Raw genomic sequence first — 141,852 nt, 5'->3', positions numbered from 1 at the left:
AATGCTATTAAAAGTTAAAAAAAAGAAAAGAAAATATTTCCACACCCATGTTCCCAGCACCGTTATTCACAGTAGCCAAAAGGTGGAAACGACTCCCATGTCCACCAGCAGATGAGTGAACAAGCAGAATGTGGTCTCTCCACGCAATCGATGGTATTTAGCTTCAAGAAGGAAATTCTGACACAGGCTACAACACAGATGAACCTTGAGGACGTTATGCAGAGTGAAATAAGTGAGTCAGAAAAGGAAATATCCTGTATGACTCCACTTACATGAGGTACCTCGAGTGGACAAATTCATAGAGACCAAAAGCAGAATGGCAACTGCCCAGCGGCTGGGGAAGGAAAACAAAGCTACTGCTTAGTGGGGAGTGTCAGCCGGGGAAGGTGAAAAGGCTCTAGGGATGGGTGATGGTGACTGTTGGGTCATGCAAATGTACTCAATGCTGCTGAACTATACGCTTAAAAGTGGTTAAAATGGTAAATTTTGTTATTTTCACACACACAGCGAAAACATCATAAAGCCTGACATTAACATTTGGAGAATCTGGGTGAAGGTATATGGGAGCTCTTTTTAGTTTTTATAACTTCGTTGTAAGTGTGAAATAGTTTTAAAAAATTAACCTGTTGCCCAGCCAGGCGTGGCTCAGTGGTTGAGCACTGATCTAGGATCCAGGAGATCCCAGTTCCATTCCTGATCAGGACACATGCCAGGGTTGTGAGCTCGATCCGCAGTCTGGGGCATGCAGGAGGCAGCCCATCAGACTCTCTCATCATCAATGTTCCTTTCTCTCACCCTCTCCCCTCCTCTCTCTGAAATCAATAAAGATTTCTTTTTTTAATTAATCTGTCCAAAACAGAACTCCTGCTCCTTCCATAGCAGACCCCTCTGAGAAAATGGCAGCTCTCCTCCACTTGCTCAGACCAAAGCCCTTGGAGTCATCTGTGACTCTTTCACACACGTTACAGTCCACACGCACACCCTGTTGGAGGTAACTTCAAAACACTTCTCCCCTCCTCCACTGCTCCACACCAGTCTGAACACATCTCTGGTGGAGGAGCTCCTCACTGAGTCTCCCCGCTTTGGCTCAAATGTGTGCCGGTCCAGTCCATTTTCAACACAACGCCCAGAGGGATTCAGTGGAAACATAAGCCACATCATGTCATTCTTCTGCTCAGAACTCTGATGTCTTGATGTGGCCTCTAAGAAGCCCTGGGGTAGGTCCTTGCTGCGTCTGAGCCCTCATCTCCCACCCTCTCCCCTCACTCCCTCCCCACAGTCACACTGTCCTCGTGCTGCCCCTTGGCATGAGCTGGGCAAGTTTCGAGGACAGGGCTTCTGACCCGCTCACTGCGCTGGCTTTCCTTCAGGTCCCCCAGCCCCTATTCCTCCCTCCTCACCCTGTTTTATTCCCCTCCGAGGTACTTATTTGTACCCTCCAAGCCATGTAGCTACTTGTGCGTTGTTTTTTCCCTGCACGAGAACAAACGCTTCCCGAGCCCGTGGACTTGACTCCGTCTCTCCCCAGCACCCAGCGCAGCGGGCAGGCGCGCCCGTCACTGCCTGCAGAGGAACTGGGTGTGGGAAAGCTCCCCTGGAACGTCTGTCTGCCAGAGGGGCCGGCGTCCAGACAGGGGCTAAGGGGCGAGCATGATGCACAGGCCGCGACGCCCGCCTGGGAGCGGCCCGGAGGTTGTGCCGGTGGCCCCGAGGCCCTGCCCCTCGCGCTGGCTCCGAGGCGCTACCAGGCTCTCTAGGGCCGCTCCCCCAGCCCTCCCCACCGCCCGCCCCCTTTACGGGTGCTCCGTCACCAGCGGGGGCCTGGCGCCCCGCACCCACACCCGCAGGGGCCTGGGTGGCGGCCCTTCTCAGGGGGACAGCGCCTCCTCTCCAAAGCGCCTCTTCTCTGGGATAGAAAACAGCATGCTTGGTCTGGCGGAGGGAGCCCTCCCCTCCCCTCCCCCAACCCCCTCCTTCCCCCTCCCCCTCCCCCCTCCTCCCCTCCCCCTCCTTCCCCCCCTCCCCCTCTCCCCTCCCCCTCCCCTCCCCTCCCCCTCCCCTCCCCCTCCCCTCCCCTCCCCCAACCCCCTCCCCTCCCCCTCCCCCTCCTTCCCTCTCCCCCTCCCCCTCCCCCTCCCCTCCCCCTCCCTCTCGGTCTCCCCCTCCCCCTCCCCCTCCCTCTCGCTCTCCCCCCTCCTCCCCTCCCCCTCCCTCTCGCTCTCACCCTCCTCCCCTCCCCCCTCCCCCACCCTCTCGCTCTCCCCCCTCCTCCCCTCCCCCTCCCCTCCCTCTCGCTCTCCCCCCTCCTCCCCTCCCCCCTCCCCCTCCCTCTCGCTCTCCCCCCTCCTCCCCTCCCCCTTCCCCCTCCCTCTCGCTCTCCCCCTCCCTCTCGCTCTCCCCCTCCCCTCCCTCTCGCTCTCCCCCCTCCTCCCCTCCCCCTCCCTCTCGCTCTCCCCCCTCCTCCCCTCCCCCCTCCCCCTCCCTCTCGCTCTCCCTCTCCCCTCCCCCTCCCCTCTCTCGCTCTCCCCCTCCCCTCCCCCTCCCCTCCCTCTCGCTCTCCCCCTCCCCTCCCTCTCGCTCTCCCCCTCCCCTCCCTCTCGCTCTCCCCCCTCCTCCCCTCCCCCCCCTTTCCCTGTCCCCTCCCCCTCCCTCTCGCTCTCCCCTCCCCCTCCCCTCCCTCTCGCTCTCCCCCTCCCCTCCCTCTCGCTCTCCCCCTCCTCCCCTCCCTCTCCCTCTCGCTCTCCCCCCTCCTCCCCTCCCCCCCCTTTCCCTCTCCCCTCCCCCTCCCTCTCGCTCTCCCCTCCCCCTCCCCTCCCTCTCGCTCTCCCTCTCCCCTCCCCTCCCTCTCCCTCTCCCCTCCCCCTCCCCTCCCTCTCGCTCTCCCCCCTCTCCCCTCCCCCCCCCCCAGGCACGGCGCGGGGCAGTGGGGCCTCGGGTGGGAAGCTGGCGGCTGGGGTCTTGCGAACCGGAGGCGCCGGGACAGTCTGCCTGCCTCGCTGGAAAGGAGGGGGCGGCCCAGATAAATCCCCCTCCGCAGGCCGTGGGGCGGACTCACCTCATCACCTCCCCCATCTGCCACGGAGCGGGGAGCCCCTAGTGGCAGGAAGCCCCATGGGGGAGTCAGCAGTAGCGCCCCCGCCCCCCAGCCGTGGGCAGAGGCCAAATACGGCCGGACGGGCTGGCGGCCCCGCCCCGCGGCGCGCATTCTTAGGCCTTGTAAGGCGGGGATCCGCGCCCGGCCCCAGCCCAGCCCTGCCCCTCGGCCCGGGCTGCCCTCGGCTCCGCACCAGCTCCACGCACCGACCGAAAGAGTGCCTTCCCCGCGCCAGGTGGGTGCCGCCCGGTGGTCCGGGGAGGCGGCCTGACGGCGGGGCTGGAACTTGGGGCGGCCCCTGGGCCGGAATGCCCGAGAGTCTCTGGGCGGGGACTTCGGGCCGCGAGGTGGCTCGGGTCCGACAGGGGTTCTGGCGGGGGTCGGGCAGCAGGGGACTGTTCTGGGTTCTGGGAACCAGTGGTCCTTTGGCAAAGGAAGACTGTCGGCCCGGCCCTTTGCTGTGGAGGTAGTCGCCAAGCCCAGCGCTGCGGGGTGCCCGGGAGTAGGGGAGGGAATTGTGGTCGCAGGTGTTCCCTGTCCCAGCAGACCCATGTGTGTCCCAGACGGGAAACAGCCCTGTCAGGCTCCTTGAGACCCCTCCAGAGCATCCTTGTCCTGGGGCAGGAGGGAGGGATGGATGGGGTAACCCCACCCCATAGGCACCAAAGCTGTGTGCCATGCATCTGGGCTTCTGGGCTCTGGGCCATCTGCCCATTTGTGCCTGTTGGGTGGGGAAGGCCTGCCAAGAGCCCTGTGGGCTCACCCCTAGGGGGGGAGCTCAGCCCTGGGGGCTGGACAAGAGACTTGGGTCCTGCTCTTCCCCAGCCATCCAGCTACTCTGGCTGCTCTTAGTCACATAACTCAGCCTCAGATGCGGTGAGTTGAGGAGCAAGGCATCTGGCACTGCCAGCCACAGGGACCATGAGGTAATGGGGGACACAGGCCTTATCTTTGCCGTTATGGGGAGAAGGTGGCATCTAGTTACAGCCTAGCCAAGTAATAACTACATCTGATCCCTAGTGTCCAGGATCCCCAGTCAGGGCAGGTGATGGCTCCAGGGCTAGGGGCCCAGCCTGTCTCTGACCCCAGTCCCTCAACCAAGCCTAGAAATTGTCTCTGGTCACACAGAGCCCTCAGCTGCCGCAAACCCACCATGAGCCTCTTAGGGTATATGTTTCCTTTGCGATTCAGGCCTGGAGGGCACCAAGGACCATTTGCCACCCACTGATCCAAGCCTAGTCCTGGGGTCCTGGCTTCCTATTTGACTCCACCCCTCTCATGGGCACTCCACTTCCCTTAAGTCTCAGTTCTTTTAACTGCACAGTGGGGCTCCGCACCTTCCCTACCTACCCTGCTTCCCAAGAGTTTTAGAATGGACAAACTGTAAAGTTCCATGCTCTCAGCTTTGAAAGCAGAGTGGCCCATCAGAGCAGTGGCCACTCCTTCCTCTGGCCATGGCTTTCTCCTCCTGGCCATGTCTGCTCTAGAGCTTTGCAGACACAAGTGGTGATGACCATCACAGCCTCTGTTGGGTGCAACGGACTTCTCCTTGGCTGCCTTCTGTAGGTGTCATCAGTCAAAATTCCCAGAACACTAGGCTCAGGGAAGGACTGGGCCCCTAAAAGCACTAAACCACAGGAGAGGATGGTACTCCCTGCCTCTGGCACCATGCCACTCATGGGTGTGAAGGGCTTTTGTCTACCTTCCCCCAGAGCATGTGAAGGCCAGGTGTGTTGGCCAAGTGGGACACAGCAGCCAGTGTCTCATGACTAGAGGCAGCTGTGGTCTCTGGGGAAGGACTGGGGCTGGCCAGGGTCCCAACTCAGGATGTAAGATCTCAAAGGCCAAACCCTGAGAATGACTTGAACATGATCATAGGACAGAGGTCTGGAGACAGCTTGAGGAGCACTCACAACCACATGATTTGGGATAAAAAGAAAAGCAGAGAAGGCTTTCTGGAGGCTCTGGATCAAGGGGCTCAGCACAGAGGAAAGAGGGGGCAGCAGCCTGGGCCTTGGCCAGGCCCAAAACAGCCCCAGCTGAGGGGCACACAAGCACTCTGTCTTTAGGGGCAGTCCCCATAAGCCATACAAGGGTTCAGGGAAAAAGCCCCTTGCTGGGCCTTAGTTTCCCCATCTGTACAGTGGAAGCAGTAAACCAGCCACAGTTGCCCTCATAGTCATTCAATAAACAAGCATCTGTTGGCCTCACTGTGGGCTTTGGTGTGCATCCAGATTTATGGCAGCCAGACTGACTGAGGAAGAGACCTTTATGTGCTGATTGTCAGAGCAGAGGTGGGAAATTGCTCCCCAAGGGTGTCTCAAGACCTGGGCTGGAGAAGGAAGCACATCCCAGGGGGAAGGAACAAGAAGGAAAGTCTGGGGGTATCTAGGGTACAGCTAAAGGTCTAGCTGAGCAGGATCTCAGACAGCAGGAGGGACACAGTGTGGGCTCCCGTGGTCAACCAGAGAGAAGGGCCTTAAATACCAGGCTGAGAGGCCCAGACTTGCTCTAGGTGGTGGCAGGAACCTTGGAGGGCTTCAAGGTGAAGTGACAGGTGCTGGTCTCAGTTTGTATGAATGGGAGAGACTAGCTAGAGGCTAAAAGACCAGGTCTAAACAAGGGTGACAAGAAGCTGGGGTTCTCAGCCTGGGGGAGCCTCATGCCCCTATAAGCACTGAGAAATGAGAACAAGGAGTGGGGCCCAAATCAGTCTGTCACCCACCTAGGGGCTGGTCCAGTGTGGGCAGCTGTGGGGAGGGGAACCCGCCAGAGCACTGGCCTTTCAAAACCTCCAGAGCCTGAAGCACAGAGGGATGGGGAGGAGGAGAGAGGAAGAGGAATGTCAGGAATTCAGGGCCACAGATCCAGCTCCTTCCTGCTGAGGATGGCAGGGAGCCCCACCTTGTCACTTGAGAGATGGACAGGGTGTAAATGCTATTAAGGATTAAAGGAGATAAGCACAAAAATGGTTGGCATGGAACCCAATCCTAAGCGTTTTACCCAGTCACAGTAAAAATAGCGTACTCCAGCCTGGCACCATTCCAGGCACCATTCTCGGGCACTAAACCAGTTAATTGCTCTTGCTGGGCCCTCCTCATGTCCCCAGTGCCAGATGAGGAAACTCACTCACAGGCAGAGGAGGTTGTTTAAGGGCCTTGCATGTCTGCTTTGGGATGAGCTGAGTGGCAAGAGCCCCAAGCCTGTGGGAGGCCTTGGATGCCAGGCCCCCACTGGCAGCCGGTCTGGCCCAGGGTCACAGGCTCTCCCTCCACATGCACTTCCTGCAGGGAAGCCCCACCCACCTGAAGCCAAGATGTCCAGCAAGAGGGCCAAGGCCAAGACCACCAAGAAGCGCCCACAGCGGGCCACATCCAATGTCTTTGCGATGTTTGACCAGTCCCAGATCCAGGAGTTTAAAGAGGCCTTCAACATGATCGACCAGAACCGAGATGGCTTCATTGACAAGGAGGACTTGCATGACATGCTGGCATCACTGGGTGAGCAGGGATGGGGGGGGCTGTCTAAGTGGGCCTGGGAAGGGAGTAGGCTATGGGTCTGCTCATCACTATGGAGCATTTCCTGTGTAGTCACATGTGGTACCCACCCTGGAGAGTAGATGCCATTACTTTCTCCACTTAACAGATAGGGAAACTGAGGCACAGCAGTTTGGCGCTGGATATGAACCCAGACAGGCTCACTCCAGGGCAGAACTGCCTCAGGGAGATGTGTGGATTGGGCTGCCTTGTGCCATTTCATTTAAAGAAAGGGGTCAGCGACTAGAAGAAAATCTCAACTGCACAGACATTCTATTGTATGGATAGGGAAACTGAGGCCTAGAGGGGAGACCAGAGCACCTCTCTGCTCCTTCAGAGGTCACCCGTGCCAGGCTCTCAGAGCCTCTCTGACTCCAGTGACTTCCCCAGAATCAGAATCTTAGAGCTGAAAGGGCTCAGAAATCTAATACAATTCCCACTGCTCAGATAGGGAAACTGAGGTCCAGGGGCCAGGCCTCCAGACACCACCACCCTAGCCTGTGGCCCTGCCCCACAGCCCTCCTCACGTGCAGTCCAGTTCCTGGTGCCCCCTTTATCCAAGTGGGAACATCTCCCAAAGCTCTAGGGCCACATAGGCCTGTGTCATTCCCTGGCACTGCCCCTCACAGCTGGGTAGCCCCACTTGGTGCCTGGGGCCCTCATGCACTCCCAAGGGGTCTGATGGGAAGACTGGGCAACCCTGAGTAGGAGGGCTGACATCAGACACATCCCACCCTGGGTGCCAAACCTCTCCCAGCTTCCAGCCAGACTCACTTGAAGGTTTCCCCCCCAAGGAAGTCACGAGGGCAGAGAGGAGGACTGAGGCCTGATGAGGGGAGGGGCTTGTGGGTCCTGATGTCACAGCTCCTTCCAGGCCTCAGCCATCTGTGGGGACATAGCAGGGTGAGTGAGGCTCAGATGAGGCAGGGACACAAAGATTCCTTCCCATTTATGCAGCAGCACCCCACACCCAGGGCCCTAAACCCCAGAGACTTGATGACAGCCCCGGGTGTCTACACAGAAAAACCCCACTCCTGTTTGTAGCTCAGGTCAGTGAATCCACTGATCAGTCATGACTTCTGGTTAAGAACATCACCCTCAGGTTAAAAAACAAGAGCAGCAAATAAAATAACAAGAAGCTCTGCAGGCATTAAATCTTAAATCTTTGCAATCTTAAATCTCATGGCAATTCTATTGGGTGGATGTGACTATCATTCCCACTTTACAAATGAGGAAACAGAAACCCAGAGAGGTTAAGTAATTTGCCCAAGGTCACACAGCTCCTAAGTGGTAGAGCTAGGATTTGAACTCAGCAGTTGATATGAGTCCATAGGGCTGTGCTAATCATTATGTGCATTTTACAACCATTGCCTTCATCATCTTCATAACTCTCCTAAGAGACAGGGGAAACTGAGGCATAGAGCCTATGTGAAACCAAACCTCACTGTTTTAACCACTTTTGAAACTACGTGGAATCCAGGGTCTAGCTGCCTAGGTTTGAATAACGGTTTCACTCTTTACTTGCATGTGACCAAAGTCACCTCACCTTTGTGCCTCAGTCCACACCTGTGAAGTGGGTACAAGAATACCGACCTCGCAGGGTGATGCCAAGTTAAATGCAATAAGGCAGGTGAAGCATTAGACACAGTGAGCAGTCAGCAAACAGTGGCTCTTCCATGTTCAAGAGCACTTCCCATCTCTGATATCCAGCCCAGTGGAGGAGACTCATCAAGGCCCCCAGGAGAACCCCAGGGAGGGAGCAGCCAGCCAGCTGGCTGCCCAGCAAGATGCTTGACAGTTTATAAAACTTCCTACCACCTGTCTGTAGGACCTTCACACTGGGCCATGGAGGGAGGGTCAGGGAGGCGGACAGGGGAGGACAGAAACAGGCACGAATGCCCCACTCGTACAGGGAAGAACCCCACGGACGAGTACCTGGAGGGCATGATGAGCGAGGCCCCTGGGCCCATCAACTTCACCATGTTCCTGACCATGTTTGGGGAGAAGCTGAATGGCACGGACCCCGAGGACGTGATCCGCAACGCCTTTGCCTGCTTCGATGAGGAGGCCTCAGGTGGGCAATCTCCTGGAGGCCTGGACAGGGCAGGGCTGAGCACCTCACCTAGGGTACCCCCATGTATGCCAGTGGAGCCGGGTCATGCTAGGCTTCAGGGCCCCTGTCCCCACAGGCCAGAACAGAAACCACCCCCTGTTGGTTTTGGCACCAGAACTGTAAGAGACACACTGCTCTCTCCCCAAATGCTAAACCCAAACATCCACATTCCCCAAGGCTTCCCACTTAGTTCACCGCTAGCCCAACACTCTGTCTCTGCTTTTAGATCTCTCCAGAAACCAAACCATTCCAGGCCCTTTTGGCCAACAAGGTACAGAAACCAGCCCACATCTTCAAATCCTCAGAAGGACTTCCTGTCCCACAGCTAGTTTTTCCCAGGGACAGGCCAGAGGGAGGCTGGCAGTAGTAGTTTCAATAGTTTCTTGGGGACCACAGGCCTAAGTGTGCTCAGAACATTTTCCACTACCTTCACAGCACTGTTTTCATCCTCATTTTCCAGTTCAAGCAGGTACAGAGAGGGTAAGTAACTTACCCAAAGTCACACAGCTAGGAAGAAGGGGGATCAGCATTCAAATTCAGGCAGTAGAACTCTGGGGCTCATGCTCTTAAAGCAGGACATACCAAGCCCCCCTACACTCAGCCCCAAGTTCCCCACAGAAATACCTCGCAGACCTACTGCAGAACTCTTCCTTCTGGGGCCCTGACAAGCTCAAACTGAGCAGAGTCCAGGGCTAGGTCATTTCCTGTCCCCTCCCCCACACACACACCCTGCTGCAAGGTCTACAAGGACAGGTTGGGGGCTGAGGGGGTAGGGGATGTTGGCTGTGTCCCAGCTTGAGTCCCTGTGTCTCATGGACCTTGGTCCGCCCCCAGGTTTTATCCACGAGGATCACCTTCGGGAGCTGCTCACCACCATGGGCGACCGCTTCACAGATGAGGAGGTGGACGAGATGTACCGCGAGACACCCATTGACAAGAAAGGCAACTTCAACTATGTGGAGTTCACCCGCATTCTCAAACATGGTGCCAAGGACAAAGATGACTAGGTCCCCAGGACCCCATGTCCAGGCCCCGTCCCAGCCACCTGCTACCCACACACACAGCCTGCACCTGCTCCATGCCCACAGGACCCTCTCAGGGGAGTCTCCCTCTGAGGGGTTAGGGGCCCAGCTCCCAGTGGAGGAAACAGGCCAAGAGAGAGCAGTGCCAGGCAAGGGTCACACAGCCACTGTGAGGCAGGTGTGCCCACTGTGACCCTCCAAGAAAGTATCATCTAGATCTAGGGAGCTGGGCCAGAGGGCTGGGTCTGGGGGTACCCAGGGAAGGTCTGGAAGGAGAGCCCAGGCTCAGTTGTTGCCTGCCCATTCCCTGGCTGTCCCCACAGGAAGGGCCCTGGTGTCCGGCTCTGGGACACCACTTCACATGCACCCCATGCAGGGCATGAAAGCTCTTTCCCAGACACTGCCACAAACTCACAAACCTCACCACAGTCCCTTCTCCGAGGACAGGATGACAGAGCCCTCCCCTCTGCTCTACCCCAGAACCACCCCCATCCCACCGGGTGTGTGCCCCAGACATGCTGTAGGGTAGAGCTCCTCCCAGGAGAGGCGGAGTCTCTTAATAGAAGGCTGAGCACTGCTTTGGGTCCGTGTGTCTGTGGTCTGTGAAATAAGGGACCCCCTAGACTCCAAACAACCTCCCACCCTCTCCTCCCATCCCCAGTGGCTGCCGATTCCTCCCCTCCACCCCCCACACCCAAGGTTCAGCTGAGACCAGACCAGCAGTGGGGAGTGGACAGAGGTGCTGCAGGAAATGCCCTCCTGGGAGGGAGGGGGCTGAGTGGGGAGGGCCCACAAGAATCACCATAGCAAATCCCAGTGGAGGGTTCTGGGCCTCTGTGGGGGCAGGGGTCAAGGTCATGCAGCCTTTAGGACTAGAGCCTAGATCTCCAGGGTCACCTCAGTGCTCCTAGAAAAACAGAGACTGGAAACTGAGAAGGGCATGTCCCAGTAGCTCAGAGATGGAGGTGGGAATGAGCTGGTTTAATGGATTCCTGAGGTCAGCTCCAGGCAGCCACCAGGACTGCTCTGTACTGCACCCACCATGGCTAGAGGATCATTTTAGCCACATGACTAGCAATACAACCAGCCACAGCTTTTTACATCCCACATGCAATGAGGCGGGCAGAGCTGGGATCCCTGTTCATTTGAATGGTGGGGACACACAACAGTGCCTGGGGCTTAGGAGGAGTGGAAATATTGGCGGAGTGAACAGAGAACTAAGAAGGGCAGGGACTGCCTAAAGTCACTTAGTGTATGTGGGGCACAGGGAGGACTGGACCCCGCCTTCAGGACCCTCCATGGGGCTCAGGCCAGGACTGGACACATCCCACCTTACCCCAACAAAGAACCCCACAAAACCCCTCTTGCCTCCAAAGTGAGCCCCATGAGTCCCTGACCTTAACTCCACACAGAGCCAGCTCCAAACAAGTTCCAACTGGGCCCCATGTACTGCCCCAGGCTCAGTCCCAACCACACCCTTGACCCTGGCCCCAGACTGTGGTCCCTGAGTGACCCAACACTGAGCTGCAAGCTGGCCCTGAGGGGAGTCCCAGAACCCTGGTCACGCAGGCCTGACACCAGGGTCACAGGTCATTCTGCAGAGCCACCATGGAACCAAAGGCCTTCGAGGAAGAAGGCTGGGACATGTGGTTCCCTAACCACATTGGTTAAGGGATAGACAAATTTATCAATGGAATGGAGAGTCCAGAAACAGACCCACACATTTGTAAAACTTTTTATATGACAAAGGTGCGAGATCAGTGTGGGAAGGAAGGACTCACTAGATGGAGCTGACACCCACTGAAAGGGCTACAATGAAAAAACTCCCAATACCAAGTACTGGTGAGGGTGAGAATGGGGAGCACCTAGAATTCTCATACACTACAGCAGGGGTATAAACAGGTACAACCACCTTGGAAAACTTTGGCTAAAGCTTAAGAGACACCTACCCTAGGGCTCAGCAATTCCTCTCCTAGGTATGTACAGAACAGAACAGAAGTGTGGACACATGCTCACCAAAAGGCAGGTGCAAGAGTGCTCACAGCAACACTACTATAGCTCCATACTAGAAACAACCCAATCTGCCCAACAGAATGGACAAAGGAACGACAATGAACCACAGCTCCATGCACAACATAGATAAATCTCACCAACATGTCAAGCAAAAAAAACCCAAGCATAGGATTCAATCGGGAGACAGAAACCACACTGGTTATTTCAACAGAGATTATTTAATATAAATAATTGCTAACTGGGTATAAAGTTTAAATTAAGCAACGAAGGGTAAAAAGAGAACACAAGCCTTTTGAAAATATGGGTGGAAGTACAAGACACAACAGAACAATTGAATAGCGTCACCCACACAAAGGAAGTGAAAATAAAATAGCTGCAAATCATTTATCTGATAAGCGACGTGTATATAAAGAACTCTCACAAACTCAATAAAGGAGAAAGGATCCAATTTAAAAATGGGCAAAGGGTCCAGCCAGTGTGACTCAGTGGATGAGCGTGGAACCAGGAGGCCACCAGTTCGATTCCTGGTCAGGGCACAAGCCTGGGGTTCGGGGCTCGATCCCCAGCAGGGGGCGTGCAGAAGGGAGTCGATCAATGACTCTCATCACTGATGTTTCTATCTATCCCTCCCCTTCCTCTCTCTCTAAAAATCAATAAAAACATTTTAAAAATGGGCAAAGGATATGAAAAGACATTTCTCCAAAGAAGATACGCAACCAGTCAATAAGCAAACGCAAAGATGCTCAACATCATCAGGCACTGGGAGATGGGTGGCAATAACAGTAATAACAGCAGGAGATAACAAGGGTTGGGGCGGATGTGGAGAAGTCCAAACCCTCATACACTGCTGGAAGAAAAGTAAAATTGGTGCAGCTGTTTTGGAAAATAGTCTGGCAGTTCCTTAAGAGGTGAAACAGAGACTGACCACACAACCAAGCAGCCCCACTCCTAGGTGTGTAACCAAGAAACTAAAAGCGGGAGAGGAAACAAGATGGCGGTGCAGGTAACAGCTGCACCCGCCGCCTCCCGCAACCACATCGAAATTACAATTAAAATACAGAGCCACCGTCACTCAGAACATCCTGAAATCTGGCTCCAGGGCTGGGAAGAGACGTCCCCACACCTTCGGGCTGTGAAAACCATCAGGGACTGCCACTGAGGGTCACGGAGGCTGCAGGAGCCCCAGCAGCTCCTCTCAAAGGGCCCGGCACGGACTCACTCGGACGCTCCCTCTGAGCCCAGCGCTGGGGAACATCATGAAAGGACCCGGGACACTCGGGGAGGAACTAACCTGCCTGGAATCCGGGCGAGAGCTGGAGGGGCGGCTTCCTCCCAGGCAGAAGGGCTGGCGGAGGCCATGGCTCCTGTGGCGCGTCCTCCCCGCACACAGCCGGCAGGCAGCACCTCACACCTTTGGCCCCGCCCCGTGATTCCCGGAGGCCCCGCCCCTTCCCACCTGCAGGCTCATCCAGGCCATTTCCAGGGGCTTTTCTGTGCAAGTGGCCTCTCGAGCCTCATGCTTAGGACTTTCCTAAAATCTCTCAAACAAGCAGCAGCGGGCCCCATATGGCTTGATTAGGGGCCCCAGGCCTGGCACTAGCGGCAGCCTGCATTCGCTCATAGCTTGGCCTCTCCTGGACACCGGTAAGCCCAGCACAAATAGCCAACTATGGTTTGCGAAGTAGCTCATGCTGGGTGGCCCTGGGCAAGGCACTGGCACAGGCTGACTTTGCACCTCCCGGGAGGCCCCAGAGACAGTGCACCTGGTGGTCAGACTCGACCACACTGTATTACAACCCCACCACATCCCCGAGTGACACACTCAAGGGGCACACTTGGTGAACACCAAAGCCCCGCTGAAGTAAATCCTGCTCCATAGGGGTGTCTCCAGCACAGCAGCCCTTTGGCTGTAGTTGCAGCTGGTCCTCACAGCTGATTGGCCTGGGGGTCAATTCCTCCCAGGGACGCCAACAGCAACCAAGGCTCAACTACAACAGGACAGTGCACACAGCCCACACAGGGGAGCACCTAGAAGGCCCAGCTCAGGTGACTGGGGAGGCTGAGCCACTGGACCCCACAGGGCACCTACTACACAAAGCCTCTCTACAAATTCCAGGAGACACAGCACCTCTACCTAATACATAGAAACAAACACCAGGAAGCAGCCAAAATGCGGAGGCAAAGAAACAGCCACAAAGGAAAGAACAAAAGAAATCTCTAGAAAAGGAACTAAATGAAATAGATCCAAGCAAGCTAACAGATAGAGAGTTCAGAATTTTGTTTATAAGGATGTTTAAGCAGACTGTTAGGGAAATAACTGAGAAAATCAATAACATAATAAAGTACCAATTTGAAATGAAGGCTACAGGAACTGAAATGAAGAATAATTTACAGGGAATCAACAATAGAGTAGAGGACACTGAGAATCATATCAGCAATTTGGAACATGAGGAAACAAAAAACACCCAACTAGAAGATCAAAAAGATAAAAGAATCCAGAAATATGAAGATAGCATAAGGAGCCTCTGGGACAACTTAAAGAGACCCAACATTTGTATTATTGGGGTGCCAGGAGGGGAAGAAAGAGACCAAGAAATTGAAAACCTATTTGAAAAAATAATGACAGAAAACTTCCCCTACCTGGGGAAAGAAATCGACTTTCAAGTCCAGGAAGCACAGAGGGTCCCAAACAAGAGGAACCCAAAGAGGCCCACAGTGAGACACATCGTAATTAAAATGCCAAAGGTTAAAGACAAAGAGAGAATCTTAAAAGCAGCAAGAGAAAAGCAATTAGTTACCTACAAGGGAGCACTCATATGACTGTCAGCTGATTTCTCAACAGAAACCTTGCAGGCCAGAGGGAGTGGCAAGAAATATTCAAAGTCATGAAGAACATGGAACTACAACCAAGATTGCTCTACCCAGCAAAGCTATCATTTAGAACTGAAGGTCAGATGAAAAGCTTCACAGATAAGAAAAAGTTGAAGGAGTTCATCACCACCAGACCAGCACTATAGGAAAAGTTGAAGGGTCTTCTTTAACAAGAAGCTAATGAACAAGAGAATCTGATGAACTAAATAGATCCAGAGACATTGACACATGCAACAGACAATCATATTTCAGAGGAAAGAGGGAAGGGGGGTGGAGGGTGGGAAAAGATTAACCAAAGAAGTTATATGCATATAAGCATAACCCATGGACACAGTCAATAATGGGGTGAAGGCCTGGGGAGGGGGTGGGAGTGAGGTGGAGGAGGTCAATTGTGGGGGAAATTGGACACCTATAGTGCTTTCAACAATAAAGATAAATTAAAAAAAGAAACTAAAAGCACACATCCACACAAAAACTTGTACACACAAATGTTTATAGATGCATTATTCAAAATAGCCAAAAAGAAAGAAAGAAAAAAGAAACCACCAGATAACCATCAGCTGATGAAGGGGTAAGTAACTGTGGTAGCTCCACACACTGGAATATCATTCAGCAGTTGAAAGAATGAAGTGCTGGTCCATGCTGCTACATAATACACCTGAAAACATCATGCTGGCCTGGCCCGCCGCGGTGCACCCAGGAGCGCGGCGGTCACGGTCTGATTCCCCGTCGGGCACACAGGAGGCAGCTGACTGATGATCATGCTCTCTCGTCGATGTTTCTTTCTATCCCTCTTCCCTTCCTCGCTCTAAAAATCAATAAAAACATATCAAGAAACAAAACAAAACATCATGCTATGTGATAAAAGTCTGTAATGAAAGGCCACATACAGGGTGGGGCGAAGCAGGTTCACAGTTGTTCCTGTGGAAAATAATATAGTAATCAGGTGTAATACAAGAACAAACTGTTTCAAGTACTCGCAACCCTAAGCCTCCTTCTGCCCCGTCTGCGCTGCAGGCTTCTGTTGATGTGACAGGTCCAAAACAGGCAAGCGCACCGAGAGGGGCAGATGAGCCTCAGCCTATGGCTAGGGTAGGGAGGGCGAAGACGGCCAGGAAAATTAGATTTTGCTGATGGTTGCACAACTCTTTAAATATAGTAAAATTAACTGAACTGCACACTTTAAATGGGTGAATTTTGTGCTATGTAAATTACATATCAATAAAGCTGTTAAAACAAATAGTAACTGCTTCAAAATATAAATAAAACCCTCCTAAGCTAATGCTTTTGTAAGTTTTTTTTCTCTTCAAAGGCTAGTACATTTGAACTGTTAGAACTTCCAAGCAGGCGCTCGCGGGGCCCTGAAGGGCGCCGGCCGGCCCGGCCCAGCGCTGGGGCTTGGGGCGCAGCCCTGGATCCCCCCGCCCCCCCAGCGGCAGGCCACCAGTCACCAGGCGGGCATGGTTCTTCCCCTCGCGCTCCCCACCCCGGGCCCAGCCCGTGGCCTCCCCAGGCGCGTCCTGCGGACCCCGGCCCCCAGGCCCCCCTCCGGGGCCTGAGCAGAGCCCCCGCCAGGCCACCGAGACCGCCTCCCGAGGGCACCCGGGGGCGCGGCCTCGCGAGCGGGGTGGGGGGCAGGCGCCCCAGGGCCGCAGAGGGAGGCGGCAGGGCCCGCAGGCCGAGGCGGGTCTGCGTGGGCACGAGCTCGCCCACCCTTCACCCGCCTCTGTCCCACTGGGAGGAGCCCTCGCCTGTCCTGACCGCGAGGGACAGAGGCGCGTGGAGCCGCGTCAGGGCGGGTGGACCGGCCCGCGGGCCGCCGGGCCGCCGGTCTTCGCTCCGCGAAGTCTTTGACTTCGTAAGAGAAAAGCGGCGGAGGAACCAGCCCGCCGGCTGACGGGAGCGCCCGGCGCCCTCGGGAAGGTCCGCTGGCTGGCCCCGGGGCCTGCGCGCAGCGCATGGAGAGCCGCCTCCGCGGCCTCGCCGTGGGGAACGCCCTGCGCCCGGCCTGCGCGGCGCAAGGCGGCGTGGGATGGAGGGTTAGGCGGCCGCACGTCTTGCAAATGCCCGATTTTAAACACAACAAAAGAAATGTCTTCTGGAAATGACTTTGAAATGGAATCGTCAGAGGACCTCTAGAAACGACTCGAGCCCACCTCTGTTCCCCGAGTTGGGGACATGGAGCAGCCGACCTCGAGGAGGAAGAAAAGAAGGTTCTGCGCCGGACTGGTCGCGTTCAGGAGACGTTTCACGTCCCACCATTGTCTCACGTGTGCCTTTTGTTCCTCGCGGTGTAACAGCTAGCAATGCTAAGTACTCTTCCGAAGTATCTATCTGCGTGTTCTGAAGTGCCTGATACAAGTAGAGGTAGTAAAAAAGGCCTTTTAGTACATATCTTGTTAAAATTCATATCAAATACTGTTATTTTGGGAATGGCCAAACCACCTCTTGAAGGGCACACACTTTGCGCACTGGTTCAGATGAGAAGGAAGTGCACAGAGCTCTGTGCAGTGTGCTTCTAAAGGAGGCACATTAACCACTGTCCCTTACGTTCACGCATTTTGTTTTACTTAGCTGTGTATACAGTGTATATAATGGACAAGTGAGTCCTAATTTACAACAGCTAGTCTTTCTAGATGTTAAAGAGGTTGCCAGTGTATGACAAAAATAGAGTTAGTAAACTAACGCATTTTCTACATTTGTGTTAAAATTTCTAGGAAAGATGGTCTTCTGAAAATGTGAGCATTATACCCTACATGGTTGGTGGAGGGGGAGAAGGGAAAGGTGGTCTTAGGCTACAATGTTCGTATTTCAAAGATACTTTCAGACTATAACTGTTACATGTGTGCAGTTTATTCAAAACTGCTTACATAGTGGACAAATTAAGCCCTTATTTGAAACATCTAATCCATCTAGATGTTTAGAAATGCCCAATATATGTTAAATGTAGAGGTAGTAAAGTATCACTTTTGTAAATATCTTTTTACTAAAATTCATAGGAAATACTATCTTTTGGGAATGGAATTGTTAAGCCACCTCTGTGAGCAGTATACTATAGTCTATACTTGTTCCTTGGTTTGGAGGAGGTGGGAGGGAAAGAATTGCAAAAGGTAATATGCTAGTGTGTTCATATTTGGACATTTTCAGATAAAACCACTTTTATATGCTAATGTGCATTTTGTTTTGCTGTGTATATAATGGGCAAATAAGTCCTAAAATTACAAAATCTAGTCTCCAGGTGTTAAAGAAGTTGCCAGTGTGTGACAAAGTAATTAAATTAGCACATTTTGTACACTTTGTGTTGAAATTCACAGGAAAGCTTGTCTTGTGTAAATGACTTTTGGATGTGAATTTGTTCAACCACCACCAAATATTACACATGCTTGTCCTTGTCCACTGGATTGGGGGTGGAGAGAAGGGAGTGTGAGAGGGAAGGGTTCAGGCTAACATGGTCATATTTAGAAGATACCTCAAGTTATAACCATTGTTCTGTGTGTGCGATTTTAACTGCTCTGCACATAGTGGACAAGTAAGTTCTTATATAGAAATATCTATTCTTCCTAGACATTTAGAAGTGCTTGATGTACTAATAGTAGTAGAATAATGCTTCTTGTAAATATAAGATCCTAATTACATAAAAATGGGAGCTTAGCTGTGTAGATACACAGGGGACTTAGGACAGGTCGGGCTGTAAACTGCTTGTGATTGTGGGTGGCTTCCTTCTTTGCTGCTTGTGTTTTTCAGTTTCCTATTATGTGCACATGTTAACTTTTAAAAAATAAATGTTCCTTTAAAAACCTACACGAAGTCTTCATTGCTTGTAAAGCTAGCACACTCCAGAGGCACAGTGTTCACGCCCTCATGCTTGGGCCCTGAGGTAGCTGAAGTCTCAGGCCCGATGACCCCTTCCTCCACTCCTGGGAGCTCTGCAGCTCTTTAAGTTAACCTTGCACTTTGGTCGGTGATTCCAACTTTGCTCGAGGTATTTCTTCTGCTGATAGTGCCCTTTCTACATTTTCACTTAGCAACTCAAATTGCCCAACTCAAATTTTAATCTATGTACAGTCTTACCTGTGAAAACCTGACACCCGAGAAAGTGCCAGAACCAAATGTCAGAAGTTACCCTCTTTCCCTTGCAGCCCCTATCTCTGCTTTTTTTGTTGTTAATTTCACCCCAACATATTTTTTCCATTTCACCCAAACATATTTTTTCCATTTTCTTCTTGATTCTGATTTTCTGTTGGGGGTGGGGAGGCTTTGAAAGTAGGGGAATAGGTGGGGGCAAGGGAAGAGAGGGTCAGGGGCCCTGCACAGCCCTGGGTTTGAGGGGAGGCTTGATGAGCACCTACTGGACCCCTCCAATTTTACAAATGATAGCAGTGAAGCTCCAGGAAGGGAAGGAGCCTGCTGAAAGTCACTCGCACATATCCCAACGTGCCAGCTGCCCACTGCGCCCAGCTCCCTCCCCGGGGCTGTAGCCCATAGCCTTCAGCAGCCATGGAAAACCCGTTTCAGCTTTCTGCTGCTCCTCAGCACCTAGACACTACCAGACCTCACTGTCAGCTCTGAACAGTGATTACAGATTCTGCAACTCGGCAACCTTGTGGTTAAACCCCTTAAATCCCCAAATACCAGAAAAGTGTCACAGCAAAATGGCCTCTGGTGGTCGTCTGGGAATTGCAGTGACCCATCTCACCCCTTAGGCTTCCCATAAGTGGAAGGTGAGATTTTTCCACAAGTTAGATAAAAGCAATAGATGATTTAAAGAATGCTTTGCTTCCAACCCCAAGATGGGATCTTAAACACTTCCTATAACAGATACTGGCAACATCCCCCATGTTTATTTTTCAAGTGAGTTTTTTCATTTTCCTCCAACAGTGGAAGCTGTTAGTGCTGGGGCTGTATTTTGGCTCACGTGGCCTGGGTGTGCCTCTCCAAGTATGACTGTGCTTATTTACATATGGAGAGTCACTCCAGAGGGTGACCCTTCTCTCCAGCACAGTTCCCGGGATGTATGTGCAGAATTTCTTTTTTGAAAACAGGTGGCGCATGTGGGGTAGAGGAGTAACTCGCTGTAACGGTACCTACGCTGAGAGCCGAGGAGGGCGCCGGGGTGACAGGAAGCACACGGATTTCCTGGAACGGTGCTCCACCCGATTGCCCAGCGGGCTTAGACAGGCTTTTGCCTCTCTGGGCTTCAGGCTCTTCATCTGTCAGATGGAGATAATGCCACCTAGTTAGTTGCCAGGGAATACTTTCAGGGTAAGTGATGGCCTCTGTTGAGTGCCTCACATAATGCCTGGCATATTCTGGGCACTTGATACCTGACCCGGGCCCTTCTCCCTCAGGGCAGGTCACTGTGGACTTCCTGACCCCTGGACCTGTGCCCAGGTGGGCAGCGAAGACCTCTGTAGCACTGAAACACAGTTTGTTGCTAACACTTGTGCCAAGGGGCATCATATTTGCTCCTTCTGAATGAGCAAGCACATCCCAATTTGCCCTCCCGCCTGACTCTGATCCCTGCTCCTCACCGCTCAGCGTGCGTGGGGAGGGGAGCAGCCTTGAGAACCACCTGGAACCACAAGCCTCCCCACCCTGTTCCACCCACCCTTGTAACAGTGCCCTCACCCAGTGCTTGGGTGGCCTGCCTCTGCTCCCTCCTCCAAGGCTGCCCTTGATGTTGATGGTAACCACGTCACTTAGTGAAGAGGACGGGCGCTGGGCAAGATCACAGCCAGGACCATCTCGCCCCGAATCTCTTGGGGATGGATGGCCTTTGTCACTGACGATAAAGGCTTAGCCTTCCAAGGCTGGTTTCCTATTCCATTGAAAGGGGAAGAGAGTCTCCTATGGCCAAATCCATCTCGGCCAAAAAGACGCTAACATCTAACGTGTACCGAGCACCTCCTATGTGCCAGGGACCGTACCTGCGTAACCCAAATATAACCGGGGCCTCATGCCGCCCCCTCTCTGCTTGATTACTGAAGTGAGAGACGGCAGCACTGCAGGAAACCTGCGTAAGAGCTATTCAAATGCTTGCTTGGTTTCTCAAGAAAATGCCAAAGGAGAAACACATTCTCAGTGCACAGAAAAGCTCTTTGAAACCTTCTGTAGTCATTTCTCACTCTCCGGTCCTTCCGTTACGTTGTGGCTTCAGAAAAAGCTTTGCTCTTCCTCTGTTCCCCTCGAGACTTCCCGAAGCCCAGCCCCACTCTCCCCCGCACAGCAGCTTCACCCCCAGGTTGTCCTAGTCTGTTTGGTCACCCACCACCCTCCCAGGAAACATGATCTGCCTCCTGTTCTGGAATTTCCTCTCTCACTTTCCAGGAAGCGGGATCCAGGGGTCTTGGTGAGTACAACCCTCCACCTTGCAGTACATGTACCAACTCTTCTAATCCTCAGCCGCCGTTAAGTGGCAGAGCTGGGATCTTAGCCCAGAGGTCATTCGGATTCCAGCCGGATGCTTAGCAAGATGGCTCTCATGGAGTAAGTGCTCAGTAAGTTTCTCTCCCCATATATCTGCTCAAGAACCTTCAAGGGCTATTGCCTGGAGCAGGGGTAAGCAAATTATGGCCCAATGGCCAAATCTGGCCTGCCACCTGCTTTGGTAAATAAAGTTTATTGGAACACTCAAGCTGTTTTCACCATACAAAACTGAGTAGTTACAACAGAGACTGCATGGCTGGCAAAACACAAAATATTGATTATTTGGCTTTTTACAGAAAGGGTTTGCTGACCCCAGGCCTAGAGGATAAGAGGGAAGAGAGACTCCTCTGGCCCTGCTTTGAATCTGCTATGGAGCAAGTGCTTAATAAGTAGATTTCAAATGAGTGAACAAGGTGTCCACACTGTCGTCTTGGAGCCCAGCCACACAGTCAGCTTTGCATCCCTACACACAAAGAGGTCCCAAATGAAGTCACACCCTCCAACTTACCTGGTTCCCAAACAGTGCCACCCCGTCCCTGTAGGTCACAGACAGCCCTTCCAGGATTCCCGCAGATGTCTCAGGCTCCTTGACCATCTGGAGCTATCAGGGAAGTTGAGGTGATTAAACCCACTGTCCCTCTACCTTTTCCACCCATACTGCCTTCTGGTAGAAAAATCCAATACTCCTCCTTTGCTGTGCAACATAAACAGTTTTCTTGTAAATTCAACAGACAAAAGCATAATGCTGAACGTGCTTTTCAAACTATACTCACCCCTCATTCATGAAAACCATTGATCTTGTCCGACTTGCTCATTTTGCCACTGGGGAAGCTGGGGTGCAGGTAAAGGCCTCAAGGTGCTCAAGGGGCCCAGTGAGAGGGAAACAGAGCCAGGTTCTCCAGAGCTTCCGATGTCCAGCTCCGCACTCAGCTGTCCCTGACTCCGCTCCTTGCCAGGGGTGGGCTAGGTGAGTGTTCAAGTGCGTAGGGTGAGAGAAGGCTCATCTGTCTCCTGGTGGCCCAGGCAAGGCCCTTGTGCTGTCCTGGCCTCCACCAGGCCCCGGGCACTGTCAAAGCTAAACTATGGGATCTCCCAAGGGAACGAGGTGAGTGGGCGCCAGGTCTGTAGTGCCAACCCAGGCCAGTGACAGGTGGCTGCGGAGTCAGGCCCCATCCCCAGAGGGACTGAGGAGCCCTCTTTAAGGGCAACCGACCGCCTCGCTACCTCTGGCCTGCCCCTGGCTAGGGCGGCTTGCTCGTCCGTGACCCAGGATGCCACTCCTGCCATGCTGCCCGCCCGCCTCTCTCTGGCTTTTTATACCTCCCCCCACAGTCATCCGCACACAGTCTCTGGTGTTCCGTCAGCCTGACAGAGGTGCTTGATGAGCACTGGCAAAATAGCAGTCTGTAGGCCCAACACAGCCCACATAAGTGTTTTGTTTGCCTAACAGTATTTCAAAAACAATTTGAATTATTTGCTCACATTTAAAAACCAGTAGGAATCTTCTTAAATATCGGGTTTCTTGGATCTCTTGAAAAATAGGCCAGCAGTACCAGGCCTGCACTTATTCCCTGGCATGGCATCAATTGACTGGTCTAAGGAGCAGCTGCTCCATCTAGATGGGAATGTGCGCACCAGTCCCCACCATCCGTGCCTCCCCAGTCCTTCTGCTGCTCTCCTTTAGATGGCTTGTCTGGCCTTGGAAGGCATCTGAATTTGCAACCCCAGTCTTGTTCGCTTCAGTGTGAGCCCCTCTCTGCCTCCCATCCATCTTGTCTAAGACCCTCCCACCCTGACACTATCCCCAGTGATTAACCCATCCATGCTCAGCTTCCTGACTCACTCAGCCCCACAAGTGTCAGGGGAGACAATGCCCCAGTTGCTGCCCCTAAACATCTGTCCAGACCCACAGCTGAGGCCCCAGCATCCCCCATTCCAAGCCCTACAACTCCCACGGTGGCCATTCAGGAAGCACAGTGGTCAAACCTACATCCTTTATTGGGTCTAAACAAGGACCCCTGCATTCTTGTACTGAGGCAGGAGTTCCTGGATTTTGTACCAGGGTGCTGTGATGGCTTGGACAACCCTCAAGGGGGGTAGATTTTTCTGGGGTGCCATAAAAATGGGATAGTAAGGTGTAGTCTTCTTATTGAAGCTACACAAATCCAGTGTCAGAGACTTGGGGTTGTAGATCTCTTCCTTCTTGTGCCGAATTGGGGTGAATGGTGGACGTCGGCGAGGCTCCACCAGCAGCTGCACCAGGTCCTTCCGAAAGATATTCCAGCTGTTCTCCATGAGGAACTTCTGGCACATATCGTCATCGCTGAAGGTAAGGCACAGATGCTGAGGGTCCCACACAAGCTCCTCCCTGTCCCCTACAGACTGCAGACTGAAGGGTCGCAGGTTCGATTCCCAGTCAAGGGCACATACCTTGGTGCCAGGCTCAATCCCTGGTCTGGGTTGGGGCGTGTGTGGGAGGCGACCAATCGATGTGTCTCTCTCTGTCTATCCCCCTCCCTTTCGCTGTCTTTTGAAGATCAATGGAAAAAATATCCTCAGGTAAGAATTAACAAAAAAATTAAAAATTAAAAAAGAAAAGCCCAGCATTTTCTAGTTTTCCCCAGTGAGTATTCCCCATCCAGTCAACATTTATTGAGCACCTACCAGGTACTGAACAGGTGGTAGAGATGAAAGACAGATAAAGCCCAATCCCTGCCTTCATGAAGCAATTAATCAAGTGGCTGGGAAACAACTATACAAACGACACCACTGCCAACAGCTGTAACACAATGTGTACAGTGAATGGTGGAGCCACGACGGAGCACGATGAGTATGCAGAAGGGGCCCTCGCCCCGGCCAGGGCCAGTCAGGAAAGCTGTCGGAGGGGGTGGGTCTTAAAGAGTGAGCGAGAATTTATTAGAAAAAGAGGGACAGGACTGGTGGGGGAGCGGCATTTCAGGCAGAAAGGCCTACAGTGGCAAAGGCGAGCATGTGGAGGGGCCAGGAGGCAATCTGCCTGGGTTGCTGCAGTGGGCGAGAGGTGGCAGGAGGCGCTGCAGGGGAGCTGAGGAGCCAGACTATGAACAGCCATTCTTGTGGCATTGAGTCTGCACCGTAACTGCAGGCGGTGAGATACCACTGAAAGGTTTTAAGCAGGAGTGTAATATGGCCAGATTTGGCTTTAGCAAGAGCACAGTATGCAGAAAGGGCCTGGTGAGGAGGAGACTGAGGCAGTGTTACCAGTGGTGAGACTTGCAGGAGTCTAGGCCGGGGGTCCCAAAGTGGCAGTGGGGACATGTCACCCAGGGTGGCGAGTAAGATGAAGCAGTAGGGATATGTGAAGAAAACAGCAGGACTTCATTCGTATTTATCTTTGTCTTATTATCTTTACAGATCTATTTTTTATGTTTATAATGTATGCAATATATTAGTATAGCAATATATGGATATAAAAATTAACATGTTATTTATATTACATATATATTCTTAAAGAAAATACACTCAAATACTATTTAGTAACAGAGTGTGAAAACAAAACAGTTTTGTGACCTGGTGTGGGCCACAGATTAATTTTTACATAAAAAAATAAAGGATTTTCTTTTACATTATAAAAGTATTCACTCTGGAGAATTTGAAAACTAGGGAAAAGTAAAAAACAATTTTTTACTGAATCTTTCAAAATAGGTATTTATCTTTTTAAATTATGAAAATAATATATCATCACTGCAGGAAAACGTGGAGAATAGTGGGGGAAATCCACTTAGATGTCACTACCTCAGCACAGCTTTTACCAAGTATATCTTCTCCCCTCATTACTGAAGTACAGCACCCCACCTTCTACCCTTACAACCGCTACTTTAAGATAAACAAGAGCAACAAAATTTATTATGTAGAAGCAATGACCTCTTCTCCTTTCCTGGCGCTGTGTAAAGGAGTGCAGCCCACAAAATTCCAGAGGATGGATAACTGTAGAAAGTTAATTAATGCTTATCTTAGCTTCTGTATACTCCTTTGCTAGTTCCACCACCTGTGTCCCCTCGACCGAACTGCTCCCCCTTAACCAAACAGAATATAGTTTGTTTGGTTTTTCTGCGTTTATATTCTCCCTGCAAAGACTGTTCAGGGCTGTGAGTTTGTTTAGGGCATGAGCCCACTTGTAAGCCACTGCCGGCAGCTAAATAAATCTCCAAACACTCAATTTGGTCTCTGTGTAAATTAATCTCGCGTAACCTGGGTAAAACATTATAAAAGCAACACATGCTCACAGCAAAAACAAACATGAGCGGAATATGTACAGTGGTGCCTCGGTTTTCGAATGTCATCCGTTCCAGAAGACCATTGGAGTTCGGAAACGTTCGAAAACCGAGACGAACCGCCGACAGCTGGGCCTCAGGATCCTGCCCTCAGTGGAAGCCATGTGGCATGTCCGACTTCCGAGGCATGTTCGAAACCGAAGCATTTGCTTCCAAGTTTACGGCGTTCGTAGACTGAAATGCTTCATCGGAAACATTCGAAAACCGAGGTACCACTGTAACTGTAACTAGGAAGTCCCTCAGTCCCATCTTCCAGAGAGAAGGACAACTACAAATTTGGCCATACCACAGCAATTATCATGCTTGCTTATTTCCTTCTAGATTTTTCTCTTATGTTTTACAAAGGGATAGTCATAGTACACACGTAATTTTGTACCCTGTCCTTTTTATTACCATTATATCATCCATTTTACCCTTGTGCTATTAGAGCCATTAAACTTATAATTTTAATGAGACGGTTATATTCTATCATGGGAATGGACCACAGTTTTTTAAACTATCCCCTTAGCGTAACACGTGGGGGGTGGGGGCGGTTTTCCCTCTATTATGAATATGACTGCTATGAACATCCTGATGCGTGCAGCTTTTCCCAGAACTTGGGTAAATAAAGATAAATTCACAGAAGGACCATTGCTTCCAAAAGTAGGAACAGTTTTATGGCACTTGACACATAATGCTAAAATTATTATCCAAAGGACTGAGCCAATTCAGAGTGTAGGCACAGCTACCAGTTTCGTCCCACCCTTGTCAGCATCAGGTATTATCATCTTTTCTCTTTCTCTTACTAAAGTAACAGGTGAAGATATGCTCATTTGATCTGGCGGGGTGTATACACATATCCAGCACTGACCTGGGGTACCCCATCTTGAACGTGGACAACTTCTCTGTTGCCTCGCTGTCCATCAGTTCACAAAATTTGTCTTTCCTCACCATTATCAACTCAGTTCCCAGGCTCGTGAGGACGAAGGGCCGTGTGTCTTGTTGGTTGTCTGGGAGGAGGGTCTGGTGAAGTCCCTGGAGGGAAAAAGCCCAGAAAGTTGACCTCAGAGACCATCCACTTCTCCCGTGGATGTTCCAGATGGGAAAACGAGGCCCCAAACAGGAAGTGAATCCATCAGGGTCATTCGCAAATGATGGGGAGAAGTCCAGGGCTCCTTTTGCTAAATGACAAAGAACCTCCGGCTCCTCAAATGAGAAAGGCCCTCAAGGCACTTTGCCCACGTCCTACCTGCAGGCAGCAAGCTCTCTCCCAGTATCACACTCACACAGTCACTCTCCACGGGATGGCACTTTATGGGTTCCCCCCAATATCCAACCTCAACTCTTCCTTGTGCCAAGCCAGCCCATTTTCTCTTCCTTGGGACTATGACAAAAATCAGTTAGGCTCCTCTTCTAGATCTTCCCTTTCGCAGCCACACACCCCTAAACCTTTTCTGCAGGTCTTTGCTCACAAATGCATGTCCCCACTGAGCCTCAGTTCTTCTTCCATCTCGCATAGACTTTGGAGGCCACTTACCTCCTCTCTGTAGCTTATGGGCTCTTTTGGCTCCCTGGCATGGATTCGTATTTGGTTATATAGGGAAGGGAGATGGAGGTCAACAGGCATACCTGCTTGTTTTACAGAGCGTGCCACCGCCTTTTAAGGAGACACCCTGAGTCAGGGCAAATCCCTTGTTGCTGAACTGTCAATCCAATGCTCGCCTCTCAGCTATTAAGACTCAGGCAAGGAGGGGAGCCTGCTGTCTTGGGCTTAAGAAGAAAAAGGGCCATAAACCAAGAGGTCTGCTCTAAGGCCATCAGGGATTGGGAATAATCCTGGCTTCAGAAGGAAGTTCTAATTGTTTACTTGTTATATGACTTTGGGCAAGTATATCTCCCCGAGCCATTGTTTGCTCATCTGTGAAACAGAGGTGAAAATACCTGCCCACAAGTCTCTGAAGGATTCTGAATTTGAAAGATGCGAAGTGGGATTTGGGAGAGCACCCCACCGCCACCACCATTTGGGTTCTAGACCTTGAAGTATGACCATCCACAAACTCTTTGGTGCTCTAAGCCCTGGCCTTGTCTCTCCTTGGTAAGACTGGAATGGAGATAGGTTATCTATCTTAGGAAACTGTTGAAGGTCCAAACAAGATGGCATGTGTAAGGATGTTCTGGGAGACACAAAGCACCTCCATATCAATTGTGCTCAGCACAGTGGCATGAAGGCCCTTCTATAGTGCCAGACCTTGCACAGAAACCAGAATGGCTGCCCTTTAGCCAGCTCCTACTATATGGTAAATAAAGAAATAGAGGAGTGAAAAAAGATGGCAGCGCAGGTAACCGCGGTCCCTGCCGCCTTCCGCAGCCATATCAAAATCACAACTAAAACACAGAACCACCATCGCTCAGAGCCTCCTGAAATCTGGCTGCACAGAAGCCCCACAACCAGGGAACTGAAGAAGCACCGAGACCAGTAGGAGGGGCAGAGACGCGGGCGAATCGGGGCTGGATCTGGAGACGCGGCCGCGGGCCCACACCCGGTGCCGCGGGGTAAACCCGGGAGGGAATCTCGGAGGCGGAGGTCTCCCGGAGGAGTGAGGGGTCCCAGCCCCACAGCAGGCCCCCAGCCCAGGGCTCCAGGCCGGGAAGAGAAGTCACCACAATTCGGGCTGTGAAACCAGCGGGGACTGTCCCTGAGGGTCGTGGTGGCTGCAGAAGCCTCAGCAGCTCCTGTTAAAGGGCCCGGCACGGACTCACTCGGACGCTCCCTCGGAGCCCAGCGCCGGGCAGCAGCCTGAGAGGACCTGGGACACTCGGGGAGGAACTAACCTGCCTGGAATCCGGGCGAGAGCTGGAGGGGCGGCTTCCTCCCAGGCAGAAGGGCTGGCGGAGGCCATGGCTCCTGTGGCGCGTCCTCCCCTCACAGCCGGCAGGCAGGCGCCATATTTGAGTCGCCAGCACCTGACTCACCTTCGGCCCCGCCCCGTGATTCCCGGAGGCCCCGCCCCTCCCCACCTGCAGCTCATCCAGGCCATTTCCAGGGGCTTTTCTGTGCAAGTGGCCTCTCGAGCCTCATGCTTAGGACTTTCCTAAAATCTCTGAGACAAGCAGCAGCGGGCCCCATAGGACTTGATAAGCGGCTCCAGGCCTGGCACTAGCGGCAGCTGCATTGGCTCATAGCTGGGCCTCTCCTGGGCACCTCCAAGCCCAGCACAAGTAGCAGCCAACTACGGTTTGCTGTGTGGCTCATGCTGGGTGGCCCTGGGCAAGGCACTGGCACAGGCTGACTTTGCACCTCCCTGGAGGCCCCAGAGACAGTGCGCCTGGTGCTCAGGCTTGACCACGCTGGATTACAACCCTACCACATCCACAAGTGACACACTCAAGGGGCGCACTTGGTGAACACCAAAACCCCACTGAAGTAAATCCTGCTCCATAGGAGTGTCTCCAGCACAGCAGCTCTCTGGCTGTAGCTGCAGCTGGTCCTCACAGCTGATTGGCCAGGGGGTCAGTTCCTCCCAGGGACACCAACAGCAACCAAGGCTCAACTACAACAGGACAGTGCACACAGTCCACACAGGGGAGCACCTAGAAGGCCCAGCTCAGGTGACTGGGGAGGCTGAGCCACTGGACCCTACAGGACACCTACTACACAAAGCCACTCTACAAATTCCAGGAGACACAGCAGCTCTACCTAATACATAGAAACAAACACCTGGAAGCAGCCAAAATGTGGAGGCAAAAAAAATCTCACAAAGGAAAGAACAGAAGAAATCTCTAGAAGAGGAACTAAATGAAATAGACCCAAGCAACCTAACAGATACAGAGTTCAGAATTTTGTTTATAAGGATGTTTAAGCAGACTACTAGGGAAATATCTGAGAATATTAATAACATAATAAAGTATCAATTTGAAATGAAGGCTACACAAACTGAAATGGAGAATAATATACAGGGAATCAACAGTAGAGGACGCTGAGAATCATATCAGCAATTTGGAACATGGGGAAACAAAAAACACCCAACCAGATGGGCAAAAAGAAAAAGGAATCCAGAAATATGAAGATAGTATAAGGAGCCTCTTGGACAACTTCAAGAGGCCCAACACTTCATTTTATTAGGGTGCCAGAAGGGGAAAAAAGAGCAAGAAATCGAAAACCTATTTGAAAAAATAATGACAGAAAACTTCCCCTACCTGGGGAAAGAAATAGACTTACAAGTCCAGGGAACACAGAGGGTCCCAAACAAGAGGGACCCAAAAAGCCCCCACAGCAAGACTCATCATCATTAAAATGCCAAAGGTTAAAGACAAAGAGAGAATCTTAAAAGCAGCAAGAGAAAAGCAATTAGTTACCTACAAGGGAGCACCCATACGACTGTCAGCTGATTTCTCAACAGAAACCTTGCAGGCCAGAAGGGAGTGGCAAGAAATGTTCAAAGTCATGAAAAACATGGAACTACAACCAAGATTGCTCTACCCAGCAAAGCTATCATTTAGAACTGAAGGTCAGATGAAAAGCTTCACAGATAAGAAAAAGTTGAAGGAGTTCATCACCACCAGGCCAGCACTACAGGAAATGCTGAAGGGTCTTCTTTAACAAGAAGCTAATGAACAAGAGAATCTGATGAACTAAATAGATCCAGAGACATTGACGCATGCAACAGACGATCATATCTCAGAGGAAAGAGGGGGGTGGAGGGTGGGAAGAGATTAACCAGAGAAGTTATATGCATATATGCATAACCCATGGACACAGTCAATAACGGGGTGAAGGCCTGGGTAAGGGGTGGGAGCGAAGTGGAGGGGGTCAATTGTGGGGGAAATTGGACACCTATAGTGCTTTCAACAATAAAGATAAATTTAAATAAATAAATAAATAAAGATATAGATAGGTTATAGATATAGATATAGGTGATATAGATATAGATATAGGTGATATAGATAGATATAGGTATATAAATTTAATCCTCACGACCACCCTAGGAGATAGGGATTATCATCCTCAAACATGGAAAATGAGGCTCAGAAAAAGAAACTTACTTGCCAAAGGTTATACACCTTGTGATAAATAATCATAACAGCAATGACGATGGTGGTGACATGATGACGCCACCAGCTAGGTTCACTGAGCCGTCACTAAATTCCAGCCCCTCCTGTAACCTCGTGTAGATTAACTCGTGCAGTCCCCGCAGCAGCCCCGCGAGGGGACTTCTACTGTTATCCTTCTTCTATAGACGATGCTGCTGAGGTTCAGAAACTTGTCCAGAGCTCAGGCTGGAACCCAGGTGGCCCGTCCTCAGAGCCCATGCTTTCAACCACTACGCTATGAGGAAACTCAGGTGCAAAGAGGTTAAGCACCCTGCCTAAGAACAGAAAGTGAAGCCAGCATTTGAACCCGGTGACCTGTTCGGGGCCTCGCCAGGGGCAGCACTGTCTTCTGGCACTCCTACACACCCCAGTCCCCCCCAACGCTCTCGCTGGGCGTCAGCCCCCTTCTCTGCCTAGACCCTTCAAATAGCTTCCCAAAGCACCCGAATAGAATAAAACTCAGTGTGGCCAGCAAGGCCTGGGCTTGCTGGGCTCTCTGCCTGGCTTCACACTGTCCCCACCTTGTTTACTCTGTTCTAGCCATGCTGCTGTCCCTTCCAACCCCCTCAACATGCCAAGCTCTCTCCCACCTCAGACTCTGAACTTGCTGTTCCTTTATCTGGAACATTCTTCCCTCAGGTCATCCACAGCTTGTTCTTTTCTTCATTCAGGTCTCAGCTTAAGTATCACCTCCTCGGAGCAGCCTCCTTGACCATCCTATTTGAGAAGCCCACCCCACCCCACCAACCCAGCTTTCTATTCTGTTCCTAACAGTAATTTGCAACCTTCTATGTGTTTGTTCATTTATGTGTATATTGTCTATTCCAGACTAGATCTCCGACACTGGGACCTTGTGCCGTGCTTGGAGCATGGCAGATGCTCAAGAAATATCTGCTGAATGAATATTTAAGCAGAACACAGAATGTTACAGCTGGCAACTCGCCCAGGTGAATCTCCTCTTTTGGTGAGGACACAGATTCAGTGAAATACAGTGACTTCCCCAAGGCCCACCACAAGCGAAATGAGAGTAAGACGCCTCCCCGGCGGTGTGTCTTCTTCTTCCTGCCCTGGGCTGCCCATCTCGACCATCTCGAGGCCTCAGCCTGCCTGCTCCCTGGAGAAGCTGGTTCCCCAACGCCTCCTGGTGCAAAACCTGGGTCTACTCAGGGACCCAAGCTCTGCTTTTTCCAGGTCCAGCCTAGCTCCACCTCCTGCTCCCAAGGATGAGGAGGTGTGATCTCCTGTGTCCTGGTAGGTGAACACAGTGACAACTGCGACCGCTCATTCCTCCACAAATGAAGCCAGGGCCTTGAAAGCCGGGAAAGCAGGGTCTTACCAAAGGCACAGCATGAGGCATCCACAAGCATTTTCATCCAAAGGATCCCATTAACAGATATTGAGGGGAGCCTTCTACGCACTGGGCTCTGTGTGGTGAACGAAGCAGTCAGGTCCTTGCTCTAAGCCCCACCCAAAGACTGCCAGGTCTTCCTAGAGAATCAAGTCCAAGGCCCCTATTCCTGCATGGCAGGCCCCTACAGAATACATCCTGTTGTTCTTGTGCCATCTGACACAGCCTCCCGCTCCTCTCACCATCTACAAGTGGGGCAATGCCTTCCCTGCCCTCTGGTGCCTCCATTCTGCCCCGGGTGCCAAGCACCCCCAGCTCCTCCCCCTTGCCATGTGCCAGGCTGCAGTCATGGGCCCAGGCAGCCTGTGTTCAGTCCAGAGCCCCTCACGGGAAACTGACCGACGGCAGTGAAGTGGACTGAAGCAAGGCTGGAAACCACATCACATGAAGACTAGCTGAAGGAAGGCGGGTGTTTTGCCTGAATAAGAAAATAAGTAGCAGGGCACTGGCACTGTGCCTGGCCCCATACGTGCTGAATGAAAAACAAAACAGCATTCTTTAAATGCCTAGGGGCCATCACATGGCAAGGAAGAGGATGCCTTCTGGTTTGTTCTTGGCGGATGGGCAAGGGGGGCTGGGCAGGGAGCGAGTTAAAGTTGCAGGAGGCAGAATTTTACTGAATAAAAGGAAGAGGTTCCCCCTGGCTGGTGTGGCTCAGTGGTTAGAGCACTGGCCCAGCCACTGAGGGTCACAGGTTCAATTCCTGGTCAAGGGACATACTTGGGTTGCAGGTCTGATCCCCAGCCCTGGTCAATGTTTCTCTCACATCTATGTTTTTTTCTCTCTCTCCCTCTCTCTCTCCCTCCTTCCTCCCTCCCATCCTTATACCTGCAACTTCGCTATAATCATTTACTAGCTTCAGGAGTTTTGGGGGTTCTTTCTTTGTTTCTATTCTTTGAAATTGTCTACATAGACAAGCATGTCATCTGCAAACAAAGACAGCTTTATTTCTCCCTTCCCAATCTATGTATGTTTTATTTCCTTTCTTGTCTTAATGCAGTGGCTAGGATGTCCAGTACAATGCTGAATGGGAGTGGTGAGGGGACATCCTTGCCTCATTCTTAAGTTATTTTAGAGCCAGTCCCAGATGTCATATTTTATTTGTAAATATTTTGACATGTATCTCCTAAATATAAGAACTCTTAAAAAAAAAAACCACCATAATCATAATATGGTGACTTTTAAATTATCATATCTAAAAAAATCAATAATGTTCCTTAATATCGTCACATATAGAGCAGGATGTTTTTAAGCCTTTACTCTCTTACTTAACACTCCCAGCCCATCATGTTACACACTATATTGTGAACAAGGCTCTCTGTACACTTACTATGATTTCTCCTTCCTCTACAGTGTGGAGCTTGACTTAGGCCCCCACTGAAGCCTCCTTCGGGATATCACCATGCTTGGTATTGATCGTGGGACACTCCAGCTGATGAGGATGCCTGGATCTGAAATTAGACAACTTGTTAAAAAGAACTCATTTGTAACACAGCCAGTTCATGAGGCCATGGATAATCAGCTCCAACTCTACTGCACATGGAGATCTTCCCTCCCCTCTCTCAGAAGTGATAAAACTCAAAATCAAGCCCTGGGAGAGACTGCGTCAAACATTAGAGAACTTTAATAGAGGGGAGACTTGGAAGAGAAGGTAGGACCCCTTTAACCACCTAAAGGCTATTTATTATGTGCAAGAAGGAGCTGACGACTTCACGCAGCTGAACCAGGCCTGCTGGGTGAGAAGTCCAGGCTGGCTGATTTATACTCAACACGAGGAAGGAATTTCTATGTCAGAGCCGTCTGAAAACGGAATGGACTGTTTGACAAAGTAAGCTCTGTGCCTTCAGGGACACAACAGAAGCTGAGGCTCTTTTCCTTGGCGGGAAGGCAGAGAAGAGATGGCTTTGTTTGTTTACAACGACAGGTTTCCCTGGGCAGCCTGGAGACTGTACTTTGTTCATGTTGGGGTTAATTTTATGCAGGCAATCCTGTTGTGCTTTCTTTGGTCTCAAGCTAGGTAGAAGGAAGAGGCAGCTATGATGCTCTTTGGGTTAGGGGCAGGAAATAGAGGATTCATCAGCTAAAAATATAGCTGAACTCACCCAACACATAAATAAGTCAGGCTTCCATTTTCACTACCCGCCCCCCCCCAGGACTTGTACGTAAGTGGCACATGCCCAGCATGTCCTTTATTTCTGGGCCCAACCTGTCTCTTTTCCCTTATTGATTTATAGCAGAGAAACCGGGCATGTTCCATCTCTACCTTTAGAAGAACTAGGATTGGGATTTCAAACACCAGATCCCTTAGAAAGAGTATCCATCCGAGGAAAAAAACCCAGAAGCCATGGGATGCTTATTACGGAGCGAGCACACAGGAATGTTCATAGGCAAAAGACTCAAGGACAGTGGCACTATGGCAATATGGAGATTGTGACATTGGTGCGATTATCAGTATCACTGTGACATTTTTATTCCATATTTAATGGTGGGGAGGAGGCTATTATGCTGCTCTGGGCCTAGCATTGAGCTGCCTGCAGGCCAGTGCCCACCGAGTGTCCTTTCCTGCTCCTCAGCCCCCCTGGGCTGAGGCAAAAGTGCAGCCCTCACTGTGCATCACCTTGTTCCCATCATGACAATCGTCCCACACAACAAGACTAGCGCTAGCAAGCTACGTAGGCTTAAATCCTGGCTCTGCCACTTTCTACATATGTGACCTGGAACTTAATCTCTCTCTGTACCTTGGTTTTCTCACCTGAAAAACGGGAGTGATAACAGTAGTACTTACACTTACCTCATAGGGTTTTTGTGAAGATTAAATTAGATAAGCTAGTACCAGGTAGAGTAGCCCAGCCCGTAAGTGTTAGATATAGTTATCATTATCCACTTAATTGCTAGCTTGCAACAACCCCGAGACTTAGACACTATTATCTACAGATGAGGAAACTAAGGCTTACAGAGGTCAAGTTCCTTGCCCAAGTACACAGAGTTACAATAAGTGGCCAAGCCAGGATGTGAACCTGGGATGTACTGACTGCTAAGCCCACTCTCTAATCTACTGCCTCCCTTGGATGGTTAGAATGTTCTGAACAGGCTCAAGGCCCAGCAACACACAGACAGGGTGTCAGAGCTTTAACACCTGTCCTGCCCCTTCTTCCTCAAATGGGTTCCTTGAGAAAGGAAGCAGCTGACCACCTAAAAGTGGCCCTGAGAGTTAGAGGCAGAGAAGGCAGAAAATGCAGCTCCTGGACATCAAACCCAGCACCACACAGGCTGCCTTCCCCACACCCCTCAACCTTTAGGGTTGAGCTGCACCTGCTATCTCGGCCCCTTCCCAACATCCCTGACATTCTGCCCTGTAAGTTATATTGTCCTTTTCAACCAGAATCTGGACCCCTCTACGTGCCAAGAACTGAACTTACTTGACCTCTGGGCCCAAGGTCTTCGGGAGACTGTTTCCTAGGGTATTAATCTTCCTACTGAAGCTGGTCCCCTTTTGTTCCCAGGCTTTCTGGAGACGCTGAAGTTTCAGAGAGCTAAAATCCTGTACAGGATATGATTTGATCTGGAATTCCTTAAGTCTCTTCACAGGAGAAGGTTCTGTTAGAGAAAGCACAGGAAAGCGCATTTGGGGTCTCTGCACAGATGAGGGTGTGGTGGTGGAGGTTGGAGGTATATCACAGTCACCTGCCTGGCTAATCTGGTGCATAGTGAAATTAAGAAAAATAGAAGGGGGAAAAACAACCCAAGACTGTGGTCCATGTATTGTCAGAGGGACAATTGTTGAGTTGTGTAAGGCCCCGAGCTAGAGCCTTTATAGCCACTGCATCCAGACAAATGTCACTGGCCTCATTTAAGAGGTAAAATGAGCAGCAGAGAGATTAAGTCACCCAGGAAAAGGCTGAAGCTTGGATCTGAACTCAGTCTATCTGACTCAAAGCTCATGTCTTTTAGCAGATTACATTTATCTGGGCTTTCAAACTGGGATTGGGGGAAGGGGTAGCAATAAACGATAAATGGACAACCAGCCATAGAACCTTGAACAAGTCACATAATCTCTTGGAACCCTCATAAGATAATTGTAAGAATCACAGACAAAAGTATGTGCTATGCACCTAGCACAGTGTCCAGCACATAAGAGGCCCTTCATGAGAGTTATTAAGAAGTTCTCCAAGCAAGGAAGGAACCTCAAGACATTTTGGGTATCTCAAGAACTTGAGGAATTCACCAAAGCCTAATAGGTACTGCAGGCAAACCTGATGGCAACTAGGTGGCTCAGCTTCCTTGCCCTGAGGGGGCGGGGGGGGGAGTTCTTCAAGAGAATACTACTCAGAAATAAAAAGGAGTAAACCAGCTACTCAAAAACACTACTCTGAGTGAAAAGAGCCAGATGCAAAACAGCACATGCGGTGTGATTCCATTTACAAAAAACCCTAGGAAAGACAAATGCTACCTACAAGGATAGGAAGCAGATTGCTGGCTGCCTAGAACCAGGGGTGAAGGGTAGGAATTAACTGGCAAGGGGCACAAGGAAACTCTTTGGGGTGATGGACCCTATAATTTGATCCTGATATGTTTCTCAAAATTAACTGAACTACACATTTTAGATATGTGCATTTTATTGTATGAAAAACCTCAATGATGATTTTTAAAATAGGTCTCCAAGTATCAGAATCAAATGTTAAAGTTAATGGTAATAGAAGTAAGTCTAAACTACAGAGGAGAAGGGCCTGGATTAACAGAGCACATATAAAAAGGCCTGAGTATAACCTCTTTAGAAGGCATGTTGGCAATATCTACCAATATTTTTAATGTGCGTAGCCAGTACACACTGGATCAATGATTTGACTCAATGTTCTAAGAATTTATCCAATATGTTTCCTTGCACAAGTATGCAAAGGTAAACACACCAGGAAATTCACCATAGTAGGATAAAAATGAAAATTTGGAAATAACTCAATATATCTGTAAAAGGTGATTTGATTAATTAATTACGGTATATCCATACAATAGAATGAAGTTCAGCTATAAAGAAACATAGATCGAGACTTCCACTTTCGACCAAATGGACTAATATAGACTAGATTCACTCTTCCTCCTGAAACTACTAAAATATCAGGCTAAATGTATAAAAAAATGATTTTCAAGACATTGGCCACTGTCTTGAAAGGTAGAAAACAAAGGGTGTGAGCCTCACTATTGCCCCAGCTTACTGACTGGAGATTTTCTGGGATATGGTGCAGGGAAGGGAAACCCAAGCGATCTCTCTGAGTTAATGAGACACAACTGAGACTCCGGAGAGTCTCAATTATGCTAGAGCTCACAGCTAGAGTTCACAGAGCAGAGTGCCAGGGAGGAGAGGGCTGCAGGAGAGAACTCTGGTCTTCCAAGGTACACCTTCAATCTCAGCTGAGTACCGCACAGCATGTGTATCCTGTTAGGAGACCAGCCATGGTAGGCAGCCTCTACGATAGCCCTCAGTGAGCCCCACCCCGGCCCTGGTTTTCGCACAAAGGTAACATCCTCCCATTAACTGCAGGTTGGGCTTGATGCTAAAGAACAGAATACTGTCCAGCGGGCGTGGCTCAGCGGTTGAGTGTCGACCTGGGATCCAGGCGATCGGGGTTCGATTCCTGGTCAGGGCACATGCCCGGGTTGCAGGCTTGATCAATGACTCTCTCATCATTGATGTTTCTATCTCTCTCTCTCCCTTTCCTTTCCTCTCTCTGAAATCAATAAAGATATAGGAATACTACGCAGCTGTAAAGAAGAAGAATCTCGTACCCTTTGGGACAGTATGGATGGTCCTGGAGAATATTATGCTAAGTGAAATAAGCCAGGCAGAGAAAGAAAAATATCACATGATCTCGCTTATACGTGGAATCTAAAGAACTTAATAAACTGACGAGCAGAATAGATTCAATGTCATGGAAGCATAGTTGAGACTGACGAAATGTCAGAGGGAGGGGGGAAAGGGGTTGGAGGGGGAGAGAGTAACCAAAGAATTTATATGCATATATGCACAACCCAAGGACACGGACAATGGTGGGGAGAGGGACTGGGGAGGGGGAAGGAACGGGGGGGAACGGGTCATTGGGGAGAAAAAGGGACATCTGTAATACTTTAAACAAAAATAAAAATTATACATATTTTAAAAATTTTTTAAAAAACAAAAAAAGAATACAGCAAAAGTGATGGGATGTCACTTAGGATTAGGTTTAAAAGGTTGTAGCTTCTGCCTAAGGCACATTCTGTGTTGCTCTCTCTTACTCCTAGGGAAGCAAGCTGCCATGTCATAAAACAGCTCTGTAAAGATATTCATGAAGTGAGGGACTAATAGTGATATAAGTGAGCTTGGAAGTGGCTCCCTCCCAGCTGAGGTTTCAGGTGAGACCACAAGCCTGGCAGACAGCTGCAACCTCATGAGAGAACTTGAGCCAAAGCACCCAGCTAAGCCATGCTCAAATTTCTCACCCACAGAAACTGAGAGATAAGTTTTTGTTGACTTAATTCATTAAGTTTTGGGATAATGTGTTACACTAGTTCCCAAGGCTGGAAAAGAACCTTCCAAAATAATTAGAGGATACATCATCACAGCTCACACAGGACCAGAAGCAGTTCCTGTTTCCAACAACTAGAATAGAAAACCTCATGAGTCAGGAGCACCATGAAACACTCAAAATGGTTTTCCATCATAAATGGGGCAAAATTAGTTCTAGATTGAACACTGCTCTCATCCCACCTAACAAAGCTTAAAAGCTAGCTTCTGAAAGATAAAAATATTTCCAAGTAACTTAGCTGCATCCCAGAACAAAACTCAGGAATATTTACAGGAATAAAAATATATATATAGCACCCAAAACTCACAGTTTCTAGCATCCTATGAAAAATTACCAAGCATGCAAAGAAGTAGGAAAGTATGACCATACAAGGAGAAAAAACAATGAATTAAAACTGACCCAAAAATGGCAGAATTAATATTAAAGAACATTAAAACAATTATCATTTATTAACAGCTATTATCACATACACAAAGAGGAAATTCTGTGTACATGAAGCAAAGACATGGAAATTATAAAAAAAAAAAAAAAAAGACCCAAATCAAACTTCTAGATATGAAAACTACAAGGTCTGAAATGAAAAATACACTGGATGGGATTAATAGCAGATTAGAATATGCAGAAGACTAGTGAACTTAAACACATAGAAATAAAAACTATCCAAAATGACAGAGAGAAAAAAGACACACACACACACACCCCCCAAAATTAATAGAGCATCAGTGGAACAATTTCAAGTAATCCAATATACATGTATTTGGAGTTCCCAAAGTATACGAGAGAGAGGAAAAGATGGAAAAAATTAATGGCCAAAAAAATTCCAAATCTGATGAAAAATGTAAACCCAAATATCCAAAAAACTAAATGAACCCCAAGCACAGGAACATGATGAAAATTATGCTAAGGCACAACATAATCGAATTGCTTAAAACTAGTGATAAAAAAGAAAAGTTTTAAACCAGTCAGAACAAAAAGGCATATTATGTACAGAGGATGTACGAAGTTCTGCAAAGAGATTATATAAAGATAGTATGTAGGCAGACTTCTTACTGAAAACAATGCAAGCGAGAAGACAGACTTTAATACATCTTTAAAGTACTGAACAAAAAAATCTGTTAACCTAGAATTCTATACCCAGCAAAAATTCCTTTCAAAAATAAAAACAAAATAATTTCCAGTTTCATTTCAAAATCATTTCAGAAAAGCAGAAAAAAATTCATCACCCACTGACCTTAACTATAAGAAATGTTCAAGTACTTCAGGCAAAAGGTAATGGTACTATAGAAAATTGGATCTATGCAAAGGAATGAAGAACATCAAAAATGGTGACCACAGCCCTGGCTGGTATGGCTCAATTGGTTGGAAAGTCATCCTGTCTATATAGATAGGCCTTTTCGGGACATTCATATAAATAGAGCCATACAATTATGCTCTTTTGTGTCTGGCTTTTTTTCAGTTAGCTAATTTTTTAAAGATTCATCCGTGTTGTAGCATGCATCAGTATTTCATTTCTTTTTAATGTTGAATAGTATCCCATTGTAGTATTGATTGACATCTGGGTTGTTTTTACTTTTGGGCTATTAGGAATAAGGCTTCTATCAACATTTATGTAGAAGTCTTACTGTAAATGTATGTCTTCATTTCTCTTGGTTAGATAATTAGGAGTGGAATTTGTGTTGTACAGTAAATTTGTTTTATCTTTTTAAGAAACTGCCAAACTGTTTTTCAAAGTGGCTGTACCATTTTGCATTCCCAGCAACAATATATGAGGGTCCCTGTTTCTTCATATCTTTGCCAACATTTGTTGTTATCTGTCCTTCCGATTATAGTCATTCTAATGGGAATGAAGTGGCATCTCATTGGGGTTTAATTTGCATTTCCCTAATGACTAACGATGTTGAGCATCTTCTTATATGCTTATTAGCCATTCATATATCCTCTTTGGTGAAAGGTCTATTCAAATCTTTTGTCAATTTTGTAATTGGGTTGTTTGTCTTAATACTGAGTTGTAAGAGTCCTTTATATATTCTGGATACAATTCCTTTATCAGATATAGGCTTTGTAAATATTTTCTCTCATTCTGTGGCTTATCTTTTCATTCTAATAGTGTCTTTTGAAGTGCAAGTTTTTAATTTTGATGGAAGTCTAATTTATTAGTTATTTTTTCTTTTATGAATTGTGCCTTTGGTGCATTGACAGTAACATTTATATAGTTCTGCACTGCCTCCAAAATATATCCAGAATCCAGCACTTCCCTCCACCACTACTGCCACCACCCTGGTCCCAGCCACTGTCCTCTGTAGCCTGATGAAGACAATCCTCCTGGCTTCTGCCCTTGCCCCCTGCAGTCTCCACAACACAGCAGAGTGAGTCTTTAATACTTAAAGCCAGATCCTGTTACTCCTTTTAAAACCATCAAATGATTTCCACCTCATTCTGGCTAGAGGCCAAGTCCTTAAAATGGCCTACAGGCCTCTCCCTCTGGGGAGCACACCCGCCCACGCCTTTCCCTCCTTAGAGCTGCCTTTCTCTGTCCCAGGCTCCAAGGGCTGTTCCACTACATCTGTAACTTTCTAAATAAACCTCCTTTTATAATTTGGTGGGGAGAAAATAAGGCCAACAATCTCCCCCCACCCCCATTCCTATATCACCCCTCCTCCACTCCTCCAGTTCCCTTTCCCCCCAAGTCTGAATGGCTTGCTCCCCCACCTCCTTCAGGGCCTTGCTGACCTGTTAACTCCTCAGTGAAACCTTCCCTGACCACCCTATGCTTTATTTTTCTCTTGTTTAACCCCACCCATGAGAATGTCTTCTCCACGAGGCCCGGGCTCTGAGTGTTCACAGCTCTCCTCACCCCTTAGGACAGCCCTAGCTCTTCGTGTGAGCTTACGAAATATTTGTTGAGTGAACAAATGACATTCCTTAACGTCATCCTCACAATGAGCTTTTGAAGAGGGCATCATTACAGAGCTGAGGAAGCAGGGACGCAGCCAGGTTAAGGAACACGAAACGAACACTGGACCTGAGGATATTTGTTGAGTCAATGAACGATTGATGAACTGAACGAGTCAACGAACAGGAAGGATTGTGTTTGAACATTAATGATGCCTTTGGCCCTCACCTCTGGGTCAATCACGTTCCAACTTTTGCTGCTGAACAGAAACATTTCTGGAGTTTTGGAGGCTCTGTTCAAAGGGCCACACATGAGCTGCCCAGAAAAGAAGCCCTGAATCCTAAGCACCAGGAACACATAGACACAGACTGACCTGCTCCGCCCAGTTCACTGGGAAGAGGGGTGGGGCGGGGCCTCCGCAGGCAGGTCAGTCCATGCAAATAGAAAGAATTCAGCCTTAACTCAGCCTTGCAGACAAGGTCAGCTGGAAAGACCAGGGCCTTCTAGCCTATGAAATACAAAAATACAAATATGAAAATGTTTATAGCAGACACACATATACCCACAAATACACCCTAGATTCCCCCGTTTTACAAAAACATTGTCTTTCTTTCTGGTTCTGATTTATTCTCCTGCGCTACAGAGGGTGGCTTAGTGTTACAGGTAAAGGCACAAAAAACCTCAGTGAGCAGCCCCAGCAGGTGCTCCATGGGCCATTTCTACATCACATGCAGTCCTTCTCCGTGGCTTCCGCCAACTGTTCTGTTGGGTTTTTGTTTTGTTTTGATCTCAGCCACCAAAATATCTTCAGCTTAAGGCTAAATCCCATCCATTCTTCAAGACTTGACTCAAATTCTACCCATTTGTACTTTTTTTTTAAAGAGTTTAAAATAAGCACCTATTGTGTACTGACTCTGGGAATACAGAAATGAAGACAACCCTGTCCCTCTTCTTACAGGCACCCCAAACTTAACAGTGATCCCACTTCTAGGAATATATCCTAAGAAACCCAAAACAGCAATCAGAAAGAACTTATGCACCCCTATGTTCATAGCAGCGCAAGTTACAATAGCTAAGGTCTCGAAACAGCCCAAGTGCCCATCAGTAGATGAGTGGATAAAAAAGCTGTGGGACATTTACACCATGGAATACTATGCAGCTGTAAAGAAGGATCTTGCACCCTTTGAGATGGCATGGATGGAACTGGGGAGTATTATGCTAAGCGAAATAAGCCAGGCAGAGAAAGACAAACATCACATGATCTCATTCAGGTGCGGAATCTAATGCACAAAATAAACTGATGAACTAAATAGATCCAGGGACATAGAAGCATGGGACAGGCGGAGGAATCTCAGAGGGAAGGTGGGGGCGGAGGAGTGGGTAGGGAGGGATTAATCAAAGAATTTATGTGCATAAACGCATAACCCAGGGACACAGACAATAGTAGGGGGAAGGCCTGGGGATAGGGCAGATGTGGGGTGGAGATCAATGGGGGGAGAAGGGGGGACATCTGTAATACTTTCAACAATAATGATAAATTTTAAAAAAAACAAAGACTTTAAAATAAGCACCTCCCGGCCGGGCGTGGCTCAGCGGTTGAGCATCAACCTAGGATCGAGGAAATCTCGGTTCAGTTCCCGGTCAGGGCACACGCCTGGGTTGCAGGCTCGGTCCCCAGTAGGGGGGTGCAGGAGGCAGCCTATCAATGACTCTCTCATCATTCATGTTTCTATCTCCCTCCCTCTCCCTTCCTCTCTCTGAAATCAATAGATATATTTTTAAAAAATAAAAATAAAATAAGCACCTATTATGTACAGACTCTGGGGATACAGAAATGAAAACAACCTGCCCCTTCACTTGACAATTACAGGCACCTCAAACTCAACAAAAGCCAGCTCTTGGTTCCCCCCTAAATCTGCGCCCCCTCAGTGTCCCCGCCACAGGACAGGCACCAGCAGTCATCGGGTGTGCGGTCGTTGTCGGTTCTTCTCCCTCGCAGCCCACACCCAGGCCTCCTGGCCTTACTTGCAAAACTGCACCCTCAGTTCTACTCTTCCTGCCGCCTCTGTCAGGCCATCCCACTTCAAGCCCAGCGCCCTTCACCTGGGCCGCTGCAACCCCTCCCTCCAATCCGTCCTGCAGACAGCAGCCGGAGCGACCTTGCTGCTACAAGGCAAAGCTGAACTATTCACCGCGCTATTGAAAACCCTTTAAGAGCTTCCCGTGCCCTCACTGAATCGCAAGTCCCGTGCCCTGGCCTCCCAGGCCCGTCCGCGCTCCACCCCATCCCGCCTCATTCTTCCTTTGCTCTCCGGGCTCCAGCCATGCTGGCCTTTAATCTGTTTCTCTAAAAGGATCTATGCTGTGCCAGCTGGTTTGGCTCAGTGGTTAGAGCGTCGGCCCGAGGATTGAAGGGTGTCCCGGGTTCGATTCTGACCCAGGCTGGGGAGCGTGTGGAAGACAGCCCATCCAAGACACAATGATGTTTCTTTCTCTCTCCCCCTCCCTCCTGCTCTCTTTGAAAAAGCAATGGGAAAAATACTCTCAGGTGAGGATTAAAAAAATAATAATATAAAAAACAAAAGGAGCTATGCTCCCTTCTGCCTCACGGAAGCCTAACTCCCACACGAGTGGGGGTCCTGCACTGCCCGCGTCGCATCGGGCACTCCTCCTGCAGAGTATCGTAACTTTGTAGTTGTATGTGTGTAAGATTTCAGTGGTTTATGTCTGTTTCCTAAGCCTCTAAGAGCATAATTATAATTTGGCCCTGTGCAATGCCTGGTTCATAGCAAGTGTTCAATAAACATTCCTGGACTACTGTTTGTGGAAAGAATGGATAAATGAAGCTACGTGAATTGCAGTTTGCATAGTAGCTAAGCGATCAGGCTCTGGAGTCACACAGATCTAGGTTCAAATCTAGATTCTGCTCCCTTCCTAGCTATGTGACCGGGTGAGCTGCTTGACCTCTCTGAAACTTGGTCTTCAGCTGCAAAAGGAGATAATACCACAAGCTACTACACAGGGCTGTTGGAGGAATTACATTTTAACAATGCAGGGAAAGTGCACGTCTAAGTGCACAGTAATGCTGACAGGTATCACTATAGCACGTAACAGGTATACCACGTGTTTGTTGGATTTAAATCTTTAGGACCACGTAGGAGCTCCGACAGCAGTAACTGCAGAGAATGCCTGGAAAATGTGCCAGAGGCTAGAAAGAGCCATCCCTGGGAAGGAGACTGGGACACGGGTCTCCAGGAGGAGATTGAGGAGCACCCCAGTTATGCGGCCACAAACCTCCCCCCAGGTCAAAGTCAGCCAGGTTCTAGGTGACCCTTACTTAAAAACCTTGTTGCCCTGGCCGGTGTTGCTCAGTCAGCTGGAGCATCACCCCTTACACCAAAAAAGGTGGCAGGTTCGATTCCCAGTCAGGGCGCGTACGGGAGGCAACCAATTGATGTTTCTCTCCCACGTTGATATTTCTCTCTCTTCCTCTAAAAAAAAAAAAAAAAATTTCAGTACAAAATGTTGTTGGTAAATCTCCATTCAAGCCATTCCTACCATTGGTGTGGGGCATGGGGAGAAAAAGCAGCTCGTCGGGGGGAGGGTGGTTGGTGTAGATGCAGGTCCCTGCTTAGCTGAGGTGGTTGGGGGGTGGGAAGTCCCTCTCGGAGCTGACTAGGATGTATGCTTAGGGTGGGAGCAAAGGTGGGGCCTCCTGAGAGGAGCTGGGAGTGGAGGTTCTGAGGGCTGAATGACCGTTCAGGCAGCCCCAGCTACAATTCCTTCCACAATCAGATTTACTTCCTGCCTTAGGGCCAGGTCACGCACCTCCCCTTTGATCCACTTAGCAAACATTTATGAGGCCCCACTTTGGGTCCGACTAGGCTGGGAGGGAAGATGAGGCCCTTGCCTTCAAGAAGTTCACAGCCCAGCGGAGAGACAGATAAATCAAACCATAATTATCATGTCAGTTTGCATTTAATTCCTGCACTGCAGCCTGGGTAATTTCTTTGGTATTTTGCCCCTTATTTTAGTATGTCAACAGCTGAAGAAACAAGAGTAATTTCAGCACAGTGCTGTGGTTACTGGACCAACAATACAGCTGGCTATGAGGCTGTCTGGATGAGTGTGGGGGAGGAGGGGCGAAGTGGGGTTCCCAGAGGACTCTGGATGAGGTGCACCAGCAAGGGTGTCCAGGCACATGCACCCACAGTGTGGCGTGCTTTTCTACCACGGACACGTTCTTATGAAGAAAGTGTCTGTTAATGGTAGCAAACTAAGAAGTGAATTTAAAATAGGGAGCATTGCCACCCAGAAAGTCACTGCTGGCATTTTGGTGTATATCTTTGCCAGAGCTTCTCTAATTTTAATGCTCAGACAAATGCTCCAAGGAACTGTCAAAATACAAATTCTGATTCAGTTGGTCTGGGATGGGGCCTGGGATTGTTTCTAAAATGGTCCCAGCTGATGCAGATACTGATGGTCTCCAAATTCACTTGAGCAAGGTTGTAGACAAGATGTGTGTGTGTGTATTCTGGTTTATTTCCAACTTTTCAGTTTTATGAACAGCCCTGGCCCAGCAGCTCAGTTGGTTAGAGCATTGTCCTGATATGCCAAGGTTGTGGCTTCAGTCCCTGGTCAGGGAACGTACAGGGAGCAACGAATGAAAGCATGAATAGGTGGACCAACAAATTGATGTTTCTTCCTCTCTCTCTCGCTAAAATCAATTTTTAAAAAAGTATTATGAACGATACTGCAGTGAATCTTTGCTCATAGATTAAAAATTATTTGTCTGCTTGTTCCCTGTATATAAATTCCTAAATGTGTATCACTGGGTCAAAGGTAAAGCATTATTTTAAGCCTTTTGATAGATAATGCAATTTCTTCTCCACAAAAGTGGAACCAGCACAGATCCCCACTAGCAATATGAGCGCCCAATTCCCCACACCAATATTAACACACAACTATTGCCAATTTGACAATAACACCTGATCTTTTTTCCCCAAAATGCATTTCTTTGATTAATAGTGAGGTTCTGTAGATACAAAACAAAACAACAACAAACAAAAAAAGGAAACAAATTTAGCCCAGCCGGAGTGGCTCAGAGGTTGAGCATCAACCCAGTGAACCAAGAGATCACTGATTCCCAGCCAGGACACACGCCTGAGTTTCGGGCTTGATCCCCAGTAGGGGGCGTGCAGGAGGCAGCTGATAGATGTTTCTCTCTCTCTATCCCTCTCCCTTCCCCCCTCTCTAAAAAATTAAATAAAAACATTTTTTTAAAAATTTTAAAAATTAACAGAAAAAGAAAATTAGGCTCTGTGTCTTCCACACTTTCATGAAATTTGTATCGCTTTTGTAAATTACCTATTTTGTGTCCATGCCCATTTTTTCTATTAGGATATTTACTTTTGTTCTTACCGATTTGAAAGACGCTCTATCTATTAGGGATTTAACGCTTTGCTTTTTACAAGTATTTAGTGTGGTGTGCTTAAGAAAAGGCGAGTATTTAGATAAGGCTGGGATAAAGGGTTCAAGGAGAGGTGGGTCAAGTGTCAAAGAAGAGCAGGAGGAGTTTAAAATTGCAGACTGGCACCACTGAGGATGCTGAGAGGCTGCACCAGCAGCCGTTACATTACAGCTCTCATTCTGGAAAGTGGGATGGCTGCCCTCACCCGACAGCACCTCCTCCCCTCCAGCAGGGCTGGATGAGCACAGCTGACTTCGATCCCAAGGCTTCCTTTAGGCTCCAACCAGCTTTCCTTTATGTTGACACATATTCTTCAGATATGTTCTTGTCCATTTTTTCGAGGAACAACAACATCTGTAACCAAAATTGAGGGGATTTTTCTAAAATTAATCTAATGCCCATTAGGAAGAACATCAGGGGACTAGCACTAGTTGATTTTGAAAAACTAAAACGAGAATGATGGGGGGACTAGCTGTGTACGGTAATAAAACAAACCCACAAAGGTTCAGCCAGTAGTTCTGGCTTAGACAAGACAGACAAGAGAATGAAACAGACATGAGGCCCAGAAGTAAACTCTGTGCTTATGACGACTTCGTATGGGATTAAGAAAAAAAAAAAAGGCATTGCAAATCAGTGCAGGTAGGAGGGTGATCTAAAATAATTTTTGAGGGGAAAAAACAATTTAGATACTCAAATTATCCATATACTGAAATTAAAATAAGAGTTCCAAAAGATAGTAAACAATGGAATCAGGTTGACAAAAATGTCAGCTGAGAGAAGCACAGCCTAAGGTGCCTGAGTCAAGGCTCGTTCACCCCTGGGGAAGCCCGGACAGGTTTTAAGCTCAGAGTCTACAGATTAAAAAATCCAAGTGGACGACAGGGCAGACATCAGGGTGCTTTGATGAAGAAACCCACTGGCAAAGCCTCGGCAGTCGCCATTCAGCCCTCCTCCTTCAACAGCAGGTTCATGCGGAACCAGACGCTGTATCTTTAACAGTTTCTGGGGAAATTTTTCTTCGTTTTTTCCTTTTTAATCTTCACCCTGGGGTATTTTTTCCGTTGCTTCTCAGAGTGGAAGGGAGAGAGAGACACACACACATCCATTGGTTGCCTCCTGCGCTCGCCTGCCCGGGGCCGGGGGTGCAGCCTGCGACCGAGGTACGTGCCTTTGGCTGGGCTCAAACTCGGGACCCTTCAGCCTGCCCGCTGACGCTCTAACCACTGAGCCAAACCGGCTGGGGCTGGGGAAATCTTTTTTATAAAAGTGGCAAAATTAAAACTGAGAGTAAGCATAAAAGAGATTTCCAGACCTGTAAGAACCAGAAAGTTTACATCCTCGGTGAAAACCCTACACAGGGGAGTGCGTCACCAGAGAGAAAGAGACAGGCTGGCCCAGAAGCAGAGGCCGCCGAGTGTGACGCAGGAATGAAGGGAACTGAAGGATTGTTTCAAAGTAATGCTTGAAAGATTTTTCACGAACATGAAATTAAAATGCTGTGTATTGGTTTTCAATTTTTAGAACGACTTAATTACAGATATAGAACAGAAAGTATTATAAACCTTGACAACGTGAAATTACAAAAATGGGAGCTGGGGCAGGGGGAGGCAGGTCAAGGAGGACAAGCCAGTTCCCGCAACAGCTACTGCCTCAGGTGACAAATCAAGAAATAGGCGTGTAAACATACTGTTTCAAGGCGCGGGGGGCTCCAGAAGAATGAAAATAATACGTGTAAGGCAATCAGGAGGCACGGGCGGGAGGTCATATACGTTCACTAAGTCCCACACATTTCACTGTGGAGCCGCTGGGCACCATCTACTGAAAGCGCCACCTGCTGAAGATGCGATGCTCACTACCCAAAGGACCAGCCAGAAGCTCCAGGAATGAAACGAGCCGGGGGGAGGAAAACGGAAGGAGTGCCCTTTATTTATCTGTTTTTAAAATCCTCACCCAAGGATACTTTTTCCATTGGTTTTCGGAGAGAGTGGAAGGGGGAGAGAGAAACACCGATGTGAGGGAGACACGACGGTTGGTTGTCTCCCGCACTCGCCCTGACCAGGGGTCAAGCCTGCAACCGAGGTGCTCTTGGCCCAAATCAAACGCGGGACCCTTCAGTCTGCAGGCGGACGCTCTAACCACTGAGCCAAGCCAGCTAGGGCCAGGCTACCCTTTATTTTGTATCCGTCAATATTGTTTGAATTATTTTTACATTTTATCACGTGCATTCATTTTTTGAAATATGTTTTTATTGATTTCAGAGAGGGGAAGGGAGAGAGAGAAGCATCAATGATGAGAGTCATTGACCGGCTGCCTCCTGCACGCCCCCTACTGGGGATCGAGCCCGCAACCCAGGCACGTGCCCTGACCAGGAATTGAACCGTGATCTGATTCATAGGTCAAGGTTCCACCACTGATGCCCACCAGGCTGTGCATCCATTTTTTAAATAAAAAAGCTGTAAAATAACCATTTTTAAAAATCATGGGCCCTGGCCAGTGTGGCTCAGTTGGTTGAGTGTCTTCCCACACACTGAAAGGTCACCAATTCAATTCCTGGTCAGGGCTCACGCCCGGCTTTTGGGCTCAATCCCCAGTAGGGGGCGTGCAGGAGGCATCCCACTGATGTTTCTCGCTCCCTCTCCCTTTCTCTCCCGCTAAAATCAATAAAAACATATTAAAATAAAATTATGACACACCTATAACAAGAGTATGTAGCAGCTTAAAAAATGAGGTACTGACATGGAAACTCACAATATACTTAAATGAAAAGGGCAATTTGCAGAAAGATGAGTAACATGATTCTTATTATATAAAAAATAAAGTTTATAAACATGTTTGTTTATTCATAGACAATGCCCAGAAGGATATAGACTATATTGTGACTCCCTACAGGGAGCTGGGTACTATGGAGTGAATAGGGACTTCAGTGTTTTACATCTATCCTGTTTGAAAGACTTTTGTTGTTTTTAAAAATATTGAATAATTTTAAGTTTGTCTTTTTAGGAACTAAAGTGCTATTAATTCTTGTGTGTGGGGGGGGGTTTAGGTGCTATTAATTCTATACATAACATTTGGAAAATTACAAAGAAATCACCCAACCTCACAACTCTTGGTGTATTTCCTTCCAAATGTTTTTTCTCAATGCATCTCACTCCATTTCCAGCTAGAGGCAGGTAGCAGTGTGGAAGGAGCCCTGGAGTCAGGCAGACCTAGGCGCGATGGCAACCCTATCACATCCAGTCGGGAGCCTCCAGTAGGTTACTCAGCCCCGGTGGCCAGCCCTCCCCATCTCCATAAGTGGGCAACCTCATCCTTCCAGTTGCTCAGGCCAAAACCTTGGGGTCAACCGTGACTCTTCTTTCATTCACTCCATAAGCCAACCCATAGTCCCACTTCCAAGATACAACCAGCACCTGGTTTCTCACCACACCTGGATTTCTGCCCAAGTGGCCCCAAGTTCTGGGAGCTGGCCCCCGTTTCCTCTCTGACCTCATCCCCCACTCCTCTCTTACCCCTTGCTCATGGGGCCACAGCTACACCAGCCTCAACCCACCATGCACATTCCCACCCAGGCAGGGCCTTTGCTCCACCTGCTCCCTCAGCCTATATGCCCATTTTGAAGATGTTCAGGCAAAATCTCTCACCAGCTTCATCTTTCCTCAAACCCCATCTTTTCAATGAGGCTTCCCCTGACCACCCTAATAGTCAAACCTTTCCATGTTCCTGATTCTTCCCAATCCTGTCTCCCACCCTCCACCCCTCACTTCTCACTTTCTAACAAAAGTACTATTTTTCACGTTTCATCTTACTCCGAGGGCATTAGTCTTTGTTCAGCTCGCTGACAGGACCAGTACACAGCAAATGCTCATTAAGTATGTGTTGGATGAGTGGGTGAGACCTGGTTCTCTCAACTACAGAATGAGCATGACCGGACCCACTGTGTGCTTCGTTGTGAGGATCGCACATCTCTCCCGGGCTGGGTGCTGAGTGAAATAAGCCAGTCAGGGAAAGACAAGGACCATATGATTTCACTTATATGTGGAATCTAATGAACAAAGTAAACTAACAAAACAGAAACAGACTCACAGACACAGAGAACAGACTGACGGCTGTTCATAGGCACAAACAACAGTACGGCTGGCTTCCCGGGGACGGAGGGGCAGGGGGGGACGGCTGAGGGTAAAGGGGGGGCAAACGATGGAAGGGGACTCGACTTGGAGTGGGGCAGGGGGAGACAGCTGAGGGTAAAGGGGGACAAACGATGGAAGGGGACTCACCTTGGAGTGGGGCAGGGGGAGACAGCTGAGGGTAAAGGGGGCACAAACGATGGAAGGGGACTCGACTTGGAGAGGTGGAAAAAAAATAAAATTAACCACTACTCACCTCATGAACACTCAGCATTCAGCTTGTACCACCTCTTCCAGGAAGCCTTCCTGGACCCCGCTGCAGGGTCAGGGGCTGCCTCAATGTACCCACACAGCACCTGTGGCGGGCTCATCATGACTCTAGTCTAGTTATTGTCAATTTATGTATTTCCCTTTCCCACTTGTTCTGGGTCTCATTCATGTGTGTCCCCAGAAGTTCCATGGTTTGATAACAGCGTAGGACTTGCCTGATCACTAGTGGAGAGGCCACAGCGCTCAACGAGTGGATACTGCTGTGTCCAGGGGCCAGAAGGCCACACCATATCCAGTATCCACGTTGCAAGAATTACAAGAATCCTCACTGGACAATTTCTATGCTGTCACAGCCTCCACTGCCACAGTAGCAGTAGGGAAGGAGAGGCAGGTAATGGAAGAGCGGGAGTGTGGCTCCTGGAAGGAGAAGTCCCAGCACCTCCGACATGGGGACCCAGAATATTCCAAGGAGAGGAGAGGCAAAGGGTATGTATGCTCCCAGTCTGCAAGCTGATCCCAGTGGAGGGCCCTTTACAGGCACTGGTCGCTCAGTCTGCAGGGTCTATAACCTCTCTTCTCTGAAAGAGAGCACTATGCTGAGAGCCCATCTTGTCACAAACACTCAGGACAGCCTCCCTGTCTCCTTAGCAGCAGAAAATTGCCAGAACCTACAACTAGGTATCAACTTGCAGAGCCCTGACTCTGGTTCCAGAAAGAGCTGAGACAGAGGCCCAGTTTGTAAGAAATCTGATTATTCAAATTTATTACCATCAAGAATTATGCAATGATGCTGTAGTTTTCTTAACAAATAGAAAACAGACTGTGTACAACAGTGAACTCTACAGCACTAGCATCCACAAGGTAAAAATGAATGTCGCATCCAACATTACCAACCCTGGATTGTTGATCTTGACTGAGCCTAGCTAGATCTTGGGACGTCTGCTTCATGTCCCTGGGCTAAAACAGCTATGCACCCTTCCCGCCCCTACTTACCTACCTAGATAGTGCTGCCCAGAGGAAGAGGCCCTCTCCCTGCCCCTCAGCAAGCCAAGATTATAAGGATTGATTATAGTACCATTGAGAAAAGTCCAGTAGTCTTGCCACATTGGTTTACGAGGGCAATCTTGAAGGAGTGGAAAAGAGCAATTCTCATGGGCTTTGAAAATAGCTGCAAACCAGGGAGGAAAATCATCTGGCCCCTTCTCTGAGAACAGACATGTGCTACCAGGCCCACTGGCCTGGACCTGAAGGGCCAGCCATGCCCCTGCTTGGCCCTGAGGTGTGCAGGGTATGGCACACATCCTGACCTGTGCGAACCGCCTTGGCCACACGGCCAGACCCATAGCCTACCAACACCACACCACACCGCCACACCGAAATGCTGGGGACAGAAGCCAGCCTCTGTGGGTCCAGAGGTCAGCCTGGCAGCTCACACGGAGCCCCAGGTGCACCAAGCCGCCTCCCCTCTCAGGGGTTTGAAGCAGAGGCCAGGAAATGACTCTCTTTTTTTGTTTTTTTTTTCTTTTTTTGATTTTTTTGAATTGTTTGTTTTTGTTTTTTGTTGTTGCTTTTTTTAACCTTTGCAAACACAATGGTGATGAGGAACGCCTTGCCCAGCTCCCCCAGACACATCTGTGGTTCTGGGCTGTGAATGTTAAACACACACTGGAACAGACGACTGGGCTGAGTGTTTCCTATCTCTTCCCCGCCCACCACTGTCTGTGGGGCCTAAAATAAGGCTCTTAAGGAAAAACAAAACAAACCTTAAAAAAAAAAAAAATTGTTCCCTGCATTTGGCTGAGACAGGATCTTGTCTGAAGGCCTGGAAGAGCAGCGGATCAGTGAGGCCCCCGCTTAGGCCGGCAGCCCCAGCTCCACACGCATGGGGAAGGTATGCTCGTCCTTCAGCAGTAAAAGTTATACAAAAAAAGGATCCAAGTGAACACAAAAAAGAAAACAGACTACACCCCAATCCCCACAGCAGCCCATTCTGCAGTTAAGAATTTGCAAAAGGAAAAATCAGAGGAAAGAGGCTAGAATCCCTCAGTCTACTCCACTTAATGTATAAAAAGGAGGCTTTACCCCATCCCCACCCCATGAGAAGCAGCATGAGAAATGTGACTGCGGAACAGAGAGTCTGGAGTGGGCTCCGGGCGGACAGACGGGCTGCAGTGCCTGCCTGCCGGTCAGCCCAGGCGCCGGGGGTTCTGGGCTCTCTGTTGGGCGTGGCAATGTTCCTGAAACGCTGTGATCCCAGTGGGCTGTGCTCCGTCGGCAACGGCATCCGTGCAGGAGGGCTGGATGATGGTCGGTATGGCTCAGAGGAGCTGGGTCCCCTCCGGAGCCCCTAGGCAGGGGCGGCGAAGGAGAGGGGGCGGTAGTTACGTTGCATAGTGGTCAAAGCTGCCGAGGTACTCCAAGGCCGCGCGGTAGCACAGCTGGTACTGGTCCTGCTGGGACAGGGGGTGGTCGGCGTGGGCAGTGCCAGCAGGTACCTCAACACACTGCCAAGGGCACTCACACTGCTGGCCAGCAGCAGGTGTTGGACCCAGACATCTGCCCCAGGCAGCGACCAGAGGGCCCGAAAGAACCTCTGAAGGCTCATCTCTTTCTCTTTCCCACTGCCCACATCCACCTCCTGTCCCCCTGTACGCCCCGTAAGGATTGCTATGTCCGACCCCAGCCAGAGCCAGGCACACCACCGGTGCCCAGTGCAGAGCTGCTGAATGAGGAGCATGTCCCACCCACCCTGCCCTTGAGCCCCAGGCAGAGCTGGTCATGGTCAATGTCGGCGATGTGTGCTCATGAGCCCACTCACATACCTCCGTCTGCACCATGGCCGGGCGCTGTGTGCGCAGGGTCTTCACGGTCTGGAACATGTCCACCACGCCCTCGTAGCGCATCCGCTCCAGAACGATGCTCAGAGTGATGAACACCCCGGTGCGACCCACGCCAGCACTGCTCAGGGACAGCACTGGGTTAGGGGTACAGTCTACCAGGTCTGCAGGCCGCCCCCCCTGCCCCTCGCTCCCCTCCAGGGGCCAGCCCCACCTGCAGTGCACTGTGATGGGCCCGTCCTGCCCAAACTGCTCCTTGGTCTTGTGCACCTGCCCAATGAAGTCAATGAAGCCCTCCCCCGTCTTGGGCACACCCTGCTCTGGCCAATCTGTGAACTGGAACTGCCGGATTGTCCTTGACTGCCCATCCTGGCGGAGGCAGGAAGAAATGGGGTCAGTGCGTCGGGCTGCAGCCCCACCAGGGCAGGAGGGCAGCAGGGTGACAGGTCCGCACCCTGGGACACGTGCTCTGCCCCCCCCAACCTCTTCTCACGGAGCCTCAGGTTCCTGCAGCTGGGGCCAGGGCACCATGCAGGCAGCCCTGCCCATGCACTCGGGCAGTTACAGACACGCTGTCATGCAAACACACATGCTCCCCTGTCCAAACTCACCCGGGCGTCTGTGACCTTGAACTCGCGCAGGATGTACTGTGGCATGTTGTACTCAGCCATCGGGTCAACAACAAAGTACTGGTAGCGAGCAGAGCGCTCTGCTGGCCAGTACTGGTGGCATTTCTCCTGTGAATAAAGGGCCCGGCCCCATGATCAGGTGGGAGGAATAAGGGAGGGGGGCTCTGGGTATCAGAAGATTATGAGGCAGGACCCCTAAGGTGGTGACAATGGGGGGAGTCAGAGGCTATGCTGATGGGAGGCTGGGTATGAAAGGAGAGAAGAGTGAGGGGGTGGCTGGTGTGCTCCCAGGTATCAGAAGGGCCCTGGGGGGTGGGCTCACCCTGCCCATCTCCCGAAGCCTGGTCAGCATGACGATGATGGTGGAGTTGTGCTCCCAGAGCATGCGCCAGAAGTCCTCGGTGCTCTCTGCCAGAGGCCCCTGTGTGGCTATGTAGGCCTTCTGCTGTCTGGGGTGGACATAAGACTGGACATGCTGGAGGTGCTGTGCTCCCTCAGTCTCCCCAAGACTGCCTAATTCCTTGGGGCCCCACTCAGATCACCCCTCCTCCAGGAAGCCCACTCTAACCTGCTGGGCTGGCCATACTCTGTTGCACCCCCAGCCAGCCAGGCACAGGCCTAGGTACCCACAGAGTGTGGTGGGCAGACATAGCATGCTCACCTGTAGCCATCCAGGAAGCTGGCATTGATGTAGTCAGAGCCCTCCACACCCCGGATGGGCTGCAGACACACACGGGTCAACTCATAGGGCATGATGTTCACCAGGCGGTTCTTGAACTTGTTGCAGGGCAGGTTGGCGCTGATGAAGCGGGATGTGTGGGCCTTGGAACTGGCCAGCAACTAACGAGAGGGAGGGACTGGTCGGGCCCGGCTTCCTGGGGGGACTCATCCCCATGACCCAGCTGAGGCCAGCCCCTCGGCCCACCTTGAACTCAAGCTCCATGGCAGTTACACTCTCCCCAGGAGGCACTTGGCCCAGCTTCTGGATGTGGGCATAGAGGCTGCGGGCAGGCACCTCTGTGTGTCCGCACGTGGCCGCCTCCAGCAGGGCCTCGTGGATAAACACGTACTGGTCCTCTGTCTGCACCATGTAGTTGCGCTGCGACCGCATGCACGTCACGTGGCCGTAGATGTCGACCGTCTTCTCGTGCTTCATGCGCTCCAGCATGGCGTCGATCACGATGAAGCAGCCCGTGCGGCCCACGCCCGCGCTGCAGGACACGGGCTCGGCTTGGGGCACAGGTCCACCCGCCTTCCACCCCGCCCCTGGGCAGTGCTGTACCCCTCACCTGCAGTGTACCACCATGGGCCCTGCGTCCAGCGGGTTGCAGGCCTTGACCCGCCGCAGGAAGGCCAGGATGGGGGTGGGGTACTCAGGAACTCCGTGGTCTGGCCAGGCCATGAACTGGAACTGACGCAGCTCCCGCTTCTCGCTGGAGCCACTCTGGGGAGAACGGTGGGGAGAGGCTGTGTGACTAGGAGAGTCTAACTGCCACAGGGTCAGGGCAGAGATGCGGTGTTGGACACCACAGTGCACTCCCACACCTCCAAGCCCCTGCCCTCTGAGCCCGAGTTCCCGCTCGCCCCCACCCAGCCACCTTGCTCAGACAAGCAACGGGGCAGGGCCATACCTTGTGGAGCGCAAAGGTGCGCACAGTATATGTGGCCAGCTCCACTGTGTCCAGCAGAGTCACCTGAATGAGGCCGTAGGTTTCAGTGCCACGGACCGGCCAGTACTGATCGCACTTCACCTGCAAAGGGACAAGCAAGGCAGGGTGCAAGGGTGTTTGGAAGTGCCCAAAGGCTCAGAGGGGTAGGCGCACTGGGGCAGAAGCAGGGTGGAAGGATACAAGGCCCCCCCAACCCCAAACTCCCAGATCCACTGTGCCACCCTCTCACCAAACCACATCAGGTTCTCATGCTACGTCGCCACCCCTGCACGAGCCGGGGGAACGAAGGCCGTAATTGAAATTTATTCACGACCAGATCGCACCAGGCACATTTTCTGCCAAATTTACCCATAACGTTTATGTGCCATTTTCAAGCTCTGTAAATTTTACGTTCCAGTCAATGCTTTGCAGTGCAAAAGCAGATAACAGCAGCTCTTCCCACTAATTAACTTAGGAGATGTGTTAATGCCCCAGGAACACTCCAGCATCTGGGGAACATGTGAACATCCCGGGAACATGCCAGCAACTGGGGAACACATTAACATTCCCAGAAAAATGTAGCATCTGGTGCCACATGTTAACATCCTAGAAACCCACTAGTGTCTGGGGACCATGGTAATACCCCAGGAAAACAAAAGCTCTTGGGAAGTCCCTTAGAGAACCTCTTCCCACAGGGATAGTAAAAGGTGGCCAAAGTCACCTGATGGACATTTCCCACCCCACCTCCTGGCAGAGCCCTGCACGGTCTTACCCGGGATTTCTCCTCCAGTCGCGTCATCATGACCACAGTGGCTGTGCGCTGTTCCCACACCATCCGCCAGAAATCGCCCATGGTCTCAGGCAGTGGGCCCTGTGTGGCAATGTAGGCATTCTGCTTGCGGTAGCCATCAATGTAGTTGGCATTGATGTAGTCGCTGCCCGGGACGCCTATGGACAGGAAAGGACAAGGGAGAGTTATCCCAGGGTCCTCATCCCCACCCACCACACCTCAGTGCACCCCAGGACTCGTGGGCCTCTTCTGTAGGATGAACGGTCACCCCAGCCAGCAAGGAGGAGAGCAGGGGATGGGAGGGGGCCCGCCCTTGGCTCACCATCGATGGAGGTAAGGATGACACGAGAGTGGTCGTAGGCAATGACATTTGCGTAGCGGTTCTTGGGCTTGTTTACCTCCAGGTTTGAATTCTCCCACGTGAACTGCTGTCCAGGGTCAATGGACTGCAGAGAATGGAGGAGGCAGGTGGAGTGGGTAAGAGCTGAGGTCTACCTACTGCCCCCAAGGGAGCCCTAGCCTTCCAGGTGGTACCCACATCCTATTTTCGCTCTTAGGCCACAGCCAGCCCCTCTAGTCCACGGTTCCAGTGAAGGGTGAGCTCCAGCTCCCCCAGTCATGAAGTTCAGGGGCTGCCACATCAATTGTCAAGATGGCAAAGGATCAAAGTCTCTTCTGGCCATGGTACCAAATCCCCTTGCCCGTAGAGTGATTGAGATGGGGTGGGGGCAGGGGAAATTCCCTCAGGCCCTGTACCCAACTAATGAAATGAGCGTAGAATTAGAGAAAGCAATGAGAGCCAGCTGTGCAGTGCCCACCACTGCCTGAGGCTCTGGACACCCACTGCACAGCCCTGTCTGGCTCTCCTCCTATCTCTCTGGCTGTTTCTCTTGCCTCCTCTCCTTCCACCAGCCCTTCCTGTAGGCAAGACATAATGCTCTTTCAGGGTTCATTCCTGGGCTGTCTTCAACCTCTACAACCCTCCTGAGTGACTTCATTTGCTCGCAGGATCTTACACCCACGTGCCGGAGCTGCCCATAACCCAGCGTGCAGCCCAGAGTCTCCCCTGAGCCTCCAGTCTAAACAGCCAACAGCCTCCTTGTACAATGCAGATCTGATGACCAATTTCCTGCTTAATGACTTCCACGGCTCCTCACTGCCTCACCTCAGACCATAACAATAGCTCAATCTTAGTGAGAACGTACCAGTGAAGGGTGGCACTGTTCTAAGCATGTGTTTGGCACTGTTCTAAGCACTTAGCATGTATTCCCTCATCTAATCCTCCCCTGAAGCGGGTTCTATTAGTGACTTCTTTTTACAGATGGACACAATCCACAGTTCTCAGCATGGCACGTGATGTTCTCCACGTTCTGGAGCCAGCCTGTTACTCTCCACAGGACAGCGTGCACTGCTTCCGTGAGTCCCCCCAGCACACCCCACCCCTCAGCCCACCTTCTCTGCATACGTCTGTCACATTTTCTAAGGCATATTGTCCTATTCTATGTTGATGATCTGTCTGCACTCATTTCCCCACTGACTGAGCTCCCTGAGGCCATTTGTCTCCATATCCCCAGCACCCAGCACAGGGATGGGATGTGGTAGGTGCTTGACAATGAGTGAATAACTGACTGACCATTAAAGGTAACAGAACTATGGGATCCTAGCAGAGGGAAAGCCCACCGCAGGCCAGGGTAGCCAAAGAAGGCTTCCTGGAGGAGAAGGACCTTATAAGGAAAGCTCAGACTAGAGGAGAAAAGTGGGCAGAAGGTGGAAGGGGGACCACTGAGCCTGGACAGGGAGGCACAGAGCCTCATGGGGGGCGGGGGGAGGGCAGGTGTGGAACACAGAACTTAATGTATATGGGCTGAAAACCATGAAAGCCTTCCTGGCCAGCTGAAAAACTGAAGGCAGGGAGCCCAACTCACTGGATGTGTTACCCCTGAAGCAGGACCTTATGCAAAGCTGCGCCCCAGTGGGTGCTCCACAGGTGGAGGCAGCATGCTTCCCTGTGGCAGACATGTTCATCAACCTGCCTGCCGAGCTCAATGTCCTCGCAGAGCTTAGGCACACCCCTCGGAACCTGCCTCGCCCACAGCCTGTGGAAGGGGAATCTTGGTGCCCAGGATACCACACACAGCTGAGGGCAGACATCTGACCAGAGATGAGCAAACACCCAGGCTGGGCTGAGTGAGCCCTTTCATCACCTCTTCATCCCTCACTGATCGAGGGTTAATCCCACGTGAGATCTGTGCCAAGAACGGGAAACAGCAGGGCTGAGCCACAAGGACAGTTCCCTCTGTGCTCCTCAGAGGCGGTGGGCTCTACCTATCACCTCCTTCACTAGCAAAGCACCTCCCAGCTGGGCCACTTGGAAGCCCTCAGACCCCAGGCCAGGGAACAGTGCTCTGAAGTCTGAGCCTCCAGAAGGCAGGAGTCAAGGCCAGAGTGAAGTGAGCATGTGGAGGGCCCTAAGCAGGAGGGTTTGCGCAGCCTGAGCTGAGCCCCTGACTCCCCATCTCTGTCATCTGTGCAGCTCTGATAACACATGAGCACATGTGTGTGCAGGGCAGGTCTGGGTGTGAATCCTGGCTCTATTACTCATCAGCTATTTGACCTTGGACAAATCACTTCCTCTCTCAGCCTCAGCTTCCTCATTTGTAAGATGGGGTAAAATAATAGTATCCATTTCACAGGGTTGTAGAAAGAACTAGATGTGATGATACATGGAAAGTACTTAATCCAGTGCTGGCCCACAGTGAGCTCTTGGTAAATGCCAGCCATTATCATTGATGTGTGTGTGTGCGTGTGTGTGTATGACTTTTTGCCTGCCTCTGTGAGCATCTGGACATTTGTCTGAGTGTCCAGACCTGGGGTGCTGGAAGGGCCTCAGCCAGGCCCAGCACCTGAGTAGCCGAGTTCCCAACTTGCCTCTGCTGACCCCTCCAATCTATGCTCTGGGGATGCCTGGAGGCCCCAACCCACAGCTGGGACTTGAGGCAGGAAAGACGCTGGCATGGGGCCAGACCTGGGCCAGGCACGTGGCAGGGGGTGAGACGTCTCACCTCATACTCCTGGGAGAACTTGAGGCCATCGTTGGCTTTGAGGCGCTCAATGTTGTCTGCTAGGTCAGTGATGGGAATGGGCGGGTGGTCTCGCATACCTGGGGAAGTGGGGGCACAGACAGGTTGAGTTAGCATGAGGCCTGAGTGAGGTGGCAGAGACAGCCCCAATGCATTCATGTGCACATGTGAACATGTGTGACCATGGAGCACTCAGCACTGGTGGCATGGAGACAGCAGCACATGCGGCGACAGGGATGGTGGAGCACACAGTGGCTGGAGGTGGGGAGAGGACAGAGAAGAAGTGTGTGTGCCGTGAGCACGTGAGCATGTCTGTGTGATGCGGCGCTGAGTGGGGGCACCGGGGCCCCACCTGGTGGTTCTCAAGAGGGGTGAGAGGCTTCCTCCCTCCCAGGCTAGGGCCGAAGCCCAGGTTGGGACAGCTGACAGGACGGAGCTGTGGGCTTCCTCAGCCTGCACCCCCACCCCGGGGGCCCTGCCTGTGGACAGCCCTCCTGCCCCTCACTGGCGTGAGTCAGCGTGGGAGACTCCGTGACATCATCGTCCCAGCATCAAGCATGGAGTGTGGATGGAGTGATCACAAAGTACAGAGACACGGCAGAGTGACGTGGAAGAACAGAGAGAAGCAGAGATGAGGAGGGAGACGTGGAGACAAGGAGACAGAAGAGGCACCCAGAAAAGTGTCAGACTGAAGCTGGTGGACAGAGAGGCGGAGAGACAGAGACAGGGCAGGTGGGAGGAAAGACAAAACTGGAGGACTCAGGTAGGGGAGGAGGAGTATGAAGGGAAGATGAGACAGCGAGAAGGGGGAAGAAACAGAGGAAAGGAGAGAGGAGACATCAAGAAAGAACAGAGGCAACTGGGTGAGAATAGGAGAGGAAACAGACACAGAAGCCAGAGTAGGCCCCAAACATGGGAACTTGGAAAACTAACTTGAGACATTCGGGCAACTGGGGACACTGGAACCTGCAGAGAGAAAAAACAAAAAATAGCAGGGCAAGAGAAGAAAGCTCGTTAACCTTCTCCAGTTACATCACAGTGGACACAGCAGAGGGGCAGCAAGGTGGTGAAGGGAGCTTGGGAGGGACAGGAGGAGGAGGCGGACCAGGGGACAGTAAGGCCAGTCCCACCAGCCCCCAGAGGGACACAGACAGATTTCCCACCCAGAACTGAGAGCGCCCGACTCCCGGGGCCTGGGAGGCCCCTTTTTATGACTGCTTTCTTGGTTCGAATCAACCCTTGTTCCCTCTGGTAGTAAAATTAGACCTTGGCTATTTTCAGATGGTTTGGCAAAAGCGAAGGGTACTTTTATACAGAGAGGTGAGGCGTGTGCAGCAGGAGTGAAAGGCTCAGTCTGCATGAGAACATGCAGATGGTGACGATCACTCCTGCAGAGTTTCTGTGGGGCTGAACATTTTTCAGAATCAAAATTAAATGGTAAAAGAAAAAAATAAGTGTTTACTGAACTTAAAAAAATAGGAAGGAAACCCTGATCTGTGGAGAGTACAGCCACCCCACTGCCCCACTACTGTCCCGTCCTTCTAGTGCCCCTGGTTCACTCGGCACTGCCCGTGTCCACGGGGGTACCTCTCTGCCAGCAGCCTCAGTTTTTGGTGACACTCACCATGTCCCTTCCCACTGCCTGACCCAGGCCACTGCCTCCTGTCCTTCTGGCCCCCTGCCTCCTGCACTTGGCCTTTAACACCACTGCAGACCTCTTCTTCACCCCCCCTTTCCTCTCAGATCCCTGCAGCCACAGGAATTCAGCATCTGTCCCCTGGGCCACTCGGCAGTCCTCCCGGGCATGCACACACCCAGGCCATGACTTCTCTCATGATCCTGCTCTAACTACTTTTCTCTCATCCTGGAGAAAACGGACCTTGGGCTGAGAACTCCAGTAACATGCTCCCTTACACCCACCTCACCCGTCTCCGATGCCCTCCTGGCCTGGAGCTCAAAGGCACCCCAACAAGCCTCTTTCCCAGGCTAAATCATAGCCCACACCCAGGGCTTGGACCCCACGTTTCAAATGCTCATTCAAATGACCACTGCCCATAAACAATAAATATTGGAAAGAAGAAAAATCCTTTTTGGACCCCACACCCCTCTCCCCACTTGCTGTGTTCCTGCCCATCCTGTCCTTCACACTTGGCCTCTGAAAGCGGTTTCTCCATTTGCTCTTTCCCTGCTCACTGCTACTCAAATCACTGCAATGATTCTGCCCTCAGGACTCTGTCACCATGCTCTCTCCAAGGTGCCAACTGCCAAAGCTGATGGTCCCCCCTCTGGGTCTCCGGCCACTATAAATCACCAAATCCTCCCACACAGCCCTCCCTGGCTTCAGGGATGCTGCCCTCCTGTTCTTTCTCTCTAGCTGCTCATCTTAACCTCCTTGGCTACTCTTTTTTTTTTTAAATGTTTTTATTGATTTTTTTAGAGAAAGTAAGGAGGAAGGAAGAGGCAGAGAGAGATAGAAACATCTATCAGCTGCCTCCTGCATGCCCCATACGGGGGATTGAGCCCACAACCTGGGCATGTGCCCTGACCAGAAATGGAACAGGGGACCTTTTGGTGCACAGGACAACATTTTAACCAACTGTGCCAGACCGGCCGGGCCCTCCTTGGCTACTCTTCATCTTTCCTCAGCACTTCACCTCCTTCCCTGGCTGCTCTTTCCATCCCTCTCTTCTTGCCTTCTCCTGGGAAAGCCCATCTATTCTCAGGCTTTGACCATCTCACGCTCCTCAGCACCTCCCATGCGCATGGTTACAGCCTAGAAGTCAGTGCGAAGATCCAGACCTACAGACTTGGCTGCTGCCTGGAACCCCCACGGCACTGCTAGCCCATACCCAGGACCCATCCTTGCATGCCCCCCCCCAACTTTTTCACCCCCATGTGCAATCATGCCCAAGCCCAGCTGCCCTGTCTCCTTCCCACTTCTCTGAGTCTGCCCTTCCCTTCACCCCCAATGCTACCTTCCAAGGCAAGGTCCTTCACACCTATCACCCAGTGGCCCAGGTCTACCCCCCTAATCTTTCCCCCTTCAACCTGTCTTCTATACAGCAGCCAGAGAGATATTTCTAAAACACAATTCTGACCCCATCAATCCTCTGCTGAAAACCTTTAATGCCTCCCTGGTCCTCTGAAGAGGAAGTTTAAACTCCTGAGCCCATTGCTCAGGTTCCTCTGACTGGCCCTCTGAGTAACCCTCCAGTTTTGTCTGGGGGACCTCAGACATACAATGCCTCTGAGCTGCTCCTATGCGTGCTATTTCTACCCATGAGAGCTCCCTCCCACCATTTGCTCAGTTAATGCCTATATGGCTTGGCATCTCCTTTCCGAGGAGGTTCTCTGCCCTCCAGGGCCCCAGCACCCTGGAGCTTTTATTCCTCACAGATACCCAGGTTGCAACAGCCTGCTGGGTCTACCTCATTCTCTCTCTCAGGACATGTGCCGTTGGAACTCAGTCACCATGGTATATGGGAGTCCAGGCCACATGAAGAGGCTTCACATGGTTGTCACAGCTGACAACCCCAGGTGGGCTCAGAGCTGATTCTAGCATCAAGCACCAGGCATGTGAAGAAATAAGTCTTTAGAATTCAGCAAACAGCAAACTTTTCTATGAAAGGCCAGAGAGCAAATGTTTTTGCTTTGTGGATATAACATACCTGCCACATCTACTTAACTCTGCTGTTGTAGACAACTACATAAATGAACGGGCATGGCTGTGTTCCAATAAAACTTTATTGGCAAAAACAGGTGGTGGGCTGTATTTGGCCATGGGCCATAGTTTGCTGACCCCTGCTTTAAATGATTCTAGCTCCCAGACTTCAAGTCTTCCAGCTGAGGCCCAGACATTCTAGAATAGAGACAAGCTGTTCCTGCTGTGCTTCTGTCTGAATTTCTGACTCACAAAAACTGTGAGACAGTACATAATTATTGTTGTTTTAAGCCATTAAGTTTGGGGGTAATTTGATATGCAGTAATAATTAGCTCATGTATACACAAACCCTGTGTGTATGTGTTAGTTCAGCATTTGTTCAGCTGTGTTTCTGTTTCGCGGGCATTCACCAAGAAGCCACCGTGTGCACAATACCAGGGATGACGAATGAACAGACACAGTTCCTGGCTCCACAGAGCACAGACTGACACTAGAGCAATTCCAGCCCAGGGTGAGAGGTATCACAATGGAAGAAGCAGAGAGGTTCTGGGCGCCGAGGAGAGACGATCCCCCCCCGGCCTGTGGGGGGGGCTGGGGCAGTTCGGGAGGTGCAACCCAGGGGCGAAGTCTGAGCTTTGTGTGCTGGGGCATGGGGAGGGAATGACACTTCAGATAGAAGGAACAACCAGAGGGCCACGTGAGAGTGGCTGGGAAAGGAAGGGTGGCACCAAGCCCTGTGCGGGGCTCCTAATGGGAAAGTGGGGGCCAGACTCCAGGAAGGGTCACACGGGTGTGGGATCACAAGTGTCTGATGGAGAGTTTTCCACCAACACCTCTCTCTCTTATGTGGAAGGGCCAGAGTGCAGGCACTGGCCACCCCGTGGCTGGGATGTGGGCTCTGTGAGGGTCCTTAGCCCACACTCAGACAGGCCAAAAACAAGGCAGGACCTAAGAAGCTGGGTCTACTCTGACAGGCTCCTGGAGTGCCTGTCCAGCTGTTGGATATAGGGGCTCCTCAGTCGCTGCAACAAAGTGGATGGTACAGGGAGAAGGGCAAAAAGGGGGAACAGGAAATGGGGCTTGAGGCCAGGGCTGGGGCAGGCAGGCTGGAGGAACTGCCCTACCTGGGGTCTGGTAGTTGAGCCTCCGCATCTCCACAGGGTCGGAGGAGTGGGCCAGCAAAGAGTCCTTTAGGCCAATCGACTGCTCGTCCTTGGACGATGGGGAGTGGGTCCTTTTCCTGAAGAGGCAGAAGGGCAGCTGGTGAGAACCCGAGGCCCAGACAAAGGATAGAGATGGTGTGGCTGGCTGCCACGAAGTCCCTATGTTCATGGCTCTGTCGCCCACCCCACCCCACCCCTTCCTGGGGTCCCTGAGCACAGGGGAGCAAGGGTCAGAGCAGCTTCAACATGGAGAACATAGGGTGAGGGTGGGGAGACAGCAGGAGTGGGGAGTGGACAGAAGGAGGTGCAGCAAGGGAGAAGGGGTTTCGGAGGCTGGTGGCTCCTTCCAATAGAGGGCAGATCACTGTTGGGTAATAGCTGCTGTCCCCAAGGCTGCCACAGCTGAGACAGCAGGAGCCACCAGGAATAAACATGCAAACACCACATAAGATACGCAAACATCACAGAGTGCTGAGCCCAGCTGTCTGATTCTCGGTATTGGGGTAAACGCCCAGAGCAGCAGGGGAAGGACAGGGAAGGCATCGTCCTAGCAAGGCACAGTCTTCCCTTGATGGCCTCAGCTCCCCTGACTACAAGGACAGGGTCAGAGACAGGCTAAGGGGTCTAGCTGCTGACAAGCACTCAGGGGCCGCTTCTGCTCAGGAGACACGGGTCTGTTTGGCAGGGAAGAACTTATGTGCTGGCACGTGTGTAGCAGTAAACCCTTCCCCAACGCCCTGTAGGCAGTGCTCTTTGCCCACACACAAGACTATCTCCTGCAGCACTTAGGCAACTCAGAACCGGGAGCCTGGTGGAAGGCTTTGTGAGCTCAGAGCCAGTCTGGCAGGCGGGAGTAGCATCGGAAGTCTGCTGCCTGTGCCGTGGTCCGTGGCTGTGCCCTGGGGAAAGGGCGTTCTTTGTGCAAGGTACAAGTAAAGAGAGTGACAGAACCTGCCCCAGAGCCTGCTGAGCTGACCTGACAGCCACAGGCCAGGACGCTTCCAGTCAAAGCACTGCCCCTCCCTGCAGGACCCAAAATATGCACAGGGAGAGTAAGTGAAAGGGGAGGCGTGTGAAGAGAGAAGGAACGACTCCTACCTTTCTTGTTTACTAGGTCCCGAAAGACAGGCAAGGACAGAAGAAAGGAACGGTCACTGTTTCCGCCAAGAACTCAGGCCCTCTCATGACATGGGGGACTCTGTGGAACTATCTATGGCACCCATGTGGCACACACAGGGAGGGGGCTGCCTCTCCTGACAGACACCAAGACCCAGGCGGGATTGGGAAGGATGAGTGACTGTAGGGGACATTCCTTAGGTCCCCACCCCGAAGTCTCCAAGCCCTGGACCAGGACAGCCTGTCCTATTCACCCTGGGAGGAAGGAGCTAACTCTTCAGGAAAGAGGTAATGGGTGCAGGTCAGGGGTCAAAGGTCAGGGTTCTGGGAAGAGATGGGGCACAGAGCACAGGAACCCAAGTGTGGAGATGGGTTCAGACACACAGACCAACACATGTTCACTGACAAGCATTCACTGACATGTCTTGTGCACTCAGCCTTGTGCTGGGACCTGGGAATGCAGGTCCAGCGACTACCCAATGAAGCATCGCTGGGGCAAGTGAGGGACAGTTTGGGGAAGAGGTGGGGGCCCCAGGGAGCCTTGTGCGCCTGGAGGAGAGTCTTAGAGGATGAGATGGCAGGGAGTGGGACTGCTGCAGAGTGGAGGGGAGCATAGTCTAAGGTGGTGGGGGAACTGCACTGGTTCCTTGTGACAATGTCAGGAGTGTAGCAGGGGCCAGACTAGCCAGGCATTTGACTGTCAGGTTACAGAGGTGAAGGTTTATCTTGGGAACCACTAAAAAGATTTAAACTGAGGTGACAAAGTTAAATCTTTGGTAATACCTTTCAGGCTGCAAGTTTAAAGGATAGAAAGGGGGGACCCCAAGAGCAGGTGGCTGCAACTACCTGCATGTAGTTGCCAGCTGCCTGCATGTGTGTTATCTTGTGGGGAGCCCACCAGGACAGGGAGAAGCAGATCCACAGATATTCAGGATAGGACTCACAGGAGACAGTGGAGTGAGAGGAAGAGGAGTGAGGGTGACGCCCAGGTTTGGTTGATGATTAGGGGGATGGAAGGAGGGTTTCGAGGAAGGTTCAAGATGCACTAAGTCTAGGACAGCTAAGAAAGCTGCAGTCACACCAGGCACTCAATAAATGTCTGCCAAGTAAATATCTGTGGGCACGTCCAGCTGGGCGTGGACCTCCCTAGGCCTGAGCAGGAGCCAGGCTGGGGAATCATCAAGGAATGGTGGCTGAGAAAGTGCTGAAGGTAGGAGACCAGGGGAGGGTAGTATCTGAGACTGAGACAGACATGCTCACACTGCAGAAAGAAACAAATGGACAGGCACGCCCACGGATGCATGTGAACCAGTCCTCTGCGAAGCCTCAGCTTCCTATCACACTTAGGTAACAGACATACATGTGCACACACACTGCTTCTGCTCTTCCTGGCTTCCCACCAAGCCTGAGCGGGGGTGCAGGCTGGTGTGGCGGCCCTGTGCCTGAAGGCACCATGCCTTGGGAGGACCTGAGAGTCCAGGGCAGGTGGCGGTCCCCTGGAGTCCTGAGCACAGTACTCACCTCTTGAACAGGAGGATGGCGATGACAATGAGGATGATGAGGATGACCGCCAGGACGGGGCCTGTCACCCACAGCATCTCAGGCTCCTCCTGCTGCTGGGCTGGTGCCACCTGGACCACAATCTCATCGGAGTAGGGGCTGGCGGCATAGCGCTTCTGTGGCCCAGTGGAGGAACAGCACGGGCCGTGAGCTCAGTGTGAGATCTCCCACCCTCTGCCCACCAAACCTAGAGAAAGGGCTCTGGGGCTGGGCCTGGTCTCCCTGACCTAAGAGGCTGGTTAGCTGAGTGGGTCCCTAGATCAGGTCTGGCTTTCTAAATCCTAGGGGCTGGTATCTTGAGATCCCTCCTGTAGGTCTGGGGTTTCTGGAGCTGCCTCAGGCCTGGGATCTCAGGGTGTTTGAGCCTGGCCTGGTCTTGGGTCAGGCCTGGGTCTTGGGGTGCTGAGGGCCCGGGTGGCTCAGGCAGACCTGGTCCATGGGCTCCTTCAGGGAGGCGAGCACAAAGCACTGGTAGCTCAGGTCCGGGGACAAGGGCCGGTTGTAGAAGCCCTGGTAGCTCTTCTTGTCCCCCAGGGTGAAGGTCTTAGGGAGCACGTCCACCTGAGCGGCCACATAAGGTTTTAGCCGCTCTGTCTGCCGTCGCCGCCGTTGCCGCTCCCCGCTGCCCTGCTCGATGGCCTCTAGGAGCTGATGGAGCAGAGCACAGCCACACCGGGCCTTGAAGCATGTGTCCCTGCACTGAAACCAGGGCTCGCCTTCTATGTAAGGGGCCCGAGCCCAGCCCAGCCCACTTTCCTTGCAGAAAAATGCTGGACACCAGACATGGCAAAGCCACTCCTTCTCACCAAACAGTAAGAAGGTGCCCTCTGGGTAACCTGCCTCTCTGCCTAAGCAGAAGAGACCGGTTCCATACCGCTATGAGAAGAGGACCGGGATCCCAAACGTCATGGGGGCTCCGCTCTAGCCCCACAGTGGCCTCTAGACCCTTGAGACCCTCTATAGCCTACAGAACTCGAGGTTCTCTAGACTTGCAAAGATGTGTCTGCTTTTTCCCACTCCAGGGATGCTTGGCAAACTCCTCCAGGGAATCCTCCATAAGTCAGTTCTCTAAAACTCCTGGGGGCCACCTGAGTCCCTATCCCCCAGAGGGGCCTGGCTGCCAATAAGAGCAGCCAGAGAGTGATTCCAATTTAGGGGAGCCATAGGGGCCACAGCCACCCACTGCCATGGGGCTGTCATGAGTGCCACCCTGGCCTGTCCCCGTACCTCATCCAGCTCCAGCTCCTCGGGTGTGCTCCAACGTGGAGTCAGCATGCTCCCGCCTACACGGTCAATGGGTACCACCACGATGTAGAACCACCTGGGCAGGCAGAGAAGGAAACAGGACTGTCATTGCCCATGCTCATGTCACTAGCCCTGTCCTCCTTCCCAAGGACTCGTCTGCACACCTGATGAGCGAGGGGTCCTGAACGTGGGGCATAGAGAGGGTGAAACGGCCATCCTCCATGTAGGCAGAGGCTGGCAGTGGCTTGTGTGGCAGGAGGTCAGGGGCTGTACGGATGGACACAAGGTGCTGCAGGCCTCCAGCGCTGCTGCCCCGGTTCATCAGCACAAATGAGTACTCTGTGTTTGGCTGCAGGTCTACGATCAGCTTCTGCATCGAGTGCCCATCCACCTCCACACTCTGCCCATTGTACAGAATCTGCAGGGAAAGGGTGAGGCAACCCATCACGGACCTGTAGGGTGGAGTCTGCACGCGCACACACTCCTAACCAGGATCCTATGCCATGAACACATACAAATGCCCACAACGGGACTAGAATGATGGCCACAGCAGTCCTGCATGTGGCTGGGCAGGGCGTGGCCCTCACCGACCTTAAAGGGTACAGCTGACTTGTAGGAGTCGGGTACCTCCCAGCTGAGCAGCACAGACGTCTTCATTGCAGCTGCCACATGGAAGTTCTTGGCAAACACTGTGGAACATAAGGAGGGAGTCAGTACTAGCTGTGTAACTTGGGTGAAGTAAATGGGCCTCAAAGGTTCCCCGCCAGAAAGAGACACTTGTTGGGGTACAGGGGTTAGGAATGGCTGCAGAGAACCAGGTACCCCACTCCCAGCAGACTTCAAATCACATAGTTCAGCTCCCAGCCCCAGCTCTTCCACACGGTGAGCACCCAGCCAGCAGATGCCATAGCACCCATGGTAAGGATCTCCACAAGTGCTTGGGTCAAAGTTGGAGCCCACAGGCACCAGGTCAGAGTGAGCACAGGTCAGCGGGATTTGGTCATGAGAAGCATATGGCCGAACACCAGAGCATAGTGGAGCACGTTCATTAAGAGGTCAGTGGGTTGTGTCCCTGAGATTAAGTGTCGAATACCCAAGAATGGTGATACAGTCAAAAGAGATCAGTGGGTCAAGGTCACAAGAGATTGGAGAGTCACACAGCAGAGGTCAGTAGGTCAAGACAGCAGAGGTCAGGGGTCACACACCGAGATTGTGGCGCCCATTTGCTAGAGGTTAGTGGTCATGGTCATGAGAGACTGGAGGGTCACAGAGCAGAGGCTGGTGGATCAGTCGCCAGAAGTCAGTGGGTCAAGAGCAGCAGAGTTCCCCAGGTGCAGCCACATGCCCGCAGCACACACCTTGCTCCATGGGCATGGTCCGGGACTGGATGCTGGGGCTGAGCGGGCCGGCGCCTTTGCTGGTATGTGCACGGACCTTGATGTCGTAAGTGGTGTCTGGCTTGAGACCGGAGAGAGTAAGGTGGGTGTCGGCAGTGGTGTTCTGCAGCTCCTGCTGGCTGTTGATGTCGTGGTAGACCACAGTGTAGTTGGTGATGTGCCCGTTCCGTTCCGCTAGCACTGGGGGGTCCCAGGTCAGTTCTGTGGTCGAGGTAGTCAGCCCTATCTCACGCAGGTTTTGTGGGAAGCCGCTGGGCGTGCCCTCGGGGGTCGTGATCTCCTTCCTGAACTCCTCACCTAGGCCGGCGCGGTTCTTGGCAGCAAGCCGAAAGATGTAGGTGGCCCCCTTGTGAAGGCCAGTGACCGTAAAGTGCTGGTCGTCCTTGCCAAAATCTATGGTGTTGGGCCTTGTCTCGTCAGCCCGGTGGTACTGCAGCCGGTAGCCCAGCAGCTCACCAGGCAGCTCCTTGGGTGGGTGCCACTGGAGCAGGGCGGTGTTCATGGCTGTGGTGCTGACCAACATGGTGGGCCGGCCTGGGACTGAACAACCACGCACGGGGCTCTGGCATTGCCCTCCTTGCTGACCCTCCCTCAGCTCTGTCCCAGACCCCTTACTCACCTGCCCCCGTTGTCATGACAATTTTGGGCTTGCTTCGGGCACCATCTCCTTTGGTGGTATAAGCAGCAACAGTAATGGAGTAGGTGGTCTCCGGGGTCAGGCCGCTGATGGTGGTTTCCTAAGGAAGGAGGGGCCCATTCCTGTCACAGGAGAGCAAGGAGAGGCCAGACAGGCCAGCCACCTCAGGATCTTAGCCTGGGGAAACCCCAGGGCACACAGGGCCAGAGGTCCTGGGTGGGGTGCTGAGCAATGCTGGCCTCTGCTGGAGGCGGGATCAGGCAGGTGGGGTGTGTACCCAGGAGGACCCCACCCATCCCAGGATCCGCACGCCTGGGGCAGACAGCTCCTTCTTCCTTTCAGACAAGAACAAAGGGCAACACCGTCCCTTCACTCCATTGTACTGAGAATGACACCTGATGAGGTCTGTGTATAGAAGACACAGAGGGCCTCGTACGCATGCAGCACCTTGCATGGCTCCTGGCACATTCACATAGCCTACAGCTCTTCCTGCTTAAGCAGGTGGAAGGCCACCTGTAGATATGAACACACACCCATGCACACCCATAGAGCAAGGTAGAGGGTTGGGCCAAAGTGCTACCCTGCTGTAAAAGTTAGGATCCCATCTGACCCCCATCAAGGCACTGGCTTCACAAACACTTTATGTCCTGTAATACCTTCTGAGGCAGGGAGGAGAAACAAGGATAAGAAACCCCCACTCTGGGGAATGCACTTCCCCATCAGCCCAGTGATGCCTGAGAAGTCAACCAAGGCAGTGTGCCCTTGCCTTGGCAGGCCTTGCCCACATGCCCATGTCCAGCCAAGGCATCATTTACGGACATGCTGAGAAACTATGGGAGGCTAATCCACATCACACAGAGGGAAGAATGGGAAGAAAGGAGGGACCACCGTGCAGTGGGAACAGAGCTGTCACCACCAGCCCTAGTGTCCCTCCAGCTCTGAGCCTCGGGTGGGCCACTGCAGTCACCACCAACCCCTCCCAGGCCTCCGCCTGCCCCAGCTGGAGGGTCTCCCAGGGCTGGGACTCCAGAACGCACCAATGCCGGAACCTAGCTCCCCAGACTCCCCTCCCAGCCTGGGCCCAAAGGAGGTGATTTTTCATTCCAGGGATCAATAAGGTCTAACAATCAGGATTGGATTTAACTCCATCCCTGTCTGGCTGGAGCAGTGGCCAGACCCTGGTCAATCACAAACACTGGCCTGAAATTGCTGCTCAACAGGCAAGAAGGATTAGAGGAAATGCCAATCGCTACTCAGCTCGGTGCTCCCATCTAAACGACTATTTTCTCCAGATGTGGCTGGTGCCCTGTGGATCTTGGCAGTTCAGGCTGGGAGGAAAGGCGGAGGAGAGGGAGTGACCCAAGAGCCCAGCCTGACCCAGGTCTCGCACGTACTCGCACACCTGTTACTTACATAGTCCTCGGACTCCTCTGGCTGCCACTGACCGCGAGAGAGGGAGAGAAAGGGAGACAGGATGTGAAAGACTCTGGCCTGGAGTGGCCTGGCCCAGGGAGGGCAGATGGAGGACATGGGCCTCTGACGTGCCATGAGGGCAGACCCTGAAACCACTCCCCACCTAAAGATCCCAGCCTGCCTCATGAGCCCAATTATGTGTCAGGGCTGAGGAGGGGAGGGCTCCAGGCCACTGAGGAATCAGAGAGCACCACCTGAAGGTGCTCTGAGGGCCAGGCCGACAGACATGGGGGTGGGCAGGACAGCTCAGGCAGAGGGGAGGGAAGACACCACGGGATGAGCAGGGAGGGTGACTGTACAGCCTGGTTTGTGGAGACAGTCCTGACCTATGCTTATTGCCAAGGTATGATTACTCACTCTTAAAAGTATCTTTTCACTTTCAAAAGTATCCAGTTGGGACAATAGATTATACAGTCATCCAAGGCAGGAGGAGTGTCCCAGGGACAGTGAGAGCTGCACCATGGCTGGGGGTGGGGGCCCAGGGCAGGCTGGACAGCAAGATGATAGAGATGTGAATGCCAATCTCAGGGCCTGGGCCCTGCCCCACAGGCATGGGGGAAGCACTCAGACCCTTGCTCCTTCCTGGGGGTGCCTGAGATCTCATCAAGGTAGAAAGGCATCTTTCAGGGCTGCCTAGTTGGACAGGTGGAGAAAGTAATGTCTCCATTCTGTAGCCCTATGACACTAGAGTGCTGGGGACTGGCAGGCAGACAGCACAGCACAGCACAGGGAAATGGTCCACAACATCTCCAAGGCTGAGATACCATGGGGCCCTTCAGCCCAGCCATCCTCACAGTGCTGGTGTGGCCTCTGTCCACTGGGCCCAGTTCCTCCTGTTCAGGGAAGCTCTATTGGAAAGGCCTTACAAGGAGAGTGGGATAGGGTATGGGGGGAGGCCACTGACAGGCCACTACCGCCCATGGCTGGGCCCACCTCTGCTCTAGGTTCCTTGCCTGGTGGGAGACCTGCACTGTACAAGACAAGCCCGGGCAGGGAGGTTCTCACGGGGTACCTTTCCTGCGCTGGAGACAGAGTGAAAGAGAAGAGAAATACAAAGCGAGTGAAGCAAAATGGAGAGAGAGAGAGAGGAGAAGGGATCAGAGGAACAGAGAGAGAAGAAAAATGAGACAAAAATAGTCAGTGAGAGGGAGAGACAGAAACAAAGGAGAAAAACAGACCATGAGAAAGGGACAGAAGGACACAGGGAGGTACCGTCAGAGACGGTGAGAAACAGACAAACCTGGAGACACATAAAAGGAGATGGGTCTGACTACATACTCATGGGGGACACGTACCCTGTGGTTCTTTCAGAAAGGATGGGGGCACTGGGCCTAGCAGATGGTGCTGTTAGATGCAGGACAGGTTGTGGTGTCCTTGACAGACCACTCAGGGGACAGCTGGGCCCTGTGGCCAGGCTGAGGACCAGGCCCCATCTGCTCTCCTACTGGCTCAGAGCAGAATGATCCAGTCCTACAGGGGCCACAAGGGCAGGCCCTTCATTTTCAGGCGGTTTCCCTGGACCCTAAACTTATGTTTACCCCCCAACTCCCACCCAGATCATGGGATAGTTGAGGCCAAGAGGGCAGTATCCCTCCTCCTACAGCCCAGCTACCTTCAAACCGCGTGGGACCAGAAGGGGGCACCCGAAGTGGCTTCTCCAGAACCCTACTGGCTGCAGCTGTGCTGCTGGCCCCTAGGATGGGAGGGGCTGGAGGGAGCCCATTCTCAGGATGTTTCTGGGTGGGTGTGTCTGCTGTGGCTCCAGGAGGCACTCTCAACCTGCCCCAGGAATGCAGGCGGGGGTATACATGCCTGCTTTCTCCACCCCCTAGTTCTCTCAGCAGGCCATGGGAGGGAGAGAGCACCCTCTGGGCAAAAAGGAATTTAGTTCAGAGGGCTGAGCTCAACAGGAGGCATGAAGGTCCCCATCTGTGTGGGTGAGACCACCGGTAAGCACAGCACAGGGCAAGTGCTTGCACTTCGGATCCCAGGCCAGGTAGGGGTGAAAAGCTGGATGGGGAGGGTGTGTGGTTTTGGAGGGAATCTGGGTTCCTCTCCTCAGGGCTGGCTGCCCAAAGGCCCTGATTCTAGATAGGGAGACTCTGAGAGCACACCACACCAGGTGTTAGGACTCTTCAGCAGAATATTTTGGGAGGGAACTTGCAATAGCAATTACAGCTCTTTCCCTAGGAATCCAGAGACTTGGCTTTTATCCAAGCTCAGCCACCTACTTACTGGGAAATTCTGGACCACTCACAACCCCTCCCAGGACCCCAGGTTCTTCATCTGAATAGCAATCCAATAGCAATACCCCAGGAACCTCACCCCCTAAAATCATCATCCCCCCGGGACAGAATGCAGAGGGAGATTTGAGGCTGGTTGGCAGGCCCAGCTCATGAGAGTAAACATAAGAGACTGAGCCATCCTCCTGGGTACCAGGCACAGAGCAACACCCCAGCTTGGCCATTCACAGAACTCTGCAATGGACAAGGCCAAGCTGGGGGAGAAGACTTCCCAGGAGAGCTTTCCCAGCCCTTGCTGTGGGAGCAGTAGTTGGCCAGCTCAGCACTGTCTAGCAGGAACGCACACCTCAAAAGCTCAGCCTAACGTGACAGTGAAGGTGCTCCCTGCCAACCACAAAGCGGGGCTTAGAGGGGCTTAGCTTGGGTAGGGTGACATTGGAGACCTGGGTCTGTGGAGACAGAGCTCTTTAGTGCTAGTGCTGGTGGCTGAGCCACAGAGGTGACTGCCAGGCTGGAACTGTCACCAGGGCAGATGGGGCTGGCAGGGCCTATTCCTGGAACCTAGCCCTAACCTCCTGGTCTCAGTGCCTCCCATGCCTGAGACAGCAGGTTCTCTCCATGCCATAGTCTCTATGAGAGCAGGCAGGGGAGGGGAGCAAACCTGGGCTCCAAAGAGGAAGCCAGTATATTGGTCTTGCCCACCCTCCTACCCCCACCACCTCCCCAGGGCGTACCTGGGCCTCAGCCAGCATGACATCCTGGATGATGGGTGGGCCACGTGGCTCACCATTCTCTAGCCGCACATAGGTGACCTGGTAGCCGCGGATCTGGCCATGCTGCTTGCTGGGAACTGGCAGCTTCCAGGAGACGTGCACAGCAGTAGAGTTCAGCGGCTCCACCTCCACCTTCCGTGGTGGCCCACTGGGCACTGGGGACCAGGGAGACAAGGAAGTCAGGCCTGGTGGTATGGGCCCTGGCTCAGGTGGGCAGAGCATACCCCAGGGCTTTGCCTTTGCACCCCACTGCTCCAGGAGAGGCCCTGCTATAGCTTCCTTAGACCGCCTGTCCCTGGAGAGGAACATGGAGGGCTCCCTGTGCCGGGCAGTGGGGAGAACCCAGGACCCTGTGACCCCACTGGCTCAGGGCTACCTCACTTGGTGGGGAGGTGAGAGGTATTTGATGACCCCTAACTCAGCACAACCCATCGTATCTCCCCCTGGGGCCCCACATCACGTCCAGCCCAGGCTGAGTCTTGCTGATTCTGAGTGTCTCCTGCACCTTCTTCCCAGCCCTGACCTCTCAAATCTTAGTGGAGCTACTTTTTCCATCTTAGCCTTTTAAGGTTCTGGTTGCCCTGAGGTGTCCCATAAAAGGCTATCCCATAAGCTACATCTCCCCAGTTTTGACCATTAAGCCTATACCACGAAAAGGAGTCCTTCTGGGCTGTGAGAGACAAAGGCCTGGGGCTGCAAGATGGGTGGGGTCCAGGCAAAGGCCTCCCCTCCCTGCCCTTCCCCTCGGTGCCGCTGCCTACCGTCCTCGTTGGTGCGCACCAGCACCGGGCTGCTCTCCGGGCCGGGGCCCACATCCGTGTGTGCCCGCACCCACACCCGGTACTCCGTCCACTTCTCCAGGCCCACCAGGTCCCAGCTGGAGTGCTCGCGGCTGATGCCATTCACCACCTGCCGCCGGCGGTCCTCGCCGTCCACCGCCTCGTAGGCCACCGAGTACTGGGTGATAACGCCGTTGCGGCTGTCGGCCGGCGGTGGGACCCAACTTACCCGGACTGTGGTGGAGCCCGTGCTCACACAGGTCACCTTCTGGGGAGGGGCAGAGGGGGCTGGGGAAGACAAATGGGGGGAAGCAGGCAGATGGAGGAGGGGTCACAGGCATGGTGACGAGTCACAGAGGAGGGGAACTCACCCAGGCAGGTCATTCCCTGAGTGTGCAATGGCTATCCCAGGGCCCCCCAGGCAGGCTACAGCCACTGCTGCTAGAGCACCTGGCTACCCCTGGACCATAGGCATGTGCTTGAGCACTTGTGAGCATGCTCTCTCTCACACACACACGGTATCCCCCACACATACATATGGTGTCTCTCACACATATGGGGCTCTAACACAGTACCTCACACATATGCTGTCTCACCCAACACATACACGGCATTATGCACACGTACACACGGGGCCACTCCACCCCCACCCCGCGCACACAACCACACACACAGAACCTCTCCAGATGCCACATCTACAGCCCTTGTCTTCTGAGGACAAGTGGCCCCCACAGCTCTTCTGGAGCTAGGATGCCCTGGCCTGTGCCTGCCTGGAGGGCTGTCTGTGCCTGAGCCACACGTTACCAGAAACTGAAGGCCAGACACGAACGAGGCCAACAGCCCCCAAGGTAGTCTGGATGATAAAGTACTTGACAAAGATGCTCACTCAATGGGCTCCTTGGGGGTCAGGAGACAGGACATGCCTTCCTTGTTCCCAGGGACACTTCTAGACCCTATTCTCACTCAGGACTCTGCTGCCATTGCATGGGACTCCTGGCCAACTCAAGTTCTGCCCAGGAGACTTCAGCAGCTCCCTCATCTCCAAGGCTTTCTCCTCCTCAGCTCTGCTGCACTCATGCCCTGGACAAAATGCCACTACTGGGAAAGCTCTACCTCCCAAGCTGTGGCCTCCAATGTCCCCTCACAGACCTCATGTCTTGTCCCAGCCCAGCTGCTCAAGGCCCCCAGCACTATGCCTGCTCTTTACCCCCTGGAGGCCTCTGTCCATCGACCTGCCATCCTTACTGCCTCAGCATTCAGCCCTGACACTGAAGTCCTCCATCTTACCAACACCCTAGACACCCTCGCCTCCTTCCCGTTCCATGCTCCTGCCCAGCCTGCACCTAGCTCTGAATGAATCCAACTCTCCACCTTCTCTAAGGTAGCACCTGTGACAGTAGAAAGAGCCACCTGCTCAGTCAGGGCGGCATCCCGATTCACATCCCCATGGCCTCACCTGGGCTCTCCACGCTGCCTGCCAGTGTTTTCTGCCCATCTCACTCTGCCACATGACACCGAATAGTTTCAACCTCCTCCATGTTCTTTAAACCTCCGGCTTCCATCACCTCCCCTTCCTCAGCACATGACCCTGTCCCTGACTTTGCAGAGAAAAATCACTTTCCAAAAGCAGTCCCTCCACCTCTTGCTACTAAACCCACCAACAGACTTGCATTTGCACAGATTCTCTCCTTTCCTCCCCCAGAAGGGAGGACTATAGCTTCCCGTCGAAGGCCAATCACTCCCATCACCTGTGCTTTGCCCCTTGCCCCCTCCCGAGCCTCCCATTACCCTTCTTTTCCTTTCCAGTAGCATTTATATATATTCAAGACTTCTCCATCTGACAAGACAAATCTTGTCCTCAGCCCCATGTCCCACCAGCTACAGTGGTCCTCTCCCTCCCAACTACATATCTGACATCTGAGCTTTCCGTCTCTACTTCCTTGCCTCCCATCATGCCTCATGAAATCCAATCAGCTTCAGTCCCTCATGCCACCAGAACTCTTGTCCAGACCCATTCTTCCACATTCCTCTGGCCCTGATCTCTCAGCAGCAACACCTGGTCTGTTTCTTGAAACTCTTCTTCCAACCTCCAACACCGGCCATCCTCCGCAGGGCCCTCCACCTCCAGCCCAGGCCCTGGGTTCCAGTAGCCTGCCAAACATCACCATGCGGATGGAGAACAGCATCTTGAGTTCAGGTGTTTGCTTCTGTTCCATTTCCTACCCTCAGGAGAGCCACCACCCTCCTCCCAAGTCTATGCATCAGAAAGAGGATTCACCTGATGTTTCCCTCTCCCTCAGCCCCCACACCTCATCCATCACCAAGTCCTGGCCAGTCAGCATCCCAGACAACTCTCACATCCACCACCACCACCTCACCTGAGCCTCTGTCTTTTGCCTAGACTGCCACACAGTCTCCTCACTGGTCTCTGGCATCCTGTCGGGCAGCCCCATGCATTCGCATGCAACAGCCAGTCAGCCCTCCCACCTATCCTCTGTCCCTGTGGTCTGGCAGCTGCTCCTGCCACACTTGCCTGCTGTTCGCCCCTGACCAAAACCAAGCACCTTCCTCCTTCAGGGGCTTGGCACCTGCTGACCCCCTGCCTGAGGCCTCTGTGTCACCCCGGGGAGCCTTCTCTGATCCCTCAGGCCAGATGAGGTTCCCGTCCCATCATCTCTCCACAGTCTGTCTCTTCCACGGCACTTTACACAAATGTAATTAAAAGCTCATTTGGATAATTGCGGGTTTAACGGCTGTCTGCCCCACTAGACTAGGATTCCCATGGGCAGAGGCTATGTCAGGGTCGTGCTGCCAGCCCTGCACTGTGTATGGGGCATGGCGTCCAGGAGCTCAAGAGGAGCTGTGGAATGAATTCATGAACATTAGATCACATGTGGCTTCCTGACATCACTGGCACATTCGCACAGTCGCCGTGACATGGACCCCCTCACAGATGCTACTGTGCTTTAAGGTCATCACAAGTGCTTCCTGTCTTGATGCCATGATATTATCCAGACACATACCCACAGCACTGTTATACAGAGCCTCATGGACAGTGGCCTGCTGTGGCCACATGCCCAGGCAGCTGTGGTCTCATGAACTGTCATCGGGAGACAGGGTCATGGGTCAGATACCCAGAGACACACTCGCTGGGTCCCAATCCTAAGAACAGCTTTACAGACCCAATCACAGGGGCACAGACTCACTGACACACACCTGCAGGAGCTGCACGGTCAGGTGGTCAGACACGGTAACACACACACTCAGAATCATCTTACATGCAGGAGTGCACTAATACACAATGCCACAAAGTTATCACACAAACAGCCTCGCACACAGGTGGCCACATGGTTGAAGTGCAGGCACATGGACATGCTCAGCACATGGTCTCATTCTTACAGGTGTGTCCTGTGTGCGTTTGGCTTGGTGTGACTATGGATCACACATACTCATAGTGGGGGGCATGAGGGAGGGAATATGGGTGATGGGGAGATGACATGTGGGGATTCGGGGAGGGAGATGGCTGCCAAAGCAGGTCTGGGGCACAGCGAGTGTAGTGGTCCCACCACTGAGGATGGCCTACTCAGTGAGTATGACCAGCGCAGAGGCGGGTGGAGGAAGGAGATGAGTCACAGACACAGAACTTACCTGGGTGGGGTAAGGGGGTGTAGTGGGGACAGAAGTCAGGCAGGGAGCAATGAGTGCTGTAGCCACCTGGACGCAGACTACAGGGCACTTACCTGTCCCTTTCTATGGGTCCAGACCTGGAGCCCAGACCAGAGTCCAGTCCAGGGCCCAGCTGACCTGACCACCTGCCTGGTCAGCGGGGAGGGTATGTGTGTGTGTGTCTGTGTCCTAGCCCAGCTGCAGCACGCAGTGGTCTCAGAAGACACTTACTGGACTGTGCCGTGCGGGCCTCAATGGTAGGGGTGAAGACGCCCACCCCCAGCTCAGAGCGGGCGGCCAGCTGGAAGTGGTACAGCGTGTCGGGCTTCAAGTCCTCTAGGGTGTAGGAGGAGGTAGGATCGAAGGTCACCTTGTGCTGGAAGAGCAGGGAGCACTCACTGACTGCTCTGACCTCAAAGGTCACTCGGGCTGTTCCCCGACATGGGTGCAGCTGACCCCTCTGGAACCACTGTGGCTCCAATGCTGGCTCCATGCCACACAGGGGACACGTGGGCACGGAAACACCTGGGACACAGCCCCAGGGGAACTTTAGGGCTCTGCCAGTATCATGTGAGCCACAAAGCCTGGGAGACTCAAGAACAGACCTAGTAACTTTGCCCCCAGCACAGGGTGACAAAGACTAAGAACCGTAAAGGCTGCATGAGACACAGACCCCCAAAGAGAACCCCAGGGGCTACATGAATCTAGAAAGGCCTACCTGGGTAAGCCCACCACAGACCCCTAGGGACCAGGAGAAGCCTGCCTCCCTCCTCCTGTCCTTGCTGGGCGCTCACCTGCTGGCCTTCATCCTCTGCTGCCCAGTATACCAGCTCATACTTGATGATCCGCTCCTGCGGGGGCAGCAGCCACGAGAGCTGAATCCTGGTGTCAGACTCCGCCTCGGCCTGGAAGTCTGCGGGCTGGGCAGGCACTGCAACACCCCATGCCAGGTGCTGTCAGCCTCACTGATCCCGAGGGCGGGGGCACCCAGGGGAAGGAGGCGGGGAAGACACACCCTTATCCTACATTCCAAATGACCATGCCTGTGCGGAATAAGGTCCTCATCCTCCCTGAACCCCCAAGCACACGCCTGAGGACGGAGGTGCAGCCACAGCTTTGCTCCCCCACCCCAGCTCTGCCAGCGCCATCCAGCCGGAGTGCGGCCCCCACCTACCTCCTTGCTGTGTCTTGACCTGGATGGTGGAGCTGGGGGGGCCATCACCCACAGCGGTGAAGGCCAGTACGCGCAGGCTGTAGGTGATGCCAGGCAGCAGGCTACCCACAGTGGTGAGGAGCCCCGCGTCTGTGTTGTGCTTATGCCAGGAGCTCAGGGGGCGCCGGGAATCAGGAGTATAGTAGACGCGGTACCCCCGCACTAGGCCGTTGGGCTCCTCAGGTGGCTCCCACTGCACCAGCATGGTGCTGGCACTCAGCATGCGTGCCTGCACACGGCGTGGTGGGCTGGAGGGCGCCTGCTCCCCTGTTCGTGCCCGCACCGCCTCACTGGGTGGCCCTCGCCCAATGCTGTTCACTGCCAGCACACGGAAGGCGTATTCTGAAAAAGGGCTGAGGCCCCCAATGCTGTAGCGAGTGGTGGCCACACCGTCCACCTCCTGGAAGGGGCCCTCCGTGCCCGATGCACGGTACTGAATGCCATAGTAGGACACAGGCTCTGAGTTCCCAGAGTCCCAGGTCAGGGTGACGCTGGTGGCGGTCGTCTCTGTCACCACAAGGTCAATTGGAGGCTTCGGCAAAGCTGGGGACAAAGTGGGAGGCTCAGGGCTGCCTGAGGTCATGACCCCAGGGACCAACCCTGCTCTTGGGGGTCATCTAACTGGAGTGTGGTTGAACCCCACAGCCCACCTTGAAGAAAGTCTGTGGTGACCTCTGAGGGCACCTATTGGGAGATGGTGTCTGTCAGTGCCCCCAGGGCCCTTGGGTCCTCTAGTGTCTATCCACATCACTTCTGGGACTCCCTGTATCCTCACATCAGCCCCTGTGATTCCTCTAACAATCAGACCCAGATGTGACATTGCCTGGCCAGGTCCCATGCAGATGGGTGACACACAAGCTGGGGGGAAGAGATCTGCTTCTGCAGCTTTCCTGGGCTCACCTGTTGGGGCATATATGTAACAAAGGCTGGGGAGGGGGAAGATATTTTCTCAGGGAGTAGCCCTGGATTTTACAGAGTGATGGGGCTATTGGCCCCACAGACCCAGTGACTTGGCTGAAATTAAAGGTAGAAAAGTTCCAGGTCCACAGTCAACATTCAATAAATAATTACTGAGTGTCAGGCACTGTGCTAGGGCCAAGGACACCTGTCACACAGACAGGTTCTTGCTTTCATGGAGTTTAAACTCCAGTGTGAGAGAGAAGCAATCAACACATTGATAACGATTCTGGTTTGCACAACGAGAAAGCAGGGTGCTGGATGGGAAAAAAATCCAGGGAATCTCTTTAGATGGGGTGATCGGGGAAGGTCTCACAGAGCTAAGACCTGAAGACTGAGATGGAGCCAGCGATGGCCAGGGCTAGGTGAGGAGCCCGGAGCATCAGCATGGGGTGTGAGGCAGTGAGGAAGCCGCAGTGAGGATCCTGGTCTTTATCCTAAAAGCCATGGGAAGACACTGGAAGGCTTTCTCCCTGTCTTTAAAGGGAGTAACATGACCCTGCTTTTTAAAAAGATCACTCAAGTTGCAGAATGGAGGATGGATTGGAGGGGCAGAGTGGAAGTGGGGAGCCTGGAGGGGTAGCCTATGTGTGTGCCTGTCCCAGGGCTCCCGGGAGCCCACACCCCCTGTGACTGCTATTTATCTTATTTCCTATCCTTCTTGCCGGGAGGCTGGGAAACCGAGGGTCTGGTGCTATGCAGCGGTTAGAGGGGGGTGCTATGGAACCAGACCCCCCAGGGTTCAAGTCCCTGCTCCATTATTACTTCTGTGTGACCCTGCCTCGCATTTCCTTCACTTGTACAAGGAGGAAGATGAGCGCATCTACCCCCAGGGTGACACTGAGACTGAATAATGTAATCTGTGCTTCCCAGCACAGTGTGTGCCCCCAGGACTCAGTGCCTGTTAGCTATTATTATTAAGACTATTAACAACAGAAATCCCTCCACTACTGAGGGCCAGGAGGACACCAGAGCTGATGCACCCAGGGGACAGCAACGACTCGGCCTGGCCTGGCCCCACAGCAGCCACAAACACTGGGACTCCTGCTGTGCTCTGCAACAAGGCATGCCCGTGGCACTCACCTTTCACTGTGACCTGGGCCGTGGCCTCAATCATGCCCAGCGAGGAGATGGCCACACAGGTGTAGTTGGCGGAACGCATGACACTGTTGAGCTCTAGCACATTGCGGCCGACTGGCATCTCGTCCTCCTTGGTGAGTTCCTCAGCCCCCATCATCCACTTCACATAGGGCATGGGAGCGCCCACTGCAACGCAGGTCAAGTTTACGCTGCCACCTGGCATCACCTCCTGGCTAGTGGGAGGGATGGAGAAACGAGGAGCCACACGGCGCACTGTGGGAGGAGGGAGAGAGGCACTCACAGGCTGGGCAGGAGATGCAGGGGGATGGAAGGGCAGGGGCCCCTCATCCAGGAAGCCCCTCTTGTCAGAGCCAAGCTCACCTCAGAGACAGGAGGGGCAGAGTCCCTGGGCCCTGGTTTACGACCTCCCACCCCACTTTCAGGCTAGAAGCAGCCCCTGTACTCAGGGACTATCTGGAACATGAAAGATTCCGCAACCAAGCTCCCATTTTACAGCCTAGGAAACTGAGGCCCAGAAAAGTCCCATGTGCTCAGGGTCATACAGGAACTTAGTAGGCCAGGCCTACTCAGGGCCATGACCCAGGTCATCTTCCAGTGCCTGCCCCTACCTGCTCCTGATCCCCCTCCCCCAAGGGTCTCCGGAGGGGCTAGCCAGGGCACTCGTTTGAGAGAAGTCCAGGCACCCTAAGGCAGAGAGTCCTTGGAGCATGGCTGAGGGAGGGCAGAGGGTCAGCCTGGGAGTGATACACCACCTTCTCTGGAGTCACTGCCTCCACCTCTAAGCCCAAGGGGAAGAGATGAGGGCAGTGGTATAGCCGCCTGCTGGGACCTCAGCCATGCTCAAGGTACAGCCTAGGGACCCAAGAGGAAGGGCTGCCTCTCAGTAGGGACTGGGCAGGGGCAAAGGGTTGGGTCGGGCCAGGGACGTGGTCCACGGGCAGGATGGGCATGACGATGGCAGTAACATGATGAGGGCGCAGAGCAGACTGCTTTCCGCGCCAATGAACAAGGATCTCAAGGGGGAGGGTGGCTGTGCCTGGCCACAACCTCCAGCCTTGGGCTCCCCAGATCAGAAGCTTTTCTAAGCTTCTCCGTCCAAGGTGCAGCCCAATGACCCTTCCAAAGTTGCAAGCTTGGCACAGACATTCGGAACATGCAGAGAGAGGGAAAGCAGACATGACCTAGCCACAGGCAGGCATGCTTGGCATGCAGACGGGTCATGCAGCTGGTGGGCAGAGACTGGGGTGTGTCCTTTATGGGCACCCCTGCAGACAGGGCCGGAGAAGGCAGGCAGCAAGGCTAAGTGACCAGAGGGTACCACTGAGAGTGCGAACCTCAGAGGACCTTTGCTGGGGAGCCTAGGCATGCAAAAGACCATGGTGCCCCATCAGGAGCACCTCCACTATAGGTTTCAGGCTCTGCTGCTTGCACAGCCTAAAACCACAGAATTGGAGCTGGAAGAAATGCAGAGTCCACCCTGACCTCCCTGCACAGGGGTCAAGCTGCGGCCCTGAGATCAGACATCCAGCAAATCACCAGGTCCTGTTAACGTACTGCCTAAAATATCTTTCAAAACCACTAATTCCTCTCCAAATCCATGGTAAATGGCACCACTGAAGTCTAAGCCACTACTATCTTTCTCCAGATTGCTGCATCGAGTTCCTCATTGTTCCTCCTGCCTCACTGTCCCCTGGGCCCGCCCCCATAGTTGGCCCTCCACAAACAGTTGGCACAAATCTGCTCGTATCACTTCCCTGTTAAAAAATTCCTGCATGGTTCCCCGACGACTCCTCAGCCCAGACTACAGGACCCTACCCTACCCAGCCCCTGCCTCAACTCCATCTACACCACCTCACTCTGAGGCCTCCAGACAGAACTAAAACACTGCCAGCCCCCTGAGTGGGCCAGGAATGACCAGTGTCATGGGTTTTGCCATTTCCCGCTAGTCCCCAAGCTCACTGGGGTCTCGGCATGTCTCCCAGACATGTAGCATTCTACCTTCTAGAACTGGCATCTTCACTTCCTTTAGGGGAACCACCCCATTCTTGCTATATGGGGTGTGTGATCCATAGCTGGCCAATAAGATACACCCTTTAGACTTTTGCCCGTAAGACTAGAACAGCAACCTTCCTTCTTTACTGTGGCGGCTAACCTTAGAGGGACTGGGGACCACCTTTCCCAACATGAGAGGACCTGCTTGAGAACAAAGTAATCAACTGACTGAGGGGAGCAGAACTCAGACAAATGCCTGCCCAAACTGTTTAAACACCTGGATCCAGCCCTGCCTGACACCAAATCTACGTCTACATTTTTTAATTTTGAAAGGCAAGAGTTTCCTTGTTTTGACTAAGCTGAAATAAGTGGGTTTCTGCCATTTGTCCTAAAGCTGGGAGTCTACACTGAATGACAACAGCACGTCTTAGGTAGAGCAGTTCTGTGCGGCGGAGAATAGGTGGTCCCCAGAGCATTGCTGGCAAGAGGAAGCCACAACAAACAGCCCCCTTAGAGTACATCCCCACCAATGGCACAAAGGTGAGGTCAGAAGGCATAGAAAGGAGCACTGGCCAGTCTAGTGGTATGGGCACCCCCTGTCATCTGGAGCTAGGGCTGAGGGACAGGCCAGGGGAGCAGAGGTGCAGGCACGTCTGCATGCAGACGAGGCCCAAGTCCAGGGTCCAGTGCAGCCTAGGCTGGAGCAGAAAGGCACAGGGGAGCAGCTTTAACTGACCAAGTCTTTCATCTACTCTCAGCCAGTGGCTGCCCCACCTCCTCCTCACTCATGGCATTTTGGGGAAAGGAAAACAGCCTCGAGCACCTATTATGGCTATCACCTTCCAATTACAGACAAGGGGACTGGCTTAAGACTGATACTTTAAGTGACATGCTGGAGTTTATCCATGCACAGAGTAGGTCTGTCTGATGAAAAGCTCATGCCCTTTTGAGCCCTGGCTGACAGGGCTGAAAAGAAAACTAGGTGACTCAAGAGAGAAGCTTCTGAGGCTCCTTGGTTTCTGGGTTAGGCAAGACTGGCAGGAGAAGATGCTCTCCAGGTGGCACATGGATGGGAATTAGAGGGCCTCTGTCAGGTGAGGGCTCAGATGCAAGCCTGACCCCAGTCAGTGGTGGAATCTTGGAGTCTGGTCGGGTCCCTGAATATAAGGACAAAGAACCCTAGGAAAAGAAAGTAGGTTCTTAATAAACAAACCCTGGGTTCCAACCTAAGCAGTGGAGAAAGTTGACTAAACTTTACCCCCGAAAAGTCCCCGGGGGACAGGGTACTCTGTTCCACTGTCATCCCCAGCACCAGGCAAGGGCTTCCAGCCCAGAAACTTCTGGGTATGCGACCCTTGACGCTTTCACAGGACACTGAGCTTCAGCCACACGGCAATAGAGGCAAGAGACAACTTCTTGGGATCAACAATGCCCTCGGAGCCACACATCCTGGACCTGCCTGGACAACCATCGCCCTTCCAACTGCCCGGAGTAGCTGGCACCTCACTGCAGCAGCCCCACTGACATTCTTCCTGTCACAGACATAAGGCCTCCAAAATGGACAGGACTCACCCTGGACTCAATCTATTGGCAGAAGCGACAGCAGGGAAGGAAACACCAGAGCTGGGAAAAATGCACTTAGGGTCTAATCTTAAGCTCCAACAATGCCGGTCTCCTACCGTTTCCTGTGCATCCTGAGTGCTGACATTTTATAGACAATTTCCAAAACAGGGCCCTGCCATTTCTGGATTATATTTTAGCTGTAACTTTTAAGTCTAATTATTTGCGCTGACAACCCCTATAATAGGGTGGTGCGGCGCCCAGAGGCACCAGCATTCAGTGGAGTGACAGCCTAATCGCAGGGGGAGGCTGCCCCGCAATCTGCATTCACTTGCGGAAATTTCTCTGATGAAAATAACACAACATTAAGGAGGGGATAGGGGCAGGATCCACTGTATCAAGATAAAATAACTCTTTAATAAATAACCTTGTGGCTGCCGCAGAGCAGTAATTAAATGCCGGCGCACTCGGCACACAGTTTTAAGTAAAGCTGGAAAAATGTAAGATGTAATTATCAGCGCCAAACAAATTACCAGCCAGCAAATCCCCCCAGAATATTTAGAAACTCATTTCTGCCTTCCCATTAAATATTTGTGTACGTGCTTATTTTTGGTGGGACCACTGAGGGGGAGGGGAAGGACAAGGGACAAGGAAGGTGGGGGAAAGGGGCGTATGGGGAGGCAGCTGCAGGCTGCGCTGTCTCTGCTGATGGCTGTTTTCTGACTGCAGGGGCAGATCCGCCCTGTCAGCGAAATGGTATAACCAAAATGCCCCAGAGCTCAGGAGTGCATATGGATGAATGCTCAGGGCTGATATCTGAGCCGAAGCTGCAGCCCTCCTCCCAACTGGCTCCCTCTCCCTCGTGGAGGAAACTCAAGCCACAGAGATGATACAGAGGGGACCAGGTGGCCCAGCTCAGCTCCCTGGGGCTCAGCCCAAAGCCCCGTGGACAGGTGAGCCTCCTCTACCACCCAGACCATGAGACACAGAAAGAACTGCTGGCCCCTGCGGGTGGCCTGAGAACAGGGCCCCATGTGAGTCTGCTCTGGAAAGGGCTGGAGCGGAGTCTCCAGGAAGCCCTTTCCAACCTCTGGCTGGGACAAGGCCTCTTCGGGGCTCCCAAGTGGGCCTAAGTTGCAGTTGACTGTTCAAGGTGTGAGCTCCTTGGGTATGAATGCCCAGCACCCAGCATGGGGCTGAGGAAATGTGAGCTGTCTGGGAGACTCAGGTAGAGAGAGAGGCCTGGGGCAGGTGGAAAGCTTTTCATTTGGATCTGGCCAAAGAGGAAAAGACATGAGTGTAGGAGACACCCTCAGTGAACCATGACGATACCACCTACCCTGTGCCACGGATACTAAGCTCAGTAGGCAGAGCAGGGCTGCTGCTCTGTTGAGCCTTGCTGGGGGCCAGGACAGGGCACATGCTGTAGGTCTTTTGTCCTGTGCTGCAGGATCTTGAGGGGTGAGCTCATTCTAGATGAGCCTTTTCCCTTTGTCTTCCCAGTGGTTTCAGCTGAGCTCAGGCAAACATGGAGTTTAGGTGACTGGAGGTTGTGGAAGGCCCCACAGGTACACATAAAGGCACCTCGGCTCTTACAGCTCCCACAACCACACCTGAACTCCACCTGGAACAGACAGCTGGCCTGGCCCCAGCATAAAGGTGAAGTGCAGCTTCGTGCCATGCACCATGCTCACCTGACCCTGCAGGGGAGCCCAACTAAGGGAACATGCAGACACAAGGTTTATCAAGGACCCAAGCAGCAGAAACATGCAGGGCAGGGTGACCTGCCCACCCACCCCTGGTCCTGCCCGCCTGCTGGCCCAAACAACAGACAGCAGAGCCCGGCTGGTAGGCAGGCCTGGCTGGAGCGAGCCCAAGGGAGCTGGCCGTGCCCGCTGGTCCCTATTGATGGGAGCATCCCATCGACGGGCGAACTGTAGATGGATAAGAAGTGAAAAGGACCAACCTTCTCGCTGATCTGAGAGATGAGAGTTTGGGTTGATGGCAGAGTGCGATGAAGATGAGGAGGGAATAAAAAAAAGACAAGGAGAAACACAGAGAGAGTAAAAACAGGCCAACCTTCATCTGCCCACACAGCACGGAAACGAGACAAGACTCTTGTGCCCCACGCACACGCATGTGCACACAGGTGCGCGCGGACCACACCGCTCACGAAAGACTCAGGACTCATGAAGGACACAGTGGACAGGGCTGAGTCCCCCGGCAGGTGCTGGGACACCAAGGGCAGGATGGGGAGGAGTGGAAGTGGGGCACAGGCAGGCCCCCATGCCTCACACACACCCCACAGCTCGTACAGACCCTGAGAGCTGGGCTCTGGGGTCAGGGCCCACCCAGCCCACAAACCCACCAGGCACACAAGCCACTAGAACCCTGCAACCTTGAGGAAGCCCCATGTTGCACGGCAGCACAGTGTGAGGAGCTGGCCTGGGCACCTGTGGGGAGAAAGGCTGCGAAGACATCCTCCTATTTAGAGACAGTTGTGGCCTGGTGGCCAGCTCCCTGCAGAGAAGGGGGAAAGTCAGGGGCAAGTAGGGTAGGCTCTGCAGAGGGTGTGGCCTTGCTCTGGCCCCTGGCAGCTGTACGTCCTGAGAGCTGGAGGAGAGAAATGCTGCGGATGGAAGGAGAGAGTGAGTCACTCAAGGGGGGAGTAGGATGGTGTGGGAGAGAAGCTGGTCCACCAGGCATGCCTGGGCCTGCTAGACCGTGGGTGGAGCTGTGGGCAACTGTGAGCAAAGTCAGAGTAACTGGATGATGCATCCTTCCCCCAACAGTGCTATCCTGACAGCAGCAATGGCTACTCACTGCCAAGCACTTCCTGCATGCCTGGCACCACGCCGGGAGCTTTACACTCGCTGTCCCATTATATGCAGCAACCACAAGGCCTCAGAGTGGGAGCCCTGAGAGTCTGAAGGGACAAGAGGCAAGATGTGAGGTAGACACTGGAGCCAAATCTGAGGAGGCGACATGGCCTCGAGCTTAGTGGACAAGAGTCAGAGATGGATGGAGATGATTGCCTGTGGGAGGCCCTCCATTCAGAGCAGTTCTCAACTGCAAGGATTCCCCCAGGCAACACTGGACAAGGTCTAGAGACATTCTGAATTGTCAGGACTAGGAAGTATTACTGGCACCTAGTGGGCCAGAGATGCTGCTAAACATCCTACTATAATGCACAGGACAGACCCACACAACTAAGAGTTATCCAGCCCAAAACATCAATCATGCCAAGGCTGAGAAACCCTGGGCTAGAGTCCACACCGATCAGATGTTGAGGCTTAGGTCCCGAGAGCAGGTGCCCAGCAGAGGCTCCCTCCGGCCTGGAGGGTAACAGGCAGCTGTTATACTGGGAGGCGGGGGCCAGTAGGCACAGACCAGCAGGCAGGCCAGGACTGGGGTTCAGGATACAGAGGTGGCGGCTAGCACAGAATCTATCCTAGAGGAGCTGGGGCTGATAGGCGCCCTCAGCACTGCTGGGGCAGAAAGCAGGGGATGTGCCAGGACTGAGATGAGGATGGGAGAAAGACCAGACACAAGGATCCCAGGAGCAGGGCTATCCAGGTGTCTACAGCCCATAAGGTGGGGCCTGTCCTGGGGCTGAAGGGCAGGTCGCTCCCAGCAAAGCAGGGCAGGCTCAGGTTCAGGTGGGGCCTGAGGACAGACTTAGGACTGGCATTGAGATACCAGGGACTACAGAAATGTGTGTGAGACAGAGGCAGAGACAACTGAAGCCAGGCTAAAACAACCTGTTTAGGTCCCAGGCCAAGTGGGCTAGAACTGAAGGAACCCCCACACTCCCTGTGGGAATGAGCCAAGGAGGCAATTTAGAAAGACCTGGTAGGGGTGTGGGGGGTGGGCCATGGCAAGAGCCAGTCAGGGTCCTGCCTGAGTCCACCACGTATGGCAGCAGTGGCCCCACAGACAGGGAGGCTGCGAGGGGCTGAGGGTCAGAGCTCCCTGGCCAGTGCTCAAGCTGTCAGCGCCAAAGAGATTCACCCACTGCCCTGCCTCAGAGCTGAGGTCAGTGTGGTGGTAACTTTAGAGAAAGCTGCCCAGCCAGAATGACAATGCAGGGTCCATCCACCGCAGGTTTGGGCCTTCTTCTGCCTCTGTATGGCCTCCTGCAGCTCTGCCCCAAGAAATATGCCAATGCGGCTTTCTGGCTGAGGCCCGGGACCTCCAAGCTCCTCTCTCTCAGCCCCATGGCCTTCTGGAAGAAGTGTTTGGTCAGAACAAGCATGTGGAAGGGTCCAGGTAGGAGGAGGCAGGTGTTTGACAAGGAAGTGTCTTTCCAGCTGCTTGTCTCTCAGAGGGGACTCGTCAGGCCCCTGTATGCATATCAGAAGCTCTGTCTGGAGCAGTGGGGGGGGGAAGGCTGTGCAATTTACAACACTTATCTTGGTCTTTTGAGTGGTTCTCGTGGTCCTGGCCTCCCTTCCCTGATGCCACTCCTTAAGAAAGGCGCCTGGAATGGCTCAGGTGAGCCTCAAGGAACAGGACACCTGACAAGGGGGCCAATCCAGATCTCCCATCCCATGCCCCCAAGCATCGCCCATTGTCTCTGAAGCACGAGATGTTCCTCACCAAAGGGGCTGGAAGCCTGTACCCTCTCAATAACCTGTGTCCTGACATGGGGCAGCCCTTCAGTAAGTACACAGCTGATGGCCTAATTCTCTTTGCCCTATCTGGCCATGTGGCCCTAAAGAGTGGGAGAGGCCACTGCGATCGCCCCACCCTGTGCCTAGCCTTGGGTGGATAGGCAGACACCCCTCATGAAGCTGCACTAAGCACTTAGTGTGATGAAATCATCACTGTAAGGAAGCCGCATCCACTTTCCTTTACAGATGCCCTTAGGGAGATGTTTCACTTTTAATGACGCCCATCTGTACAGGAGGACTAAGTGAGGGGACAGTGGGGGGTAGGAGGGACTCCCAGAGCCCTCCCACCAGGGCACCATGCACACCATACTCAGCATGTTCATAGGAAGCGGCAGGTGGTTAGCTTTGGTTACCCTTGGGCTATGAGCACCACAGAGACTGGACACTCAAAAACAGTCCTCAGGCTCTCTCTGCTGGGTAGCTGGAATTGTGAAAATGCATGACCCACTTAGTCCCAGCAAGGAACACCTGGAACACAGTAGGCTCACCTGCCAGGCTGCCTCAGCCTGGCCCCCTACAAAAAGGTCCTGGTTGGTGACAGAGTACAGCTGGCTTCCCTTCCAAGAAGGCCCCAGGCAGACCTGGACAGAGGGTAGGCACACCTAGCCTGGAGCCCACCCTGCCTGGGGTGTGGATGGTAGGACAGGCTAGGAAGACTAGGCAGGTGTGCGCTTTTACACACAAATGAGTGTGCCTGCTCTGTCTCACACACACACATGCACACACACACACACACACACAGTCAGCTCAGAAGGCTCTGGACTCCCATGGGGCTCTGGGCCCATGTGGCAGGATCTACAAGAGATATAAATGCTCCCAAGAGTAGCTGCTTCCCAAAGGGCCTACAGGAAAGAAAGGCATAGTAGTGGTGGACATCAGGAGCTTGCGCAGTGGGAGCTGCTGCTGCTATGACTGCTGCAGAAAGAGGTGAGAAGGAGCGACTGGGCTCATGGCAGCCCCCTATGTGCCCATGCCCAGCAGGGGCAGCTCAGCTCCTTGGAGACAGGGTCAGGCACTGCACTGCCCTAGTCCTTACCTCGCACATATAGGTTGGCGGGGGCCGAGTAGCGTGTGCCTGCAGAGTTGGTCGCCACACACTCGTACTTGCCTTGGTCTGACTCCTCGCTGCTCTCAATCTGCAAGGCACCTGTGGGGACATAAAGACCAAGTTCAGGCTTGGAACACAGGGAGGAGTCTTGACAGCTTTTGTGGCTTGTGTCAACTAGACGTTGCAGACATTGGGGCCATACTCCAAAGTCAGTGTTGCTTCCAGAAAGCTCTCCTGACTAGCCCAGTGGCCACCTGGCTGGGACCAAGGGCCGCACTCTGGAGCACAATCCTGCCCACCCCTAAGCGCAGTCGGGCCTGTCGGCTCTGCCATTGGCTCTACCCTCAGCCCCCAACTCCACTGAGTGTCCACCACGCTCCTGCCAATACTGGAGCGCTTGCTAGGGAGCATCCCCATCAATTCTCCCAGCTGTGACAGGCCACGCAGAGCCAGGCGTGGGTGGGAGCAGCCTGTAGACCTGCTGGCCTGGGATGTGTAAGCATGCAATACTCTCACCAAGAAAGAGCCTGGGAATCTGCCACCCACCAGAACCCCACAGGAAGGAAGGGGCTTGCCCTGGGGACCTGGCATCCAGCAGCCTCTGCTAACAGCACCCATCCTCCCCTCCCATTCCACCCCCACCCCGCCGGCCCCACCCATTCCGGCTCGTCTCCTCAGCCTGGTCCTGCTAAAGTGCTTCGACCCACCACGGCTCCTGCATAATTCAGGAGGTTAATGGAGGCTGTAGCTCCCACTCGGCCGGCGCCCTGAAGGGTCTGCTCTGGCCACAGACGGACAGACAGGAGCCAGTTTTTGGGGGGGCAGCTGAAAAGGACCCTCATAGGGGGTGGAGGAAACTTGGGCTTGGGGCCAGTCCTGGTAGGTCCAGGTGGGGGAGCCCAAGGCAAGGGTGGTGGGGGGGAGGCAAACCACATGACTTGGCCACACCCCCAGTCGTGGCAATAAACACTTGAAAAAACTGCTTGTGAGAGCACACTGGGCAAGCTGTCTGTGACGATATCACCCTGAGGCACAAGTAACACCACTTCCCTGGAACAAGCCAAGACAATCACACCCACACAGGACAGTCCAATGGACAGTTAATAACCCCACAGGACACAGCCTGACAGAAAAACCACCGCCTGCACAGAACATCCAGAGTGACCCTAACAGCTCACCCCTCCCAGGGCCCAGGCCGGCTGATGGTCATACCCACACAGGACACAGAGATTGCCTGCGGACCCCACCTGACTGGGGTAAATAGAACTCTCATGGCCCAGGCCCCAGGGGAGGACCACCATGGTCCACAATCACTTTACTGCCTGACATCCCTCTCCCACCACCCAGACCCAGGGCAGCAGGAGGGACAGTTAACCCCCAAGGGCTTGGGAGCTGAAAATGGGGGAAGGGGCTTCCCAGGCTCAGCCCTGATGCAGGCAAAGGGCTGGCCTGCTCTGTGGTCCCGGCTTCACTGGACATCAGGGAGTGTGAGGGCCGAGATCACATGCCAAATACCCTTCTCCTGAGAGAGCAGCCCAACGGGCACTGGATAGGTCATGTTCATGGGATGGATGGACGCTGCTGCAGACAACGTTCCTTCAAACGTTGAAGGAATGTGGTGGGTCACACCGCTGGCTGAGGGGCTGCACTAAGCTCAGCTCAACTGGGGAGGAGGGATGTGTGCGCGTGCCAGGCAGGCACAGGAAGTAGTGCCTGGGTGAGATTCCTACTGGGAGAGGAGGCTCCCTGGCGCTGAGAGCCAGGACTGGTCCAGGGACCCAACACAGACCCAGAGCCTATTTGTAAACAGAAGCCCCCAAATCTGGAACCAACCTCCACAGGGTGGCAGTGGCTCTTCCCAGCCCCAACTTCTGACCTGAGACCACCTTGGCCCTGAATTCTGAGGGACCAGATGTGCCCAAGGACACTGGAGAGGTGGGGGGAGTGATGTGAGTAAATACAGTACAGAAGCAACCATTTTACAGGGTGTCTGCTCTGTGTCAGACCATGTGAGATCCTTATCCTCTCCTCTGATCCTCACAGTCCCATGAGGTGGGGCCTTGGCCCCAATTTAAAGAGGAGGAAAGAGATTTCTGAGAGGCAAATCGATTTTCTGAAGTTCATACAGGTGGTGAGTCACACTTGAACCCAAATCTTTTGAGTCCAGAGTCTGGGCTTTGAACCCCGGGCTGCAGGGCTCCTGCATGAAAGCAGCCAGGGGTCAACAGGTTAGGGAGTTTAGTCACACAGGGCCCTGTATTTCTCAGCTGTCATCCCACCATCTACACTGAAGTCATCACTACATGTTCCTCCTAGTGTTTGCTGGGCTGAGGTACATATGGAATGGTCCTCATTTTACCATAGGGCTAGGATGTTAAAGGGAGTTAAGTAGTAACTGAGGGACCCAAGACAAAGGAGGTTCTTGGGAGAAAAGGCAAAGCTTAGTCATGCTTTCCCACCTCGTAGGCATGATCTCCCTCTGTGGCCAGCCTTGAGGACCAGGGCTTGGCTTCACTGCAGGAGCCAACAGGCCCCTTCTGTGGGGCTGGCCTAGAAGGCCTGGGCAATAGGACTTGCTGTCCCCAAGGCGGGGCTCAGCTGAGTATCTTCACAATCCAGACTTGCAATGGATGAATCCACAGGAGGGAATGACCGAGTGTGGATGTGTGTGGTGGCCGGTGGTGTTGAGGGGGCCAGAGCTGGAAATGAGGCTGGAGAGGTCAGGATGGGGATGGGGGAGGTGACGGACTGGACGGGATGGAGTGGTGGTGACGGCAGTGGCGAGGCGTGGCGAGATGCACGGACAGCATTCTTACCTCTAATTGGTGAACCACCTGGCGAGGTAATTTGAATGCAAATAAGATCAGAGAGAAGCATTAGTACAAAAGGAAGGAAAGCCACAAAAAGCCAAATCAAATAAAATAAAACACGAGAAAGGGCCGTAAATACACGGAGAAATTGAGGCCTGAGTCAGGCTGACGCAGGTTATGTGTGCACAAGCACCAGGCTGAGTGTGGGTGAAGCTGTGTCCCCCAGGTCACTGACACTACTCTGAGGAGGGGGAGAGTAGGGCAGTGTCAGCCAGGCTGCGGGTGATGGGCAACAGGACTGTTAGTCAGGGCTCCTGCAGACCCCACTGGCTGAGGCCAATGGAGGGGGAGGTGAAGAAAAGAGGTAGCAACCTCACCCCGCAGGGGCACCCAAATCCACAGGTGGGTAGATTTCAAAACAAAGCACTTACCAAAACAAACCAGGGCATTTAAGCAGACAGAAGGGCAAAAAGGAGGGCTCGCCATAGGTGACCACCAGACCAGGTCTCCCTGAACAAACATACCAGCCCACCCTGCAGCAAGAAAAGTCTGAACGCACAACCTAGTGGCAGACCCAGTAAAGCCCACTCAACCCTCTAAAAACTGAGTGGCTACTGAGCTTTTCTCCAACATGACTGGTGAGAGCCAGAGGCCAGTGCCCAGCCCTTGTCTGTTCAGTGCTTCATAATCCTGGGGATCAGTAGCTGAGAGGGCCAAGTGTTCACCCTCCAAAGGCCTGGTGCAAGGCTAGTGTAAGGTCTGAGCAGGCTCCCTTCCCAACAGGGGCCTCCTCTGAGGCTGTGCTCAGACCTCTTCTTCACCACTCAGAGGAGTGAGGAGCCAGTGGGTGGGCCTGGGCCCAGACCCAACACCGTCTCCCCTGCTCCTCTCTGCCTACTTCTGGGGGAGGGAAGTGTGCCAAGAGACAAATCTGATTACTATTCCATGGGCCTGATGACACCTGCCCGGGAGGAGTTATCATCCATCACCTGCCGGGGGGAATTACCCATCTCCATGTAGGAATGAGGAAACAGAGGCTGAGAAACACAAAGTGACCTGCTCAAAGCCCAAGGTCACATAGCTTTTGAGTGACATGGCAGGAATTGACCCAGTTTGTCTGGCTCATGGCCTGTTTGCAGACCCCAGAGGCTAGACAGAATGCAAAGGCGGCTGTTGGGACGTGGGGTGTGCGTGTGAGGGGATGCAGAGAGATTGTCTAGAAAGAACCATCATCACAATGATTCTCCAAACTTGGTCCAGGGACCTTTAATGTCCCTAAGGCCCTTTCAGAGGGTCCACAAAGTCAAAACAATTTTCATAATACTGAGAAATTATTTTCCTTTTTCACTCTTGTTCTCTCAAAAACATGTGGAAGAGTTTTCCAGAGGCTCTATGATGTGTGATATCACAACAGACCGAACGCAGAAGCAGATGTGAGAATCCAGCCATCTTCTAGCAAGCCCAAAATTTAAAAAGATTTGTAAGAGTGTCAAACAATCCTGCTCTTTTCTCACTAAAGGTTTTTTTTAGAAAAGATGATTATTTTTTCATTAAAAATATTATTTATATTAACATGTAATGGGGTTTTAAGTTATTTTAAAGTAGATTAATAAACATTAAAGATCTTTTCAGTCTTAATATCTAATATGGTAATTATTGATAAAACCCACACAAACAAAAGCTCTTTGTGGTCTTCTGATATTTACAATTAGAGGTCCTGAAACCAAAAAGTTGAAAACTGCTGATCTACTGCAGTCAGTTCTGGCCTGACCTGGAGGGGTGGCCGTGAAAACGGCCCAGTCTGGGACCCCTAGCTTCTGGCCTCAGCTCTTCTAAAACCTAACCTGCATCCCGGCTGGGTGTGGCCCAGTTGGCTGGAGCATTGTCCAGTACATCAGAAGGTTGTGGGTTTGATCCTACGTCGGGGCGCATGTGGGAAGCAACTGATCAATGTTTCTCTCGCATCGATATTTCTCTCTCTCTCTCTCTCTCTCAAATCAGTTAAAAAATAAATAGCCCAGCCAGGTGTGGCTCAGTGGCTGAATGTAGAATCGTGAACCAGGAGACGAGGAGATCACCGTCTGAGTCCTGGTCAGGGCACATGACCGGGTTGTGGGCTCAATCCCCAATAGGGGGCATGCAGGAGGGGACCAATGGATGATGTTTCTATCTATCCCTCTCCCTTCCTCTCTCTCTAAAAATCAATAAAAACATATTTTTTAGATAATAATAATTTCAAAAATAAGTAAAATCTAACCTGATGAATCTTTGGACATCTGAGAACAACCATTTTTCCATCAAACTGAAGGATTTGCCTTTTCCGTTTCATAAGGTGGCCATGAGAGACTGTAGGGAACCTGGGAGTCAGCACTGCTCATGAGAGGTGCCAGTGTGTTCAGGCCAAAGGGAAATTATGACCACATGCTGACAGCATGTCCTCCTGGCAGACCAGGAGGATGGTAGGGCAGAGGGGGGGAAAAGGCTCTTCTAGTCAGAGGAGCCGGGGCTAGCCCCTAGAGTGGGGGGCTGCAGGCCTCAGACCCACTCCAGGGACTGCTCTGCACTGTCTGGGTCCAATTCACTGGGTCAGCAGGCTTCCTCCAACAGCCATATTCTGGCATCTCTGTGCTTGATGCCCTGCAGTCTCAGCTCAGGTGTTGGGGGTATGGAAGGAGACTGCTCTCTGGATGAACAGGTGGACATGTACGTTACGTTGTCCTCAATGCATAAACCATGACAAGAGGGCAGCTCACACACTCAGGCCACCAGGATGAGTGGAGCACGGGAGGCCCCTCAGGGCTCTGTCTAGGCAGAGCATGTGGCCAACAGCTCCTCTTAGGACCCAGCAGCAGCTCAGAGCCCCATTTGGGAGGTGAGTCCCTACCCACTGTTTGAGCAACACTGCCTGCTCCTAACTCGATTTCCATTCTCCCTGAGTCTGTCCCATTTTGCATGGGCCCACCCTGGCTCTCAAGTTCAAATTCTCCAAGAGGTTCGTGTTGTTGCAGCAGATCACATCCCTTCAGTGAGGAACGCGCCTGTCGAGCAGAGCTCACACCTGGGCATATACCACCAGCTGCCCTCCTACCCAGCGCTGCTCTAGGGCCAAACCCTGGTGACATGTGCTGTGGCTCAGTCCGAAGATGCCTGATTTCTGGGCACTAGACAGGGGAGGCCTCAGGTTTGGACAAAATGGGACTGTGGAACTCTGCATCCCTAGCAGGGCCCAGCCATTCCCCAGGCCCCAGGTTCTGCATATGTGATACTAGAAGGCTCCTGGGGGACCTCACAGGGGGAGCTCCCTGGCCCTGCACCTCTACATGTGACCCCAGGTGACTCCCTTAACTCAGCTGTAAGTGAGCATGACAATCACAGCCTGTCCTACTTCTCAGGGTTGCAGGAGAATCCAGTGCAACCAAAGGCAGGAAAGTGCTTTGTAAACTGTCGGTGATGCATAAACCGTGAAAGTCCCTGTAAACAGCCAAGTGCTCTGGGGCTTGATTCTACTCTATGAAGGGATGTCCCTGTCAATGTGCTGGGAACAGCCCCAGCACATCTGAAGTGGAAACAGGACAGGGGCAGCAGCTACTGGGATCAGGGGCCAGGGGCCAGGATCAGGCGGTGATGAGGGAAGAGTCCTGTCCATTACCTCCACCCAGAGGTCAAATTGTTGAGTCCCCTCAGGTGCCATCTGGTTCCATCCTAGTAGCCGGGTTTTGGGCCCACAACCCTCAGGTCACAGGGGGCAGAAAAGGTCTAGCAAAGAGGTCTTTCCTGGACCTGGGAAGCAGAAGGAGTGGACATCAGTCTGCAGGGGCAGGGTCCAAAGGTCATGTTCATGAAATAATTCCTCAACCAGGGCTCAGAGATACCTGTCCTATAGCTGGACTTGTCCGGGGCACTGGGGGGACCTTGCAGAGGGGAGTGAGACCCAGGCCCTCCCAGTAAGGAGGGCCCAGCCTAAGTGAGTAGAGCTAGAGCCAGACGGTAAAATGTAAAGTGAGATGAGTCCTAAAGGAGTAGGTTTTAGGCAGAAAAGGGGGGGAGGGAGCTTCACATTTGGTGAATGTGAGCAGAGGGCCAGGATGGAGTCAGGGAGGCTCTCAGTGCAAGTGGGAATAGGAAGAGCACGGTTCCCAGAGCCCTCACCATACACCAGGCAGTAAACTAAAGCTCTGACTGCCACTGTCTCAGTGCTCTCTGCAACTCCTTTTTAAAGATGAAAAACCTGAAACTCAAAGAAGTTAAATAACTTAACTGAGGCCACAGAGTCAGTAAGGGGTGCAGCCAGGACCCAATGAGACAAAGGTGGAGACGTGAGCAGGGGAAGATAGAGAAAGGTGCTAGGTGCCCTGTTCAAGGGCATGCACCTGACCATGTGGGCAATGAGGATGTCAGAGCACAGAGGGACATGAGCAGAAAACTCTGACGGTGCTGGAGGATAGATTTCAGGGGAGAGCGTAGAAGCAGGAAGAACAGTGTTTTGGTGACCTGGGACATGGCCAAGGCAGGGAGAAAGGAGAAAAGGGGACCAACTTGAGAGTCGATGGTGCCAAATCAAGAGGACTTGGTCATTCCTTGCCGGAAGGGGAGTCAGGATCTCAGGTTGGAGGCTGCCACTCAGAGAGAGAGGCTCAGCAGGAGAAGGGTATGGCTGTCTGGGAAGGTCATCACTCATCACAGTCCGGGTGACACCCAGAAGGCAGATACATTTTTTGGTCTAGAACACAGGCAAGATGTTTAGGTTGGAGAGACAGATCTGGCAGTTGCAGGAGTGGAGAGGGTACCTGAAGTGGGTGAGCAGGCCCGGGGAAAGGCTCTGTCCATGGGGCAAGGACAGGGCTCACGGCTCCCCAGCTGGAGGAATAGGCAGAGGAAGAGGAGACTGTCGGGCAGATAGAGAAAGAGAAAAGCCAGGGAGACCTAGGAGGGAGTGGCTGAGAAGGAGGGAGGGGTGCGGACTGCTGCGGAGAGAACAAGGAGGCTGAGGCCTAGGCAGCTTTGGGTGGAGTACTGGGCGGAAGCCAACTCACAGGGCAGTGAATGGGTGGCACGGGGCCCGGCACACAGCAAGCACTACATAAATACTTGATGAACGAACGCGCGGGACAGCGTGTCTTCCCAGAACTGCTGCCACGGACAATCAGTGCCATTCGGGGTGGAGGCCAGACCTGCGGGGAGGACCATCTGGCTGCTTGGGGAGCCTGCCTGGGGGACTGTGGGGAAACACAGAGGAGCCGAACCGTGCCGGCCTCTGGGCAGCGCTGGGCAATGGCTACAAACGCTGCCGGACTGTTTCCTGCCTTGATTATGGCTGTTTTAATTAACTGCACTACAGCTGCCTCCATCTTGTTGAGTTTTAATTAAATTAAATGAGCTAACACTTCATAGGCTGTCTCAGGCGGCCGTAGCTGGGGCCGGAATCCTGCCCCTGCTGGGCACATCATCTCTCCCTCCTCCCTGGGCACCACATGGAGTGGCAAGGAACCCTCTGAAGCAGCAGGGCCTGAGAGGAGCAGAGTCACGTCCTCCTTTACAGTGTTGGCATCACAGTTGAGGGGCTCCAGCCAGAACTGGCCATCCTGCCCGAGCCCCCATCCCACAGCTACCAGGAGAACTTTGGACCAAGGCCTATGGGTCCAGCCATGCTGGCGGCAGATGCTGAATGCAGCTAAGCTGATCCTGAACCTCCTTTCCCGCCTGCTCCATTCCCACAAAAACTGAATCAATTATCTTGGCGGGAGCCTAGCAGGCAGATCGATCAATAGGGCGACACCTCTCGCCTGGTCAAGATGGTATCCTTGCTCCCAGGGCTCCAAGCTGGCTCTACTGAGACATCCAGAGGGAAGAGGTGGCCTTGGTGGCTGAGGGACAGCAGCAACTCTCCCTGGCTCTAAGCTCTGAGGTCCAGCCTTTTGAAGCCTGATGAATCAGGCATTTTGGCCTCTTTCCCTGCAGTCTGGAGAAGCAAAGGGAAGCACAATCCAGGCCCCCTCCCAGGCTATCACGCGAGATAGCGTGTCTTCCCAGAACTACTGCCACAGGCTACAGGGAAGGTGGAGGAGGAACACCAACAGAGCAACTATGCAGAACCCGACACCAGGCTGGGCATGACACTCCTGTGACAGTCCTGTGAGGAGCAGGGCTGGCCTGAAGTCTGAGTCTGACAATGCCGGGATGGTAAAAGAATCACCAATGACTAGCTCTCATTGCCAAACTAGCTCTCTTCCTGGGCCAGGTGGGCCTACAGCAACATCCGGCCCACCCACTAGGTGCTCTCAGCTCAGCCCTGGAGGGTCAGCCCAAGGTGGAGGCCTCCTGTGGCTTCCAGGCACCCAGGCCCAAGAAGGAAGGCTGTGCTGGGTTCAGGCCCCACACTTTTCCTCATGTCTGTGCAGCCTTCTGCTTACCTGAACGCAGCTGCTTGATGCGACCGTTGCTTGTGGAGGGATCCACAGGAAGGAAGTCCTTGAACCAAGAGATCTCAGGGTCTGGATTCCCTCCTGCTGCGCATAACATGGTGGCGGTGCGCGCTTTCTCCACCACCTTTAGCTGAGGCCCCATGTCAATGGAGGGGAACCCTGGGGGCATCTGGTTCTCTACGGACAAAGAATAGATGTGCATGTTAGGGCTAGGGCCTCCCTCTGTGGACAGCTACCCCTGACTCCAAGGTTGGCTGGGATCCTCAAGATTCTTCTCTCCCTGATCCCTGACTTCCAAGCAGAGCCCTGAGGCCCACTGCCCAGACCTACCCTTCACAGGGCCCGGAGCTGCAGGGGGAATCACCTGCCCTGTCAGGCAGTTGGTTTCCAGGTCTGAGAAGCAATGCCTCAGACTGAAGACATCAGCACTTGTCTCTCTAGGCCCTGGGAGAAACTAGGATTGATGTAGCAAAAAGTGCTAGAGGGACGCTGGGCTGTATGGGGCTCACAGCTGACTCAGTGGCATCAACAGCAACACTCACCCCCCAAAGGCTCCCTGTGCTGTCCAGCACCCACCCCCCTTGTCTTCTTCCGCCATTGTCTGCATCCAGCCTTCAGCTCCACCACATGGCAGAACCCCACATCACAGCCTGGGTTCTGGCCCTGGCTCTGAACACCCCCTACGCTACCAATGAGCCACCCTCGACCCCCGATCCTGACTCTGACTCATTCTCTACTGCAGCCTTGATCCTGACCCTCCTCCCTCACTCAGTTCTGACCTGGGGGCCAGAGCCAGGCCTGGGGACCATGTATGAGCATATGGAGGCTAAGGAAATAAAAAAGCTCTGAGCACACTAAAAGTTGATGGAGGGTGTGGGGGGAACAGGGCAAAGCTCCTCCCTAGCTGCTGTCTTCTGGCTCAGAGTCACTTCCACAGGTGCAATTGGAACAAACATTAGCACCCCCCCCTCACCCCCCTGCATATGGACTCCTGCATCAGTCCTGAGGGTCTGGGGGGCAAGGCTGCCCACTCCCCACCCTTGGAAGCACAAGCGGTTGGAAGCACAGGGTCCGGACTAGTGCAAAACAAGTAGGGCATCCACCTCCACCACTAACCAGCTGTAACCTTGGTGTGTTACAAATCCTTTCCATGTCTCTGTTTTTATCTGAAAACGGGGTTCAGGCGCCCACCTTGTAAAGGCATCATGAGGACATCTGATAATACCCATGAGGTGCTCGAGTCTGTCTGACAAAGAATCTGCACCCAACGGATATTAGCTGATGTTCTTATAACTAGCAAGGGCTGAGCCACTGGGGCAGACAAGTACCAAGACCAGGCCTGGGGCCCCCTGTCCTGTCCTGGGCTGGTGACAGGCCCTTCTCCCAGGAGAAAACCACAGACTGTGTGTGAGCTCACCAGAGCCTCTTCACCAGTGTGGATGCCAGGCACACCCAATGGGGGAAGGGGAATGCTGTCCACTGTCAATCTCCTAGGAGTGGGGCTCCAGGGTGGGGGTGACCAGGAGACTAGCAAGGCTCTGCACCTCCCTCCCATAGGCCCAGCGTAAGTGGGTGTGCAGGGACATTTGCTGAGGTCAGACTCCTGTGCCAGGGAAAAGGCACATGGCATCTCAGAAGGAAAGAAAGTAAAGGGGGGCAGTGCTGTCCTGCCTGAAAGCTCTGAGACCCAGTGAGACCAATGGGGGATGAGGGCAAACAAGAGAGGAAGCTGGAGGAACCCTACCAGGCAGAGGCAAGACATCCCTCCACCTGGTGCCAGACCCCACGAGTTCTCTGCCAAGGCTCCAGGTGCCAGGGGCATCCCAAAGGGACTGTGGTCCAGTCAGGAGATGGGTTCTGGGGGTGGGAGCAGTAGAACTTCCACCATGTCCTCATCTCCCCAGCCTCTCCCTATAGCCTGCAGTACGCTTCCCCATCTGCAGCCCTAAAAATTCCAGGCATGACCCAAGCATCTCCTTGGCTGTAAATATGATCCCACAGAGTCCTAACTTTCAGCTCTGATTTTTAAAAGGAAAATGTTAAACAGTGGCAAGAAAAGAGAGGATGGAAATGAGGCAGGACTTGGGATGCACCAAGCAGGGAACAGCTTCCTTTGGCCCTGCCACCACTTGCTTTCACAGCCAGGGTAGGGCAGGGCCTGAGGCCCAGGGTTCCCCTTCCATGCTCCCTGTTCTTCCTAGCAGGTGGGGGCACTCAGGACTGCCAGAGCCATCCTAGCCCACCAGGGTGCCAGTTTAGTTCCTCCCAGACCTTAATCCTACCTGCTAAGCGCTCCTGAGCAATGGAGGTGAGGGTGGACAGAGGGGATAGGGCCTGCCAGAGTCAGGGTCCAGGAGTCAGCTGACCCCTATCTACTAGTAAGACAGTCATCAAGGAGAAGGGAAGGAAAATAAACATCTGCAACCCCGAGTCCCAGGAATCTACTCTGAATTCCTAACACAGAGAAGGTCTTTGGGATTTACGCCAAATTAAGGACAATTAATTTTCCTCCCTCAATTATCGTGCCCTCAATGGCTCCATCCTTGGCTCAGATCATCCCTCAGGCACTGCTGTCAGAGCCTGAAACTGGCATGTGTGAAGAGCTGTCCACAAAACAGCAGGACCCTAAAGCCATTCCCCTGTGCCAAGGAGGCTTCCAGGCAGACTCATGAGGCTGCAGTCCTGCACCTCAGGAAGGAGAAGTGTGCCTCACAGGAGGACTCTGGCCCCAGGAGTCACCACTGCTGTCTTTTCCCTCTATGCTCACCTGCTGCGTCCAGCTCGTTATACGGAGCCGAGGACAGCAGCCGGTTTCTGATGCCCGCCGTATGCCTGGACAAGCTGAGCACTGGGCACACTGCTGTAAATTGACCCAGCCACACACTAGCACATTTATCCCCTACACCCTACCCCCCATAGGAGCTGGGTCCTATGGTGAGGAGCAGGCAGGAGAACCACTCAAGCTAAAGACCAGGGCAAATTCCTCTTGCAGATGTCACATGATCACTCCAAACCCATCAACTGGGAAAAGTGAGGCCCAGATAAGAGGGAGAAAAAGTGTTAATGAAACATTTACTACCTTATAGGTACTTAGTTAAAATGCTTTACAGAATGATTTAATCTTTTCCGAAATCCTGAGGTATATAAACAAATGGGGGTTTAAAGAGATCTAGAAACCTGCCCAAGGTCACACAGTTGGATGGGAGGTGGGGCTGGGATGAGACCAGGTGGTGGGACCAAGTGCCTAGCAGGCCTGGGCCAGGGCAGGGCCAGTGGAGGGGAGAGCACCCCTGCGAGCACCCTACCATCATTCTGGCTAACCTCCCCAAGGCTGGCTCAGCCCATTCCCAAGCCACGCCCTCTGCCAGCTTCCAGGGCTCAGCCACTCCACCACAACCCCCTGCACATAAGCCTGGGCATTTTTATTTACTGCAAGACCAACCGGACTGTTCCCACATGTGGCTACACATGGGCAGTGGCCAGGCACCCAGGTTCCAACATCCGAACGTACCCTTCATGTGGAGTCCATTCAAAACCTGTCCTGAGGAGAGGGAGGGGAAGAAGGGCCCCTCCCCCTTCCAGGCCACCCGGTAACCATAGCAACGGTGACGGGCGCTGCCGTGGAAGGGCTGCGCGTGCCCAAGCGTTGCACAGCTGCCGCCCTCCCTCCCCACCTGGGTGGAGCCGTGGTGACCCCTCCCAGGACCCCCACTTCCCAACTCCAGGGAACCCACTCTCCTAGGCGTCCTTCCTGCTCAACCAAAAATGATGGCTGTCCCCCCCACTCCCAGCACAGCACAGGAACGGGGGAGATCCCCACACACCTGCAGCCTCAATGCCTGGGCATCTGCAGTGTCTGCCGCTGTGGGGCTGAGGTCCTCTATCCTCTGATAAGGGATGGAAACAGATGCCTTTGCGGACTTCAGAGGTACCAGGAGCCCAAGTCTCTACAGCTGTTTGTGGATTCCAGCTGCATGCACATATGCACATATAGGGTGCACACACATTCCCCCAGGGTCTGCTCCCACAGACCTCTGTGCCTGTGGTAGCTCCAAACTGTGCTGGTTTTTAGATACTGCAAAGGGAGACCTGACCCCTTTTCTGGGCAGAGGATGACAGGGCATGTACGTACCTGCACTGGGGTGCTGGGAGCCTAAGGATCAGAAAGGGGCAGAAGCCTGGCTGAGGTCCCACAGCAGCGGTGGAGTGGATCAGTTCAATTCCACAACCCACCTGCTAGCTTGGCAGTTTCCCGAAGGAAGAAGGAGATGTAAGAATAGGAAACACTTGAGCATGGGAGGCAGGGAGAGCTTTGGTGGGGGGAGGGAGGGGCTGTCTGAGTAAAGGCTGTGGGAGGGTGAGAAAGGTGGGTCTGGTTGAAGCAAAGGAAAATGTTGGGGTCCTGACAGATGAGACTAGAGTGGGGGTGGACAGGGGATCAGCTTAGGCTGGCTGCAATGACTGGGGGAGGGAGGCTGCTGAGGCCCCCTACAAAGCACACACAGGTCTCTTTGTTGAGCTCAGCCTTAGATGCCTGAGGCGGTGTCTGGGCCAGAGGAGGGGGCTGCACCAGGGAAGATGACAGATGGAGACGCCTCGCAGGGTCTCAGGGTGGGCAGCACCGTCTGTCAGATGACCTTCTCACCCTTGTTTACCCAGCTTCCTGGCATCTCAGTGCACATGCAGGCACACACCAGTACAGGCTCCCTGGGGTGGCACTGTCTGTAAACCTGACCCCCTCCCTGTGTGTGTGTTAGGCCTGTCTCTGAACACACAGACACCTAGAAATATGCAGACACAGAATTACACATGGTGAAAAAGACAGGTGCGAAAACAGAAACCTACATGTGCCTGTGGAGGGCCACCTGCAGTGACAAGCACCTGTGGAAACAGACTCATGCAAACACACATGCAGTCTGATACATACATGTGCTGAGACACGTGCACCTGAAGACACACACAGAGACATGGACAATGAAAAGATGTGTAGAGACACATGAAAACTTCGTGGGTAGCTGACAGCTCCCCCAGCTCTCCTGCACTCTGAGGAAACCAAGGCCACCTCAGGCCCTGTCCCTGAGGCAGCTCCATCCTCAGCAAGGGCAGGCCAAGACATCCCCTAGCAAGTCAAAAGGCCTCCCCGACCTGCAGGATCCCACACTCTCCCAGAGAGCCCACCTCCACCCCCAGGCTTCCAGGAAGTAAGGGGGGAACCTGGGGAGCCTTGAACCCATCTCCCTTCACAGCTTTCAGTCTCGATTTTCAGCTTTTTCCAAGAGAATACTCCCACCTCTTCCAGCACTCAGATTTCATCAAACTTGGCATCTTAAAAGCCTGTTTTGTTTTTTAATCTGAAGTGTTTGGGGCCTGTCGGCAGCCTTGGCCTCCCCCTCCCAGTCTCTACTCTCAACCCAGGGCTTCCCTGGTATCTCACACAGCCCTACTCAACCTCCCCACCACACACGCCCAAGCGGCCCCGGGGCCATTCCCTGGGCACACACCCTACCCACACTCTGGCTTCCGGGCCCTGGCCCATGTTAGACTCTCCTCTTGGAGCTTCCCACCTCCATCCCACTTCAGGAGGATTCTTTTGATCCATTTACCACTCCCACCATCAGTCACTCCAGACCAGCAGCAGCCTCCCACTCACTCCTCAGGCCCCTGGAGCCGAGCTGTCACCCCCACTGCTTCCTGCCAGCATGTACCCCAAGGTCAACCATGACTCCATGGAGATAAACCCAAAGGAGACTTCTCAGAGTCATCCTGCCTGACCTCTGGACAGCACCCAACCCTGCTGATGACCTCCTCCTCCTCCATGTCCTCTTTTCTCTCTGACTTCCATGGCCTTACTTTGTTTTCCCGCCCACCTCTCAGATCCTCTTCACCAGATTCCTATAGAAACTCCTGTCCCAAGGCAAAGAGTTAGCTTCTGGGGCTCCATCCAGACCCCCTCCTCCCCTGTTGGGTCTCGCTCCTTGAGATTTGCCATTTCTTGGCCTTCAAAACTCCATCTCCAGATGTTCCTTGGACTGCCAGGCGGATCTGAACAAGGCCTCCTTGACACCTCCCCTGGATGCCTGTACATGTCTGACACAACAGATTTCTAACAGGACTCATCAACTTGCCCCTTCAAACCTGGTCCTCCTCCCACACCTGAATCTCGGAGAACAGCACCACCGTCTACCTGGCCACAGAGCCAGTAACCCAGAGGCTCCCACCTCCTCCCCCAGGCAGCCAGGCAGGCCACCTCTCTCTCTAAACTGCTTGTAACCCAGTCTCACTTCCTCTCCTACCCACTGCTTGGGTTTGGCCCACTGCCACCTGTTGTCTGGGCTACAGGGCTGCCCCAACCTCTCACTGGTCTCCTTCCACCCCACTCTGCACTCTCAGTGACCTTTCTGAAGCATACAGTTGATCATGTCGCTCCCATTATTAAAATCCTCTTTCCTCTGGCAACCAGAGAGACAGAGCACCTCACCAAGGATGGAGAATGTGCACACACAGGGTCACTTAAAAATTTTTATTTTTTGTTTTAATCTTCACCCGAGGACATGCCTCTACTGATTTTAGAGAGAAAGGAAGTGAGAAGGAGAGAGAGAGAAACATATTGATCAGCTGCCTCCCACATGCGCCCTGATCGGGGATCGAACCCGTGACCTTTCAGTGTACAGGGCAACGCTCCAACCAACTGAGCCACACCGGTCAAGGCACACACACATGCATGCATACACACACACACACACACACACACACACACAGTCATTTAAAACCTCCAACTTGGCTACCTGTTCCCAGAGCTGCCAACTCCACTGTGGTCATGAGGCTGGGGGAGAGGGGAGTAATCAAGGGGGCTATGCACATAGCAGGGCTTTATAAGCACCTGTGACTAGAGGGGTAAGAGGGCCACGGTGGGCACAGGGGAAGCGCCTGGTGTGTCTGTGGCTAACAGAAGAGGCAGGTGTACTGCCCACCCCACAGGAAGACCCATTTAGAAAGAAGTCCACTTGGGCCTTTTGAAGGCAGATCAGAACTAGAAAAAATGGGGGATTCAGGTACCAAGGAACCCAGAGTCTAACTTTCTAGGGCCTCCTGGAAGTGCCCACCTACCTGTTTCCCACCCCCATGCCTGGGGCACAGAACTCTCCAGGAAGTGGATGCAGAGTCTTATATGTCCGTGATCTCAGATGCTACTGTGGTCATGATATGGGGGAGACAAGTCACAGAGACCACAGTCACTGGACCCAGAGCACATTAAGTCATGCCTCTGCTACAAGGGAGAGGCAGAAGTTGGCCTGGGTTCTAGGTCTTCTGTCGCTGCAAATTAGGGAGGTGACAGGCTCTGCTTCATAAAAACCAGCCTGTTACCCAGACACAAATGTAGGCAACAGGAAAGGGCACCCCCTGTATCCTCTGTCTGCAGCAGCCCTTTACCTAGTCAGGCCTGGGCCAGGGGCAGGGAGAGCTGACCCCCTGTGAAAACACAAGCTCCCTTACCAGCTCAGCTCCAGCCCAGGACAACTCAGGACAGGGGCATATGTTGCTCATCGGCCCTCATGTTGCCGGGGCTTTTTCCAAAGCGATTATGTGTATTCGTGGGTGGAGGGGGGTTCAAGAGGTCCTTCATCACCTCACAGGTCCCAAAGCCAGCCAGGGTCGAAGCCAGGGCAGAAACCAGGGGTTCAGGCCCAGCACTGACTGCTCCCCCACCCCAGTCATTACCTCACATTGCCTGACAGTTGGTCCCTAAGAGCCTGCCTGGAGGCAAGAAAGACCAGGCACTCTACACAGGCACCTGGATTCTTGGGCCCATGTGGCAAGAGTGGTGTGGTCTTGGTCAGTCAGCAGACACCAAGGCCAGGTGGGAACAGGTATAGGGTACCTGGGCTTGGTGGGGGAGGGGAGGGAGAGGAGAGAGAGGAGAGAATCCCAAGGTCTGGGCAGGATCCCTGTCTGGTGCACCCTCCCTCCTGGCCTGATTGCAGAAGAAATGCTGAGGTGCCATCACAGGCACTGAGAAGAGGTCAGGTCAACCATTCTGTCCCACGTTCATCTCTGTCTCAGCTGACCAACAGCTCTGAGCAGGCATCCCGTGTAGTCCCAGAGACAATGAGCCCAGACCCAGTATCTCTGACCTCCCACAGCACCAGACTGATGATACATTCAGTTCAGGCTGCTTGCTGCATAAGCCCCTTACTGTACACACAGCCTGTAAGGTGGAGACCACCTTGTGTACGTACCACACCCACATGCACATTGTCTAATGTGTGCACACACACACACACACACACTGTGTGATGTACACCACCTGCTGTCCACACCACACCCCCACACTGTCTGATGCACACACACACTGCATGATGTATACCACCTGCTGCATGATGTACACCACCTGCTGCACACACCCCCCATAATGCCCGATATGTGCGCACACACACATGCGCGGAGTCTGCTGTACATCCCTGCTATACATACAGCCTGTAAGGCACACACACGCTATACACACTGCCTGCCTTACACATGGCACAAAGAGCACCCACACCACACACAGGTGCACAATTATCTGCTGTATCCATGACCACAGGGTAAATAATGCCATCTGCACCCAGAGCCCTCAGAGCCAGGCCCCCCAGGACAGAGTCAGAAACAGCTCATCCCTGCCCCTCAGCCTTCCTCCCTCACCACCTCCTTCTTGGCCCTTCCAGAACCTACCCAAGTTACCAGGGTCCTGCCACACCTCTGCTGTCTGGCCTCCACCGGGGCTTTCCTGACCACTGTCCTGCCTGGGCTGGACCCCATGGCCCAGATGAATCTGTGACCTTCAAGACCCTCACTCCCTCCACCTCCTGGAGGCAAAGGCCAAGAGGCAAGGCCTGTCTCCCTTCCCCCTCAGCTCCCCCTCCCTCAAGAAGGAAAATGTCAGATTCCCTGTCTCAGTGGTGGCAGCGGGGCGGGTTGGAGGGGGAGTGATTCAGCCGCCTCAAGAGTGCGGAGTGAGAAGAGCTTTTCCTGCCATTACCCAGCGAGGGAGAGGCTGGCTCGCTAATGGCTTCAATTACCACTCAGACAGGAACGCTGGGCGGCGGGCTCTGCACTCCTCACAGCCCAGGACGGGCTCACCCCCCAGCCAGCTTGTGCTGCTGAGAAGCTGCCTGGGCACCACAGGGCAGTCGGGACTCTGCCTGGGGAGCTGGGTGCAAAGGCCATGATCAGGGGCACTCCCAGAGGCACCAGTGGAGCTGAGTGTGAGGGAAGGCAGGGCAGGGGGCCTAGAACAAACTTGCAGGCCTAAGCTCCCTTTTAGGGGTGCACCAAACCCTCACCTGAGCCAGGTCTCCCTAGGCAGCCCTCAGCCACTCCCCTAAAGAGCCCAGCTTGTGGTGATTGGCTCCAGCCCAAAGCGCCAATCATTCCTACACACACAGGGCTTTCCTGGCCAGCATAGGAGGCCAGGAGGAGCAGGGCGGGGTGGAGTGGGGGTGGGGGTGGGGGTGGCAGGGCAGTCACAGTCTGGGCTGCGTTCCTCTGGCCCCACCCCCTGGCACCTTTGAGGCCTCCCACTCCACTCCTTTCTGCCAAGCCCAGAGCTGGTCAAGGTTACACAGACCAACATGGGAAGTCAGCATTTTGCCTTCCGGGTGCTGTGTTTCAGGAGCAGGAGGGGCTCGTTCAGGCCCACAGCTTCACCCCCACCCAAACATGGACCTGCCCCCCACTCCCCAACACAATCAGACACCTTCCATACTCTACCCAATCATACCCCAGACCCTGCTAAAGGAACCCAAACATACACAAACATACCCCAGACCCTGCTAAAGGAACCCAAACATGCACAAACATACCCCAGACCCTGCTAAAGGAACCCAATCCCAGAAGGCCCCTCAGGATGGAGAGACCCCCGCAAGTCTGAATGCCCCTCACCTGAGGCCCTGGAAGACCATCCTCCTCCTCCTCCTCCTCCAACCTTTAGAAGTTAAAGCTGCCCAGGGCAGTAGTGGGATAGGAGAGTGCCCACAGAGGACCTGGGGGGAGGGCCAGGGCCAGAGCTAGGGCTGAGGGGCTTTGGGGAGGATTTCTCTTTCAACACTAACAAGGAGGCCCTTTCTCCAATATGAAAGCCTGAGAAGATGCCCTCTGGGGCAGGAGCCACAGTCTGGCCCTTTAACCACTTCCCAAATGCCAGGGCAGGGCAGATGGCTCACTGCTGGGGCAGACACCAACAGGAGGGAGGACAGTGTTGAAATGCTTGCCCTCAGGTCATGAGTGGGGAAACTGAGGTCAGGGGTGGCTGGGTCAGAACACTCAGCAATCAGTGATCCTGGCCCAGGGCCTGTCCTCTGGGCCCCTGCCCCTCAGGTAAATACTCCCCCCATGGGAGTAAAAGATAGGGGCTGCACCACCCAGATAATGCCAGGCAGCATAGAAGCCAGGTGCTGCCAGCTCAGAGGCCTGGGGCTCAGAATGTACGGCTTCTATCCCAACATTCTGGCAGCTACAGTTCCTGATGGAATCCTGTGAAGGGCTAAACTACATCGTATCTGATCCTCCAAACCAGCCTGGGCGCTAGGTAGTGCATCTCTATCTACAGGCAGAGCAAATGAGGCTCAGAGGCACAGTTACCTCCCCAAGGTTATAAGGTGAGAGAGTAAGTGGTCAGAGCCCCTGTTCTTAACCATTGTCCTCCACTGCCCCTTGAAGCTGGAGGGCCCCGCCCTGCCTCCCAGGAGGCACACAGACAAAAGGAATTACTGAATGGATGCGTGTGTGAACCCAAGAAGCCATAGCGTAAAAATGGCCAATGTGAAAAGATGCTCAACTGCTCTCGTAATCAAAGAAATGCAAATTAAATTGAGATACCATTTTTTGCCTATTAACTTGGCAAAGATATTTTCTTAATGATAATTCCCACTGCTGGTAAGGATGTGCAGAAAAGAGGCCCTCTTATGACCTGCTTGGTGGGAGTGTAAACTGACACAATCTTCTGGAAATATTGAAAACCTTAAAAACGCATGTGCAGTTTTGATCCAGCATCTCCATGAATCTAGAATAAGGAAATAATCAGGAAGGTGAATACATCTGCAAAGATGTGTATAACACCTTATTTGTAAAAGCAAAAAACTGGGAAGACCATATGTGTCCAACAATAAGGGAATGGCTAAATAAATTAGGGTACTTCCATGTGACACTTACCCACAGCCATCAAAAATAATGATGCAGAAGAAAACTTAATGAAGAGAACGGTGTTCAAGATATGTTTTTTTAAAAACAGCAGTCTACAAATCATTGGGCAGAATGTGGTCCCATTTTTGTTATATATATAAAATGCATGCACAGAAAACAGACTATAAAGAACTAACCAAGTGTTAATAGCAGAGGTCCAATAACAGGTGATTTTTATTTTTTCCTATGTGTTATTTTATACTTACCAAATTTTCAATAGTAAAGAGGTATTGCTATTGTGATTTTTTTTTAAAAAGCAACAATCAATACTACATTTTGAAAATACACGCAGACATATTCAGACTAATGAATCCATCGTGGCTGGGGACTGATCATGCCACTTTGTTCATGGCTTCCCATGTCTCCAGGAAAATGGTGAATTGCTCTCCCCCTCTTCTTTCTGAGCCCTCCAGCTCCACACACCATCCAAAAAGCTCCATTCTCTCCTGCCTCTGGGCCTTGGCACATGCTGATGTTGTTCCTTCTGCGAAGGGCTCCACCCAAACTCCCACTTATCCTCAGAACTCAGCTTAGACAACAGCTCCCTTCTCCCCTGTGCTCCCCCAGTCCTCTGGGCTGCCCCCACAGCACTTACTGGAGACTGAAATTTAGAGAGCCCGGTCAGACAACCCTCTGGACACAAGGTAACATTAGGGAATGTTTGTGAATGAATGGAGGAGCCATCAAGTGAGAGAAGACACTAAAATCTACACATAGAGCCCCAGCCCCCCATGTAGGGCCCTTGCAACAGGAACACAACTCTCTGAAGCCCGATCCACTGCCAGGAGCCATGTAACCCAAGCAATACACAGCTGCAGCCCACACTTCAAGTCAGACTCTAGACACCACCAGATAAATGCCCTTCTCAGCAGAAGAATACAAAGACACGAGGCACACAGCTGGCCCAGCACAAGCCAAACCATCCAGGCCAGATCCAATGACCATCTTTGTCCATTGCTGACCTTCACCCACCCTAGAATGGCCAGTTCTTTCTACCAAACACACACCACCCAGTGGCTGGGACAGGGCTGTCTGGCTGGTTCTTCCCAGACATCAGTTTACCTGCCCACCATGCCATGTCCTTCCGTGGCACTTACCTTCCAGCACCGAGAGCTTGGCACTAGTGTTGATTTCTCCCACACTGTTGGTGGCCGTGCACTCATATATGGCTTCGTCTCGCTGAACCCGTAATGGCTGGATCCGCAGCACGGACCCTGCCCCATCATCAAACTCAATTACCTGCCAGAGGACAGACATTTGGTCACAACTTGCTCTGGGTCAGCCATCATCCTGCTCCAAAAGGCCCGCAGGGGAGAGAGAGAAAGAGACAGAGACAGAGACAGAGATAGAGACAGACACCAAGGGGAGCGGATGTAGGACCAGACTCTGGAGTAGGCAAACCCTGAGCCCTGCCTGCCACTTCCCACCCGAGGATGTACCTCGAAGCGCTGGGAGCTGACTTTCTTCCCCTTCTTCATCCATGTGATACGTGGCTTCGGTTCCCCTGTGGCTTGGCATACGAAGGAGGCCACCCCTCCTGACAGCCCAGTCTGGTCCTCAGGGACCTTAACGAAGACAGGTTTGCCTGGAGAGAGAGAGACACCAAGTCATCACAGGACGGTCATTGCAGACAGGCCCAACACTAGGTGGCAGTCATGGGGATGGGGTTGTGGCAAAAAAGATCTGTAGAAGAAATAACAGTAGTGACACCTAACCCTTATATAGTGCTTACTATGTGCCAGGCACTGTTCAAACAGCTGTAGGCACATATGGTGGATGTTGTAATTACCTCTGCTTATAAAGAAGAGAACTGAGGCACAGAGATGTTAAGGTATTTGCTGAATGTGACACAGTGGCAGAGCTGAGATTTGAACTCAGGCATTCTGAGTCTGGGGTCCATGCTTTAACCGCTACTCATTTGTCTCCCATTCCCCCATCAATTCCAAGCTCTAGGACAAAGGCATGCTGACAGCTGCTGGGAACAGCCCCAGTATCTACCCCAGACTTGTTTCTTTCCACTGCTTTCCACCTTAGTGATGGTACCTCCATCTACTCCAATGCTCAAGCCAGAAACCGTGGCTCCTCCTCTCCTCCGGCCCCCACATACCAGCAGTCCCAAAGGTCTAGACATTCCACCTCCTAAGTATCGCTGGACGTCTTCCCAAGTGAATGCTTTCCTGTAAATCTGACCCTGCCCCCTGCCCCCACTGACAGGATTATTGCCTTCTGACAGCCTGGATGTCTCCCCAAAGTGTCCACAGGGAGGCAGGGGGAGGGGAGGAAGGAGGGGGTTCAGCCACTGCACTGCCATGCCCACATCACCAGGAGCCCACCTGGAGCACCTGTCCTATGAATCCCACCACCCAGGGTCACAAGACCAGAGAAAACCAGCCTTCACTAAGACATAGCAACACCTCGTTAATCCTGACAGAGGATCCATTTCCTATTAATCAGGCCAATGAACAGCTAGAGGAAGGTTAATACCGTGGGAAATGACCTTTCAGTCCACCTGCTCAGTGCTGATGCATCCGGGCTTGGCTGGGACCCTGGCACAGAAACGTGCGTGTGCAATGACGAAAGTACTTTGCTAAGCACCCACTCTGCACCAGGTACTTTATCGCATTATCCCCAGTTTACAGACTCAGAAAGGTCAAGTCACTTGTCCAAGGTCACACAGCCAACGAGCAGCACATCTGAGACTGGATTTCAAACCTGTTTGATTCCAAAACACCAGGCACAAAACTGTTCGCATGGTATTGTTGGAGGCCTCGTCAAGAGCAGGGTCAGTGGCACGGTGAGTGCCAAAGCCAGAGCAAAGGAGGCCGAGGAGTAAGAGTGAGGTGAAGAAGTGGAGGGAAGAGTTAAGTGACTATGTAAACAAGACTGGCTGTGACAGGAAGATAAAGAAAATATGGCACCTGGAGAGGATGAGGGTTGGAGGAGGTTTTTTACATTTTCGCTTCTCTTTTTTTCTAAGATGTGAAAGCCAATGTTTAAATGCTGATGGGAAGAAGCCTGCACACAGGAAGAGGGTACCAATCCAGCGGAGAGAGGAGGGACAGCAGATGGGGCAGGCCTCCGAGGTGGGGAGGGTCTGGGGGGAATACTAGGATCAGGAGTGACAGCTGCAGGTACAGAGTGTAGGGAGGGCTTACCCTTGTGGGGAGCAGGGAGGAACCCATCTTTCTGAGCACCCCAGGGCCCAGTGGGCTCTGGAGGTTTCATATAATTTTTAAGCAAATCACTCACATTTTCTGAGACTCCATTTTCTCATCTGCACAATGGTGCTGGTGACAGGGTCTGTGCAGACAAAATGTGGTGGGCCTCGCATGAGGGCAGCCATCACTCTCCTTGGCATTGTCGGTCTTAAAACAGTCCCAGGAGGTAGGCTGTATCATCCCCATTTCTCAAATGGAGGCTCAGGAGGTTAAATAAAGGACAAATCGCACAATGATTTGGGGGGAGAGCCAGGGTTTGATCCAGCGTTCCAAATCCTAAAGTTTGGGACTCATCTGACCGCTCTTGACGTAGCTAGAGGGGGCAAGGGCGGCTGCTCAGAGCAGCCTTGGTAGGGAAACACACAAGCCCGCTGGGGACCAGGGTGGCATGGAGACAACACAAAGGTTCAGGAAGCCTGTTTGTCCCACCCTCTCCCAACTGTCCTCTGAAGGAGGCTTTAGGCTCCCCCAGTCTGCAGTTGTCTGCAGAGCCTGCACCTTTCACTTAGGTCCTCAGGCAGGACTCTGCCCACGCAGGCTCCACCAGGGCAGGGGGCACCTCCTGTCCATGAATGCACACTCTGTGCCCCCCTCCCCCACACCTGCCCTGCTCCTGCACTGCCACCACATCAGCCCAGACACTGGCTTCTCCTAACTGGACCCTCCACCAACCTAACAGGCAGTGTCCCTGCCTCTAGTCTTGCCCCCTCCAGTCTATTCTTTTTCAGCAGCCAGGGTGAACTGACAGCCTCTCTCCCCTGATCAAAACTTTCCAAAGGTCTCGCGCTGCTCTCAAAACTTAAACTATCATGGCAGACAGAGCCCTGACAGGTCTGACCCCAGAGCCCTGGCTTCCCATCCCCTGAATATGCAATGTCCCCTGTAGCCTCAGGGCCTTTGCATAGGCTGGTCCTTTGCCACAAACCTCTTAAACTACTTCTTTACCCACTAACTCCTATTTACCTTTCTGAACTCAATTTAAAAATGTTCCACAGGAAATGTTCCTCTGTCCCCTCTGTCAATGTCCCCAGCTCCATTAGCTCAGTTTCTGGTTTAAAGCTCTCTGCTAACTCCACCTGCTTCTCTCATAGCACTGCTCATGGTTTGTTATGTATGTGTGTGAGGTTATCACTTTTTCCACATTTTGGGGACTACTGAATCACAGCTGCTTCCCCACCTAGGATAATAGCCCTGGGCAGGCAGACACCATGCCTCCCTTGCCTCCTGCCCTGCTGCAGTGCCCAACCCACTTCCTGGCACGCAGGGGTGCAGAACAAATGAAGGAGAGACAGACAAGAGGAGGCCTGCAGAGGATGCAGTCTGTACCCCTCACACACAGGGTGAAGGCGCCTCCACCAGAGAGAAGCCTGGGGTAGAAATCCATCTTGGCTCCTGTATCAACGTGTCTGCACAGAAACCAGAGGCTGGAACCTGCTGAACCAGAATGGCCAGGCAAGTGTGCCTGGGGGTGGGGCGGGGCCTCAGCGCCAAACAAAGAACCAGAAACTGGGGAGTGGCATTCAGCCAGGTATGGGTCAGGAGAGAGGAGAAGGGGAAAGGCCTTAGTACTATGTAGAGGCTGGACTGGGCCCAAGGCCTGGGGCCACGGAGGAGGCAGAACACCCCTTGGAGTCTGGAATGGGACCAGTGCCCCGCCTGGCCACCCACCCACCAGAGTCTGGCAAGACTAGCAGTGCAGCCCAAGCCCAGTGCCGCCCAGGGTCAAGTCCCTCCCTTCACTCTGGCCTTGCTCTGGTTTTCCCCAACACCCCCTCAAATCCCCCTTACCCGAGGGCACTTCACATAGCATAGAAACCAAACCAAACTCCAGCTCATCCTAGTCCCAGAGCCCTGCCAAGCCCTCTCCCCTTTTGTTCACCAGGCAGACCTTTGAGTAGCAGAAATCTGACCATATCTCTCACCAGCTCCAAACCCTGTTTGTCTCCCCAAGCTCCTCCCCATACTTGCTCCTGTTAATCTCTCCAGACTCACCTATCTTGACTTTTTCAAAAAACAGCATCTGCCATGGGCCACACAGTGCTCTGAAACATAGCTCAGCCCAGGTGGACTCCCCATAGCAACCCCATAGCAACCCCCCACCCAGGCCTGCTTGGACAGGCCAGGCCCGTGGGCACCTCCTTGCCTTTATGTGTGCTCTGCCTCTCTCAGGTGTCCCACCCCCAAGCCTGTGGGAGCCTGCTCTGTATCCAGAAGACTTAGGGTTTCCCATCCCAGCACCGATCATCACATGCCAAGGTGACTGGTCAGGTCCCAGGCAGGTGGATAAAACCAGGTGACTTGACCACTCTGTCCAGTGCTGATCCAAAGCTGATGTTCAGTGAGGGTCTGAACAGAACTTCTGAGACCATGCTTTCTGTGCAACCAGAATGTGATCCCCTCAGCCTGACCCCCTCTCCTACCACTGGGGAGGCCCAGCCCTTTGGGCAGCAGCAGCCAGAAGCATGCCCTGGGGCTCTCAGGCAGCATGAACTGAGAAACTAAGCAAGGTGGGAAGGAGTGGCCTATGGAGGGAAACAGCGGGCTGGCTTAGTAGTGGGTGGGCACACCCCTTAGGGGCCAGCCAAACTGGGCCACCTCCAAGGCTCCTCCACTGGAGCCTCACTGCTATTTTGTGCCTTCCCTGCGGAGTATCCATACACACCACACAAACAGCAGACGGAAGCAGAGAGCAGACATGCAGTAGCCAAGGGACTGCCAGGCAGGGGAGGGAGCTCCTGGAGAGGTGATTTCCCAGGCCCTGAGCCGCCTAATGATCTGGGGACCCATTAGTGCCAGCTCCTATGACTGCTCCAGCCACCCCACCCCAAGCCAGCTCAGAGACAACCCTGGGTTCTTGGGGACACACAGGGAGCCCTAGGTCCTGGTCTCTGATGGAGGGAGCACATACGTGCCAGGTGCCTTGAACAGGTGACCTCAGTTAACCTTTCCAGGTAGGAGTGATTAGCCTCATTGTGCAATAGGAAAACAGGCCCTGAGAGAGAAAACAACCTGCTGGAAGTCCCACAGAGGGCAGAGTCTAGACGGGACTCCAGGACTTCTCTACCTATAAGGACAGGTGGGAGGGCACTGTAGAACTGCACGTAGCACCCTGCGTGTTCCAGCTCCACAGGCTCTGGTGGGAGGGACAATGATATGACAGACACATCCTCAGCTACTCAGGCCTTTGTCCCCACCCACCACCTACCCCTCCAACCATCAGGCACCCTGCTCTCGGCTCCTAAGTTTCCAAATAACTGGGCTATAACCAGGGCCCCACACTGGGACCCTGGTCATGTGGTCCTACATCCCTGCTTGTCCCACGTGGTCTGGGGACAAATTGGATCCTACATCCCTTGAGCTCCATGGAGGAGGCCAGGCCCATTTTTGCTTCTTCCTCCAATCTCATCTCATTATGCCATACCCCCATTAGCAAATGCTCACTCACCCTTCAGGGGCACCCCTCTTCCAGGAAGCCTCCCAACCCTCCTCCCAAGATGCTGAGGTCACTGCCTCTGTGCCAGTGAGCTCCCCACACAGCACCCGCAGTAACAACCCACACTGCAGGTTCCGAAGGCGGGCCTGTGTGGATTCATCCCATCCAGACCTGACACGCATGGCAGATCAGCAGAAACCTCTTCCTGCTCAGGACCGCCTCTGGCTCCACAAGCCTCCCCCTTGAGAAGCCACAAAGCCCCAGGCTGGGGGAACTGCCCAAGCCCCGAGTGCCTGGGTGCCCAGGTCTCCATTGGAGCTGACTAGGCAGTGATGATGGGGCCTCTGGGCTAACTCTGGCAGCTGCTTCTCCACCCCCCTTCCCTCTGCTCCCCTCAGAGGCCAAGGCCCCCATTCATTTGTCTCGTTAAGAGGCCTATAGAAACACATTTGTCCGCTCCGCGCTTCACTGCTCCGGTCGTCAATTCTCTGGGGTGCCTGCCCTACCTTTTGCAGCAGCCCTGTCCACGACTGCTGCTCACCCCTGGCTAGAAGTCTCCCAAGCCCAGCTCAAGCCAGGCCATGACAGGGGGACAACCCAAAAGTATGTGTAGTTTAAGGCAGACCTGGAAGACAGACCTGCCTCCCCCGGCCAGGTCACCACAGCCCCAGCCCAGGCCCCTGTCCCATGGCTCTCTGCCTGGGCGCAGAGCCCAATTTACAGTCCAATGGAACCGGCAGACCCAAAGCAGATGGTCACAATCATGCAATTCAACAGAAGCATAGGAATAAGACATGACCCAGGCTCTTGGAGGAAGTGATGTCTCCAGGTGAGCAGAAACTGGTTAGGTGGAAGGGATGGGAAGAGTGTTCCAAGTAGAGGAAACAAGAGGAACAGAGGTCTGGGAAGAATGTGAGCAACTAAGAGAAGTCAGCACGGCGGGGGTGTGGGGTAGGGGTCAGAGTGCAGGATGAGGTTAGCAGACACCTGGCAAAGCAGGGTCTGAAGAAGGGCTAAGACCCCTAGGCTTGATCCTGAAGGCAACAGAGGAGAGTGAGGGGTTTTAAACTGTGGGTGACATGATCAGGATTTCATTTTGCAACATGACTCTTACTTTGGAATGAAGAATGGATTATTAGAAAAGAGACTGGAGGCAAGGAAGCTATCAGGAGGCTATTGCATACAAAAGCGCAAACCAGAGCTGAGGGTGGCTTGGGTGAAGGGAGCAGAGATAGAAGTGGATGCATTTCAAAGATATTTAGAAGGTAGAAACAACAGATCTTGGTGATGGATTGGATGTGGGGTTTGAGAGGGAGGAGGCTGGGAGGAGTCCCAGGTTTCTGACTTGGATGGCTGGGTGGGTGGTAATGCCATTCGCCAGGAGAGAAAACAGGAAGACGAGCAGGTTTGGGGGGATGAGAGTGAGGGGTACAGGTTGGGGCATGTTGGGTGTGAAGCGGGGGAAAGGCAGTTATTCTTCCAGGATGTGTGGACTCCAAAAGCCCAGCTGGGCGGTCCTCCCACTGCCTTCAAGCTCCCTGTGTGAAGGTCCTAAAAGTGTCCAGGGTGGGGGTGGGGGAGCAATGTCCAAGGGCTACTGACCACACCTAACTCTTGACAAGCCTTCACCTCCCTGCCAATGTGGGAGTGACACCCGATGACTTCTACCCCAACCTGCCCCTACAGGCTCAAGTTCTCTCCAACCAGGCCTGGAGATCACCCCCCCCCAACCCCACCCTACTCTGGCTTGTCCAGCCCTCTCATTGCCAGCACCTCAATGCTCCCATTACCCACTACCCACATGTCCTGGGAGGAATACCCTCCCCTCCCTCTTGCCCTTCTAGCCCCACCAGGGCCCAGCAGGGAGGACAAAGGGCAGGAGCTCCAGTCCAACCCCTCTCCAGATCTAGTCCTGAATAATTAATGAGCCATTAGGAGAAAGGGCCTCGGTGGAGCAAGGAGAGAGATCTTTGCCTAGAGACTTGGGGGGGGGGCTGTGGAAAACCCTATGGTCTGCTGACCCCCAGGGTGACCCCTGGGTTGGCCCTTAGCCACCTCTGGGCTCACAGCAGGCTAGGAACAGCCCCTTCCCCCAGGGACCTTGGCTCCGACCTCGCCCCTCCCCCCCAGTGTTCAGATTGGCTAAATCAGCCCTGTGCCCCGCCTCCCACCAGCAACCAAGCAGTGGTAACCATGGTGACGGGGCGGGCTGCGGCCAGTCTCACAGTGCCAGGCAGGGGGAAGGGCAGCAGAAAAGGGACCAAAGTTCGGAGTTGGATCTGGACAGGGGACAATCCCATCTCCCCCAACACACATACGAGGGTGCTGGAGCCCAGCTTCCTCCTGCCCAAGTGCAATCTTCCCCAGACTCGTGGGCTGAGGGCCTGGGAGAGGGGGATGCCCCTCTGCCTTGAAGATTCAAGGGAGAGGGAAAGGAGGCACTCAGTGTCTCCACACCCGAGCCTTCCTCTAGCCCAGGGAAAGAGCTATAATGGCTCTGCCTTCTGAGCCCTCCCTGAAGCTGTGGACACATGTGGCATCTCATTCCCACATCCATACACGTTCTTTGTGCATCACCCCGCCCCCACTCCCAAGCCAACCCCCGTCATGGCTCACTTGTGTCTTCTGCCCAGATCTGCAGTGGCGGACAAAGTACACGCCTGAGCATGTCATCCAATGACCACATGAATCCCGGACATGTCTAACCCCCAGCCCATAAAACAGGGTCACGCTCAGACATGCCCAACCCTGCTGTGCCTAAGGGACAGGCAGGCATTCCACAGGATGCACCCAGGAAGTATGGGGCTGGGGAACTACTTGGATGGGGGCTCTGCATGTGAGGGGCTCTCTAGGACAGAAGAAGGTCTGGAAGGGTATCTAGCCATCTGGTCTTTCCTAGCAGCTGGTCCCTACTAGCAATGTCCCTACTGCCCACCCATCCTAGAATCCTGCTAGCAGGGATATACCTTTTGACCTGGGAGATCCTACACTTTGAGAGGTCAGACTTACTGTCTCCATAGGCGCTTGCCACCAAACCAAACATCACGAGTGCAGGCACAAGGGGCACCATGGTCCTTCCTAGGGCTGGTTCAGAGGCCATCCAGAGCGCCAGCACCATGGTCAGCCACCGCTCAGGACAAGCTACCTGTGATGGAGAGAAAGGCAAGCTCGTTAGCTGGTATCCACCAATGTCCCTACTGCCCACCCATGCCACCCCCTGGCCTTACTCACCACCCAGACCCCTGCTCGTCCTCACTGACCATCCAGAGCCCAGTTCAACAGCCCCCTCACCCTTGTACTGTTCAATGATCACCTTCTGACCTCTATGAATACCCGGGATCCTCACTGATCCCCCACTGACCCCCAAAATAGCCCAATAGTCACACTATAGGGGGAGAGTACAAGAGGCCTTCAGGTCATTCCCTAAACCTGAATAGGGGGCAGGGGACTACTGAAACCAGATGGTGTGCAGGGATGCTCCATCCCAGATCCTGAGTTTCCAACTCGCCTCCGTAAGGGGGCAGGGACAGGGAAATGGGGTCAGAGATACACAGAGACCAAACAAAACAAGACAGAGAAGAGATCAGGGAGAAGTTAACAGACTCGACCAGGCTAGGGACTCCATAGCCCCTGGGGCAACCTTGTTCCCCCTCCTCTCTCAGCAGGGAGGGAACAGGCAGGAGGCCAGACCCCACAGGCTGAGTGTAGGCCGGAGCAGAAACTTGATAATGGCAGATAGGACCCAGGTATCAGAGGCTTGAAGTCAAAGCTACAGCCTGTCCAGGCTTGCCAGGACACACTCTTGACAAGTTGCAACTGCCCACCTGACTACCCTCATCCTACCCAATTCCCATGGCACCTTCCTATTCCAAAGGGAAACTACAGGAAGGCCCTAGTGGCCAGGAACGGGGGTGTTGAACCCTAGATTCAACCCCACACCTCCTCTGCCCTTGTCCCAGCAGGGGCACGGGGGAACTTCACAGAGCCACACACTCAAAAGTGCCACCCACACTGAGACAGGAGCTTGTGCGTGGGGAAGGCCACATTTGGGACTGAATGCCTCCACCTTTGCTCACAAGGCTCCTCTCCTGATGTTCCCTCCTCACTCTGCCAGGCACCTGAGTGAAGCCTTCAGCATGGTCACACCATGCAGTACAGATGCACTGCTTTCACGGCCCAGCCCCAATGGGGAAGTCCCGAAGCCTCTTCCATGTCCCCCACACAGAGGGCACACCAGTGCCCACCAGCTTTGCTCATGCATTCCTCTGTGCAAGAGCTGGCACATAAGTCCCTCATTGATACTCTAAATATGCCATGGAACAGAGGGGGGAGTGATAGTGAACATACCTCAGGACCCTGCAGTGGGACCCATGGACTCTGGTGAAAGAGTCGTAATCAGAGCTAGGTGCCAGCTGACCCACAATGATAAGAAAACTTGCAAGGAGGTGACAGGACTGGTGAACACGAAAGGACAGGGCTGAAAGATGGCTCTGCTCCTTCCTAGAACTTGAACCCTAGTCTCAACTGAGACAAAGGTCATGAGATCAGAGGACAGAAAGTGAGCAAAGGTACTGGGACAAAGCAGGCAGGACTGTGAAGAGAAACAGGGGCTGAGCACAAAGGGAAATGGGTGGGAGATGTCCTTTGTCCCAGATCTTGCCAAAAGTCTAAGACAGGGGCTGAGCAGCAGAAGGAAGTTGAAAGAGGTATGGTGGGCACCTAGCCCCACCTATATCACACACGGGGTTCTGCTCAGTGATCACAGAATTCAGGTGGCTGAGACCAGGAGAGAGGGAGCCCCCACAATCTTGCCCTTCCTGCATGGCCAATCTGGGATGGGGGTCACATATCACAGAGCCCTGTCTGGGCTTGTTCATCATGGCACTGGGGTCAGTGGTGCAGCCAACAACAGAATTCAATGCCCCAGCAGACATCAGGTGGCAAAATGCCCAGTCAGGCTGTCATGGGGAGATGGTTCCCTGACACAACCATCCTATGGCCCCTGGTACAGATATCACAGCTCATAGCTCAGTTGAGTGTTGCACCAAAGGACAGGGGAGAGGGGCCTAGTACAAACATCCTGGGGGCAACAATACAATATTCACAGAGGTTTAACCTCAGGTATAGGCAGGTGGTGTAAACCCCTCAGTGTAGATATCACAGGGACTTAACCCTCAGGAACATACATCTTGGGGGCATAGCTCCTTGGTACAGACATAAAGGGGATGAAACTACATAGACCAGATATTATGGAGGTACAATTACACAGCACAGTCACCCTGAAATGTAACCCCCCAATACAATCACCACAGAGGCTGCCTTGGTACACACAGCAATGTAACGCCCAGATGCAGACATCACAGAGGTATAGCTGTCTAGTCCAGACATCAACATAGTGTAGAGGGTCCAGACATCATGGGAGTGTAGCTGCCTGATGGACATTACATGTGTCTAACTCTCCACTTCTGTATCATAGAGGTGTCACCCCTGTTACAGACATCATGGAGGTGTCAGTCTCTAGTACCAATTCTGAAAGGTTGTATGTCCACAATACAGCCATCATGGGGGGATAACTCCAGAGCAGACATCATGTGGGACAATCTTGGGTGAGATTCTGAGCACAGGTGTCAGAGAACCTGGGCTTCTGGTAACCCCACCCATATGTGACAAAGACAAGTGGCCCTTACTTCTGAACTCCAGTGACTCTCTGTGTATCTGGGCCTGGGGTGTTCATGACACTGTTCAGATCCAGAAAGCAGAACACACAAAGTTGAAGAAATTGAAAAGACATTTCCTCCCCCAGAGAGCTCTCCCAGTGGCCCATGGACACAGGGATATGACTGCCCCGGGGGGGGGGGGGGGGGCACAGGAACACACAAGCATGAACACATTCTTGGTGAACTAAGACGACCACGTAGCTGTCCGGGCCAGGGCTTCTCCCTCACCAGCTCCTAGCATGAGCAAGCTGCCCTCCTGCCCCAGACTCTGGACACAGAGCCTGTCCCATGTCAGGTGGTACAGGCCACTCCTAGCTCTAGGGCCCCCTCATGAAGAGTCCCGGATCCTCGGGCTGCCCCCACTCCAGAGTGCTCAGGGTCACCTTTGGGGAAAAGGTGGGCAAGGAACAGGGAGGTGGGATGATGCTAGCCTTGCTGGGGTTGTAGAGAGAATCTACTGAATCCGCATGACAGTGTTGGGAGCAGAGTGTCCACTTTCGCCAGCACTGCTGAGTGAGTCTGGGCTTTTAACGCCTCAGGTGAAACACCTGAAAGGCCTGAACACCTGCACACTCAGGCGCATCTCTGAACTGCACTGTGGGCCGTTCTACCAAACCGACATATTTGGGTAGGAAAACAACTCCATATTGTACAATGCTGTAGAATATAAGTAAATGTAATTTTTCTACATTCAGAATGGTTTTAATATACCCTTTTTCTTTGCTATGTCAGTGTAAAGCTGCCAACTGCCCTTTCTTGGGAAGAACTGTCCTTTATTCCCACATTTTGTCCTTGGTGTTAAAATGTCCTTTCTTGTATGAAATGATGGTGATAGTAGATAGCAGTTATTTTTTAATAATGTCCTTACTTGGTAAAATAAAAAATTGCCAACCCCATGCCTGGCCCCCAAGTATTTTGAAAACTGGTTTGTGAAATCAAAGACCCTGGGAGTCACTGCTCTGAGGGAAAAAGGAGGAGGCACCACACCAAGCCAAAGGACTCAAATACAATCGTCATGGAAATGCATGTTACAAAGAGGTCATGGCACCTCCTCGCAGCCCAGGGTAACCACCCCTGTCAGCCTGGGAGCCCCACCCCCAGAGACCCTGTGCCGCCAGAGATGGGAGGGCGGTTCCCCGGCTAGAGCACAGCTGGGATCATTCCGACCTCCTCATGAATATGCAAACACAGATTGATTTGTTTCCCTTGGGCACGTGTTATTATTCACAAATATTAATTAATCTCCAAATACCACCTGTTCCCCCCTGCCTCCTTCCCAGGCCAGGACCCTGGTCTCCAGGAGGCTGGGGACCCAAAATGGACATCAGCAGGAGAGGTATCCAGGGCCCAAAGGAGCTCTGGCCAAGGGGAGAAGCTGGTGTTTGACCAAGAGGAGCCTGAAGGCAGGGAGAGCTGGAAGCTGTTCATCTTCTAATCAGCGGGCAGCTAACCAAGCCCTTTTGTCACGTCCTGGACAGTTCACCGCGTGGCACTGCAGCAGCGGCCACGGAGGCGGAAACAGGCTTGTTACACTTGGGAACGGAAAACCAACATGTTTCCAACTCTCACCAAACCAACCGCCGAATTATGACCGGAATAAATCACAGGATCAGCCGGGACCCTGACCCTGACTGCCTTCCTCTTCCAGCCAGTTGGCCAGACTCAGTGAGCACAGCCAGGAACAGCCTGCCTGCCCTCCCACAGCTGGGACCCCTACCCATCTGCAGCTCTCAGCTTCTCAGTCTCCCCTGAGAGTAGAGAGGGGATTAGAAAGTGTCCCAGGGTCTCTGGGGGGAATGAGAGCACAAGGTCCAGCAGAGGCTTAGCTCCGGAGGCAGGCCAAGGGTCCAGCAGAGGCACCTTCCTACAGCTATAATCCCTAAGCCAGCAGCCCTTGGTCTCCTTCCCCGAGGCAGCGGAGCCTGCCCTGGGGTAATGCTCACCAATGCAGGTGCCTCGGGCCTCTGCACTCGCTGCCCTCTCTGTTGCAAAGTGCCCTTCTGCCCCCAGCCACCTACTCACACTTCAGAACTCAGCTCAAGTGGCCCATCACTGACAAGCTTCCCTGACTGGCCCTCCCGTTTTCCAGGTTTGTACAGATTAGTAAAGGCAACAAGAGGTATATGAGCCCAGTGGTTATCAATCCAGGGTGATTCCGTCCTTTGTGGGACATTACATAATGTCTGGAGATATTTGTCAACACTGAGAAGGGGGCTGGGGAGCAGGTGTTACTGGCATCTAGTGGGAAGAAACAAGGGATGCTGCCAGACATCCTATAATAAGACACCAGCCCCCCCCAACAAAAGATTATCTGGTCAATGTCAACAGTACTGAGGTTGAGAAACCCTGATGTAGACAGCAAGATCTTTTGCTGACGTAGCCTAGCACCTGCCCTGACCCCTGCCTCAAAACCCAGTCCCCTATGAGTGCGCTGGGGCCCGCACCCAAGGAGGCCTCAGTCTGACTTAACTCTTGAATTAGCTGTCTCTGGGCCTCAGGACCTCAGATCATCTTCCTCTTTACCACAAGTCAGCCTTGCCTCCAGAAGTCAAGCTTTATAGCACACCCCATCCCTTCACACATGCCAGCAGCGAGTAACCTCCACAGGGGGTTCCACTTTCAGGTGCCTTTTCTGGTAAGACTGGGCTCTCAGGTAGGTAAGAGCTGAACTGGCAGGTAAAAGTATATAAGGTATTTCCACACACACCCTCCCCATCTGACCTTCCTAACCTGTGAGAAGTCCTTTCCTGCTGCAGCTTCAAAATAACCTCAATGTCCATCTCACCACAGAGGACCTGGCCCCCAGCAGATACCCAGTACCCACTCATTTTCCTCCCCTGCCCAGGCCAGACTTCTCTTCCATGCCCTCTTCATTCAGCTCCTGTTCAGTGAGCCCTGCTGGGCCCTGAGCCAGGAGGCAGGGTGATGAACAAGGCAGTCTTGGGCTCTGCCTTCAAGGAGCTCACAGAGGATGGCCTGACAAGATCTGCCCCAATCCCACTCCTCCTCCAGGTCCCATCTCAGCAATAGCACCACCATGACCTGGTCACCCAGGGCAGCCAGTCATCCTCAAAGTCTCCTTTTGCCTCATCCCACACACCCAGCTGGTCAGTAAGTATGAATCTGCTCTGTACCCATCCCTACTGCCACCATGTCAGTGAGATCTCGTGACCACCCACCTCTTATTTTATTTATCTTTTTAAATTCTCACTGGAGGCTATGTCTAATGATTTAGAGAGAGAGGAAATTCGAAACATCGATCGGTTCCCCCCCACCTCCCCCCGCTCCATACCCCAACTGGGGATTGAACCGGCAACCTGGGTATGTACTCTGACCGGGAATCAAATCTGCAACCTTTTGGTGTACGGGACGATGCTCTGACCGAGCCACCTGGGCAGGGCAACCACCCACTTCTTAAGTGCTCACAAACCAATACCCCCTTTTAGATCACAAATATGCAAATATGATCGTGTCCCCCAAGCACACCTTGCTTGCTGCTTTATTCCACAGTAGACACACAGTGTTTCGTAAGTAGATAAAAGGATGGGGAAATGGATAGATGAATGCACAGATGTTGCTTCTCTGATTAAGAGCCTTCACTGTCTCCATGTCACCCTTAGGAAAAAGTCCAGAGTCCTTAGCCTGAAATCCAAGGCCCATCATGCTCTGACTCCAACCTGATTCTCCAACTTTATTCCCTGCCATTCCAACCCACCCACTTGTGCTTCTAGTGGAAAGAAAAGAGAAGTGGACCTCAAGGAGACTAGGAGGAATGTGCCCCGGATCCTATGGGTACCCTACTCCTACTACCACAACTGACAGTTGATGAGAACAATCTTTTCTATAGAAACACGGTGAATGGAAAAGCAGACAGATCCTAGAATGTCACCCAGAAGCCTATTTCACACCTACAGCAGCTGACAAGCTGTATATCAGTCCTCACCCACCTCCATCATCCATTCCGGTCAGAAACCCGGGCAGCATCCCTGACACCTCCCCTTCCTCATGCCCACATTCAATCCTTCACCACGTCCTGTCTACTCCACCTCACTTAGAGCATGTGAATCCCTTCTCTCCACCTCTATCACCCCCTCCCTGGTCCAGGCCTCCGTCATCTCTCGGCCACATGCACGCTGGATCGTATCATGCCCCTAGTGACAACCCTTCTATGGCTCTCCACCAGCCTATGTCAAAATCCAAGCTGCTCAGCCTGGCCCACAGGACCCCTCTGCGCCCCTGCCCCTGCACACTTTGATCACACTCACCAGGTCTTTGCTTGCTCACACCAGTCACTCTTGGACAACCAGCACTGAGGGCAGGGCACCGGAGTCTCTGCTCCTTCCTGAACAGAGAGGAAAGGATGAGAACATCAAGATTTCCTTACGGCAGAGTAAGTACTGACACAGAAAGACATTCAAAATTTGCTGTTTGGGGGTGGGGTGGGGTGGGGTGGAGGAACAGGTTATGGAACTGTTCATAAAGGACGATCCCCTTCTAGTGAAAATGCCCATCACTTCACTCACTCACTCTCTCATTCGATACTCCTGAGCACCTACTATGTGCCGGCTTTCTTCCAGTCACCCAGAATATAGCTGTGAACAACACAGACCAAGTCCCTGGCGTCAGCAGTAAAACTGTGTCTAAATTCCTCAGCATAACCATCCAGCCAGCGGAGCAGTTGGCGCGGCCCACCTCTGCAGCCCCACCTGCCCATGCTTCCTTCCCTCCTGCCAGCCAACTGCAAGAACTTCTCCTTCTGATCCTCAAATGTGCCACATTTCTTATAGTTTTCCAACCTATGCCACTGCCTGGAACTCACTAGCCGCTTTTTTCTAGCCAATTACCCCTCATATCTCAGAGCCAATGGTACTTTCTCACATGATGTCCTAGACTACATGCTGGGCCTTGTGGAGCAGTGACCACAAATGTGATGATTTATTTACACATTTGCTGAATGGTCGCTGAGTCACACCCATAAGCTGGGTGTGTGCCTGGCCCAGCTCTGTCTCTCCAGTACCCAGCAGAGAGATGGCACATAGTAGGTGCTCCATCAAGGTTTGCTAAATGAGTGGATGAATGCATGAATGAGTCCACAGAAAACAGGCCAGCTTCGAAGAACCACACCAGCATACATGCAGCCTTCAAAGAAGCTTTAGAAGCAATATTTATTTTTTACTTTCTGCTTCTCTATAATTTTTAAAATGAAGGTGTGCCCTGGATGCCTCCTCCGCTGGCACACATACAGCAACAGAGCCTGGCCCCTTCTACCAGTGTGGGCACCATCCTGGGTGGGGTCAGGAGCCAAACATGCTCACTCCATCTCATCATCACCTCACCACAGCTCAGCCACTCGGCACCACTGGTGCCCACTATACAAGCGGGCTTCTCCTCAGCCTCCCATTGCCACATGCACTTCGATACCCACCCCACACAGCAATGCCATCTTAGCTCCTCCCAAAGCTGAAGCACAGATTGGGGCTCAGGGAGAGTCCTCACTGGCCCAGGCCAGACCCCTGCACCTGGGAATTGTCCTCACTTGAGACTGACCACCTTTGCCAACACGGGGGATGTCCTAACTGACTGAAGGCTCACTAGCCCAGTACCACCTGCACTGACCCTGTGGCTCTCACCCTCTCCTGCCTCCATCACCTCTGGCCCCCCAGAACCAATAGCCGTAGGAATCACTCAGGATGGCTCCCCTCCCCCAGACCACTGAGTTTCTCCACAAAGTTCCCAATGGCCACTGCTCCTAGCACACAGGCTGCCAGGCAGGTCTGGCCAGACAAGCCAGCTTCCTGTGTCCGAAACTCAAAGGCCCATTTGTCTGGGGACACCCGCGGGGCCTCCTAGTGCCAGATGTGAGGTTGTTGGCTCTACCCCCTGGGGCAGAGGAGCAGAGTCCCAGGCGAGAACAGGGAGGGTCCCCCACAAGCCAGCAGGCACACCAAGAGCACTGGGCCTGGTGTCTGGAGACTGGACCTAAACTGAGCAGGAGCCACACCTGTAAAGAGGTATGCGCCCTACATGTCCTGGAGGTGGTTAGAGAACAGATAAAACAGGCATTTGGAAAGACCCTAGAGCACACAGATCAGCATCAGGGCAGGACTCTAGGACAGCACCTGGAACCACACCAGTCTGGATCAAACTGGCTTCCAAACCACCTAGACAATCAGAATCACCCCTCGGCATCACCAGAACCACTCTATACTCAACCTGGGACGAGCCCAGAAAAATCACAACTGCTGGATACACCCAGAAGATCAACTAGAAACTTACTCAGAAAGAGCCTGACTAGTACTGGATACAAGTTAGAAATCTCTGATTGGCACCCAGAAAGGCCTCAGAAGGGCTGAGGTTGGCAGCCAGGACCAAGACCAGGTAAGAAGGCCTTGACACCAACCTGCGGCTGGCCCCCAGCAGGGCTCTCCATCATGGCCTGGCAGTGGGACCAGGAACAAGCTGAAATCTAGAGAAGCACATATGCCCCTCTGGAGCAGCCCTCAGGCAGCCCCTATGGCTGCACCGGGAACAGTCCCCAGACGCAGCAGTTAAAACACTGCTGAGAAGCAAAAACCATTGTTCTCAGATTTGGAGGTTGGGGACACACAAAGTCCTGGTGCATCTGAACCTCAGAGGCAGATGCAGGAATAAAGAACCTCACTAGATGCCCAGGGTCCAGGTGGAGTGGGGGGAAATGGTCAACTGAACATGCTGAGGCTGCCCCTTCTCAGAGTCCCCTCTAATCACCCCAAACAAGGGGTCCTCTTTCTCAGGGCCTCTTCCTCTAGTCTTCTCATATCAGCTGATCCAAAGGTCAAAAATACCTGAGCAACCCCATAAACATGAGGGATGAGATCTGGGCACTCCCTTTGCTGAGCTCCCCCAACTTGCTAGCTTAAGCTCAGAATTGCAGCTACTTTAGGTGAGCACGTGCCCTAACCTTAACAAGGTAGTTTGTGAAGCCCCCCTCATTCTGATGGGGGTGGGTATGCACCACCCATGTTGATCATGACCACAGTAACAATTGCTAACACTGGCATAGTGCTTACTAGATGCCAGGCCCTGTCCTAAGCACTTGCAGCATATTAATTTTAATCCTCACAACAATCCTGTAAGACAAAGAATTTTATTACCCACATTTGACAAATGAGAAGACAGATTCAGAGATGTTACTTGCTCAAAGTCACACTGCTATTAAGTGGAGTTAAACCCCAGGAGTTAGAAACTAGAGTCTGTGCTCTTAACCACTGAGTCTGTCTTCTCTTGATGAGCACAGCTCTACATTCATATAACTCTCCACTTTTTCTCTGGCCCAGACTTCTCTCTCAAACTCCAGATGCTCACACACTCAACCCCCTTCTAGATGTCCCCTCACCCCATCCCAACCTCAAGTGCTACATATTTCAAAGGCAGTGTGTCTAACCATGAGCTCATTATCCACCCCCCAAATCTACCTCTCCTCCCAAGTCCCTAGCTCTGTGAAGGCCCTACTTCCAGGAACTTGGACCCCTTCCTCTTCCTCACCCAACATCCAACAAATCATCCTGTCTTAATAAATGTGCCTTCTAAATGGCTCCATGCTACTACCCTATCCAAGCCACCATCATCTCTCACCTGACTTACCTGAACCCTCCTCCTCACTGAGCATCCTACCTCCATCCATTTGCCATAGCCACAGAATCCTCTTCCAGAAACACATCTGACCATAACACACTCCACACCCCCACCCCAAGCTTTAACCCTTTGGGTCTCCCTTCTGTGTTCTCAGGGTAAAGTCACAGCTACTTAAGAGGGCATTCAAGGCCTTCTGTGATCTACTGTATCTCTGATGCCCCACAAGTAACAAGATCTCTGAGTCTTCATTCGTACTGTTTTTTTTTCCTGCCTGGAATACCCTTTCTGCAATTGGAAAACTCCTATTCATCTCTCAAAACCCGATTCAGACAGCCCCTTCTTGGTCTCCTCTGGGACTTCTCTCACTTTGACCTCTGGACTCTCCATTGCCTTATCATACTGAACAACCTCAACCTTCTAACCTCAGCTCAGGATTACAGCTGCTTTAGGTGAGCTAATGCTGAGTTCAACCTCAGTAGCTACTAAGGGGTGGTGGACTGCCTCTGCTACACAGCTGTTAGTCCCACAGGAAGCAAGGCAGCCTGGCTGAAAGTGCCTAGCCCAGAGTTTGGCACACAGTCAGCAATCAATAAGAGGTTACTGAATTGCTCTGCATTCCCATGATGCAATCTGTTCCCCCAGGGACCATGAGCTTCTCAAGGGCAAGGCCCTGGCTTCAAGCTTGGTCCAAGCCCACAGCAGTGTCAGTCCCACAGGAAGCAAATGCCACTGCTGCTGATGCACTACCACACAGTTCCCTTGCATTCTCACAACAGCCTTGGTACCTGACCAGGGTTGGATTAGCTACCCCATTTTACGGTGGGTAAAGCTGAGCCTCAGGGAGAAAGGGAGCTCCTCGAGGTCTCAAGCTGGAAAGTGGAAGAGCCATATTATGTGTCATAGCCTCTGTGGAGGAGGTCTGGGTCCTACCTCCCCCTGATGACCCTCAGCAACGGACCTGCACAGTTTGGGTGAGAGGAGAGAGTGGGGGGAGCACAGATCGCCAGGGCCAGCAGTTTGTTGCATACCAATACGATTTCCAAGAAAAGTTTTACCCAGTCTCCTCTTACTGTAGCCCCCGCCCAAACTGCTTCATCAGCACTCAGATCCAGTCTCCTCTCTCAGAAGACCCGATACCACATCCACCCTCACAGGGTGCACACAAAGCTGAACAGAGAGGAGGTCAGGAGCTGCAGGGGGGATAAAGACAGGGAGGAAGGAATATTAAAACAACTTCCTTGTTAAAGGAAAGAAGAGAAAAGAGGAAGAACAGTGGAAAAGAAAACACAACTACAGAGACATTTCAAATGATAAGGGGAACGTTGAGCAAAAAAAAGGAAGTGTGCATGAAAATGCACAAGACTGGGAGTGTGTACACACCCCTCCCTGGATGTGTACAGTGGTGCTGAGAGTACAAGCACGCAGTGGTGGATGGCACGCAAGCACAGCAGATTTCTGATCTCCGGCTGCCATGCAGGCCCAAGTGTGCAAGTGTGAGGGCAGTTAGGCAAGTGGATGTATGTATGTGGGGGATGAGCTGAGGGGGGTGTGAGTGTGTGGCTGTGCCTGGGGCTGTGGATGTGGGGGGGCTGTGCTTGGGGAGTTACACCTGCTCCTTGAAGTCCTAGGCTCATTCATATAATCAGTGAAGAACCAGGTTTTTCTTGCTCCCTGAAGCAAGAGTTAGTAAGGGGCCAAACATAGAATTTCCTGAGATTTCCTATCAGAACCCTCCTCTTGATCACATCAGATCCCTGCTGCCTCCCAAAGAATCCCTCAGCAGATCCTTTCCCTTCTCAGGGGATTCCTCACTATCAAAGACCCCACTGGAAGCACCACCCAGGCTCCTTTTCCAGGCCTCTCACCACGATGCACTTCCTGGATTCTCGGCCAGATCCCGCACCAGGTCACTCTGGATCCCTGCCCTTGTCTGTTCAGGGCCAAAGTGGAGCCTTTATCACCGACACTCAGCAGTCCAGCCTCCAAGGCTCTTGCCTTGCTGCCCCCAGGGGAATCCAGAGGATCCCCTCACACTGGCAACCTCCCTTCCATTCCACAGCTGGCCCAGGGACAGGGCTCCCACTCCCCAACCTGTTCCACCCAGGGGCCCTGCACCGGGGCGGGTGGGTGGGGAATGTAGAAACGGGGAGAAAGGCCAGCCCCTCCCCCACCCTGGCGTGGAGGAACCAGAGGGGCAGCATTCCACAGAAATGGGGAGGGGGCCTAGCAGAGGAATGCGGAGACTGGGTCAGTGGGAGACTGCGAGACAGAGACACCAAGAGACCAGTGAGAGACACGACAGAGAGACCCAAGAAGGGAGACTCAGAGGCGGGGTGGGGACCACAGCAAGCCCTGGGGGGGAACAGAGAGACCGAAGGACAGCAGAGGCCTGGGGAGGGAAGCAGAGACCCTGAACGGCCGCGGGGGGCAGGGGGGGTTCGGGAGGCAGTGACACAGGGAGACAGAGACAGAGACGCTGAAGGGCAGAGACAGGCCGAGACGCAGGAGGAGAGAGAAAGAAGCCGAGACAAACGCGGCGCCGCGAAGAGGGCCGGGGCACACCGGGACGGGACGGGACGCGGCGGCGACTGAGTGAACTTTCCGGAGCGGGTGCGAGTGGACACGTCCTCCGGGACAGGCTGCTCCAGGGCCTTCGGGGCGCCGCGCCGGGCCGCGGTGGGCGCAGCCCGCCGGCCCCTCCCCAGCCCGCGCTGCCCACCGAGGGGTGAGGGTTCCCAACTCGCGCCCGGCGCACCCCGGGACCGCACGTGCGCCGGGGCCGCGTCGGCTGCGGATCCCCGGCCGGCTGGGAGGGGGCGCCGCGCGGCGGGGGCGCGGCCTGGACCCACCCGGCCGGCGTGGCGGGGGACGGGAGGGCCGCCCCCGGAGCGCGCCCGCGCCGGCGGAGGGGGCGACGGGGCGGGGCCCGGGAGGGGGAGCGCAAATGCAGAGGGAAACTTTGCGCTGGGGGGGCGGGCTGCGGCTCAGGTGCGGCGGCGGCCGGGCGAGGAGGGGGAAAGCGGCAGGAGCCGGTCGGCCCGCGGCGGTGGGGGCGCGTCTGCCGTGGGGGTGAGCGCGGGAGGAGGCGCCGGGTTTGGGGGGGGCGCTGAGCCGAGGCTGCGGGCGCGGCAGGTGGGGGTGCGGCCCGGCCTCGGCGGCGCCCCAGCCCCCCGGGACCGCCCCCAGCTCCGCTGGGTGGACGCGGGAAGAGGGCGGGGGGTGTGGGGAAGGAACGGATGCGGAGGGGACTGTAGGGGGGTCGGGGGGGTCACTCACCGCCTCTCCAGGGGCCGTCGGTCCGCATGTCCCCCCAAGCCGCTGGGGCCGCTGCTCCCTCTCCTCTTCTGCCGCCGCCCCTGGGTCCCACTCCCGCCGCCGCCACCCGAGCTGGAGCCGGAGCTGGAGCCGCCGCCTCGGCCGCCGCCGCCGCGCCCGCCGCTCCCGCGCCAGCCACAGCCGCGCGCCCCCGCCGCGCCCGCGCCCGCGCCCGCGCCCGCGCCCGCGCCCCTGCCCCGCCGTGCTCGTCCCCGGCGCCGCCCCTCCCCTCGTGCACTCTCGTTCCGAGAGCCCGGAGCCCCGCAGGCCCAGGGAGGCCGCGGCCAGCCCCGAGTGTAACGCGACTGGAACCCCAAGAAGGAGCGTGTACAGACCCAAACGCCCACACGAAGTCCAGGTCCTATTAGTGGTTCCCAGTCCTAATACGACTCCCATGTTCCCCCATTTCCTCCCTGTGCAGGTCCAAGCCTAATACTGAGCCCTGACCCGTCAATATTGAGTTCAAACACATGAATCTGCCCCGAAATTGGCTCAAGTAGTGATTTAAATCCGAAGCCCCAAATTGAGCCCATATACCAATTCTAACCCTAAATCTCCTTACCACCTCCGACTATCTAAGCTTTAAGCTTGACAGTGACAGCAGCGCCAACCCTGGTCCTTAATGGACCTCAGGGCCAATACTGAGCCCCCATTCCTGTATGAACTCTGAAGCCCAATAGCTACCTTGTTATGAACCCCAGTACTCTCTTCTGAACCCCAAACCGAAACTCCAATCCCAATCCCAAGTCAATGCCAACACACTTCCTGAATTGGGATGCCCAATTCCTAAATCAACACTGGGTCTCCGGAAAAGGACCTAGCACAAATACCGACCTCAAACCCCGCCCATCCTTGGGACCATTTAGGACCCTAACTTGACCCAACTCTAATAATAATAATCTTGGAACCCAAGATTAATGAGACTGGCTTTGCAGAAATTCCATGCAAATCCATTTCATCCCCATACTCACCCTCTACTTCTCAGATCTGATGTCAACCCCAACTCAGGTTGGCCAATACCCCAATATTTATATCAATTTCAACTGTGAACCTGAATCAAGTCTTGAATTGGCCCTTGAGTTCAAGACTTGATAGTGTCCCCCAAACCTGATACTAAGCTTGGTATTCAGTTTCTTACTCCTCATAGCAAACTCACATTCTGACCTTATAACATTCTGGGCTAAACCAATAATAACATATGTGAAGATTTATTCCAAGCCCTAACTCATAATGACTTGGGTGAGCTCCAAAGCTAGAGTCACACCTTGGCACCAAACCCCCAGCTTCAGACCTGTCTTCCCAATCCATGTCACCACCTCCTAAAAGTCAGCCAAAGCCACAGCTGTCCTCTCTTACCCATCCCCCTCATGAAAAATGGGGAATCTACCCCTACTGCCATAGGTCAGGCGAAGACCCCTGTGGGATAACTGATTTCTATGGGGCCTCTCTGATACCTCTGTGAGTTTGGGGGTCAGATGAGAAATAAGCAAAGTTTTGGGACTGTTGAAGCAGCTGGATTCAGGGATCACAGGGTAATGTGCAGGGCAGGGGTGGAGGTGGGGTCTAAGGATCCAGGCTGAGGGGTCAAGTTCTGGTAATCACCTAATTCCTTGCCTGCTTTTGCCCAGGACTTGGATTCAGAAACAGTGCATGTGCGCCCCCTGGTGTGTAAGAAGGGGATGGGACTGGCTCCAGTGATTCTGGGCAAACAATTAGATCCTGATGACAAATGGATCAAAAATGAATATTCCCAGTCAGCGTTTTTTTACCCATTGGTAGTTTTGGTGTATGTGGGGGAGGTATTAAAAATTTTATGCAGCTTTATACATTTTTGCCAGTGTTTCAGAATTTAGGGTGGGTTTCAGTTTTGGGGGGATCTACCCCCCAATTAAAAAAAGTATACTTTCAACCAATTATGCCTACTCATTGCTGACTTGTGAAAACAGTTCTCCTCCTTGGCTTGATGACCTGGACTCTCCTCACTGGCCACCCTTTCTCAAACTCCTGTACCATCTCCTGCTCCTCCCTGGGTCTATCCTAGGCTGCCCCTTCTCCCTGGACCATCTCAACCACCACCAACCATATACTGATGCCTTCCAACTCTGTCTCCAGTCTGAGCCTCTCTCCTGAGCTCAGGACCCATATAACCAAGAACCTTCTTTATACCATCCCTGCATGTCCTCAGGTAAACCAAATTCATTCTCTCTCCCACCTAGATCTGCCAGTCTTCAATAGTCCCCATCTCAGGCAGTGGCATCCTCATGCACTCAGTTGCTGGGCCAGAAATACCTTCTCTCCAGGGTCCCCATCCAATCAGTCACCAGTTCAGCAAACCTTGAAAATCAAAGACTAGAGACCATGTGGCTCTGTGAGGTGAACACATCAGAGGGAGAAAGGAAAGGGAGAGAGGGAAAGAGAAAGAAGACGGGAGAGGAGTGGTAGGGGGAGAGAGAGAGTTTCTGACTTTTGAGTGTGGGACCACAGAAAACCAAGTTGATCATAAAATCTCTTGCACATAGTCATAGAAAAGCACCTCTTAAGACCTGCTCTATCTTGAGTGGATTTCAGTACCTTGGAACCAATGATTTAGAACCATCACTTCCTCCAGGAAGCCATCCTTAACCCCTGGCTGGGGTTCTAAGCATTAGGTGTCACCATCACTTGTACCTGTGTCTGTCCCCCCCACCCCACAGACTGTGGGTTCCTTGAGGGTAGGAGGGACGAGCCTGCTTTGTCCACTGCCATATTCCAGGGGCCAGCATGGGGACCTGACCCACAATAGGTGCTCGATACGTATTTGTTAAAGAATGAACAGGTAGATTTTCCCCTTCTGTGCTCAGGGACCCATCAGACATAAGTGACTAGGTGGGGAAAAAGCTCCCTGTCCAAGCCTAGGAGCTTGCCCACCTGGGGCTTCTGTAGACCTGGCATGAGCTGAAGAGGGGCTGTGGGGTTTCCTGACTTGCATGCCTGCTAGCCTGGGATCTCAGTAGGTCTGCAGCTCTGGCAGCCCAGTTCCCTCTGCCCAGCACTGCCTGTCTATGAACACAATACTTAGGTCAGTGGGCCAGGGACTTACACTCACTGCTGTGCTGACCGGGCTCTTGCTTCAACCCCCATGGGGACACAGGGGTCTCAGAACCTCCACCTATTGGTCTCTAGCCCCTGTTCACCCATCTTCTGGTACCACTTTTGGTCAAGTGTTTGCTGAGGCAGGGTGTAAGAATGCCTGTGTGTGAGCAGGCTGCCCAGGTCTCAGTATGCCCAGCACCTGGAACTAGACACAAGGCCAAGGTAAAAAACCAGAAGCTCAGGCCCCGGGGCCATACAGACAAGAACCTCAGGTGGCTGCGCCTGTGTGTGCATGACAGCCCGCAGAAGGAGAAGAGCCCAGGCTCTGTCCAGAGCACAGGGTCCGTGTGGGTCTGACCTGTGCCTGCTCCTGGGCCCTGTGGGGAGGGACGTCCTTGTACTCATCTGTGAAGGCCAAATGGTACCACGTGTTAGTTCTGTGTCTGCCGTGTTCTGGCCCCAGGGTACAGGCTAAGGGGAGAGCCAGATGTCAGCTCCCCCTCACTATTCACCCTTTGTCCAGGTCCTGGGCCCACTGGACACTCTACTCAAACTCATGATATAAATACATCTCTTAGTTGGTCTAAATCCAATTAAATTCAGCTGGAGTCCCTACCCAAACCAGATCGACAGGAATTCCATATAATTCACAGCCCTTTTTCACCTCCCTCCAGTTGTCCAAGAACTCCAGCGGCTCCCACGTCCCCAAAGGTGGTCAGTCTGTGCTCCAAAGGCTGAGGTCTTTTTCGGATCACTGCTGCTTGTGCAGACATTAGTTGTCGCTGCCATGTGGCTTCCACTATTTGTCCCCCACCTGCAGGATCTCATTTGTCCAGCCCAGTCCTTGGGAAGGGGACCCCCCCACTCTTTTCATCCAGATTCCTTCAAGGGGGCTTCTCCTGTAGACCCGTAAAGTTGCAGCCCTCAGTCCTTGTCATTTGTAGTGACACACAGCCATGTTCCTGGGGTGCCATGTCAGGGTGGGATGGGAGAGCCTGTTCTGCCCTTCACTCCCATACTGGAGTCAGTCCCTAAGACGCAGTGGTGTTCTCCCTCTTAGCCAGTCAGGAGCTCTGACATCAGGAAGGCAAAACAGTCTGTTTACCTTCTCAGGTGTTGGGTGGCAGAAAAAATGGCCCACAACACAAAAACCCAGCCCCCACCTTTCATTCCTTCCTGATGAGTCCGTGGGGGAGAGGGGGATGAGGCCGGAGTTAATTTCTCAGTAGAACACCCTGCTGGTGACTTCAGCTCAAGCTTCTCTGAGCAAACAGAAGCCACCAGAGGAGGATGTCCTCATTCCCCCACTTCCGAACCACCCCCGTCTGCACCTTCCTGTCTCCCTCCTGCTTCCCAGGAGGATGTGCCCCACCATCGTGGAGGCTGGGCCCCAGGATGATTTGGCTCCTCCAGGACTTGGCTTCTCTCCCTTCACCCCTCTCATCCTCTTTGCTATATCATTCCCATATGACCACAGTTATTCTTAATTCTTTCCCATCCTAGAAAATAATCTCCTTCCTTGACCCCCTCCCCCCGCTCACCCTTCCCCAACCCGAGTGGGAGAGACTGAGCATTTCCCTGCTCTTCTCACAACAAATCCAAGAGCTGTTTATACATGAAGCCTCCACTCTTCCATCTCCTGCTCACACTCAACCACTGCAACCGGCTTTCGGGACCAACTCTCCACTGAAATTACTCTTGACGTAATGACTATTCACCTCCGTTCTGCCAAATCTAGTGGCTGTGCCTGTTTTCAGCTTAGTGGACTTCTCAGTGGCCTTTGCTACTTCCTGCCGTCTGCCTGGGTTGCTTCAGTGCTGGAGAAGGCAGACCAGCTCCCTGAGCTCCTCGTCACAACGGCCATCTCCTCCAGGCCACTTGGGCCACCCATTCTTACCACCACACACTGGGCCTTGTCTCCAGCCCTAACCACACCTTTGCTGCTGCCACCTTGCTTGTGCAGCCTCAAGATAACTAACTGTTCAGCCTCCTCAGACTTCTTCCCTGTTGACCTCTCTGTGTTCTCCTAATGTATCAGCTCTTTTCCTTTCCCTTTTCTTCTCGCCCAACTTAGATGCCAAGATCCAGCATTTTAATAATTTGCTTGTCCCTATCCCAAGCCCCTTTGCCATGCTGCCTTCTGATCATATCTTTCTGGCAAATCCCCGGCTGCGGATGAGCCCTCCTACCTGCCTTCTTATGCCATGCTCAAGCAGCCAACTGACTCCACAGGTCAGATCGATGTTCCCATAAATCACAGCCATTGACTGCAGTTGGGCTCTGGACACATTTCTCCAGTCAGCTTGGAATCCCACTCTCTGCAATGGCTATTTCTAACCTTCTCAACCTCTTTACACCTCCATTTCCTTACCGGCAGATGTGACCTTGCCTCCTCCTTTATCGAGAGGATTAAAGCCACCAGACAGGAACTCCCCCAGTTACCCACCAGCACCTTCACATATCTCCTTATATCTGTCCTCTCTCCTGATGCATTGAGGAAGACACCCCTCCTCCTAGCTCAGGCCAGTGCTCCTGCCCAGCCTTGATTCCTAGCCCCTCTGCTTCTCAGGCACCTCACTCTATCCAGAATTCCCTCCCTCTCTGAGCACTGG

At 53.0% G+C, this 141,852-nt stretch overlaps 3 protein-coding genes across 9 annotated transcripts; 1 reads left to right on the top strand and 2 right to left on the bottom strand.

Moving 5' to 3' along the window:
- The first annotated feature begins 3,189 nt into the window (after positions 1-3,189).
- Positions 3,190-10,342, top strand: LOC308560538 (myosin regulatory light polypeptide 9-like). Its single transcript, XM_081144538.1, has 4 exons — positions 3,190-3,329; positions 6,385-6,594; positions 8,543-8,704; positions 9,578-10,342. Exons 2-4 carry the CDS (start codon positions 6,411-6,413, stop codon positions 9,748-9,750), a joined length of 519 nt encoding a protein of 172 aa, XP_081000664.1. The 5' UTR covers positions 3,190-3,329; positions 6,385-6,410; the 3' UTR covers positions 9,751-10,342.
- A 12,705-nt stretch (positions 10,343-23,047) lies between these two features.
- On the bottom strand, positions 23,048-26,396 carry LOC308560236 (cyclic nucleotide-binding domain-containing protein 2-like). Its single transcript, XM_081144029.1, has 2 exons — positions 26,239-26,396; positions 23,048-23,398 (listed from the first exon to the last, which is right to left on the bottom strand). The coding sequence occupies exons 1-2, from the start codon at positions 26,319-26,321 to the stop codon at positions 23,080-23,082; spliced, it is 402 nt and encodes a 133-aa protein (XP_081000155.1). The 5' UTR covers positions 26,322-26,396; the 3' UTR covers positions 23,048-23,079.
- Positions 26,397-51,921: 25,525 nt separating this feature from the next.
- Positions 51,922-136,320, bottom strand: PTPRF (protein tyrosine phosphatase receptor type F). Of its 7 annotated transcripts, XM_081144070.1 has the most exons (35): positions 134,719-134,892; positions 133,909-134,043; positions 129,505-129,581; positions 122,532-122,667; positions 114,311-114,456; positions 113,969-114,110; positions 101,643-101,831; positions 92,411-92,521; positions 83,132-83,401; positions 81,053-81,634; positions 80,673-80,809; positions 80,110-80,254; positions 76,195-76,500; positions 75,395-75,588; positions 72,358-72,384; positions 70,927-71,044; positions 70,269-70,847; positions 69,502-69,599; positions 69,075-69,328; positions 68,893-68,986; positions 68,095-68,313; positions 67,627-67,781; positions 64,951-65,066; positions 60,148-60,245; positions 57,408-57,531; positions 57,068-57,243; positions 56,278-56,397; positions 55,936-56,090; positions 55,572-55,857; positions 55,308-55,486; positions 54,969-55,095; positions 54,629-54,754; positions 54,232-54,386; positions 54,003-54,138; positions 51,922-53,630 (listed from the first exon to the last, which is right to left on the bottom strand). In XM_081144070.1, exons 4-35 carry the CDS (start codon positions 122,638-122,640, stop codon positions 53,562-53,564), a joined length of 5,742 nt encoding a protein of 1,913 aa, XP_081000196.1. In that variant the 5' UTR covers positions 122,641-122,667; positions 129,505-129,581; positions 133,909-134,043; positions 134,719-134,892; the 3' UTR covers positions 51,922-53,561. The 7 variants fall into 7 exon arrangements, with proteins under 7 accessions (XP_081000196.1, XP_081000195.1, XP_081000197.1 ...); XM_081144069.1 differs by lacking the exons at positions 133,909-134,043; positions 134,719-134,892 and adding an exon at positions 136,130-136,284; XM_081144071.1 differs by lacking the exon at positions 133,909-134,043.
- Positions 136,321-141,852: the final 5,532 nt, after the last annotated feature.

The sequence above is a fragment of the Miniopterus schreibersii genome (genome assembly GCF_964146895.1).
Source record: "Miniopterus schreibersii genome assembly, chromosome: 8".
Taxonomy (NCBI): domain Eukaryota; kingdom Metazoa; phylum Chordata; class Mammalia; order Chiroptera; family Miniopteridae; genus Miniopterus; species Miniopterus schreibersii.
Note: the sequence above shows the minus strand (reverse complement) of the source record. Positions and strands in the feature narration are given on the sequence as shown.

Coding starts and splice junctions, on each gene's coding strand:
- LOC308560538 (XM_081144538.1), top strand. CDS start 6,411: ATGTCCAGCAAGAGGGCCAAGGCCAAGACCACCAAGAAGCGCCCACAG. Junction 6,595..8,542: donor TGACATGCTGGCATCACTGG/GTGAGCAGGGAT, acceptor CCACTCGTACAG/GGAAGAACCCCACGGACGAG. Junction 8,705..9,577: donor CTTCGATGAGGAGGCCTCAG/GTGGGCAATCTC, acceptor GTCCGCCCCCAG/GTTTTATCCACGAGGATCAC.
- LOC308560236 (XM_081144029.1), bottom strand. CDS start 26,321: ATGGTGAGGAAAGACAAATTTTGTGAACTGATGGACAGCGAGGCAACA. Junction 23,399..26,238: donor TTCAAGATGGGGTACCCCAG/GTCAGTGCTGGA, acceptor CCTTACCTTCAG/CGATGACGATATGTGCCAGA.
- PTPRF (XM_081144069.1), bottom strand. CDS start 122,640: ATGGTGCTGGCGCTCTGGATGGCCTCTGAACCAGCCCTAGGAAGGACC. Junction 80,810..81,052: donor GGTCAAGACACAGCAAGGAG/GTAGGTGGGGGC, acceptor GGGGTGTTGCAG/TGCCTGCCCAGCCCGCAGAC. Junction 54,387..54,628: donor TCAAGGTCACAGACGCCCGG/GTGAGTTTGGAC, acceptor TGCCTCCGCCAG/GATGGGCAGTCAAGGACAAT.